Genomic DNA, 144,179 nt, shown 5'->3' with positions numbered 1-144,179 from the left:
GGTTAAACTTGAATCTACTGGTCCAGAGTGTATCCTATAGGCTAAACTTTAATCTACTGGTCCAGAGTGTATATCCTATAGGCTAAACTTTAATCTACTGGTCCAGAGTGTATCCTATAGGTTAAACTTTAATCTACTGGTCCAGACTGTATCCTATAGGCTAAACTTTAACCTACTGGTCCAGAGTGTATCCTATAGGTTAAACTTTAATCTACTGGTCCAGAGTGTATCCTATAGGCTAAAGTTTAATCTACTGGTCCAGAGTGTATCCTATAGGTTAAACTTTAATCTACTGGTCCAGAGTGTATCCTATAGGCTCAACTTTAATCTACTGGTCCAGAGTGTATCCTATAGGCTAAACTTTAATCTACTGGTCCAGAGTGTATCCTATAGGCTAAACTTTAATCTACTGGTCCAGAGTGTATCCTATAGACTAAACTTTAATCTACTGGTCCAGACTGTATCCTATAGGCTAAACTTTAACCTACTGGTCCAGAGTGTATCCTATAGGTTCAACTTTAATCTACTGGTCCAGAGTATATCCTATAGGCTAAAGTTTAATCTACTGGTCCAGAGTGTATCCTATAGGTTAAACTTTAATCTACTGGTCCAAAGTGTATCCTATAGGCTCAACTTTAATCTACTGGTCCAGAGTGTATCCTATAGACTAAACTTAAATCTACTGGTCCAGAGTGTATCCTATAGACTAAACTTAAATCTACTGGTCCAGAGTGTATCCTATAGGCTAAACTTAAATCTACTGGTCCAGAGTGTATATCCTATAGGCTAAACTTAAATCTAATTGTACTGTAAGTCAAACCTGTTAATGACATAAATTGGCCTGTTGCTTATTGTTTGTTGTAGATAATGTAGAATCTCAGTTCTTTCTGTCTCTAAAGACTGTGCGTGTGTGTGTGTGTGTGTGTGTGTGTGTGTGTGTGTGTGTGTGTGTGTGTGTGTGTGTGTGTGTGTGTGTGTGTGTGTGTGTGTGTGTGTGTGGTAGGAGGGCAGTGGGGATGTCCAGCCTTCCAGCATGTGATGAGCTCAGTCACAGTTGAAGTAATTTGTTGAGGAATTAGCAGCAGTTTTCACAGCAGTCTGAACAGATCACAGATCCCACAGCAGTCTGAACAGATCCCACAGCAGTCTGAACAGATCCCACAGCAGTCTGAACAGATCCCACAGCAGTCTGAACAGATCCCACAGCAGTCTGAACAGATCCCACAGCAGTCTGAACAGATCTCACAGCAGTCGGAACAGATCCCACAGCAGTCTGAACAGGCCACAGGAAGGTAAGCCAACCTCGCATTTCATCACCTCAATCTGGATAATCTTATTTTCCTGACCTGTTTGATGTTTTGATTCAATAACATGGGAGGAAATCTGAGTTGCGGATGTATAGGAGCTTATAGGAACCGTGAAATTGCTCGATAAAGAAGTTGCCACCTGAACTGAAAACACTTCATGTTACAGTAACTTTCTGATGCAAGATAGTGATGTTGTTGCTCATATTATTATGTGATGTTGTTAATAAGAGAGGGAGCCAAACATTGCAGCCAAAAAGTTAAGCATTTGTTCAAGTTGACTTAGTGTAGTATGGACTTCACCTTATAGTAGATGATGACGAGACAAGAAAGGACTGTCAGCTTCTCAAGTTTGTCTTAACTAAGTCAAGTATTGGAAGGAAAATGAGATCAAATGTATTTCTATTTTTGGAACTGACTTCCAAATAAATAGAAGAAGACACCCTGAGCTTGATTATGGCCCTGTGCTAAACCAAGTTAAAGCAAAGATATCAGCAAATGAGACAAAATATTTAGCTCACAAATAACTATGCTTGATAATAGTATTGCATATAAACTTTTTTCTGCATTGCCTAACAAGTCACTATAGGGTGAGAGTGATTCACAAGGTGATTTCTGGGGAGTAGATGGGCAACACTGCGAGCGACGGGCAACAAAGTGAGACATAATATCTGTTCAAATGTTTTCTAGAATCAAGACAGCTTTTCTTTTAATGTTTTATTTTACTTTTTTTTTTTACCTTTTTACATTTCTTGTGATGATGCTTGGAACTGTGGCACTTAGCACTTTCATGTCTGTCTAGCCTATTGTCTGTCTTTGTAAAGTTGCGTGACTCTCTCTGCAACCAAATCTACCTACAGGTACAAATATAGTAACCTTAACCTTGACCTTGAGCTCAGCCCAGAGAGTTGTCCTCTAGCCTACTGTCTGGAGGCTCTAGCCTACTGTCCAGAGCCGTATAATAGAAGAGATACGACATCTCCATTCACTCCAATGGACCAGTCTTTTACCTCACAAAAGTTCCCGGAAGTAAGGTTCTGGATTAAGCAGCACTGTCAAGTTGCCGCAAAATGGACCGTTTGTGATGTACTTTGAAAGGGTCCGACGTTTAAAGAATCAAATTGTATATTATCAGCTTTATTTTATGCATTCAAACGTAGTGCGAGCCCCCTTCCTGGCTGTTCATTGGCTACATGAGTAGGTATTTTGGACATCCGCTGGCGCCACTCTCTTACTAGATTGCTCTGCTACAGTCTTGAGGCTCTAGCCTACTGTCTAGACTAGAGGCTCTAGCCTACTGTCTAGACTAGAGGCTCTGTCTAGACTAGAGGCTCTGTAGACTAGAGGCTCTAGCCTACTGTCTAGACTAGAGGCTCTGTGCTCAACATTCTGAGGCACGTATGCCTCAATGCGCTTCAAGGCTCTACAAGGCCGGGCTGGCTCACTGGTTCATTCTGTACCTGACTTGCATTTTGATGCTTGTTCCTGCAGCGTTCTTGTGTCTCAGAGGGAGATCTTGTTCTGTGGAGCACCATGGAGCACAAGCTGGACCTGTCCCGGCTGACGGACGAGGAGGCCAAACACGTGTGGGACGTCATCCAGAGAGACTTCAACCTCCGCAAGAAGGAGGAGGAGAGGCTGGGGTGGGTCTGTCTGTCTGTCTGTCTGTCTAGGCCAGTGGTTCTCAAACTTTTTAACGTTAAGGACCCCTAACCTGACACAAATTAGACCACGGACCCCCATTTGATAAGATTTTGTCCCAGGGCGCCCATCTGACAAGACTTTTGCTTTTAGATGTTTTATTACATAAAGTGTATGAAACTCATGACCAAAATAGTCAAACATTCTGTTATTTATGGATCAAATTATAGTGAAAACACGCCCCCCCCCGCCCCTTTTTTTGATGGGGATCCTATACCCCTGGTCCCTGGCCCCCACTTTGAGCACCACTCTAGGCTATCTAGAAAGATAGATCAACCATTAAACTGAAGCACATGATGCATGATACAGCAAGTTTTGCATCCCCTCCCCCTATTGGAGCATAGCATACATGCGCACACACACACACACACACACACACACACACACACACACACACACACACACACACACACACACACACACACACACACACACACACACACAGTCTTAAAGCAGCTTAAATATTGAGATTTTGGATCAGAGTGAGATAATGCTACATTACCTTCTATTTCATTGTTGTCAAATGATCTGTAAGTGTTGTATTTGTTTTAACCTGCATGGAGCACCAGATGGGCGGGGCTTACTAGCCTAGGTAAACCCAGCCCCCACGTGACCTGCTCTCTCAGTTCCCAGTCCCTAGTGACTGAGAGCAGGTCTGAGAGCAGGTCACGTGGGGGATGGGTTTACCCAGGCTAGGGGCTTACCACATCAGGGCAGATAAGCAAGTCAATCACAGAAGAGTCAACTAAACTGCCTTTCAAACACTTTCCTGAGATTATCCTAACACTGTGTGAACAAACCCTATCAATCTGACAAAGCTGAACCAAAATACTCTTGAAAACAATTCACATATAAAGAACAATATAGGCGATAAAGAGAATAAATGTGTAAAGACATAGAGATAAAGGAAAATCATGAGCAACTTTGCGTTAGGGATACACTGGACCAGTGGTCTTCAACATGGGGTCCGGGGACCACCACGGGTCCTTGAGGGGTTCCGGGGGGCTCCCCAGAAAATGTATCATTATTTAATTTATTAAAGTTACCACAATTAGAAAATGTAGGATGACTATTTTGATACAGACAGCCATGCTATTCTGGACCAAATCATATCTGACAATAAAAATATGGTCAGATTACAAACAACAAAGACAAATAATGACTTAAAAATATATTAAAGATCTGTTTAAAGTGCTTTTATAAATCCCATCATCCTTAATTATATAATCAAATTTACTAGGTGGGCGGGTAGCGGGCGGTGTAAGTCACGCAAGTGAGGGAAGGGACGGAACATTATACCTGCACAGTTTATATCCAAATCTCTTTTTTAGCATGATGTACAAATAAATGGAACCTAGTTTAGTTACTTTATTTTTGTTGCTGTCGTTATCCTTTATTGTCTCCGTGGGGAAATTCATCCTCTGCATTTGACCCATCCTCTAGAACCTTCCTAGAAATAGGAGCAGTGGGCATTCGCAGTGCAGCGCCCAGGGACCAACTCTTGGTCAGGCGCACACTCACAGGAGTATTAACCTTAACATACATGTCTTTGATGGTGGGAGGAAACCGGAGCACCCGGAGGAAACCCACACAAACACGGAGAGAACATGCAAACTCCCCACAGAAGGGACCTGGGACGGACCGGGGTTCAAACCCAGGACCTTCTTGCTTTGAGGCAACAGTGCTAACCACTGAGCCACCTACCTAAAGCGGTTGAGGTTTGTATGGGTGTCTCTGTCCATTGACTGTATGTAAAATACAGACAATAGTGTTGACATGTGTGTCTCTGAGTTGACCATTGACTGTATATAATATACAGACGATGGTGTTGACGTGTGTTCTCACTCTGTCCTCGTGTATGCTCCTGCTCACGAGAAGCACAGAGGAATGTGAGCGTGAAAGCCGGCTCTTGTGTCATGGTGATCACAGCTCAGTCACAAGTTCCCCGCTGTCCGCCGGCCGTGCAGAGTACACGTCCCCCCGGCTAAACAAGACACCGTGAAGCGCCATTCTTCTACGCTCATAAAGACGCCTCTGTCCACTCCCGTTAGTTAGCCCCCGGAGAAACTCACTCCTGGACTAAAACATAGAGCCTTCGCTTCAGGAGAAACTCACTCCTGGACTAAAACATAGAGCCGTCGCTTCAGGAGAAACTCACTCCTGGACTAAAACATAGAGCCTTCGCTTCAGGAGAAACTCACTCCTGGACTAAAACATAGAGCCGTCGCTTCAGGAGAAACTCACTCCTGGACTAAAACATAGAGCCGTCGCTTCAGGAGAAACTCACTCCTGGACTAAAACATAGAGCCGTCGCTTCAGGAGAAACTCACTCCTGGACTAAAACATAGAGCCGTCGCTTCAGGAGAAACTCACTCCTGGACTAAAACAGAGCCGTCGCTTCAGGAGAAACTCACTCCTGGACTAAAACATAGAGCCTTCGCTTCAGGAGAAACTCACTCCTGGACTAAAACATAGAGCCGTCGCTTCAGGAGAAACTCACTCCTGGACTAAAACAGAGCCGTCATTTCAGGAGAAACTCACTCCTGGACTAAAACAGACCCGTCGCTTCAGGAGAAACTCACTCCTGGACTAAAACATAGAGCTGTCGCTTCAGGAGAAACTCACTCCTGGACTAAAACAGACCCGTCGCTTCAGGAAATGAAACGGCAGGCGTAGGCGTTTGTGAAAAGAGTGAGTTGTTGTCTGGCCTGGGGTCAGGGTCAAGTCACTCTTGATTCACTTAGGATAGAAAGTGGATTTTCTTCACACTTTGAGGATAATATTAACATAACTAACCTGAATTGTGGAGGATGAATGTTCCATTGTTCAGGAATAAAATGCAGTTTCTGTTTTGATTTTGAAGCAAATGAGTTGCTGTTGTGTGACTTGTGGTTCCACTGAGCTGCAGAATAACCTGGTTTTCAATAGTGCTGAAACAACTGATCGATTTGTCGATAATCCATTTATAGTTTTGGTCATTTATCAAGTAAAAATAGCAAAAGTTTGTTGGTTACAGCTTCACAAACAAATGCTAAGATTTGCTACTTTTCTCTATTTCAAATCTTACTAATACAATAGGGCGGCGGGGAAGCGCGACCCACACAAACACAATCCATCAACTGAGCATGCAAATGCCACTGACTGATGATGTCATACCCACTGATGATGTCATGCCCCACATTCATCGAGTGATGTCTACCCACTGATAATGTCATGGCTGACAATCGTCGAGTGGTGGTCACAGCGATGACATCATCGTCAAGTGGTGGCCAGTGGTGACTGATGATGTCATATCTACTGATGATGAAGAACGTTGAACGTCATCATTTTGTATAGATGGTGTATTTTTCCTATTCCCTCAGACTCTAGATGACATGACGTCATGTTTAGATTTTTCCAGTCCAGCTACAATGAAGTTTGATAAAAGAATTGATTTTTAAAACATCAAAGGTTTAAACATTTAAAACTGCTACTTGTATGATTTTGTTCTTGTTTTGTATCTTTCTGATATCTTCCTGATATCACTTCAAGGTGTTATAATGTTTTTATCATGACATGATACAATGTTGTGCAAGTTCTGTCCAAGCTTGCTGGGGGATTTGGTACAAGCAAAATACTTGTTAGAGTTTCAGAACATCATGAGAGCACTATCCTAAAAGCTCAGCAATAAAGTGCTGTGTATGTCAAGCCAGTGTGCCTTCATATTCGCACTGAAGTCACATAGATAAAGTGCTATGTATTTGAAGACAAGGATGCAGCATCTCTCCTCTCTGACTGAATTATTGTCCATTCTCATCAAAAAATCAAATATTGAAGGCTTAAACATAAATGGAAAACAGTTAATTATAAGTCAGCTAGCTGATGACACAACACTTTTTCTAAAGAACAAAGAACAAATTCCTCTGGCCTAACAAGTAATAGACCTACATTATTCTCTCAAGCATCTGGTTTGTGTTTGAACCTTGATAAATGTGAACTTATGAGTAATTATTCACAATTGTACTCGTCACTATATAATATACCTATATAATATCAAAAATGAGACTCGATACCTAGGAATCCCAACTGCTCACACTGGCATTATTAGTGCCATGCTTTACCCACAGAACCACACAGGAGAGGTGAAGGAAGATAAAGGAGTCTCTAATCTCTCATCTCTAATGTGTGATTTTACATTTCTTTTTAATTCTTCTGTGCTTGTTTATAATTGTTTTGCCTTATTATAAATTTGGTCTTTTGTGTGCTTATTCTAGTGTACAAGCACTTTGTAAGAAAGGTGCTATACAAATAGTTTATTAGATTATATTATCATATCGATGTGGTGGACATATCCCACAGTGTAACATCGTAAGGCAGGTTGATGACAGTGGGCAGACACTGACAGTGTTCTGATTCTGAATAAACACCTGCACCTGACTACTAACAGACACACTGGATGTTGTTGAGCAGCTAGCGTGTTAACGTTAGCTGTAGTCTGATAAAGGAAGCACAGATAGTTGATAGCTGTGTATTTCAAGGCAGTGTGCCTTCCTATTCGTACTGAAGTTGACTTCTAAAAAAATAGATTTTGTGTCATGTTGTTTCCCCAATCAGCCCTGGGCCAAGGCTGGAAATAAGAATGTGTTCTCAGTCATCTGCCTGGTGAGGTAGCAAGTCTGCCTCTATGCTATCTACTGAATGGAGGATGTGTTGAGCTTAACTTGTTTTGTTGTTTACATCAGTCTGCTTAAGGCAAATAGGGACACTCAGATCATGTTGTGTCACATGTCCTTCACTGTCATAAGTGTCCTACTGTGTCTGCTTATACATGTATGTAGCCCACAAAAACAAACAAGATCACAGCTTTGTAATTCAGTGAGTGTTTCTCAGAATGAGTTCCTGCTGTGACTTGTTGGTGCTGCATGTAGCATTTTTATACATGAATATACCCCACTACTGTCAAATTATATTTATATACAGTATTTGTATATAATTAATAGTTTTACCCTCAGTATTATCACTGTAAACAGGTGAGTCCATGCAGCCCAGTTGCCACTTGCCAGAACAAAATGTTGGTATTTCATGTTTCTACAAACCATGGATATGTTGAATCTCAATGTTTGTGAACCAAAAATATGTGGCATATTTTTGGTTCACAAACATTGAAGCTTATCAACATTTATCAACAACATTTCTAAATACGTGTAACGTTATAGCCTAGAGACCTCTAGTGGTCGTGTAAATCAGTGGTTCCAAACCTCAATGGGCGAGAGTCGATCCGGCAGTTTTACCGGATCCGCAACGCAGCCGTAACGCATCTGGTGTACATTGCCTGTAAGGGGCTGTTCACATGGGACGTGTGTATTTCAGAAGCCAGCGCCTTTCTGCAATTCAATCTCTATGGTAAGGACACGCTAGGAACGCTCCTCTTTCAAGGACCGCACCTGGCGTTTAAGCGCTCTTGGCAGCTACTGTTTTTGGGCGGAGCGCTCTGGGCGTCTCAAGCTGAAGAAAGTTGAACATTTGGAGGAAAAGCACGCTGCTCGTCATTGTCACTCTCCTACCTCTTCTCCTGTCAGGGGGATCTTCAAACTTTGCTGCTGCCAGAATTGCCAATAATCTGGCTTTCATGTTTACAGTGCGAACAATCAACAACAACAAACAGACGAAACCAGCTGGCTACCGCCTGTATGACCGTAGTAGGGTTGGCACGATGGACGATGGCATCGACCATCGTGATGGGCCGACCCCCATCGACCTCTGAGCCTTCTATATTGGATCATCATGATTATCTGTTCGAATTAAAATTGTGCAGTTTTAATAATAAAGAAAGCCAAGTCCACTTACCGTGACGCGCGGGCGACATTAAACAAGCGCACACAGTTCAGTTCAGAGAAGCCTCCCCTCCCCCTCCGCTCTACTGCTTCTCTGAACTGGGTGCGCTTGTTTAATGTCGCCGGGGCGTCCCCCGCGCGTGAGAAGTCGGTTGTGTTGTTGTGAACACTTTTTAAGACACAGAAGAAACTTCACGTTCTTTCCTGTTTTCAACCCAAAGTGAGTACAAGTCTTCAACTGTGAATTTAACTCGTCTGTTTCCAAAGTCAACGTTGGAGTCGCTCCATTAGATACAGCAGCTGCTGCTGTGCTCTAGCCATTTCTCCTCAACTCTCTCTCTCTCATTAGGTTCAAAAGCCAACGTGGATCTAACGTTATATATTCAGTCTTTTTTTTGCCAGCTAGTTAAATTCAACACACACACGTTGTTGGTGAGGATCTGTAACGTTATTTGTTTTGCGCCGTTCAAATTGCTGGTAGTGACAGCCACTGCTTCAGTCGCCTGGCTAGGCTAGACGCTACTAATAGTAGCCTATCCAAGCCCGCTGGTCTCATGTAGAGCTTAGCTGTCCTGTTGTTAATGTGAACGCATTGCAGCGGCATAGCCAAATGGCATTACAGCACCGCAGCGACTTAATAAATAATGAATTCTTCCCCCCACCCCGTCAATGACGATGCCATCGTCCATCACGATGTTTCACTGTGGAACCATCACGATGGCTATTTGGTTGACATCGCACAACCCTAGACCGTATTGCATCCTGACCCGTACTGCGTACTGGTAGGGGGGAACAAAACAAAACAAAACAAAACGCTCCGTGGCTGTGGTCTGTGCACGCTGGAAGCGCTCTCGACATGATTTCCAAAGCATTCTGATGTGAAATACACACGTCCTGTTTGAACAGCCCTCCTCTCCTTTCAGGGAGTTGAAGACTAAGATTGAGAAGGAGGACTCCAAGCGGGAGCTGCTGGGTGGGGAGAGCACCCTGGCTGATTCTCACTGCATCCGCTGCCTGCAGCCCTTCAAGTTCCTGCTCAACAGCAAGCGGCAGTGTCTGGACTGCCACATGTACACCTGCAAGGCCTGCTCCCGCTACAACAAGAAGGAGCACGGCTGGGTGTGCGACAACTGCCGTATGACCAGGTGAGGGAGGAGCTGATCGATGAACAAGGGAAAAAGAAAAGGTATAAAGGAAGAAACAAGGACATCGATCAAAGCTACATAAAGCCAGTTAACTGCTAGTTACATGATATACAATAGGTGTCATGTAGACTAGCCCACACTGCCCACAAGAACCCCACAGTGGCCCGCACACTCCCGCAGGGGGCGTGTTTTCTGGGATACTGTTTTAAACACATGAGCACATGAGCATTTATAGTCAGCTTTGCACGCAAAGCCCAATTTCACACAATGAAAGGAAACCACACCACCTAGCTAATCGTCCCTTAGGGAATTTGTTGTTGACCACTTTTACCTAGAAACGCTTTCACCTTATTCCATGCATGAGTCATCCAAAAATTCTCCCACACAATCAGGGACTACTTTCCCTGTTTCCATATGATCAATGTGCAGCGGATGAACACATATTTGATCACTTTGAAATAGTTACAAAAATAAACCCTGGCCACACCTATGCTATGTTGAGTTAATGGCATTGTAAATGTACAGTTATTTATTACTAAAATTAATTCTTACTTTGCATATTGCTGGCTAGCGTATGCTAATGTTTTAGCAGTGAACACATGATGATTTGGGCCACATATCAGTATATAGCCTACATATGAAGACCTCTGAGAGTGCATTGTGTGAACTGTGTGTGCAGGGTGCTGAAGATCGGCACGGGGGGATTTTATCATGACAACGTGCGCAACCGCTTCAAGCGCTTCGGCAGCGCCAAAGTCATGAGGTCACTGTACAAGAGACTGAATGGAGACGGTGAGTCTCACTTCACACACACGTGCTACATAGCAGCAGCAACAGAAAGACATCATGTGTAGTAAGTTGCTACTGTCCTATATATAGCCTATTTTCACCAGTAAAGATGTTCATTTCCCAGGACACACCAGCTGAATTCAACATTATTTTCTTGTGTTTTGTAACGTGATGAACTGATTAGATTTTGGTGCTCAAAGTTCAAGGTCACTGTGGGCATCCGGGTAGTGTAGCGGTAGATTCCCTGCCTACCAACACAAGGGTCGCAGGTTCACGCCCCCGTGTTACCTCCGGCTTGGTTGGGCGTCCATACAGGCACGATTGGCTGTCTGTGGGTGGGAAGCCGGTTTAAGGGTATGTGTCCTGGTCACTGCACTAGCGCCTCCTCTGTTCGGTCTGGCGGGAATAGCGTGATCCTCCTACCGTATGTGCTATGTCCTGCCGGTGAAGCTCCCCTCTGTCAGGTGAAAAGAAGCAGCTGGCAACTGCGCATGTGTCGGAGGAAGCATTGTGCTAGTCTACGGCTCTCCCCAGATCGGCAGAGGGTGGAGCAGCGACCGGGGCAGCAGGGGGAAATTGGCCAAGTACAATTAGGGAGAAAATCAGGGAAATTTCAGGAAAAAAAAGAAAACGTTCAAGGTCACTGTGACCTCACGTCCATCTCATTCTCATTAATGCAATATCTCCGCAATGCCTTGAGGGAATTTCAGGAAATTTGGCTGAAATGTCCACATGGAATCAAGGATGAACTGGTTAGATTTTGGTGGTCAAAGGTGAAAGCAAAACACTAACGAGGGTTTCAAACTTCCATGATTGGAATTTGGAAACCCTCATTAGTGTTTTGCTTGCACCTGTGTTTACCCTGCCTTTTCTACACAAAATGGCCCCCGCGAAAAGGGTCTATTATGACCAAATTTCACACAAATGTCTCAACAGATAAAGTGATGACATTTTATATCTAAAAGTGCAAAGGTCAACAACACTGTGACATCATAATGTTTTGCTTACCACTGTAGTTGAAAAAACGATCTTGGGTCATTCTACAAAAATGGTGTAAGTGCTGTCTCTTAATTTTGGAGACACCAAAATCCTCGAAGATGACCAAATAATCACATTACTTCCTTCCGTTGTTGTGTCTTGTCCTTCATGCTAATGATGACAACTGTCATGTGAATGATTTGCTTATTGTCATACCAACGGAGATGTCCCAATCTCAGATTTGAGATTCCAAACACAAGGTCACATGCAGGATCTGTTTTTTGTGGCCCAGATGGGAAATGAAAAAATGTTGAACTCTGTGCAGCTTTTTGGTTAGAAAACATGAGCTCTAAGTCATGCGAGGGGGAGAGGGGGACTGGGACACTTTGAGCTGCAGGGCCAACACATGGACTGCATGATGCCAGCTTCTCTCTCTCTGTCGTTGCTTTGCTTCTTTAAAGGGGTGGAGGAACACTCTGCCTTTTTTTAACCAGCTTTGCATCATGATAGAAAGCTGGTGTTCCTTTCAGTAATCTATGACTTCTATTAACCTCCATTGGTGATAAGTAGGTCTGTCACTGCTCTCCCCAACCCTCCCGATCCCTTAAGCTACAGTGGACTGTAAATGACACAATAAAGTCACATTTCCACAATATATTCAAACCCTAACCCTTAAAATAACCTTACATTTATATTAATCTACCCCTTCGTTCATGCAAACTCCCGTTAAAACTAATTAAGGGAGTTATTATTGGCATATGGAATGGAACTTAATACCTAAGTTAAAGTTATAAGCGCAAAGATTTTCATCTTAGTTCAAATTGGCTAAGTGGACGGGTAGCGGTGTCATCTGTGGGGGCGGTATCAGTGATGATTTTGGGAGCCCACGGAGCGGGGCACTGCAGCCATGGCGCATCATCTCCAGAGTCTCCACCCGGACCCCACTTTGAGAAGCACTGTTGGGACAGAGCAGCAGACACGCTGCAGGTCTCATCCAGTCAGCGGACCGTCAGCTGGTCACATGGTGTGGATGCTGCTGTAAGGGCTCTGTGTTCCACTCACATCCATCACCATAGGGCAAATGACACGGCTGAGTTGTGAGCACAGTGTGTCACGTGTCCAGCAGTGTGTCACGTGTCCAGCAGTGTGTCACGTGTCCAGCAGTGTGTCACGTGTCCAGCAGGGGCATCATTCATGAAACAGACTTGTGCTGTTTGCTACTCATAAAAAAGGAACATATCATCTATTACAGCTAATAATAATAATGCTTTCTTTCATCTCTCAGCAGGTCAAGACGATGACACTCGGAGCATGCCTGATGTCCGCCGTGAGTCACTCAGTGAGTCACTACTTATTTTTAGACTAGCCTTTTCATGATTCTTCTACTATTTTATTGCTACTTATTTATTTCATTCACTCTGGCTATAGTATTACAGTATATCCATCGGTTGCTGTTAATAATAATAATAATAATGCATTTTATTTATGGGCGCCTTTCAAGGCTCTCAAGGACACCGTACAGACATGGTTAAAACAAGCAGCAAGAATCAAGGCATAAATACAAATACAAAATATAATTTAAAAACAATTAACTAAAATAATTTAAAAAGGTTTAAAAAGGTGTGTTTTCATGTGTGATTTGAAGATGGAGAGAGAGTCAAGGTGTCGGATGTTTTGTGGGAGGGGGTTCCAGAGGTGGTCAGCCGGGCAGAGGGTATAGAGAGTTGGAAAGCAGAGGAGGATCGGAGAGCGCGGGAGGGAGTGTAGGTGTGAAGGAGTTCAGAGAGATATGGAGGTGCAAGATTGTGAAGGGCCTTGAAGGTGAGAAGCAAGAATTTTGTAGTCGATCCGGTATTTAACAGGGAGCCAGTGGAGCTGTTGAAGAACGGGAGTGATATGCTGAGGGGAAGGGTTTCTGGTAATGATACGGGCGGCTGAGTTTTGAACCAGTTGGAGCTTGCGGAGACATTTGTGAGCAAGACCAAAGAGGATGGAGTTGCAATAGTCAATGCGGGATGTGACCAGGGCGTGAACGAGGATGGCGGTGCTGTTGGGTGTAAGTGACGGGCGGAGACGGTTGATATTGTGAAGGTGAAAGTAGGCGGACCGAGGGATGTTGTTGATGTGAGCTTGGAAGGATAGAGTGCTGTCGAGGATGACACCCAGACTCTTAACTTGGGGGGAGGGGGGGACTGTGGAGTTGTCAATGGTGAGAGAGAAATTGTCAGGTTTAACCAGAGTGGACTTGGAGCCAACAAGAAGAACCTCTGTTTTATTGCTGTTAAGTTTGAGGAAGTTGGATGCGAACCAGGATTTGATTTCCAGTAAACAGTCGGAAAGGGAGGTGGGCGGGAGAGTGGAAGTGGGTTTGGTGGAGAGCTAGAGCTGGGTGTCATCCGCGTAACAGTGAAAAAAGATGCCGTATTTCCTGAAGATGTAACCGAGAGGTAGGAGGTAGATGATGAATAGGAGGGGCCCCAAGACAGAACCCTGAGGGACACTGCTAGTGACTGGAATGGACTGTGATTTGAAGTGCTTGAGTTGGACAAAGTGAGTACGACCGGAGAGGTAGGATCTGAACCAGGTGAGGGGGGTGCCAGTGATACCAATGGAAGCTAATCTGTCAAGGAGGGTGTGATGTGAAATGGTGTCGAAGGCTGCGGTTAGATCAAGAAGGATGAGAATGGTTAAGAGGCCGGAGTCAGCTGCCACCAGGAGGTCATTTGTGATTTTAACCATGTCTGTTTCTGTACTGTGAGAGGAGCGGAAACCAGACTGACATTTTTCGAAGAGGTTATTGTTGTTCAAATGGGCGTGGACCTGAGCTGCAACTGTTTTTTCAAGTATTTGTTGCCTTTGCTTCTCTTCTAAATTTTTACTTTTTGTATAACATGTTTGTTTTTACGATTGCATTTTGTTTTATTCAAAGCACCTTGTATGCACCTGTCTGTTCAAGAAAGGTGCTTATAAGTTCATTGTTATTATTATTGCATATTCATACTGCCTTCAACTTACAAAATCAAAATGAGAAATATATTTTTTGAGAAATGTGTCCTTTGGACAGTAGCTAAGCTCCTAAAAAGTATTAATATAATTGTCAACACATCCGTGTGTTTTGTTTGGGATGGCAAACATTTTTCTTACTGTTCACCATCATATATGTTATTAACAGCAGGTGTATGTTGAAAAGTGACACTGTACCGTACTTCCCCAAGGTAAAATAGGCCTAAAAACTGAAAGCCCAAACTTGTTTGTGTTGTTGTTACATTACTCAACTATATGTATTAACTGGTAAGTGATGTGACCTTTGACCCTAGACATGTACAACGGCTTTGAAGATGACCATGCAGAGGTCGAGGCTCAGCGGTACAGAATGGTAAAAAAATAATAATAATAATAATAATTAGGCCTAAAGAAATCTCTTTCTGTGCTTGAAACATAGTTTTCTTCTAAATGTGAAGTTGTCATTATTCCAGGCAGCCAGGGGGCAGTGGTGGCCTGAAGTGGGCCGGGTCTGTGAACTGAAGACTCTTTGTTTCCTGTTTGTTTTCAGATGCGCAAAAACAAGCGGCTCCTGTCTGTTCACCCCCTCGACTTCGAGTCAGAGGACTATTTCCCCTCCTCCCGTCGGCAGTCCATCCAGGTACTGTAGCCTCACTGCTGTCGTCAGATATCTTTTAGGCATTACAGTGAGCCGGATAGAAAAACAGGTCTGGAAAAAATATATACTGTATGTTTTGGGCATTCCATTTGTTTTTGTAATTCAAGGCTTAATTTATCCCGGAGTTTCCAATAGCAGTGAGAGAGCTGCTAATCGTAAAATCATCTCTTTGGTCTCGGTTTGAATGGAGGGTTTTGTTGGCCCATTGATTTCCAGAGTGCAAGTTAACTGGCAAACTTGCAAAGAAGAAACTCTGGTGAAAATATAAAGAAGATATAGGGGAGGGCAAAAAAGATCGAAAATTATATATATTTTTTTCCCGCATTTATTTTTTGTTTTTGCTGAAAGTCAAATGTTTTATGGTCACTAACGATTCTCTGGAAGACTGGTTGGCTTGCTTCAAGCCTTAAAACTCGTTATACAAAGATTTTTCGAAATGTCTATGGAGAAAATGAATGGGGAATTCTCTTCTGGGGCAAGAAAAGTCACATGACTGTTGAGCTTTATAGGGACTCACTAAAAACACGCCATTTCCTGCCTTAAAGGATGTCCTGTTTTGTATACCTGATGCACGTTCTCGTCAGCTCGCCTCACTTTTTTGTGACTCTATAACAACCTTGACCGTAACCTAACCCTAACATCCATGCCTAAAACCAACCGCCTCCTCTGCTGTGAAATGGTGTGTTTTTAGTGAATGCCTTTTTCACTGAGCTTCAGTCTTATCCAGTTCACTTTGTGACAAGTCTCAAACACACTTAATAAATGAATTAGACGTGACTTCAGATCATCTCAACAGTTTCAGCTGATGCAGGAGGAGCAGCTGCGAGGCGGATACAGGAATGACATGGATTACCAGAATGACATGTACAACCACCGCATGAACCGCAGGCAGAGCATGGTGGACCGCTACGCCATGCGGCCTGGTGAGTATGACACACACACACACACACACACACACACTGCATCTAGCCCAGGGACAGCCTGTCATCCTAGGACCAGAGATGGGGACTTGGACTTGAGTCACACTTAAGTACCACACACAGAGTGAATTGAGACTTGACTTGAGAATCGTCCTCAAAGACTTAAGACTTGACTTGCACTTGCGATTTGGGACTTGTGTGATAGATGGCGCTCTTGGCCTTCCAGAGTTGCCCAGAAGGAACGGTTATTGTCCACCAAAACCAGCAAGCAGAGAAAAGCAACACTCTCCCTCCAGGAAAAACGGCTCCAGCCTGGTGCTTCAAAGCGCTGCAACAAGCTTTTTTCCCCAAGCTCCACGAGCTGTCAGACTCATGACAGTCACTCACAGCTGAAGAATATTTTTCACCAGATGCTGGTAAACGTATACAAATCACTTCTCCTGTCAGGTAGATTAGTAGTCCGGTTTGTGAGCCACAAACCGTAAGCCCTGTAAATGTCAGCCATCAAATATGCCCCTAGACCTCCAGACATTGTGCACCAGAAGCACCCGCCCCCCAGGGCAAGACAAGTTTTCTCTAACAGACTTTGTTTTCCTCTTAGCCTTCATGTTTTTGCCTCAGATGCAAATTACCTTGTTTTTGCTGCTTTGCTGATTTAACATGTAGTTTTTTGTAGTTTTTTTTTCTTGTTTTTTTTTGTTGAGTGTTTAGCCTGCATGTCATGAAAGTGATATGGGTAGGTGTGGAACTCTGTACAAGCCTGCAAAGGCTCCGTTCCCACCTTGCACAGATTTGTACCTTAATTTGTGCTAAACAAATGAACTAAACTAAACTAAACAAAAGTGTGACCCGCATCTCCCCTCGTCCCGGCGGCACAAACGTACATTCTTCTCAGGTTTCTGGGGGCAGACGGGCGTTTTTGGTGAAAACTGCCTACATTCAAGTGTTAACTAAAGAACAGATGAAGCCAGAAATACACTTTTTTTTCTATGAAAGTAGAGCGCCTTCTTTCTTTTGAGATATTTGATGTTTACATCGTCATAGAAGAACATATTCTAGTCTTGTTGGGAGATTAGTGAAAATGGTCAGAAACCCTGGCTGGCAAAGTGTTAAGGAAAGGTCTACAAATAATAATGTCAACCAATCTGGCCAGTTGAGCAGATCAAGTCAGGCAGTTGAGCAGATCAAGTCAGGCAGTTGAGCAGATCAAGTCAGGCAGTTGAGCAGATTGGGTAGAGACGGTACCAGGCTGTAAACATGTTTATTTCTGTGTGGTCATTTCAAACGTGGGGGTCTATGGGGATTCACCCAGCCTCAAGGGGCCTTTCAGTTTTTGGTACTTCCGCAGTGGCTTCATTTTTCAGCTCCAAAGGTTGCCGCTTGGTCTAAACAAACCAAATACAAAAGTGTAACAGGGAAATGTTCTACTATGGTTCAGACGAAACAACAACAAAGTAAACCTGCTTACTTACGCATTGCTCAAGATAGGAGCATCAACGATGACATAGCTGTACTGTAATAGCTGTAAGGGCCTTTCCTATGTCTTTTCCCTGAGCAGATGAGTACGCAGACCCCAGGATGGAGCGGACCCGCTCCCTGTCTAAGATCAGCTCGGCGGTGGCTCGGCAGCAGTACGTGGACACATCAGACGAGGAGGAGTTCCTGCAGCGCGGCTTCGTCCCCCCGGTGTACCAGCAGCCCCCCTTCAGACGACGCAACAGCCGCGCCTCCTCCCAGGAGAACCTGCCGCAAGCCCCACCCGTACGTCACCTCACCTGGCTTTGTGTGTGTGTTTGTTTGTGGATTAAAGGGAGAATCAAAAATACATCTTTTTTCCTCTTACCTGTAGTGCCATTTATCCATTCTAGATCGTTTTGGTGTGAGTTGACGAGTTTTGGAGGTATCGGTCGTAGCGATGTCTGCCTTCTCTCGAATATAATGGAACTGGATGGCACTTGGCTTGTGGTGCTCAAAGCTCAAATACATTTGAAAAACTCAACAGCAATGTCTCTTCCCAGAAATCATGACCTGGTTACTGAAGATATTCCACCTATCCACCTTATTTTTGAATGCCCCACTGTAAAAAAGAAGCGTGGGTACAAGGTCCGGTTTAACGTGACTCATTGTTGCCGCTTGCCATTTCCTTTGTTATACTCTGGCTGCAGACCCGAATTATAAACCGGAAGCTGGAGTCCGTTATAAAAGTTATAAATATAGTCACGTTATAAACAACTAACCAACGCTGGAGGTCCGTATGGAAACTCGAAATGTGTGTTGCTCGAAATGGTTAAAAGTTAAATCAATTTGGTGGCGTTTTACTGCCATGTAACATAGCTAGCTAGCCGCTAACATTAGCCAGTTAGTAGCCGACTACCCACAATGCATTACGTATCCCAGCACCCGAACGACACGGCTGTAGAGCAGAATGGCTCTGCTGTAAAAGGGTAAAATCCTCATAGACGTTTTTTTTGTCAGGGGCTGGGGGGTTATCTAAATTGGTTACACCGGAAATAGAACCCATACTTAACGTAAGGCAAAATGGCCGCCAAAAATAAGGTGGATACCTTGTTGTGAGCAGTTTCATGTAGGAACTATTTTCTTTCTACTTAAAGGGGGACTGACCCCCCCAGATTTCTTGCAAAACGGTATTCTACTTGATTTGAAAACTCTGCAGGCAAGATGGCCGCCTATACTCCCTTCTGTACCCTGGCAGAATAAACTATCATAACTTGGCCAATAAGTATGTAAGATACAAAATAAAACAAATTGTAATGTCTTTATTGTAGAATGCAGAGGACATGTAACTGTTTAGTTAAACTCGCATTCCAGGAATATTGTATTTACTGCGCTGCTCTAAAGATAAAGTAAGTGGCTCGAGCCTGTTTCGTCCTGGAAGCCACTCGCTTTGCGCCAGAACACAATCGATTTGGGGGTGGAACACGCCAGGATTGGCCAACGCCAACGCCAGTGCCCAGAACTGTCCAAGCAAATCATCGACAGAGACGCTATGGTATTTTCAGTGTATCAGAGATAGAGAACGATAAATGATAAATATAGCCACGTTATAAACAACAAACTAAGGCTGGTGATCCTATGGAAACAGTGTTACTCGAAATGGTTAACAGTTATATCAATTTGGTCATTCAGTGGCGTTTTACTGCCATGTAACATAACTAGCTAGCCGCTAACATTAGCCACAGTAGGCGTTTACACATGATGCATTGTTCTTAAAGGGCTCGTGCCACGTGAACTACAGTAATAATCACATGAGTGGGGCATGCGCAAATACCACCGTGACGTAACGATGTACCAAATCGCCCATTCATTTGAGGGCACAAAAAAAGCAGGTTTGAACCCATAGAGGGCAGTTATGCTGCTGAAATGATAGGGGTTTGTAAAATTGTAACAGATTGGTCTCAAATGTGGAGATTTTGACCAGAATCCTTCACATACCACCACAAAAGCCATATATATTGGTTAAAAGCTGAAAATAAGTGTTTTGGGGGTAAGTTACACTTTAACTACACCCGCCAACCGTCTCACAGACTGTGCAGAAGGAAGCATGCATCTAACATTAGCTTAGCTGCAACGTTACGTTAGCATGCTTCACTACTCAATTACTGTTATGGCTACTAGGCTATTAATAATAATAAGGCCAACTAGTAGGCTATACCACCGGTGATTTTGTGGTGATAGTAATTAGTAACACTCCCTATGCGGTACTAATACTAATACAAATAAAACATTAAATAAGTCCCACAGTTACTCTGAAAGTAGTTGTCTAATACTACTAATAATACATTTTAATTATAATGAGTGCTTCTCATTCCCAAAGTACTACACTTATTCAAAACAAGAATAAAACAAGAATATTCAAACACTTGGCAAAATGGTGATTTGACATAGGCTACTACTGTATTTTATTTTTATTTAACCTTTATTTATACAGGTGAATCACCTTGAGACCTAGATCTCATTTTCAAGTGCGACCTGTTCAAGCAGCATCCAGACAGAAAGTTACAGTAACAAAAGTTGACAGACAGTTGACAGACAGTATAATATATTGAGACTAATGAGATCATCTCTCATGTCACTCCCCTTTTCCGGGACCTCCACTGGCTTCCCATCTCAGCTCGCATCAAATTCAAGACACTGGTACTGGCCTACAGGGCAGTACACCAGTCAGCTCCCCTGTACCTGCAATCTATGGTCAGGTTCCAAACCTCTCACCGCTCCCTTCGCTCCTCTACCAGTGCAGGTCGCCTCGCTCCTCCTTCGCTACGGGCGCTCAAAAGTCGCTCATCCCGATCTCGACTCTTCTCCTCCCTGGCACCCCAATGGTGGAACGAGCTGCCACCTTCGGTCAGGACTGCTGAATCACTGCCGATCTTTCGGAAAAGACTAAAGACTCACCTTTTCAGGCTCCACCTGGGCCCCTCTTGATCTAACTTCTTTCTCTCTTCTTTCTCTCTTTATTTAATAAAAAAAAAAAAAAAAAAAAAAAAAACCCTAAACTAAAAACTCGTACCACTGTTCCTTCAGGATTTGTAGTTGTCATAGACTGTGCTCCATAGTTGATTGCTCTATTGCTGACAAAAAGTGTGTTATTGTAAGTCGCTTTGGATAAAAGCGTCTGCCAAATGACGTAATGTAATGTAATGTAAAATCATAATCATACTGTATTACATGGCAATCTTGTCCTCATCCTCTCTGTTGTGTAGGTTAATGAGCTGAGCAAGCGCATGTCAGCTATCGAGGGCCTTCTGAACCGCCTGGAGGAGAAGATCACCCCCGGTGACGAGGTGAGACAGACAAGCTGGAGAGTTAAAGATGACCCCCCGGTGACGAGGTGAGACAGACAAGCTGGGGAGTTAAAGATGACCCCCGGTGACGAGGTGACACAGACAGGCTGGAGAGTTAAAGATGACCCCTGGTGATGAGGTGACACAGACAGGCTGAGGAGTTAAAGATGACCCCCGGTGACGAGGTGACACAGACAGGCTGGAGAGTTAAAGATGACCCCTGGTGATGAGGTGACACAGACAGGCTGAGGAGTTAAAGATGACCCCCGGTGACGAGGTGACACAGACAGGCTGAGGAGTTAAAGATGACCCCCGGTGACGAGGTGACACAGACAGGCTGAGGAGTTAAAGATGACCCCCGGTGACGAGGTGACACAGACAGGCTGAGGAGTTAAAGATGACCCCCGGTGACGAGGTGACACAGACAGGCTGAGGAGTTAAAGATGACCCCCGGTGACGAGGTGACACAGACAGGCTGGAGAGTTAAAGATGACCCCCGGTGACGAGGTGACACAGACAGGCTGAGGAGTTAAAGATGACCCCCGGTGACGAGGTGACACAGACAGGCTGAGGAGTTAAAGATGACCCCTGGTGACGAGGTGACACAGACAGGCTGAGGAGTTAAAGATGACCCCCGGTGACGAGGTGACACAGACAGGCTGAGGAGTTAAAGATGACCCCCGGTGACGAGGTGACACAGACAGGCTGAGGAGTTAAAGATGACCCCCGGTGACGAGGTGACACAGACAGGCTGAGGAGTTAAAGATGACCCCCGGTGACGAGGTGACACAGACAGGCTGACGAGTTAAAGATGACCCCTGGTGACGAGGTGACACAGACAGGCTGAGGAGTTAAAGATGACCCCCGGTGACGAGGTGACACAGACAGGCTGGAGAGTTAAAGATGACCCCTGGTGACGAGGTGAGACAGACAGGCTGAGGAGTTAAAGATGACCCCCGGTGACGAGGTGACACAGACAGGCTGAGGAGTTAAAGATGACCCCCGGTGACGAGGTGACACAGACAGGCTGAGGAGTTAAAGATGACCCCCGGTGACGAGGTGACACAGACAGGCTGACGAGTTAAAGATGACCCCTGGTGACGAGGTGACACAGACAGGCTGAGGAGTTAAAGATGACCCCCGGTGACGAGGTGACACAGACAGGCTGGAGAGTTAAAGATGACCCCTGGTGACGAGGTGAGACAGACAGGCTGAGGAGTTAAAGATGACCCCCGGTGACGAGGTGACACAGACAGGCTGAGGAGTTAAAGATGACCCCCGGTGATGAGGTGACACAGACAGGCTGAGGAGTTAAAGATGACCCCTGGTGATGAGGTGACACAGACAGGCTGAGGAGTTAAAGATGAGCCCCGGTGATGAGGTGACACAGACAGGCTGAGGAGTTAAAGATGACCCCCGGTGACGAGGTGACACAGACAGGCTGAGGAGTTAAAGATGAGCCCTGGTGATGAGGTGACACAGACAGGCTGAGGAGTTAAAGATGAGCCCCGGTGATGAGGTGACACAGACAGGCTGAGGAGTTAAAGATGACCCCCCCGGTGACGAGGTGACACAGACAGGCTGAGGAGTTAAAGATGAGCCCCGGTGACGAGGTGACACAGACAGGCTGAGGAGTTAAAGATGACCCCCCCGGTGACGAGGTGACACAGACAGGCTGAGGAGTTAAAGATGACCCCCCCGGTGACGAGGTGACACAGACAGGCTGAGGAGTTAAAGATGAGCCCCGGTGATGAGGTGACACAGACAGGCTGAGGAGTTAAAGATGAGCCTCGGTGACGAGGTGACACAGACAGGCTGAGGAGTTAAAGATGGGAATCGAGACAAGGAATGCTGTTGCCCTCTGCTGACTCAGTGGTGTTTCTGGTGCAGCAGATTCACTTTCAGGGGAGACAAAACAAGTCAAAGGCATATTCTCCACATTGCACCACACTACAAAGAGGTGGTGCCTCTTTTATGTTCTTTCCTCTCTTTTTTTTTATTCAAAAAGTTATCCTTATGTTTTTTTGTTAGGAATCATGATTGTTTTGTAGACATTTTGTCTATTGTTTCGCAGCTAGTGTGTTGAATATGCCTTTGACTTTTTACCTCCTTCAATATAAAGGAAATATGGGCAAAAGTTTTGAGAATTAAACAGTGATAACTGTGACGATGCTGGCCAAATGAATGTAGGTGCAAAATATGGGGAAAGAAAGAAAGAAAGAAAGAAAGAAAGAAAGAAAGAAAGAAAGAAAGAAAGAAAGAAAAAAACTAAATGATCTCAATTATGTGACCCAGTAAAGTTCCCTTATCTCATCTCTTTCTCATCATATGGCTTGAGTAGTATAGTATGCTAAAATCTAGCAATACTTTGTAATAAATATATATTTTTGGAATTTACTTTTTACTTATTTACACACATGACGATAAACAATGAACATGTTTTTCTCTTCAGGCCACGCCTCCGACCGGCCCGAATGAGGAGGAGAAGTTGCGGAGGAAGGTAAAGGAGCTGGCGGGGAACCTCAGCGACAAGGGCGTGTCAACGGACGAGGAGGGCGGGAATAAGTCCCTCATCCTGGCCAAGGGGGGCGGGGCCAAGAGCCAGGCCCCGGCCCCCTCCCCGGCCCTGAAGAACGACCTGGAGCTCAGCTCCTCCAGTGATGAGATGCCCACCGAGGGTCAGAAGGTAAGGTCGGGTCCAGGTCAGCGTGAGGACAGTTAGTGGACTGCTTGATGGGCAGGCATTTTGTTTGATTGGGCTGTTTTGCACTACGGCAGGGGTGTCAAACATACTGTATGGCCCGAGGCCCAGAACCGGCTCTCCAAAGGGTCCAATCGGGCCCACAGAATGACTTTGCAAAGTGTAAAGATTGTACTAAGAAGTCATTCAACCCAATGTGATGCACTTGCGAGGGCTAAGGGGTACCAGGTTTCAGGAGCAAGTTAAATATTAAGTAGCCTATTCATGTTTTCTGTATTCATCACTAAATGGTAAACTATTTCCATAGAGAGAATTGCACAGTTGCCTCAATTGTAATGCACAGTTGCCAACAGTAGATTTGATAATTTGTTTGATGGTAGGTGAGATAACTTTAGTGTAATTCCTTACACTAAAAGAAACTAGAAAATGTTGAGGTTTTGTCATTTATAGATTGATATTGATTTTCTTTGTCTGGCCCACTTGAGACCAAACTGGGTTGCATGTGGCAAATGAACTCAAATGAGTTTGACACCCCTGCTTACGCTATTAGCAGTTATACTTTAGGATCCTGATAGCTGCTTAAAGGATCATTGTGCATTCGTAACTAATGGGACCTTGGAAGTTCCAGTTCAAGCTAGATGGATAATCAAGCTGAGGACATAACAGGCTCTGAAATGGGATGATGAGAGGTCTGTAAACGTGTTAAACCCCTCAGTTCAGCCTCTTAAAAGAATAGTACACGCAAAAATGAAGATTTCGTCATTGTAATTTCAGTCGAAACAGTGGTACAAAAAAGTTTGTATGTCCACATAACAGAGTTTGGTAGCGCTGCTCCTTTTCAGCCTTCTCCAAAAGAAGCTAGGTGACAGGTAACTGGTTCTTTAAGGCAATAAAATAACATAACATAACATAACATAACATAACAACATAACATAACATAACATAAAATGACTTCAAACAGCATAATTCAAGTGTTCTGAAGCCAAATGATTGTGGGTCCAAAAGTCCAGTATTTACTTCATCTATATTAGAGATGCGCGGATGAGCTTTTATGCCATCCTAATCCACGTGTATGCATGAACCGTCCGCCCGCCATAAATCCGCGCAAATTATTTCATACTATTTATAGATCCGCGCCCGCCATGCACCCGACGATATAAACGCTATAAAACTCTATAAAAGGAGCAAACTTACTGCTGCCGTTGGTGCGATCGCTGCAGTCCAAGACTCCAAATAAACTTCCATCCTGTATTAAGTCCAGTCCACCACATGCCCTCATGTAGTTTACTCGGCTAACGCTATAGCTTTAATTTTAGTTTGCTGGATTGCCTCATTGTATGGGAAAATACGAACGCGTCTCCTCTTCAAACACGTCTTCAGCGGAGATTCCTTTTTGAGGGTGACATCATTGACCATATATGGACGAAAAGTGGAGCGTAGCGACCTAGCACATGGCTATTGTTGTGTTTACGGCCGTGGGTCCTTTGGGGGATCTACAATAGGCGACTAAGAATGTGCCTGACGAAAAATGTAGCTTAAAATACGTTCATAGACTAGAGAACGTAATTAATATTATTGTTCCTCATTAATGATACATCGTTTCAACCGCCCGCAACCCATCCGCTATTAATCAGAATGTTTATTTTTATGATCCTGCCCGCCCGTGGGGCGGGATATCCGCGGTCAGCGTGGTTATAACTGCGGCCCGCGCATCACTAATCTATATATACCGGTCCTATCCTCTAAACTAAAATTAAAATGGAAAAATCTTAACACATTTCATATGGCCCTAGATTGTATTTCACAGTGATTTTCCCTGTAATGGATGAAAGGCATTCTAGAAGTGAACTCTTCCTTTCTTGCCATTTGCTTTTAAGCAACAGTCTTGACTGCATGACTGCTTCTTCACTAACAGGCTGCCTCCTTGGTTAGTTAATGGCTTAAGGACACGTCTCTGCTCTTAAAGCAGGTTATAGTTAATAGGTCAGTAGCTACGTAGCCTGGCATCAGATGCAATCACCTAGCGTACCTAAACACTATTTGTCAGAGTGTTGCAGTGATTTGGAAGAGCTGCTGAACATGCAAACCTGTTTATCCATTATGGCATTTTCAAAATGACATTGATTGACCTAAAGGGTCATACTGTATACGTCAAACACAATATTATTTCAGACGTCACTGATTGGATTTTCACATCACATTTCATTGCTCCATTCTGATATGTTGTAAAATTGCACTGATTGATTGGTGCACCATCATCTGTGAGGGAAGACATGTTTACGAACTGAACTGAAGCGTGTTGAGGAAACCCGTGTAGTGGTTTGGCGACCAGGCTAGTAGCTTCTACAGGGTCCGATGGTATTTTCCAGCTGCTAACATCTGTCCCTTTACATGGCTTTCAGAGATCGACTGCCGGCGCCCTCTGTGACCTCACCACTGAGGTCCTGAGAACCATAAATGCCACAGAAAACGCAATGATCGAGTACGGACTCTCTGAGCCCATTGACAGATCCCAGTTAGTAGGGACTGACGTAAAGCAAGCAGATGATGCTTACAGAGCACTTGAGGAAAATGTAAGCTTCAGACGTCAACTGCACGCCTCTTTCCATCCTTCTCCTTTAACCACTTTTTTGTCTGGAGGTCAGACTAAACCACGCCCACCCGCCTTGTCTCAAGCATGCAAAAAATGTCTGGATTGGCTTTGATTCTCCCCGGCTAGCGTGTCTGAAATGTGTTGTGAACAGGGTGTCTGAAATGTGTAGTGAACTGGGTGTCTGAAATGTGTTGTGAACAGGGTTGTGTCTGAAATGTGTTGTGAACAGGGTTGTGTCTGAAATGTGTTGTGAACAGGGTTGGGTGTCTGAAATGTGTTGTGAACTGGGTGTCTGAAATGTGTTGTGAACAGGGTTGTGTCTGAAATGTGTTGTGAACAGGGTTGTGTCTGAAATGTGTTGTGAACAGGGTTGTGTCTGAAATGTGTTGTGAACAGGGTTGTGTCTGAAATGTGTTGTGAACAGGGTTGTATCTGAAATGTGTTGTGAACAGGGTTGTGTCTGAAATGTGTTGTGAACTGGGTGTCTGAAATGTGTTGTGAACAGGGTTGTGTCTGAAATGTGTTGTGAACTGGGTTGTGTCTGAAATGTGTTGTGAAAAGGGTTGTGTCTGAAATGTGTTGTGAACAGGGTTGTGTCTGAAATGTGTTGTGAACAGGGTTGTGTCTGAAATGTGTTGTGAACAGGGTTGTGTCTGAAATGTGTTGAGAACAGGGTTGTGTCTGAAATGTGTTGAGAACAGGGTTGTGTCTGAAATGTGTTGTGAACAGGGTTGTGTCTGAAATGTGTTGTGAACAGGGTTGTGTCTGAAATGTGTTGTGAACAGGGTTGTGTCTGAAATGTGTTGTGAACAGGGTTGTGTCTGAAATGTTGTGAACAGGGTTGTGTCTGAAATGTGTTGTGAACAGGGTTGTGTCTGAAATGTTGTGAACAGGGTTGTATCTGAAATGTTGTGAACAGGGTTGTGTCTGAAATGTGTTGTGAACAGGGTTGTGTCTGAAATGTTGTGAACAGGGTTGTGTCTGAAATGTTGTGAACAGGGTTGTGTCTGAAATGTGTTGTGAACAGGGTTGTCTGAAATGTGTTGTGAACAGGGTTGTGTCTGAAATGTTGTGAACAGGGTTGTGTCTGAAATGTTGTGAACAGGGTTGTGTCTGAAATGTGTTGTGAACAGGGTTGTGTCTGAAATGTTGTGAACAGGGTTGTGTCTGAAATGTTGTGAACAGGGTTGTGTCTGAAATGTGTTGTGAACAGGGTTGTCTGAAATGTGTTGTGAACAGGGTTGTGTCTGAAATGTTGTGAACAGGGTTGTATCTGAAATGTTGTGAACAGGGTTGTGTCTGAAATGTGTTGTGAACAGGGTTGTGTCTGAAATGTTGTGAACAGGGTTGTGTCTGAAATGTTGTGAACAGGGTTGTGTCTGAAATGTGTTGTGAACAGGGTTGTCTGAAATGTGTTGTGAACAGGGTTGTATCTGAAATGTGTTGAGAACAGGGTTGTCTGAAATGTGTTGTGAACAGGGTTGTGTCTGAAATGTGTTGTGAACAGGGTTGTGTCTGAAATGTGTTGTGAACAGGGTTGTGTCTGAAATGTGTTGTGAACAGGGTTGTGTCTGAAATGTGTTGTGAACAGGGTTGTGTCTGAAATGTTGTGAACAGGGTTGTGTCTGAAATGTGTTGTGAACAGGGTTGTGTCTGAAATGTTGTGAACAGGGTTGTGTCTGAAATGTGTTGTGAACAGGGTTGTGTCTGAAATGTGTTGTGAACAGGGTTGTGTCTGAAATGTGTTGTGAACAGGGTTGTGTCTGAAATGTGTTGTGAACAGGGTTGTATCTGAAATGTGTTGTGAACAGGGTTGTGTCTGAAATGTGTTGTGAACAGGGTTGTGTCTGAAATGTGTTGTGAACAGGGTTGTGTCTGAAATGTGTTGTGAACAGGGTTGTGTCTGAAATGTGTTGTGAACAGGGTTGTGTCTGAAATGTGTTGTGAACAGGGTTGTGTCTGAAATGTGTTGTGAACTGGGTGTCTGAAATGTGTTGTGAACAGGGTTGTGTCTGAAATGTGTTGTGAACAGGGTTGTGTCTGAAATGTGTTGTGAACAGGGTTGTGTCTGAAATGTGTTGTGAACAGGGTTGGGTATCAGAAATAAAATGAGACTTATCAGTACTGTTGCAATCAGAGGGATCCAAAGCCACATTTAAAGCCCCAATCAGTAACTTTTTCACCTTAATATAAGAGCTTTTTAGTCATTGAAGATGGTACATTGACTTGTAACAGGGAGAATGTCACCTCTATTGGTCACACACCTCCCTCCAAAGGCCTCTCCTGGGACTAAGCAGTTTGGTGCCTGCGTCCCGGAGGCAGTATGCATGCTAGGGCTGTGAATCTTCACTGGCCTCACGATTCAATTCGATTACGATTCAGAGGGCTACGATTCGATTCGATTACGATTATCGATGCATCTCGATGCATCTTAAATCGATGCATCACTTTTTTCCGCAATACATGATTTATTTTTTCTCACTTTCTTTTTTCTCACTGTGTGGCTACTTTTAAAATAAAAGTGAATTTGGAATTGCATTGTATTATGATCCATAATTAAAATAAACAACTGCATGTACTTCCATTATATTTTATTTGATTATATATATATATTTTTTTTTTATAATCGATTTTTGACATTTGTGAATCGATGCAGAATCGTGCACGTCCGCATCGCGATGCATCTTATAATCGATTATTTTTGACACCCCTAATGCGCGCATGCGCTCTACAGCGGAAGCGCTTTCTTCAGGAAAACAAGGAAGTAACTCGGTGCAGATTTGCTACGAAAATGACGTTTCACGTAACTATGGATTATTATTTCATCAAATGGTGAATACCCGATGTCACAACATGTACCTAGAGCTTTCTGCCGCTGTTTTTTTTACAATATCGATACCAATGCTATTGCAGCCAGAGGGCGCAGTTTCTCCAATAGCAAAACTTGGAAAAGCTGCTGAATGGGGCTTTAAGGAGTTAACGTGCAAATAATACGTTGGAGTCTTACAGCAAGAAATCACATTTTCTATCAGTATTATGCCTATTTTTATGGAGGAAATCAATTGTGAGTGTGGAGAAACTGAACATCTCAGAGAAGGACAGAAAATAGTCCACCCTCTATCACATGATGAACTGTGTGCTTACATTCAACAATCAAAGGGAACATTTTACATACATTTTAACCATTTAGGTGACACTCTTGTTCAGGACAACTTCAACACACTTGCCAGTTGCCATTTTTTGATTTCTGAAAACCACAGATACATTGAATATCAATGTTTCTGAACCAAAAGTATGTTGCATACCAACATTTCAACAAGTCATCCAACCACAGGAGCGTTTCCAACGTAGATTTGAAAACGGTTAATTTGAAAACATTGCAGAATTTCTAGTCTCCCTTGCCAGACTATCTCCATACTTCCTTTCGCGCTGTACCAGGGCAGGAAAGACTCTGGCTCCTCTTACTCTCGCTCTGGTATAGCGGAAAAAAAGTTGTCCATTATCTTTACAACCATCCACCGAAAGTACCAAGCAGGCCTGCTTTATTGCACAATCCAAATCTTCATCAAATCTTGCCATTTTCAGCGTGTAGGTTGCTAGCTTGCTAGCTAGCATTGTTGTTTCACAGCAGTGGAGGCATTTGAGAGTAGACACGCAGGGAGTGGAAAGGGATTTCCCTTTGCTCCGACTGAAATGGTCGGAGCCAAGGCAGAGCTTCTGTTGACTCCGACTACTGCATTTATAACATTCATTTGAAAATGTTACACAAATAAAACAATTCCATTGTGGTTAGGCAACTAAAACAACTTGGTTAATGTTATGGTTTGGGTTAGGGTTAAATAACAAAAATGTTAAATGTGACTTTGAAATGTAGACTTCGAACACGCTGGGGATCGAGCGGCGGTCTCCAGTGTTGAAGCGAAAACACTTACACCCATCTGCCATCCGCGTCCACAACTCTCAATATACTTTCCATCATGCTATTCCAAAGCAGACTGTTGTTATTTACACGCCCGCTAGAGGTCTGGGCGTTGACATACACGTATCGAGAAACGTTGATATGTATTTTTGGCTCACAAACGCTGAGATTCAACGTATCTGTGGTTTGCAGATTTTATTCTGGCAACTGGACTGCCAACTTTCACCTCACATTTTCAAGACAAGCAACATATTGAAACATTTCCAGCGATACCCAGCCTTAGTTCCAAATGGATTGGTGCTGAGTTGGCCTAGTCAGTCATCCATGTTCGCCCCGCTCCCCTCCCCGGCAGGTCTACATGGCGGCGGGGAAGTCTTTTGACTTGGAGAAGAAGCTGAGACTGCTAGAGCAGAACGCCAAGAATGGTGGCACGGCGGACTCGGAGCTGTCGGAGCTGGAGGACGTGGTGCAGATGACCGCTGCCCGAGTCCAGAACACTGAGAGCGAGGTGGGCGGAGCCACGCACCTGACCCGAAAACCGCCGAGATAAAGGCCTTTGTTGTAGCAGACATATCAAGACCTTTCTCCCTCCTAAGAGCTCATTTATGCTCCATTTTCGTCTGAAAATAAATGCGTCCGTTTCAAACGATGTAACCGTCACTGCCCATATACTTCCATGCGTCTTTCACGTTGGTATACATTTTTTATATATATTTTCCGGGTTAGAGCCCAGCCGTCACAGCGCTCAACACCGCCACTCAGGTCGAAAGCTTGGGTCAGGACGCCTTGGGTATCCCTTTTTCCTCATTTTTCAACGTGCAGGGTAGTCCAATAGACTTCTATAGAACTCCCACAACATGCAGGGTAGTCCAATAGACTTCTATAGAACTCTCACAACATGCAGGGTAGTCCAATAGACTTCTATAGAACTCCCACAACATGCAGGGTAGTCCAATAGACTTCTATAGAACTCCCACAACGTGCAGCGTAGTCCAATAGACTTCTATAGAACTCCCACAACGGACAGGGTAGTCCAATAGACTTCTATAGAACTCCCACAACGTGCAGGGTAGTCCAATAGACTTCTATAGAACTCCCACAATGTGCAGGGTAGTCCAATAGACTTCTATAGAACTCCCACAACGTGCAGGGTAGTCCAATAGACTTCTATAGAACTCCCACAGCGTGCGAGGTAGTCCAATAGACTTCTATAGAACTCCCACAACATGCAGGGTAGTCCAATAGACTTCTATAGAACTCCCACAACGTGCAGGGTAGTCCAATAGACTTCTATAGAACTCCCACAACGTGCAGGGTAGGCCAATAGACTTCTATAGAACTCCCACAACGTGCAAGGTAGTCCAATAAACTTCTATAGAACTCCCACAACGTGCAGGGTAGGCCAATAGACTTCTATAGAACTCCCACAACGTGCAGGGTAGTCCAATAAACTTCTATAGAACTCCCACAACATGCAGGGTAGTCCAATAGACTTCTATAGAACTCCCACAACATGCAGGGTAGTCCAATAGACTTCCATAGAACTCCTACAACATGCAGGGTAGGCCAATAGACTTCTATAGAACTCCCACAACGTGCAGGGTAGTCCAATAGACTTCTATAGAACTCCCACAACGTGCAGGGTAGTCCAATAGACTTCTATAGAACTCCCACAACATCTGAAATTGATGCCACAGGAGTGTGACAATGAAATACAACGGTGGCCAGTAAGGGCTTTGTTGTCGGGATGGCAAATGGGTGTATACGTTTGCCTTGGATGCAGACAACTAGGGTTCGATCCCCAGCGTTTTCAAAGTGCATTTCAACAGTAAGACACATTTAACTTTTTAACACACGTTTTTCTTATTTAACCATGACCAAACCATTTCTCTAACCTTAACCAAGTTGTTTTAGTTGCCTAACCATAACCATAATACACGTTGTTGTCTACGGTCTTGTGGTGTCGAAAAAATGTATCTTATTATTAGGACAAATGAACATATATACATTTCTGACTAAAACAGAATGTATTTATATGATAGTGTATTCACACTTCTTGGTAGAATTGTTTGCTGACACAATTCGTTTCTGAACTGTTGAGCAGGCCGTTTCTTTCAAGCCATCATCTGTAAATTGAGGGTCAGAAATTATCACTCTGTCAACCACGACTTAAAGGAACACTCCGCCGATTTTGTATTTGAGTTAAGTTGTGGACCAGTCATGTCATTCATGACATCACTGGCAACTTCACTCAAGTCAACTCTCAATAACTGTCAAGCTAAATGAATTGACTGCAAAACTGTTTACAGTTTTCTGATATACTACTGATTTTGTAATTATACAAAGCTGGTTGAAAAGCTGGTTCCTTTAATAAATGAATTAGACGTGATGTGTTGAATGTTCCTTTAGTGTCCTTTAAAAGGGAGCACAGTGCGTCTAAAGTTCATTCTCAATCATGTTAGAAGAGTACCTTTCTCTACCGTTTTTTATTATTTTTTAGGCATTTCTGCTTTATTTGACAGACATCTATCTTCCCACTGGCCTTAGGCGCTAAACTGGCGTTAAACGCAAAAAAACACGTTTTGCGCCTGCCTCGGGAAGATAGCATCATGTTTTTAGGCCCCGAAATGTGCTTTACGCTGAAGAGGCGTGGCGCAGTGCCAGAATAGGCCAGAATGGGCGTTTCGGTCTTAAATACCGGCCTAACGCTATCTTCCCCCCTGGCGTTAATTTAGCATTTAGCGCTTTTCAAAACCAGGCCTTATTCAGTGCGCCAGGGATATGACTGTGCGTACTGTAATTGCGCACAGCTCTCCTCTGCCATCTCACTCTCTCTCCCCCTCTCTCTCTCTCACTCCCTCCCTCTCTCTCTCTCGCACGTCAGACAGGCACAATGACCGATGAAAAAAAAGTTGTTATACCGTAGTTTTGAGCCCCTGTCATTCAGAGGCTGTTGCATCATCCTACCTGTGCAGTGGGGGAGAAGAAAAGGTAGCGAGAGAAAACGATATCATTCTGCCCAAACTTTCACCAATCTAATCTCATCATGACATCCAGGGATAGGCTATATTTTTCTAGCCGATGCGTTTAGAACATTCTTTTCACTTTGATCTTGCTATAGTGTAGCGTATTTACATGCTTGCTGTATTTAAACTGCAGTGAGATTGGTTTGAGAAGCATAATAATATGTAATAATATATATGGAGACAGACGGGGATGAAAGAGGGAGGGGGGGGGCTCAGAGCGCTTTGGTCGGGCTTTTCTGACTGGATTGGATCGCTCCGTGGAATGGAACATGAAAGGGACATTGTGATTCGTTTACTGCACTTCTCCAATGAGCACGTTGTGAATAATTCTACGCTTAAAAGGCGTGGTTATAATGCTTAAGGCCGCGTGTAGTGCCGACACCCGGTAAGGGTGGGACAAAATATCAATACTCACGGTATCGCGATATTTCCACTTGCGATACGTTATCGATACACTGGCACCAAGTATCGATAGGTTATTAAAATATGCAGGATTTTTAAACTGATTCCCCACAGCCATTTTTATAAACAGAGTCCTAGGGTTGTCAAAAATATTAATACTTAGGTACTTACTCGATAGGCTACTAAACATTTGTAAACGGATACAATACTCATTTTCTATAGTATCAAGTTTATCGATACCAGCAGCGCTCCCTCTGCCTCCTCCACACAGACACACACAGCACCACAGCTGTTAGCTACATTAGCTAATCCCACTACTGCTGCTGTAACCACTTCACCAACACCGGGCTCAAAATGCCAGTGTGAGTGACCAAATGTTTCACTTGTTAACCAGTTGGAGTGACGCTCTTTCCAGTAACATAATGGCTTTGAAATCTGTTGATACATGGACCCTGCTTGTAGATTGCAGCTAAATTTAACGTTAAACGCAATGCCGGTGGAGGTACCCGGATGTAGCAGACAAAGAGTATTGAAGGTAAGAGACGAAGCCTGTGTTGTTTTTTTTACAACAGCGCTCCCGCCTTGATGTTGCAGTGGAACCACTGAGGGGAACAATCCAGTCGTCAGTTCTTATCGATTTAAGTTCTTTGGTGCAGAATTGTCGAAGTTGCGATTTATAACTGAATCCTGGACATGCAGAGTTGGTGTTTGGGCTGTCTTGGGCTACACTGAGCATACTGGGGGCAGCAGCTCAGCTTGAGGGAGGCTTTGGAGGGAATTGTAGCCTACATGAAACATGAAAGCTGGAACATCCCCACCCCCCACTAACTACTTAACACATTCACTGCCAACAGTTTTTTCCAATCAGTAGGTAGCTTCTGCCAAGGGTTTTTTTGAGGATTCTGGCTCATCTTTCAAGAGCCGAGGATTATTTTCTGCTAGGACTTTGTGAACACAAAATATCTCAAAAGAACTAATAGAATGTGTGCTTTCTCTGTCTAAAAGAGTTAGTTTTTATCATGTTCTGTTATGTAGGCATTAGCAGTTGAATACAGCATGGTTTCAGAGATTTTCAGAGAGTTTTGAGATAAATGGATTTTTAGAACCACCTCACGTGCCTGTGATTATGGGTGCCCTTGGGCAAGTGTGTATACTGTATTGTGTTTGTGTGTGTGTGTGTGTGTGTGTGTGTGTGTGTGTGTGTGTGTGTGCGTGCGTGCGTGCGTGATTCGATAGAACAGGCAGAACAGTCACTTTAACCATTTATTTTTGGCATCAGTGAGACATCAGACATCTAAACAATATAGTTCTGAACAGTAATTTCCTCCATAACAGCACCCCCACCCCCCTCTCCTTCAAACTCCTCCCTCCGTAGGTGTGTCTCTGGTGGCTTTGCAGCGTTTGTCACAGGCGAGTCTCTGCTGCCTGTCTGTGCTGCCTGGCTGCTGGCGGCCGCTCGTCGGGCGAGTCTGGATGGGGCTCGTTCGTTTCTGGGTTTTCGGTTGTGAGCTTTGATGAAGCTGCGTGCGATTCTGGGCTTTCTGCTGGTGTTTCAAAGTGTGTTGCACCCAGAGTATATTTTTGGAATCCCCCCCCGTTGTGCGCCAGCTCCCAGCGCGAAAGCGTTTTCGCCAAACCATTTTCATGAGAATGGCTTCCTCACGCTTTTTCCTGGTGTTTTTGCTCGGCTTCCTCTAGTCTGGAGAGCACTGTCGCCACTTAGTGGGTCGGTAAAATAGGTTATACACATTCAATAGCTCCCATATATTTATAGGAGATGTAATAGGGTTTGATCCACGTCCCACCGTCAATTCTTTTTTTTTTTTTTTTTTGACGAGATAACTCGTCCACGGCAGTCAACCGTTGGATTTTTTTTGACTCGTCGACGGCAGTGAACGTGTTAAGACAACTTAAAAATATATTGTGAATATATGCCATTGTTCTCTTGTTTTAATAATAATAAAAAAGACTCTTAGGGGCCCTTTACATGAGGACAGTTTCTGGAAGAAACGACACAATAGCGTTTCCTTCACACCTTTTCCTTCACACCTTCTCCCTGTTTAGATGAGCGCTGTTGAATTTTTAAAATGCCGTAATGTACATACCAGGTCGCTAGGTGACAGTGTGATCACCTTATTCTTTGCCCATACAAGGACGCTTCTGCATTATGTAATTTCGTAATCGTCTTTCCGGTTTTAAACACGGAAGTAGAGTACGCCTTCCGCAGTCATTTAGACTTGCCAAAAAGCTTTTTTCAAGGTAAAAAAAACCCCAAACTGTTTTAAAGTTTTAATATTTGTCGGGTGAGAATGTATCATATATGTGTCTCAAAGTGTCTCAAAGAATTTCACTCTGGAAGGTGGTTTCAAAATGTGTCGTTTCCTAAGCCCAAATTCGCCATCGCCGTCTAAAAGGGAAGCACTAACGATACAATAATTCCCCGTCAACATAGGAAACCGTCCTCGTGTAAAGTGCCCCTTAATGTGTAACTTTTGGTATGAGAAAATGGTATGAGTGAGTGAGTGAACTCTGAGTGAGTTCATGTCAATTCTGCTAATCAATACATAATACCTGCTTCTTGCCTTTTAAGGGTATTTTTTTCTCTTCAGTTACAGAGATATCGTGAAGTATCGTAGGTTAAATTTCTTCCAATATATCGATTATCACAGAATCGCTGTATCGTGATTTATATCGTTATCGAGGGCCAAGTATCGTGACCGTATCGTATCGTGAGTTACTCCGCGATTCCCACCCCTATGCGCCGGTCCACGCCCACCAATATGGGCTGCACCTGGCGCTAAGCGCTAATTTAAGGCCAGTGGGACGATAAGAGTGTGTAGAGAGAGACAGGAGGGGTTGGAGAGAGAGTGGGGAGGACATGGATATGGTAGTTATTCCAGTCATCCTGCACATGATAATATAACATTTTCACCCAACATTATGTTTATTATTTACTTTTGTAGTGTAATCACAGTCTTCCTTTCTTTGCAGGTATCTGATATAGAAAGCAAGATTGCTGCTCTCAGCACTGCAGAGTCCAAGAAAAAGGTGAGTTGAGTAACTTAAAGACAGTGAGATCGTTCATCAACACACGGACAGACACTTCAGAAAATACGCAAATATCCCAGTTGTGATGACAACTCCAAAAAAAAAAAAAAATGTGATGACAACTCAAAAAAAAAAAAAAAATGTGTGTGTGTGTGTGTGTGTGTGTGTGTGTGTGTGTGTGTGTGTGTGTGTGTGTGTGTGTGTGTGTGTATATAGCTGCTTGAAAAAAAAGACGCTCTGAGAAGGCATTTTTTGGCCTCCGTACTGTTTACGGTCAGATGTGGGCCGCCAACATTTCTGAGACTTTAAGTGGGCCATGAGTCGGAAAAGGTTGGGAACCTGGGAACTGTTAGTTTACAGAATGAAAAATGTTTTCAGTCAAAGTGATGAATAGTGTGATGAGGTGGATTTGTTTCCAAATGTAGGTTACTGTAACACAGTCAACATCTTGTAATTAGCACTAGTCTCTAATCCAAAACACTCTGCTACTGTAACACAGTCAACTGTCTTCTCTTTAGCACTAGTCTCTACTCCAAAACACTCTGAGTTACTGTAACACAGTCAACTGTCTTCTCTTTAGCACTAGTCTCTAATCCAAAACACTCTGTTACTGTAACACAGTCAACTGTCTTCTCTTTAGCACTAGTCTCTACTCAAAAACACTCTGTTACTGTAACACAGTCAACTGTCTTCTCTTTAGCACTAGTCTCTAATCCAAAACACTCTGTTACTGTAACACAGTCAACTGTCTTCTCTTTAGCACTAGTCTCTAATCCAAAACACTCTGTTACTGTAACACAGTCAACTGTCTTCTCTTTAGCACTAGTCTCTACTCCAAAACACTCTGTTACTGTAACACAGTCAACTGTCTTCTCTTTAGCACTAGTCTCTAATCCAAAACACTCTGTTACTGTAACACAGTCAACTGTCTTCTCTTTAGCACTAGTCTCTAATCCAAAACACTCTGTTACTGTAACACAGTCAACTGTCTTCTCTTTAGCACTAGTCTCTACTCCAAAACACTCTGTTACTGTAACACAGTCAACTGTCTTCTCTTTAGCACTAGTCTCTAATCCAAAACACTCTGTTACTGTAACACAGTCAACTGTCTTCTCTTTAGCACTAGTCTCTAATCCAAAACACTCTGTTACTGTAACACAGTCAACTGTCTTCTCTTTAGCACTAGTCTCTACTCCAAAACACTCTGTTACTGTAACACAGTCAACCGTCTTCTCTTTAGCACTAGTCTCTAATCCAAAACACTCTGAGTTACTGTAACACAGTCAACTGTCTTCTCTTTAGCACTAGTCTCTAATCCAAAACACTCTGAGTTACTGTAACACAGTCAACTGTCTTCTCTTTAGCACTAGTCTCTAATCCAAAACACTCTGAGTTACTGTAACACAGTCAACCGTCTTCTCTTTAGCACTAGTCTCTAATCCAAAACACTCTGAGTTACTGTAACACAGTCAACTGTCTTCTCTTTAGCACTAGTCTCTAATCCAAAACACTCTGAGTTACTGTAACACAGTCAACCGTCTTCTCTTTAGCACTAGTCTCTAATCCAAAACACTCTGAGTTACTGTAACACAGTCAACTGTCTTCTCTTTAGCACTAGTCTCTAATCCAAAACACTCTGAGTTACTGTAACACAGTCAACTGTCTTCTCTTTGGCACTAGTCTCTAATCCAAAACACTCTGTTACTGTAACACAGTCAACTGTCTTCTCTTTAGCACTAGTCTCTAATCCAAAACACTCTGTTACTGTAACACAGTCAACTGTCTTCTCTTTAGCACTAGTCTCTAATCCAAAACACTCTGTTACTGTAACACAGTCAACCGTCTTCTCTTTAGCACTAGTCTCTAATCCAAAACACTCTGTTACTGTAACACAGTCAACCGTCTTCTCTTTAGCACTAGTCTCTAATCCAAAACACTCTGTTACTGTAACACAGTCAACTGTCTTCTCTTTAGCACTAGTCTCTACTCCAAAACACTCTGAGTTACTGTAACACAGTCAACTGTCTTCTCTTTAGCACTAGTCTCTACTCCAAAACACTCTGTTACTGTAACACAGTCAACTGTCTTCTCTTTAGCACTAGTCTCTAATCCAAAACACTCTGTTACTGTAACACAGTCAACTGTCTTCTCTTTAGCACTAGTCTCTAATCCAAAACACTCTGTTACTGTAACACAGTCAACTGTCTTCTCTTTAGCACTAGTCTCTAATCCAAAACACTCTGAGTTACTGTAACACAGTCAACCGTCTTCTCTTTAGCACTAGTCTCTAATCCAAAACACTCTGTTACTGTAACACAGTCAACCGTCTTCTCTTTAGCACTAGTCTCTAATCCAAAACACTCTGTTACTGTAACACAGTCAACTGTCTTCTCTTTAGCACTAGTCTCTACTCCAAAACACTCTGTTACTGTAACACAGTCAACTGTCTTCTCTTTAGCACTAGTCTCTACTCCAAAACACTCTGAGTTACTGTAACACAGTCAACTGTCTTCTCTTTAGCACTAGTCTCTACTCCAAAACACTCTGTTACTGTAACACAGTCAACTGTCTTCTCTTTAGCACTAGTCTCTAATCCAAAACACTCTGTTACTGTAACACAGTCAACTGTCTTCTCTTTAGCACTAGTCTCTACTCCAAAACACTCTGTTACTGTAACACAGTCAACTGTCTTCTCTTTAGCACTAGTCTCTACTCCAAAACACTCTGAGTTACTGTAACACAGTCAACTGTCTTCTCTTTAGCACTAGTCTCTAATCCAAAACACTCTGTTACTGTAACACAGTCAACTGTCTTCTCTTTAGCACTAGTCTCTACTCCAAAACACTCTGAGTTACTGTAACACAGTCAACTGTCTTCTCTTTAGCACTAGTCTCTACTCTAAAACACTCTGAGTTACTGTAACACAGTCAACTGTCTTCTCTTTAGCACTAGTCTCTACTCCAAAACACTCTGTTACTGTAACACAGTCAACTGTCTTCTCTTTAGCACTAGTCTCTAATCCAAAACACTCTGTTACTGTAACACAGTCAACTGTCTTCTCTTTAGCACTAGTCTCTAATCCAAAACACTCTGTTACTGTAACACAGTCAACTGTCTTCTCTTTAGCACTAGTCTCTAATCCAAAACACTCTGTTACTGTAACACAGTCAACTGTCTTCTCTTTAGCACTAGTCTCTACTCCAAAACACTCTGTTACTGTAACACAGTCAACTGTCTTCTCTTTAGCACTAGTCTCTACTCCAAAACACTCTGTTACTGTAACACAGTCAACTGTCTTCTCTTTAGCACTAGTCTCTAATCCAAAACACTCTGTTACTGTAACACAGTCAACTGTCTTCTCTTTAGCACTAGTCTCTAATCCAAAACACTCTGTTACTGTAACACAGTCAACTGTCTTCTCTTTAGCACTAGTCTCTACTCCAAAACACTCTGTTACTGTAACACAGTCAACTGTCTTCTCTTTAGCACTAGTCTCTAATCCAAAACACTCTGTTACTGTAACACAGTCAACTGTCTTCTCTTTAGCACTAGTCTCTACTCCAAAACACTCTGTTACTGTAACACAGTCAACTGTCTTCTCTTTAGCACTAGTCTCTAATCCAAAACACTCTGTTACTGTAACACAGTCAACTGTCTTCTCTTTAGCACTAGTCTCTACTCCAAAACACTCTGAGTTACTGTAACACAGTCAACTGTCTTCTCTTTAGCACTAGTCTCTACTCCAAAACACTCTGTTGTAGCTTCAAGTGTCAGCTAGAGTCGAGAATCAGTTAAACTGGCCAATCTCCTCCAACAGGTTGTTGGGTCCCAGCAGAGAAAACGGTCGACCCAGGACTATCCTGCAAGTAAGAACTGAAACAATTTAGTATTTTCTTATTTGAAATGAAAACGTACATTGTCCAGTGAGTGTTATGTCCTCTTGATCCCATGAAATTAGAAACTGCATGATGTTTTGCCCCAACAACAATTAAAACTAATTTACAGTATGTGAAGATTATTTTTTATCCACGTCTGATCCATTTAATCATGTCAATCATGTTCGCTCTTTTCAAAATAAACGGCTGTTCTTTCCACCCACAGAAACCAGTAATGGCTCGGGATCTCCGTGGAAATCAGACAGCATGTTCTGATCTGCATCACAAGTCACCCATTCCTACTGCACTGAAACCACCTGATCTGCTGGGAGGAGAGGAGAGGGGAGAAACAAGACACTGACTCATCTGCTGGGAGGAGAGGGGAGAAACAAGAGACTGACTCGCAACAGAGAAATCGGGGGGAAATGATTATAACTTGTGACGTTTTACCTGCTATTTCACCACTTTTAAAGATAATGTCAAACTGGATTGGAATATGACATCGTTTAGTTGACTAGACAGTTGGTTTTCACAGTAAATGATGAAAAAGCAGCGACTCAAGTGCAGGTTTCAATCATTCTCTCTGGGGGGAAAATGCTGAGAAAGTTTTATCTTCTTTCCAGACCTATCAGCTTATGTCATTATATTTTTAGATGATCTCACTGCACTGGCAGATACTCTTGCTGGTACACTTTAAATTCTCCTCCAAACAGTGAATCATGATTTTCACCCTTCTCTTTATTCCACAAGGACAAAACAGTCTGGGTCCAAACGGCTTCTCTCTTTTTTCTTTTTTCCTAGTTCCTTGTTGAGTGTCTAGACCGTTTTCCAGGACTTTCTCCACTACCAGGAACTTGATCTCGTCTAGACTCGATCTAACAGAAGCCCTCTGTTACAGTTGTGTTACAGTTGTGGCCATTGTGGAATTTCCCCATTGTTTTTAGGGATGCACATTTTCCACATCGCAGCTCTTAAACACTGATGCTGAGTTGCTCAGCTCCAGTCCAGGTGAGACTAGGATCCAGGCAATTTATCCGAATGAACATTGTTCAAGAGATTGTTGTTGTAGGTGTACAGTACACCGAATCACAGATAGGTATCATGTCTTTTTCTATAACCCTGCAGATCGACTGAGTTATTTTTTCTGCTCGCCGTGCGTCGCAACTCTTCCTCGCTGAGCTGATGGTGGGTTGCTCCAGGTTTGAAGAAGAGGAGCCAGCCAATGTATCTGAATGAACACAAGTGATAGAGCATTGATGTCGTCGTCGTCGTGTTGTAGCTGTACACCGAAGTCACCGATTCACAGTATTTACATACGGCAGTATCTCCTCCTTTCTATATGACTTGTCTGAATAGGGCCAAGTGTCGGGTCCACCTATTCCTTACACTTTGTTAATAAAACAAAAAACGAGAGAGTCAGGCTGTAACGTTATAACACGCTTCCACATTTATTCTCAGACAGCTAATGCTAGGTGTAAAGACAGGTCACCTAGCAATCTGGTTTTGGCTAGTACACTCGTCAACAAGCTTCACTCTTCTTCCCCACACTTCCTGTTCTACGGCAACTCTCGATGGGACATACACAGAGCCTCGCATACACACTGAACAGTCTCTTACAGTGATATCATTGCGCCCTCTTGCTTTTTGTTGTTGTTTTGATTGAATAAATTTTCACATGCTCGAGTAAATCCTTAAAGTCGAGCTGAACCCAAAAATGACTTTTCTTTTCTTTTAGTTCAAATACCTGGGTATGCAGTGCACCTATTTAATAATGTATGCAAAAAAATCACAACAATCTAATTTCTTTTGTTTTTCACACTTTTTCACATCAAAAGTTCATTTTTCAAGATTTCATTGATAACAGTAATGTACAGTTTGCTGACGTCACCTAGTACTATCAAATTTCTACCCCATTTCAACCAATCATATCACGACATGCAGCTGTCAATCAAATCTTCATTTCAGGATCATTTTCTCTTCCAAATGAAGTAGAAAATGGTGCCTAGTGCCTGTCATCTGGCAGAATTCCTATCCCATAAACTAACTACTAACTTGGCCAATTGTTAGAAACATGAACAAAAAACAAAAACTATAATCTCTAAGAATGCAAAGAAATGTAACTGGCTCATTAAAAAGCGCATTCCAGGGATATCGTATTTACAGCAGCGATAATGGCGCGCGCATCCGAGAGCTTGGTTGTCAGGGGTCGCACTTCGGAGATTCCAGGCCGACGTGCTGCACTCTCCGCTCGGCAACACGAAGGCAGCTGGCTGCCTGCGTCTCGCTGAGCTCCACTCAGCCACTAACCTCCCGTCAAAAGGCTCTTCCCGTGGGGAGCGCCACAACACACTGAATCCCACTCGATTTGGAGGCGGAACACGCCAGGATTGGCCAAAGCCCAATCCAGTCCCCAGAATTGTCAAATAAAATCATCGACATGATACTATGACCCGCCTCTCAACCTGTCATCTTAGACAAACTTAACCTCGCGTCACCAGGCTCTTCTCGGCGAGAAAGAGCCTGGCCTCCGTTCCGGCCTCCGTTCGCCAATGGAGACGAAGTACTTCCTGTCTTGAAGATAGGACTTGAACCACTGGAGGACCGTACCCGATAGCCCAACCCAGTTTTCCAGTCTGTCCAATAAAATTGAGTGGTCAACAGTGTCAAATGCAGCGCTAAGATCCAGTAGCACTAGAATCGAATTTTTGCCTGAGTCTGTGTTCATTCTGATGTCATTTATGACTTTAGTAAGCGCGGTTTCAGTGCTGTGATGGGGGCGAAAGCCTGATTGGAGTTTATCTAGGAGATCATTTGAGGTTAGGAATCTATTGAGTTGTAGGTAAACAACCTTTTCAATTATTTTGGCTATAAAGGGGAGATTAGATATTGGTCTGTAGTTACTGATTACCGATGCATCAAGACTACGCTTTTTTAGTAGGGGTTTAATAACTGCAGTTTTCAGGGACTCAGGAAAAGTGCCTGTCACAAGGGATCTATTAACTATTTGCAATAGGTCCGACGACAGACAGTTATAAACGCTTTTAAAAAAGCTTGTTGGAAGGGTATCGAGACAGCACGAAGATGATTTAAGGCCTTGCACAGTTTCTTCTAAGATGTCGTGGTCGATAACGCTGAACTGGGACAAATTTATCGAACTAGGGATTAGGGATGGGCATTTCTAGCAAAAACACTATTCGAAATTCGCTGGCCAAATTCGAATTTAATTCGAAATTCGAAAATAAAAATAAAAATGTAAAAAAAATTAAAAATGTAATTTTTTTTTTTTTTTTTTTGTGAGTGAAATGTTGCATTGTCTCCCCTGATTCTAAGTCTACGGCTTTATTAATTAATATAAAAAGCTTCTGCTGTGGATTTTTAGCTCAAACAAGCATTGCACCACTGAAGTAAAGAACATGTTACATGACATTGACATTTTCGAAAATAAAAAACAGTTTTGACAATCATGAGTGGTTCATTAAATATTTAGTAGGCTCAGGTCTGGGTGCCAAAGTCACCCCCTCTCCCTCTTCATGGGATTTCATCTGCCATTCATTTTTCCATAAACCTTGCTTAAAATGCTTATAAAAATTGTTTTACTTGCTCAAACCAAGCGATTTGACTATACTTAGAATCAGGGGAGACAATGCAACATTTCACTCAATTTTTTTTTTTTTTTGTTTTTTTCGAATTTCGAATTTCAATAATAAAAGTCGACCTTGATAATAACAACGATTATTCGAAAATTCGAAATTCGATGCCCATCCCTACTAGGGATCTGCGGGTAGGATGATGTCACAGCATTTCTTGGTGTGGAGCCACTAATAGCCTGCCTGATATTAATAATTTTATCCGTAAAAAAGGCAGCAAACTCATTACATTTGACAGTAGAGAGGAATTCAGGTGCTACACAGAGAGGCGGATTAGTCAGTCTATCAACTGTGGCAAATAGAGTGCGTGCATTGTTCACATTTTTGTTAATTATCTCGGAAAAGAACGATTGTCTCGACCTTTTCAGTTCGAGGTTGTAGGAGTGAAGGCTTTCTTTGTAAATATCATAGTGAATGTGAAGATTAGTTTTCCGCCATTTACGCTCAGCTTTCCTGCAATCTTTCTTTTTGCATCTAACGGATGCAGAATTTCGCCAGGGTGCTTTAATTTTGCCAGACAGCAATTTTAATCTAACAGGCGCCACACTATCAATAGTATTCAGAATTGTTGAATTGAAGTTATCAAGAATCTCATTGACAGAAGCTGATGTGGAAGGAGATAAAGAAAATGTCTCCATAAACAGCGCGCTGGTGCCTGCATTAATGTCTCGTCTTTTAACGGTTTGTGACCTATTAATGATCTCAGGGGAGATTTCCATTTCAAAAAAGACACAAAGATGGTCAGACAACGCAACATCAATAGTCGACACAGAGGAGGACTTGAAGCCCCTAGTAATAACTAAATCCAGGGTATGGCCTCGGTTGTGAGTAGGCCCTGAAACATGTTGAGATAGATCAAAAGTATCAAGTAAGATATTCAGTTCTTTGGCAAAATTATCCATCGGGTTATCAATATGAATATTGAAATCCCCAGCAATAGATATACAGTCATGTTCAATGAAAATTAAGGAGAGAAGATCAGCAAATTCAACGAGAAAGCTGGCTGAGTATTTTGGTGGTCTATAGATATTCAGCAGTAACACAGTGGTTGAGCATTTCAGAATAGCAGCAAGGTATTCAAACGATGGAAAGTCTCCAAATGTTACCTGCTTACATTGAAACATATCAGAAAAGACAATCGCTACCCCCCCCCCCCTCTTATCAGCTCTGGGAGTGTCAGTCTGAAGCGGACTCATATGCACGTGACGAACGGGTTCAGTTCGACTTTAACGAGCGAGTAATCGATCTTCGATTAATTGTGTGCATCCCTAGTTTATATCCTGCATCAGCTATGTTATTATAAACTAAAATGAGGTAATTTTTTTTTTTTTTTTTTATTAACATAAATAAGCCTGTCAAAAATGTTATCTGAACTCGGCCTACCTTATCTACTTGTAAAACTTTAAAAAAAAATCAATAAAAAACATGCTATGTTTTTAGTTTTGGTCTTTTTGTAGATGTTCATGATTTTTTTTAATGGGTGGACAAACGTTATGTGCTCCCAACTTGACCAAAAATACCACAACTAGAATTTAAACTAATGCTATGGAAAATTGAAAAAAATAAAAAATAAAGAAAAAATATAATTATATTTAATTTCTTCCAGCCAGCTGATGAGAGCAGGATAGCAAGAGTTGATTTTTCTAAATAACTCATTTTGGTGCAGTAGTGGGACTTCTGCAGTGGCTCCAACTCTGATGGAACATTAATTTAATATTATAAATAATAACATAACAATATTGTGGTTATGGGACAAATGCTTATAATGTGATAAGGACCTAATTTCGACGACTGTCTCTGAATCTGAAAAACGTAATTCCTATATGAGTAAGATCAGTCTGGCTCATTATCTTTGCATTGTTGGATAAAATATAAGATGAACGCAGAGATGTTACCAAAGAGATATAGGTAATAAATTATATTAAAATAGAAATGTGATAGTTTCTTTATGAGTTTCTACTTGCTAAAGAGATGCAGTAGGTATCGATTAGGTATATGGGTGGATATAGATCATCATCAAAGCTATAGGATATTTGGAAACAATATTCGATGTTTTATTCAAGTAACATGAAAAATGTTTAGTCTCTTTGATTATGGATGATGTTGAAGAAAATGCTGTACTTGGTTTAGTGATCATGAGTGAGAATGTGTGAGATTAGACTGAGCTGTAGCCTGTTGCTCTGTATCACTGTTGCTCTCTCATCAATAAAGTGCAGTTTTCAGACTTCTGCTGCCATCTACTGACATCTGATGTTTGCATGTGAGCAGAGCTTCTACAGACAGACATGGACGGATTAGTATGACCATGGGCCATGACCATGGGCCATGTCCATGGACACAAACTTGCCATGGGCCCTACCCCCCTACACGCAAACCAGGGCAACCCACAACCACAACTCGCCACGGACCCCTACTGGCCTATACACGTAATAGTTTGGTCGCACAACAGCCGGACAACAAACAACCACACAGCAGCATACAACACAAACTCGCCACGGACTCCTACAGACGCAGATATTTTGGTCGCACAACAGCACAGGACAACCCACAACCACACACACATTAGGCTACTTTGAAATTATATTAGTTATTTTGACATAAATTACTGCAATTATATGTCTGTTTCGTTCTATAAATGCTATGTAGGCTACAGTTACACCACACTATAGCCTCCATCTAGGAGTCAAAACACACATTTATATAAATAAAACCACCGACAACAAACTGTGAAATAATATACAAAATGAACATCACAAAGCCACAGCTACGCCCACACAAAATCAGTGAAAAATATCATCTTACCTAAAGCAGTCTTCCTGGCCTTTGACGAAAAATTGTTGGTGAGGTCATTGAAGTCCAGCTCGGAGCTCTGATTCAATGGCCATGAGGGACAGGCTGTTCAGGCATGATCTCTGGGTCATCTTGACTTTGTCCTGAGTTGGTTTTTAATGCTGGTCTGGACAACTGGGAAAAAGAGCGTAATCTCCCTCACAGTTGCTGACAGGAAGTGTCAGATAGAGCCTTATTGCAATCAATGATTGCAATACACACGGCACGTGTTCACTTTGTCAATCACTTCACCGTCCAATGCGGTCTCCGAGAACCCCAACATATCACATGCTTGTATGCAGTCTGTGGCCAAGACAGCTTACTAACTTATCGACAATAAATAACCACATTAAATGTTTCTATTTGGAATTTGCTTTTCCCATCGAGTAACACAGCATGGCTATCTGGCTAACCTGATGCTGCCAGATGGATGCGTTTGTTTCAATGCTTGCAAGGGACAGCCTCATTTTCCTTCCGTAGCTTAAGTTTTGCGCATCAGTGCTTTCTGCATGCCGTCTTGTTGTTGTTTTTAATTAACGTCACGTGACGTTTGACATGCGCTTGACCTGTCATTACGACATTAACGTAACACGACAGTATTCACGACAGTAGCCTAGGCCCCTACACAATTGAATTTAATCGATTTAATCCCATGCATCAGCTAATTTACAAAACATAAAAAAAATGCCATAATCACACAACAATACATTTTCAAAATCACATTTACAAAAAAAAAAACACCCAGAGCCAAGGGCCCTGATGATTCATAATTTCAACTAATTACTTATTCTACAAATGCATGTTTTATAAATTATTATCATTAACTAAAGACTTATAAATTACTTATTTATATATTTTATTTAACATTTTACAGAACACACAAAGAAAGAAAACAAAAACAGGCTCAGACACAGAGAAAAAAATAGAAAAGGGAAAAAAAACAGATATACTAAGGACATTCAGTGTTACAATATAGAACTACCAGCCACACAGTGCCTTTATGCTTCCAGGAGATGCTGTGCGTGGGGCCCCACGCAAAGGGTCCGCGAGTCACCCGTCACCCCTGACCTCGTTAAGATAAGCCAGAAACGGGTCCCAGACGACTGAGAACTTTTTGAGAGAGTTGGTCCTCAGGAACCTGAGTCTCTCCATCTGTATAACAGAGACCATGTCCGTTAACCACAACTGAAATGAAGGTGAAGAGGGAGACTTCCATTCCTTCAGAATTAGTCTTTTGTCGACAGTTGTCCCCTGTGTCAGAGACTAAGGTGAAGAGGGAGACTTCCATTCCTTCAGAATTAGTCTTTTGTCGACAGTTGTCCCCTGTGTCAGAGACTGTTGCACAGCTGCAGTTCAGAGAGGTCTCCGAGCAGCCAAAGATGGCGAGTTCTGCCTCCATTATAAATGAAACTGAACATTATTATAAAGTGTTACCCAGAATTCTTTAATCGTAAAAGGGGTAAACCCACTTACTCAGAAGACCCCCTGCCACACACACAATTGAGTTTAACCACTGATACAAATCTTCATAACATCAATTGGATTAAGTATGAGTGTTCTATGGGGGAAATTGTTGTCTTTTTTTAAAAAGTAAATACGTTTGTGTCATTATTGGTGTGCTTGCCTAATGATGATCATCAGCTGGAGGTCAGAGTTTAACCAGCTTTGTGCCTATTCAAAAACAAACAAACATGCCAATTAGCCTACATTTTGATGTAAGATTTTTTTCTAAATAAGAAGAAAGAAGATGCAACCGGATGCAACGCGTATTCATAGATGGGATTTTATTTTGAAATCTGTGAAAGGAAGTCAATTGTTTTTATTGTGGATGGTGGTAGTTGGATGATTTGTGTTTTCCATGGATACAGCCGCGATACAGCCCTGTGGATTCTTCAGCAGGAGGCCCGACCCCGAAACCCACCGGTGTCAAGCCAGACTGAATAAAAACAACACTTCCGCCAATACCTTTCAGAATGAAACCCAATTTGACGACAATTTAATTTAAAAATTTTGATAAAAAAAAAAAAAAATACATTTCACAGCAACATTCATAAGATAGAGTTGACATTTTGGGGGATTTAATATGAAAAATGTTGAGAATCATAGTGGGATGAAAGAGCTCGACAGTCAGGTGACGTCTCTTGCCCCAGAAGACAATTCCCCATTTATTTTCTCCATAGACATTTTGAAAAATCCTTATATAATGAGTTTTATGGTCATTAAGTTTTAATGACCATAAAATGTTTCACTTGGAGCAAAAGTCCACCCCTCCCCCTTTTTATTATAGTGAAACTGTTTTATGGTCACCAGTGTTGGGCAAGTTACTTTCAAAATGTAATATACTACATATTACTATATTCATTTGAAAGTAATAAGTTACTTTACAATATTACTGTCTGTGTAGAGTAACTCATTACTTATAACACTACTTTTGCATTACTTTCACCAAAATAACTGCAGTAGCAGAATGACATTGCCGCCCTGGAACCACCCCGAAAAATAATTTATACCATCTTCAAGTCAGTGTAAACTGTCCAAAATTCTAAAATGCTCTCCTTTTCCTTTGTTATTGTCATCTATAGTGGTTATTTTCATAAAAAACCACAATTTGATTAGGAAATTATTGTATCATTATTTAAATATGTGCTCTGATAAAAAAAAAAAAAAAAAAAAAAAAGTAACTCAATTTGTAACTTGTGTTACTTGACAGAGTAACTGGTATAATATTAGTGGAATCATATTGTAATGAGTTTTATTACTGAGTTACTGCTAAAAGTAATATATTACATGTTACTTTTGTAATGAGTTACCCCCAACACTGATGGATTTATAGCATCATTTATAGCATTTTATTTACATTAGCCTATATTAAATGAACTTGTAACATATACCTAATTTATTGTTAAAACTACAATACTAGTCTGTATGTGTTAATGTTATATTGTGTCCTAATGAATTACTATATTGTTATGATTATTCTTGTTTATTATTATACTTTGCATATTTTTCCACTCCACTATCTATCTATCTATCTATCTATCTATCTATCTATCTATCTATCTATCTATCTATCTATCTATCTATCTATCTATCTATCTATCTATCTCCTTTTTTCTTTTACTTATTTTACGTATTAAAGTTGAGTCGGCTCTGAATGTAACAATTAAGAGTTATCCATAGTTATATGGTATAGTTATTATAGTTATGACAATAAACTAAGAATTTACATTGCCTTTATAACGCTTTTATCTCGAAGGCCAACGAGCCTAACTTCCGGCGCCGATCTCTCTACTGTGTGCAGCTTGACTCGAGCTGTGCGTATCATCATCACCACCATCAGCTGGGCTCCAGTCGCGCTGCTGCGATCAAAGTTTCCTCCCTGCTTTTGACATTGCGACGTTTTTTCATACTCCTGGTTCAAACCTGCAGCGCTCACACGATTAGACAAACACCATATTTAACCATACATAATATTTTTCGCGTTTCGTCGTCCCTAACAGCAGTTTATAATGTTTCTCGTTGACAATGGCGGATTAACGAGTTGACGAGCCGTTGGATAACCGTTTGGTTTTATATCACCTATCTATGGATGTGTATGTCAGCAACAGGCATCAGTAGCAGCAATATTATTGATATTTTCCTGCTGTTTGAGTGTGATCGGTCGTTAAACATGGCAGTGAACGACAGCTCTGTGGCTACAGGAGGCTCACTGGATGCCCTGTAGCAGATCTTTAACGTCAGCATCTGACATAGCTGCGTTTCATCGCCTTTTTCCACCTTAAAGACCAATATTATGATTTTATTTCCACCGCCTTCCATTTGAATGTTGGATCCCCATGGTGTGGACACGTATGCAGGCAGCGAACAGAGGCATCTTTGGATAAAACAGGCCCAAACATCAAACGATGGGAACTCAGGTGAATGGCAGAAAGAGGATTCCTAACAGAGAGAAGCTGACCGCAGAGGACGATGCCCTCAATCAGATTGCACGGGAGGTAAGCTAATTCATGTTATTGTAATTTTGTTGCTGCTGCTGTTGTTGTTGTTGTTGTTGTTGTTGACGACGACGACTTGTTGTTGGTTTATTTAGGAGACCTTGCTGTACACACATGTAGGAGCCAAGCCTAGATTAGGCTGGATCACACTGCGCAAAATCCACTGGCTGCATTCATTCACAGCAACGAGAAATCAGTCTGGATCATATTCCTACCTAAATACTCAAATGTTATAGCCTACGTTAGGGCGTATTGTGTGTGTCTATGATACTATAATAGTCGACCCAGTTAACCTTATTATACTTGATGGTGTGTTTGTATCTACTATGGCATCACTATATTATTCCCATAACATAAGTAACATAGCATACCATAAGTCTGTTTATGATACCCAATTGTGAGTTGTGAGTTTATAGTGACTTTACATTTACATCCCCTATAATATTCATATAGGAATATGTGTCTGTGGCAACCAGTAGTGAGTTTATAGTGATCCTATGGGATGTAATGATATTCTTCATCTCCTGTGTCACTAATATTCCTATAGAATATTCCTATGTATGATACTGAATAGTGAGTTTATAGTGACCATTGACCAATGGCACTTATTGGTGTTTTTAATCTCCAATGGTATCCCTATAATACCCCTACAATATTCGTTTTTTTTGTCTATTATGGCATCCCTATAATATTCCCATATGGACTTTGTCAAATTTGGATTGTTTCCTTTCCAAGATTACAATGGTTTTTTGCCCTAATAGCTTCAGCTAAAGCTCCATGCTTATTTCAACTATCTTGAGGCAAAGGGTTGGGTCATTTCGATTGATTTGTGAGTTGAAGGGCAGAGAAAACACAGCACTCATCAGTGTAATTTATTCATCAAGTGTGTCCACCCTATGCATTCCCACTAATGGACGACAAAAGCTCCCATTATCTCTCAGTGGAAGCAGGGACATTGTTGCTTTGGCCTACATTGGCAGGAATGTGGATGGAAAACGTCAACAGAAACAGATAAATGAAAATGAGGGGGGGGGGGGGGGGGTTGATGGGCACTGCTTGGTCAAAGGAAAACACGGTAAAGACTGGGGGCATCTTCTTCTCTGGTTGTCCTCTAAGTCATTAGTGCCCGAAACGAGGTCCTGGGACCTCCAGGGGTCCCTGAAAGGGTTCCCCGGAGCCCCTTAAAAAATAGCCAGGGTGATTTGCAGGATGCCGAGTGAGTGAGTAAAGTTACAATAGTCAGCGGGAAAAGAGCTTAGAACGTCACAGAGAGGCCATGCGTTATGTTCGCTGCTGTACCAAAATAAAGTGCCAGTTCTCCACTGCAGAGTTGGGCTGGACTCTTGGTAAAAACCTTGTTACCAGCTATGTGCCAGGCTATAGACTAGCACAATGCCAGAGCCTTCCCGACTACGGTTCGGAGCCGCAAATGCTGCAAAGTTAACATAATGCTACTCTTAACAAACCCTTAAATCGGAGTCATTATGTTATATCAGACAGACTTCTCTTGTACATTAGTCATGTAAAATGAGAACCGTGCGAAAAAGTAAAAAAGTTGTAGCTGGACGTGTTTGAGTTCATTTGCCTTACTTGACATTGTACGTCCTGCGATGTGACTATAGCGCATGCGCACATTGCGATGATGAGTAGACAATGCTGAAACGATATATCGTGCAGCCGCAACGAGAAGCATTTTATTGATATTTGGACCCGAGAGGAAGATGAGAGTTTTGCTGACATTTGGAGCGAAGGCGACATAGCAGAGGGTGAAAGAGGAGAGTTTCACTGACACTTGGCCTCAGTAAGACACGCTGAAAGGTGGAAGAGGAGAATTTTACTGACATTCAGAGCCAAAGATGACACAGTAGAAGGAGGAAGACTGGAGTTTTACTGACATTTGGAGGCCACAGGGCTTGGGGGCCCCATCAAGGTGATTCTTTCCAGATGTGGGGGTCAGCCGACCTTCTGGTTAACAGCGTGTCATGATGAACAGGACGCACTGCACACTGCACACACTGGAGCTGATCTTTACAATGTGGACACTTTCGGTGAAGCAATCGCTAACATCTCTGTTTTTGAAAGTGGCATGTGAACAAAAGGTTTGCAGTTCAGTGCTTGAGGCTCAGTTTTCAAAACATTTAAACTTCCAAACATCTCAACTCTCTTTCTTGTGTTGTGTTGGGCCAAACGTCAGTAAAACGCTCATGTTCCCCCTTCTCATGTGTCAATTTGGGTACAAACTGTGGGCAGTGGTGGCCTCAAGCTTAAAGAAGTGAGCTTGTGACTGGAAGGTCATCAGTTCAATCCCCGGGAGCGGCAGGATACATTTGGGTGGAAGTAAAAAAAAAAAAAAAAAAAAGCAGTGCTTGCTGCTTGCCCCTCCCTCATTACCACCACTGAGGTGTCCTTGAGCATGCAATGCCCTTAAAGTCGAGTATATGAATATGAAAAATGTTTTTTTTCTATTTTAGATCACATCCCTGCTTATTCAGTGCACGTATTCATATTTTTTTCAATATTTTATTTTGCAATTTTCAGAACATGAAAAAACAAAAACAGGCTCAGATACAGAACGAAAGAAAAAGAAAAACAAACATATCATCCACATTCCAATGTTACAGTGTGGTGCTACCAGCCGTGTAAAGTGCTTATGTGCTTGTAAGAGATGTGTGCGTGGGATCCCACGCAAAGGGTCCATGAGAAGTCAGCTGGGCGAGCTACCCGTCACCCCCAAGTACCCCGTCCAAGTAGGCGAGAAACAGGTCCCAGATAGCAGATAATTTGTCTTCAAGAACCGGAGTCTCTCCATCCACGTATAACCGAGACCATGTCCATCAGTCACAGCTGAAATGAGGGTGGAGAGAGGGGGTCTATTCAGTGCACCTATTTAACAATGTATGCACACACACACACAAAATCCAATTTGTTTAGTTTTTCAAAGATTTTCACATCAAAAGTTCATTTTTCAAGAGTTCATTCATAACCTTTATCTACAGTTTGCTGATGTCAGGTAGTACTATCACATTTGTACCCCATTTCAACAAATCATATGATGACATGACAGCTGTCAATCAATCTGCCTAGGGCCTACATGGGCAGACTTTTCTAGCCCATAAATGTTACTATTTGGCCAATAAGTATGTAACATAACATACAAAATAAAACTAACGGTAATGTCTTCATTTAATGTAGAATGCAAAGACATGTAACTGGCTCGTTAACACTTTGAGTGCCACGGTCCTTGGGCAAAAGGTGCTGTACTGTGCTACATAGGCAGCAATGCATTTTAATATAGCCATATCATATTTTGTGTTCCTCTTATATGGACAACCAATAGCCTCAATGAAACTTTGAACCCTTCTGTTTCATTTAAAAAAAAAACTGTGTTTATAAACCGTTCCATTTTGGAAATACACCCCTCTGAAAAAGAGTGTTTTCGACCGAAAAGAGCATGCTGAAATTAGTTTCTGAGATAATCACATCTTTATGTTAGAAAGGCGACAGAATGAATTCTGCTTTGAGTTGAACAAACATCGAGCCTGCTGCTGCCTGCGTGTGTCTGTACTGTCGATGGTTGTATGCTGTTAGTGCCCTGCGTGCCCCACCCCCCTCCTCCTCCTCCTCCGTGGTGGGAGGAGTCGAGTGTCTCTGCTCTGCTGCGGTTTGCTCTGAACTGAAAAGTCCGCTGCCTGCACCCCCCGCTTTTTTACAGCGTGTCCTCGGCTCCCAGCTGAGAGTGGTGTAACTTTTCATAAAGACGCTGGTGTCGCCATGTCGGCAACTGGATCATGTGGATGGACTGTCGCAGCGGACACGGATGGGGCTCAATTGTGGCAGCGGATGGCTGCTGTTCACAGGCACAGCTAACAACGTTATGCTTCAAGCATATCAATGGCGATTTCCGTTTCCTCATGACTTCTTCTATCTTTTCTCCTGGCCTTTGTCTAATCGGGAGGGCACTGTCGCCACCTAAGGGTTCTGTAAAATAGGTTAGACACATTCAATAGCTCCCATATTGTAAGAGGCGATGTAAGAGGCTTAGATCGACATTCCCCCGTCAAAATATGAATTTGGAGTTATTGACGCCATTTGGCGTCGCTGGCAGCCTACGGTAAATTTCTCTTGACGCCATATGGCGTCGCTGGCACTCAATGTGTTAACTTGCATTCCAGGAATATTGTTGTTTACCGCGGCTGGTTGGACACTTCAAGCCGGCAGGCAGCTCTCTGCCTCGGCTTTGAAACGCAGCCAGCTGCCCAGCTGCGGATCCCACTCGCAATGGGGGCAGAACACGCTGAATCCCACTCATTTGGGGGCAGAACACGCCATACAAGTGCCAGGATTGGCCAATGTCAAACTCCAGTCCCCAGAACGGTCAAATAAAATCATCCCCACGCTATGTCCCGCCTCTTTACCCTGTTGCAGTCAAAGCAATGTTTGTTTTCAGTCGGATACGTCATCACGGACCCTGAGATGTAATTTCAGCTCGTCTTTAACCGCTCCAGTCTGATCTGCTGGCCACTGATCAGCTCCGACCAGTGGCCAGCAGATCAGACTGTGGTTGAATGTGAGCTGGAGTTACCAGCTTGTTCCTCTTATCCAGCTGAAAGTCTGGAGTTACCAGTTTGTTCCTCTTATCCAGCTGAAAGTCTGGAGTTACCAGTTTGTTCCTCTTATCCAGCTGAAAGTCTGGAGTTACCAGTTTGTTCCTCTTATCCAGCTGAAAGTCTGGAGTTACCAGTTTGTTCCTCTTATCCAGCTGAAAGTCTGGAGTTACCAGTTTGTTCCTCTTATCCAGCTGAAAGTCTGGAGTTACCAGTTTGTTCCTCTTATCCAGCTGAACGTCTGGAGTTACCAGTTTGTTCCTCTTATCCAGCTGAAAGTCTGGAGTTACCAGTTTGTTCCTCTTATCCAGCTGAAAGTCTGGAGTTACCAGTTTGTTCCTCTTATCCAGCTGAAAGTCTGGAGTTACCAGTTTGTTCCTCTTATCCAGCTGAACATCTGGAGTTACCAGTTTGTTCCTCTTATCCAGCTGAACGTCTGGAGTTACCAGTTTGTTCCTCTTATCCAGCTGAACGTCTGGAGTTACCAGTTTGTTCCACAGTGAAAAAGATCTTGGATCAATGTCCCTTTCCATGTATTAAGCCAGGCTTTTGCAAGGTGCCATTTATTCTCTTGTGAATCGACTGAAAGCTGGTTTGATGAAAGTACGTTGCATGGATATGAGTGTGTGGAAGATCTATTTCACTGTAGTACTTTAAGTTAAATTATCCTGTTTCATATTACAAGGACTTTCTTTTTGTTTGGTTAAGGTCATTGGTGAGCCGGTGCCTCCTGTGTGTCTGATCCTACAAAGATGAAGGATGGAGTCTAAACGGGCAGTGAAACACAGGGACATTTGGGCACCAGGGCCCGTCTGAGTGGTTGCCTCAGCTTTGTTGCTTTAATCACTGAGCAGGAACAAGCAGGCCTTTGGGGCCTTTGGGGGTAGCTTGGACCTTTGGGGCCTTTGGGGGTAGCTTGGACCTTTGGGGCCTTTGCGGGTAGCTTGGACCTTTGGGGAGTGACCTCTTTTTTTCCTCTATGCAGGAAACACCCTGACACAGTGTCAACTATGCTGTCAATAACAGGAAAGGATCCTATAGGTTGAGGCCATGTGTCTCGTCATAGACGCTGGGTTAGCTGGCTCAGCCTTGCTGGGGGCGGGGTCAGGGTGGGGTAAATTCCCCCGTTCTATCCATTCAGCAAAGTTACAATTTAGCTGATAGCCCAGCCTAGGCAGACACGATCGGGGATTTAACCACCGCAGTAAACGCACTAGGCGGCGGGCCCAGCGGAGATTTCGTGCACTTAAACGATCCCTACCGAGGGAAAACCCAGTCCTTTATTAACAACTGAGACATGTCTCAACAAATGAAAATAAATTTGTTGCCACCCGTTCTTTCTTGCCATATTTTGTGATCGCTAACTCTGTCAACTTGCATTTTCTCCGGTAAAGAGAGCAGACAGCTATGTTTAGGGTCCCCCATGCATGACGTATTTGTACTTATCATCCAATAGCGGGCTTGGAAAAGTATCACGTGGTTCACGGTGCTCTTGTAGTTCCTGGTTACTGTCAAATCCAAACACCACAACATCACACGCTGTTAACTTTTTGGAATGATTTTCAGTGGCACTTTACTATGATTTGTATTAATTTATATAATATTAACTTAGCCAGCAATTCGGTGTTAAGACGTGACGTCAGTTGTGAAGGTTCGGCAGCTTCTGGTGGCTTGGAAGTGGGGCACGCCACGCCAGATAAAATACTAATTTATGGTAAGTTCTTTGGTAAATTTGCCCTTACAACTAACGTTACCCCTTTCAAAGTCTGTTTATTTCATTAGCAACTTTTGTGAGCTAGTCAATGCAGTACAACGCTAGTAGTTTATGAGCACTAACTGATCAGTCTGTAGGCTATGCTTCCCTTGGTCTGTCACTTGGACTAAAACGCTAGCTATTGTGATTAACTATATTAGAAATACCAACATAATAAACAGCAGCCAGCATATTTAACTAACGTTACAGGCAGGGGTGTAATGGTTGGTAAATTAGTTGGGTAAACTATCAACCTCATTTAAAAAATGTGGCTATTACCTCAACTACAGTATATTTTAGTAATCTGCTCACTAGTCTCTAATCTAGAGTAACGTTACATTTGTATTAATAACACAAACATTTTAATTAAAATTACTTAAAATTAACCAATGTGACTTACTTATAGATTTTTGGACAGGCAGCAACATTGTTTGATATTTTATATTGATTTGTTGGACAGGTTTGAAAATCTGACATGCTGCAAAACCAGGCTGACATGGCTCACTGTTGTCTGCAAGAATCTACTGCCTCCAACCTTCAATGACAGGATGACCTGATGGAAGCCAAATGAGTGCATCTGTAGCTGCCCGTTTCTGCTATCATGATGTAGACTACTGTCTGGGTCTTCAAATGTAATTAGAACCTCAGTTTAAATATAAAATCACTTCTTTGCTTAATTGTCATGTTTATACATCTGCACGGTCAACCAAGGAGCAGGCAAAAGTGGCTTTTCATGTTTTGTAGTGTGTTCTAAGTTGTAAATAAAAGAAACAGATTGCACACTCATAACTCCTATGCAGTCTTTTTATTTTAACTTCTATAGATCAAGTATTTCAACAAATCTGAAGGTTTGAGCCGTGAAAATAAATGAACTGAGACCAGCAAATGTCCATCTGTTTAAATGAATTGTGGATGATTTTTTTTGCAGGAACACTGAAAATATCAGATGGTATTACAGTTCATGCAAAACATCTCAACTAAAGAGAGAACAAATCAGCCAACAACTCTGCAAAATTAAAACAATGACTGGAATATCTATCAAGATGGCTGATGTCAGATAATCTATAATCTAACAGCCTGGAAATATATTTGGCTAACAGACAACAGCGTAGTCACTTCTGGTAAGAGTGACCTGGTACAGTAAGCTGGTCACTGAAGACACCTCAAAACCTCTTGATAGCTATGTTTGATGATGCAAATAATGAAACAGTGTTAAATACTTTGTGTCACCAAATCAGTTTTAATGATCATTATAAGAGACATTACTTATGCCAGCCTGTTGACCAAGATACTTGATATCTGAAAGTCTATCAACCTAGATCAGGGGTGGGACATTTTTTTTCCAGTGGGCCATACTAACTTACATAATATAAAGTAAGCGAAGTGCAACACATTGGACTGATAACTGCCAACACTCCTGATTTTCATGGGGGTCTCTCTATTTGTAACCCTCTCTCCCGCTGTGATTGGTAATTTCTCCTGTTAATCTCCTGATATCATAGTGATACAAATCAAATGGCTGTAGCGGATTAGATTTATTAACGTGATGCTGTCTTTTATTGACTTTTTGTGCATTGTTTTGTTTTCCTTTGAGGACGTTGGGTGCCGGATTGAGATGGTCCAGGGGCCGGGTCCGGCCCATGTGTGACCTAGATGGTTCTGTATTGCAGGACACTGCAGTTGAGGGTTCTGACAGGACACAGATCCATTGGAATTGGTGGAAATATACCTGCAAAGAAAACAGAAGTCACTTTTTAATCTCATACACTGCAGTGCTTAGCAGAGCCCTGTCCAGTGCCCACAGAAGTTTAGTTAAACTCTGGGTCACAATATTGTAATTATTTTTATTTTGGGTTCACAGCCATCTTCATTTATCAACATTTATAGATTCTCTTTCACATTTGAGCTATTTGGTGTATCTGCTTTTTATGTTACTATTTGTTACATCAACAAACTATTCAAAACGAGTTGGATTAATACAGTTGTTGATTAATTGACTGACTGACTGAATGATGGTGGTTCATGTATGCATATCAGAAGTTTTGGTGCAGTGATCCATAAATCTAACTGACTTCATATTCAGGGATGCAAAGTCATGGAGAGTGAAAAAGGTGACAGATACCAGGGCAGAAATCAAACGACTCAGAAATCCTCCTATTTTGGTATGAAAAGTTTGCTGTCACCTAACGCTAACGGTGAGTTTGCAGCCTGCATTGTGACTAGCTTTTCTGATGTTAGGTAGTAAAGATCTGAAGGTTTAGTATCAACCTAAAAGCTAACATCATCTCCCCACTGTCAAAACGAGATGGTTCCATGCTAACGTTATGTTACGTACGTCTCCTTTCTTTTACTTCCTCTTCACTTTCTTTACTTTCTTATTGGTGAAGGCATTTGGTTTCATATATATTATGAGTGGCGGCTGTATGGAATGTATTGAGGATTATGTATGTGTCCCTTTAACTCTCCTTGGGACTTTAAGAAGATGATGTCATGCCCTGAAGAGTGGCACAGGTGCTGTGCATTACAGAGACAATAAAGATGGCGTCTAGCCAAGCACAAGCAGATGCTACAGGTGGCCTAGCAGTGAGACCAGCAGACGCTGCAGAACACCTGTGAGGTGAGGTGAAAGGGGAGAGCCAGGCTAAGTACTGGACTTCCAGGTACCAACCTGACTTTTGAGCAGGAGAGCTCCGTTAGATGGGAGTGGGCGCTTCACTTCGCCCAGCCAGTTACTCGGAGCCGACTGCCGTAGTCATTGGAGAGTTCTGAGGACTTCAGGGAGCGTTGTGCAGAAGACCGACGGAGACCCGAAGGAGGACCTTCTCCATTCAACCACCTCCTCACACTGAACAGTTCCAGGTCGAGCGGGCTGGCCGTGTCCGGAGTGACACAACGCCGGTGCTGGCCCAGATTGAGGTCCGACGGGAGGCCATCCACACGCGTTGTTTTGGACCATCTGGTAGGCCGCCAACTTTCATTAATAATATAAGGAAACCAAATGCCTATTTCTTGCTTCTTTCTCCTTCCTTGCTTGCGTATTCTTGTTGAGGGAATTAGCTGTATGACTACATAGCTTGATATCATTTCTGATCACACTAAAATACACGTCCGCTAAGAGATTGCGAGCCAATTGTGTAATATTTCTAACTATCATACCATCTAGCAATCTCCCGCGTTCGTAACATGGGCGCTTGTCCGGGGATGACTTAAAATAAACACTGAGAATATTGTGTCTTTGTGAAACAACCGGGACAGTGAAAAAAAAAAAACTTTAACTAAACCCTGTTTTAGTCACGGTTTGGTTTGGGGGCTCTGAGCTAACGAAACAAGCTAATGATAGCATTTGGGAAGCTAACAAAGCAAGCATGTATTTATAAATCACTTGTAATTTTGCGATAGTTTAACGAGTTACAGCCTGGCGTGCTATTTGAGGGGAAAGGCAAGAGTGAGTTGGATTCAGCTCGGGAAGTCGGATGTGACTAGGTTTATATCACGGCTACGAGGATTAGCGACTCGACGCCATAAACATTTCCCCGCATATAGCCGTTTGGGAGTGTAAATAAAACTAAGAGCTAGTTTGAGTGAGGTGATAGTACATCACACTGTGTGGCAGTACATTTCTATCAATAGTAGTTATAGTAAACAAAACTTTGCGTAGCCTGCGGAGCGCAGTGTGGCATTTTGACGTAGCGTTAGCGTGTGATTTTGGCGTTGATTTTCTTGCGTAACGTTGTTGTGAATACGGCTGTGTTTACAATTTGGAGGTAAATTTTGTGGCGCTGTAACTTAGTGTGCATAGCCTAATTTTTCTTTTCAGTAGCTGGTTGACTGTGGCGTGTGTAGTCATGCCGGAGTTCGATGTGAATATATTTTGTGGCAGCGAATTTGGACGTGCTGAGTTGCGTAGGCTAAGAAAGGAAAATCTAATTGAAGTTGCTGAGTATCATGAGTGCCCCGTTGCTGGCGGGATGAAAAAGCTAGACATTGAAGCCATGCTTATTGAGAAGCTAGAACTGCCGGACTTGGTAGAACTAAAAAGGGCAGAACAAAGAGAGAGAGACGCTTTCGAGAAAGAAAAAATAAAAGAAAAGGCTGAAGCTCAAATGAGGGACATTGAGTATGCTAAAATAACGTTAGCGGAGGCTCAGTCTAAGGAAAAAGTAAATGCTATGCAACGTCAACAAGAGACGCCTTTTGACATGGCCAGTGCTTTAAGGTTCAGACCTCGATTTAACCCTGATGATGTGGGATCATTCTTTCAAGCTTTTGAGAAAATAGCTAGGGAGTTGGAATGGCCGCTAGAGAAATGGGCTATCCTCGTTCAGACAGCACTAGTGGGGAAAGCACAGGAGGCATATGCCGCGTTGGACGGCAATGACAGCCGAGACTATGATCTGGTGCGAAAAGTAGTCTTGGAGGCATACGAACTCGTACCAGAAGCCTACCGACAAAAGTTCAGGTCTTTAAGGCGTGAACCAGGTGGGACTTTCTTAGATCTGGCCAGACAGCAGGAAGCGGTGTTTGAGCGATGGTTAACCACCACCGACACCTTTAACTATAAAACATTACGAGAGCTAATGCTAGTGGAGCAATTCAAAAATAGCATCCCTCGACAGCTTGAAGTGTATCTTAATGAGTTACCTTGCTGTGAAGTCAGGAAACTCGCCATAGCTGCAGATTCCTATGAATTAATCCATAAAGAGGTGCAGGGGAGGGGTAGGTTTAACCGACCTGAAGGGAGGCTGACCGTAACATCTGCCCGGCCTGTGGAGGCAGCCCCAGACCAGTGGTACTCTCCCCCTGCTCAGTCTTATGGATCAGGAAGGCGGCATGAAAAGCCACAGGAGAAGCGATACTATAACTCATACGATAAACGACCCGATAAGTCATATAATAAATCTTATGATAAATCACACTTCCCCAGAGATGAGGTTATTTGTCACTACTGTAAAAAGCCTGGGCACGTGATCAGTGACTGTCTTAGTCGTAAGCGAAAAGAGGGAGCAGGGAAAGCAGTTGGCGTGATTAGCGCTCCCGCTCCGGCTGCTCTCTATGAAAAGGATGGGTCAAACCCACCGTCTGATCCCATAAGCAAAGGCTTGGAGGGTTTTGTATCGGAGGGAACCATCTCCGCTACGCTTAGTGGGGAAAAAGTCCCGATACAAATTTTGAGGGACACTGGAGCCACGCAGTCTCTATTGCTTGAGGGAGTCCTCGATTTAACGCCAGCCAATAATTTACACACTTCCACCCCGATACAGGGTGTAGGAGGCGGTTTTGTGAGTGCCCCTAGGTATCGCGTTTATCTAAAATCTAATCTCGTAAATGGACCGGTGGAGGTAGCCATGATTTCTTCTGCGTCTTTACCCATGACAGGAATAGCCCTTGTACTGGGAAATGATCTAGCTGGCACCAAGGTCTGTGTGACGCCTGTTATGAGGGAAACCCCTTATGAAGCTCCAGAGACGGTAGCTTTAGAAAAAGCGTATCCGGAAGTGTTCACCACATGCGTAGTGACGCGAGCACAGGCTCGTGCGACTCTTAAGGAAGATACTGGTGAGCCGGCTGAACCAGATGAAGGCGCGGGTGGCAGTTTTCTTACAAAACTAGCTGAGGTGCCTCAGAGCTCTCAGTTTTCGCGTGACGTCTTAATTCAGGAACAGAAAACGGATCCCTCTGTGGCTGGATTACGTCGATCTGCCGGTAGTCTAAAGGACCTAGAGGATGAGGCCGTGGGGTTTTTTCTTCAGGAGGGCGTCCTGCTGAGGAAGTGGCGGTCTCGTGACCTCCCTGCGGACGAGCCAGGTGCTACGGTCACACAAATAGTGTTGCCGGAAAGTTTCAGAAAAGAAGTACTGCGTCTAGCGCATGAGGTATCCATGGCGGGTCACTTAGGTACTAGCAAAACACAACAGAAAATATGGAGACATTTCTATTGGCCGAAACTGCGAGCAGATGTCGTTTTGTATTGTCGTAGCTGTCATGTCTGTCAGGTCGTCGGAAAGCCTAATCAGACCGTCCCAGTTGCTCCTCTCTGTCCCCTACCTGTCGTGGAGGAACCTTTCTCACGAGTCTTAATAGACTGTGTGGGCCCGTTACCTAAAACAAAAAAAGGAAGTGAATATCTCTTAACAATAATGGACGTCGCTACTAGATTCCCAGAAGCAGTACCGCTGCGATCAATAAAAACTAAGGTCATAGTAGAAGCGCTGCTGCATTTCTTTTCACGGGTAGGTTTACCACGCGAAATTCAGCATGATCGCGGGTCTAATTTCACGTCCGGTGTATTTCAGGAGGTAATGCATGAGTTGGGGATAAAGCAAGTTATGTCCACAGCTTACCATCCTCAATCACAAGGGGCGATTGAAAGGTACCATCAAACCTTAAAATCCATGATTAAGACGTATTGCGTCAGTTATGAAAATGACTGGGATGTGGCGATGCCATTTTTGTTGTTTGCTATAAGGGACTCGGTAAATGAAGCTACAGGTTTTAGTCCGTTTGAACTCGTCTTTGGGCACCAAGTGAGAGGGCCGCTAAAAATGGCCAAGGAGCAGCTCCTACAGTCGGCTGTACAGCCTGAGGCTGCCGATGGGGTTCTGCAGTATGTAGCTACCTTTAAGGATCGTCTGCATACGGCTTGTGAGGTGGCCAGGAGCAACCTAACGGCCGCTAAAGAAAGGATGAAGGCCCAATACGATAAAAAGAGCGTACGACGCACCTTTAGGCCAGGTGAACGGGTCCTGGTATTGCTGCCTATGGGTGGACCTAAGTTGGGGGTAAAGTTCTATGGACCATATGTAGTTCAAAAGAAAGTTAGTGAGTGCAACTATGTGGTGGAGACACCAGACCGTCGACTAAAGTCACGCTTGTGCCACATCAATCTCTTAAAGCCTTATCATGATCGGGACGCTCCCGCTGTGGTGTGTATGGCCGCTCAAACTCCGGTAGATGAGGAGAGTGGGGATGATGAGGTTGAGTTCCGTGAGCCAGTGACAGCTAGGTTTAGGAATACGGAGGCGTTGGCTAATCTTAGAGAGTCTCTAGCGCACCTGCCCCCGGAACAAATGGAGGAGGTGGTGCGTTTAGTCGAACAAAATAAAGAGCTTTTTAGTGACACTCCTGGTCTGACCACATTAATAACCCACGATGTGGACATTGGGGCGTCAACACCGATAAAACAACATCCGTATCGGATGAGTCCGCATAAATGGGCTCAGATCAGGCCTGAATTAAGTTATATGCTAGAGATTGGAGCTATTGAGCCAGGAACGAGTGAGTGGAGTTCCCCTTTGGTTCTTGTCCCTAAACCAGATCGTACAGTGCGACTTTGTGTCGACTACCGAAAAGTGAACACTGTGACAAAAACCGATGCATATCCGATACCGAGGCTTGAGGATTGCATAGATAAAATAGGCCAGGCTCAGTACGTATCTAAATTCGATCTCTTAAAAGGGTACTGGCAGGTCCCTCTGACCGAGAGGGCCAAAGACGTGTCAGCATTTGTGACCCCTGAGTCTCTGTATCGGTGTAAGGTTCTTCCGTTCGGAATGAAAAACGCACCCGCAACTTTTCAGAGATTAATGAACATGGTGACTGGTGGATTGCAGAATACTGTGGTCTACTTGGATGACGTGGTGTGTTATAGTTCTTCATGGTCTGATCACATGGAACACATCAGGCAGCTCTTTGACCGTCTTAAACAAGCTGGCTTGGTGATTAATTTGCCAAAGTCTGATTTTGGGAAGGGGCAGGTCACATATTTAGGGCACCACGTAGGCCAAGGTTCTGTGAGCCCAAGGACTGCCAAAGTGCAGGCCATATTAGAGATGCCAGTCCCGAACACGAAACGGAAGCTCATGCGCCTGTTGGGCATGTGTGGGTTTTATAGACGGTTTGTGGATAATTTTGCTGCTGTAACATCGCCACTCACAGACCTGTTAAGACGGGGAGTCAAATTTCGGTGGTCAATAGCATGTGATGCTGCACTGGAAGGGGTGAAGTCGATCCTCGCTAGCGAGCCGGTGCTGGCAGCGCCAAATTTTGATTTACCATTCAAACTTGCAGTCGATGCGTGTGACGTCGGCATAGGGGCCGTGTTGCTGCAGACCGATGTGTCTGGAGTGGACAGGCCTATTGCCTATTTCTCCAAAAAGCTAAATCGTCATCAGAGGCGCTATTCGACTATCGAAAAGGAGGCCCTAGCCCTAGTCCTAGCTGTCCAACACTTTGAGGTGTACGTTTCTAGTGCTGGAGGCGACCTTGTCGTTCTGACTGATCATAACCCACTCACCTTTTTAGCGAGGTTCAAGACATCTAGTCAGAGGGTATTTCGTTGGAGCCTGATCCTGCAGCCTTATAATATAACCGTAGTGCACCTACCAGGAAAGGATAATGTCATTGCAGACACACTGTCAAGAATCGGATGAGCCTGTTGAGAAGGGCTAGAGAAAAATTCTAAAGTGCATTCTTGAAGATGCGCATATCGTAAGGGAGTTAGGAGTCTGACATAATGACCTATTAATAATCCTTAGATGCTGGTTGTCAGTCACTACTCCAGGATGGTTAGGTGTGCAGTGCCACCAGATTTTACCATTAATAGATATTTTTGGAAGATGGGAAAAATGAAAGAGGAAAAAACAAACAAAAAAAAAGGTGAACGTTTAGATGTTATAGTTAGACGAAAAACCCACGCAGGAAATTAGTTCCCTGGGGGGTTTTCGTGCTTTGGGGGGGGAGATGTTACGTACGTCTCCTTTCTTTTACTTCCTCTTCACTTTCTTTACTTTCTTATTGGTGAAGGCATTTGGTTTCATATATATTATGAGTGGCGGCTGTATGGAATGTATTGAGGATTATGTATGTGTCCCTTTAACTCTCCTTGGGACTTTAAGAAGATGATGTCATGCCCTGAAGAGTGGCACAGGTGCTGTGCATTACAGAGACAATAAAGATGGCGTCTAGCCAAGCACAAGCAGATGCTACAGGTGGCCTAGCAGTGAGACCAGCAGACGCTGCAGAACACCTGTGAGGTGAGGTGAAAGGGGAGAGCCAGGCTAAGTACTGGACTTCCAGGTACCAACCTGACTTTTGAGCAGGAGAGCTCCGTTAGATGGGAGTGGGCGCTTCACTTCGCCCAGCCAGTTACTCGGAGCCGACTGCCGTAGTCATTGGAGAGTTCTGAGGACTTCAGGGAGCGTTGTGCAGAAGACCGACGGAGACCCGAAGGAGGACCTTCTCCATTCAACCACCTCCTCACACTGAACAGTTCCAGGTCGAGCGGGCTGGCCGTGTCCGGAGTGACACAACGCCGGTGCTGGCCCAGATTGAGGTCCGACGGGAGGCCATCCACACGCGTTGTTTTGGACCATCTGGTAGGCCGCCAACTTTCATTAATAATATAAGGAAACCAAATGCCTATTTCTTGCTTCTTTCTCCTTCCTTGCTTGCGTATTCTTGTTGAGGGAATTAGCTGTATGACTACATAGCTTGATATCATTTCTGATCACACTAAAATACACGTCCGCTAAGAGATTGCGAGCCAATTGTGTAATATTTCTAACTATCATACCATCTAGCAATCTCCCGCGTTCGTAACAGTTATATCAATTCGAGAAAAACTAGCTAGTTAGAAATGGCTATGCAGGCCCATTCTAGCGTGTGCTAGCTAACTAGCGCTAAAGCTAACACTGATTCAACGTCACCATATGTTTGAACAAAATGCTGTACAACACAAACAAGTTGCAAACCATTAATACTTACGCTCAAATGTATAGTGATGCAGCTGCTGCTATATATCATGTTGTTTTGTTTGTTGTGTCCAACTCGTCTCGGGGAGGAAGAGTAGAGCCGTATGATAACGTAACGAACTCTGATAGGTCAATGACGTCCCTCCAACAGTATCTTGGTGTGCTATTGGTTCTACCGGCCAGTAGGTCGCAGCATTTGCCTGCAAATGTAACGTACTTTAAACTCTGGTTTTGGAAAGGCTCGCACAATTTGCGAGTGGCAACAAACGGAATCTGATTAAGATGAAAATAATATTCGCAACTTTAGAGGGCTGGGTTCTCCCTCGATGAGGATCATTGCTTTTAATAACTAAAGCAGATACGCCGGCTGGGCCCATCGCCTACACATCTGAGCAGACGTCTTGTGTTCTGCTCTAGAACCCCCAAACCTGTAGTTTAGAGCCGCAGCACCGTCTTTTGGTGAGTCAGCCCATGAGATATATCGGCGGTTTTACCCCACTCGCGCGCCAGCCGTTTAACATTTTGTGGGCGTTCCCAGACATGACATCCAGTCTCTATACTAAACTGACTTTACAATCTTTTCTGATGAGTAGCTTAGCCACTCGTGTTGTCCTAGATTTAACTCCATCCTACCTGCGGCAAATGAATACGAATAATTGTCAGCCAGTACTACTAGCCTATTGAGTCATTTCCCCAGTCGCCACCCAATGTAGAAAATGTCACCTCTCACAGTCTGTGTTAAACATTACAGCATCAACAAATGACGCAGGTTGACTTTGCTTATTGGTGTAGAATGTAGCCAGGCAGTTTGGAATGCCCCGGAGACTGAGGTGGCTGCTGCTGTGTAAGTGACAATTACATCAATGTCTCTGAAGCATGACCAGCAGCGTCAGACACTCTCACTGTTGTGTGTGTGTGTGTGTGTGTGTGTGTGTGTGTGTGTGTGTGTGTGTGTGTGTGTGTGTGTGTGTGTGTGTGTGTGTGACGCCGTGACTTCATCATCTGGCCAAGTGAGGGCGGCGATAGCCCGGGGCGGGAGAGATCAGAAAATCTATCTTGGGAAACTAAATGAGTAATACTCTCCCCTTTCCTTAAAGGAGAATTCTGTTTTTGTTTTTTACAACATGGACCTTATTTCCAACTTTAATTATGATTTTTAACTCACTTAAATAACTTTGAAATCGATGCACTACAACGTTATCGATGCACTATAATGTGCAGAGCAGCGGCCTGGAACAGAGGAAGTAGGGGCATGTGTAATGTGTGTATTTATGTCCTATAAATAGCTTATTTTCTGACACGCAGTGGCTTATATCCTTATTATATCATAGAGACAATGAGAAAATGAATGCTCTATTTACCTCGGTGCAGTGTGTTCACCCGGGCTCTGTCTGCTGTCCGTCACATTGGTAGAGTTAGGCCATGTTCACATTATAGGGCAAATCTGATTTGCTGATATAGTCATTAATCATCATTATCTTGATTGGTTTCCCAAATCTGATTTGGTAGTGTGTCTGCACTGCCACAAATCTGATTTTCAAGTCGGATCTGTGTGTCCAGACCTAAACAGCCTATCTGCATGGGTTGCTATGGTAACGACGTGGGCATCAGTAAATACATACGTTGGTGACGTGGTTTTCCTGCGCAGAAACATTTGATGACGAGTTGCAAGTGACGTTCAAATCAGATTTGGTGGATCTGCGCGTCCACACTGAAGACACATCAGTCAAAAGCACATTTGAAGCAGATTGGAAACTACCTCCATATGTGGTTTGGGACGAGTGACACAAATCAGACTTGGAGCGTCCAGACTCATAAAACCAATCTGGATAAAGTCATTAATAGGTCACTAAAGTTCACAAATCAGATTTGGCCTCCTAGTCTGAACATGGCCATAGATGCTCCCGTTCCCCCCGCTGCTCAGTTTGTAATCCACATGATGTTATTCCAGTCCAAATAAATACAGGCGTCCAAATTCTTGAACTCAGATATCAGCGGTGTTTACCATGCATGACTGTTGTGGTAGCTTGATCCATTTCTCTGAGCTCTCAACTCTCCCTGATGTGAGACACATCCGGGGACTTGGTTCCACAGTTCCCGGATGGAAAACAGAGCAATGGATGGCTAGCAGAGGTAAATACAGCGGGTCACATCATTGTTTCTATGATATAATAAGGATATGAGCCACTGCGTGTCATAAAATAAGCTATTTACAGGACGAAAATACAAGGGCTGACCCCCGAAAATAGACGCTTCGAAGCTTCAATCGTTGCCATGGTAATCGACGCTCAAATCAGCAATCGACGCTTTGTCGTTATTGTTTTTTTCTTTCCTCCTCTCCTCTCTCTTTCTCTCTCCATATGCACAGCCAGCTAACGTGAGGTGTAGCTTCGTGAGACAGTCTCGGTCTCTAGGTTTCTGGCTGGGTGGTGTCCTTCAGGCCAACACTGTTTTTAACACGGGGAACACGGAACGCGCCCTGAGAACAAACAGCCAGTAGCCACACAGACGGTGAGCTGTGGTCTGCGGAGCTCGTGTTGTAAACATGAAACTTTGTACACTTCTTTCCAACCCAGTGTGAGTAACAGTGTTCAAGTGAATTCAAGTCGTTGAATTTGTTGATAACATTATGAATTAGCAGCAGTCACAGATACACAGCTCTCATTGACGAGCTCAGAGAGCAGAGGGAAATCCGCTAACGTTACGCTGAGCTCACCTGAATAAATTCACAACATTTCATGGCAAATAATATCCGCACATCAGTTGAGGAGCAGATGAGGAGCGTTTTGTCAGGAGACGCCTGGAAGGAAGTTTACTATAGGCTGTGGAGCAGACGGTGCTGAGCTGAGAGTGCTTTCAACTCTGTGACTGTGAGTAGCCTGGCTGCAACATGTTTGTTTGTTCCTCAGCGGGATCGCCACAGCCGAGAACGCGCACAACACTACCAGAGTTTTAACACTACCAGAGTTTTGTGTGTGTGTTCGATGTTCCTGAAGCGTCAACGCTCAAAATATGGTATTCGGGACAGCCTAGTAAATACACACATTACACATGCCATTATCCACTCTGTTCCAGGCCGCTGCTCGGCGAAGAATAAGCCCATCAGGGTTTCCTGTCTCTACTGTCACAATCTTTTTTATCCACTTATTTCTTTTTGTATGTTTTTGATTTTAATTATGTGCAAATAAATAAAACTAAAAAGTGAATGCTGCACCAGGCAAATGTTGAGGTAAAATACACGTGTCTTATCAGCCTGAAGGCTTGGCTAGTGGCTACATTTGATGTCACCCACCACCCACCCAACCAACCAACCATTGATCATCGCAACAGAAAAAGGATAAGATGTGCTAGTCAGCTATAATCAAAGTGATAATCTCAAAGATTTCCATTTTGTTCACTTTGGTGACACCTATGGCAATGAGCGGTAATTGCAGGTGAGATCCAAAAAGTGTTGATTATGTGACGTTTGTTCAGCCAGAATAACCACCTGAAATGCTAGCAGAAACCGGGGGTGGGGGGTGTAGCTTGTTATTATCCTACTTCACACAAGAGTTCTTGAGAACTGAAAGAACCTGAAGAGCAAGTCTACTGTGTTAGCTCCACCCACCCTCTCTGGTGGAGTCACCACAGACACCAAGTTCATAAATGCTGCAATACTGAAAATGCAAAGGCTTCCATCAATGGACCATAGGCTCAATCACCATTGTGTCTATGAAAATCTTTGAGATTATAACTTTAAAGGGCCACTTTGCCAATTTTCAACTCTTTGTATCATGACAAAAACAGTAGTTATAGTATATAGTAGGGATGTCACAAATATCGTCCCACGATATATCGCGATATCAAAACGTGACAATATGTATCGTTGAGATGAAATCTCATATTGCGAGAAAAATAAGCTGAACATGGTGGCACTGATCTGCATCTGATTGCATGCTCGCTCTCCTTTTCATTGCTTTGTTTGAACAGACGAGGGACGTTACAGACACGGAGGATGAAAATGGTGAAATTACTCAAATTAGCGTGGAGGATGCCCCCTCAACTTACAAATCGATCACAATCACCAATATTGTGTATCGTATCATATCGTGAACTGAGTGTATCGTGACACCACTAGTATATAGCCTACTTTGTGTTAAAAATAAATTCCACACTGTTTTAAAGTCCCCATGAAATGAACAGCCATCACATTTACTTCCTGGACAACAGACAGATTATTTTTCATGGTGACCCCCTGCTGCACTAGTAGACGCAAATATACATTTCTAACCAATAAAACCATCACATTTTTTTAATAGTCCAGCCCCTCCGCACTCCTCATACCAATAAAATTGCCTTTCTCTCCCTGTCTCATAGTCCATTGCTTTAGACCAGTGGTTCTCCAAGTCGGGTCCAGGGACCCCCAGGGGTCATTCAGGGGGTTCCAGGGGGTCCCCAGGAAAAAGGAGAATAATTTATTTTCACTGTAATTCCATTCATAACTAACACAATGACAGAATGTATGACTATTTTGGTCATGGGTTTCATACACTTTCTGTAATAAAAACATCTAAAAGCAAAAGTTGTATCAAATGGGGGTCCGTGGTCTAATTTGGGTCACTTTAGGGGTCCTTGACCTGAAAAAGTTTGAGAACCACTGGTTTTGACTTTTGAATGATACTGCTTCCTGTTTCAAAAGGAAATGCATCAAGTCCAGGAAATAAAGATGCCATTTCATGGGATCTTTAACAATGGAAGCTGGTTCTCAGTCTCTCTAGTTGAGCGACGTGGATGGATAGACTGAGAACTGATGGGCCATTCCATTTAAACTGGGAGCTGGGAATGTGACGCTCAAAGGTAATGAGCTCCGACGGTGACGTCACCTGTGCTGAACCGGGAGGAGCCTCAAAAGCCCTGACCTCAAAAATCCAAGATGGCTGCTCCGTGCATCAACAGTAGTTAAAATCGTAGTAAATACTGTTTATTAGCACTTCTGTCTTGTTTGTGTCATCAGTTGTACACACAGCACTGTCTAACTTCTATCTGTGTGGACATGTTGCTGCAGTGTTTGTAGTATGCGCAAAATACTGTGAAATGCATTGTTATCAACTGTTATTGCTAACAATGGCTAGCTTGGTTGGTTTCCCGACTGTTTAAATGCTGACAACTCGGGTGTGGCGTCAGTCAACCGTGACATCTCAAACTCCCAGTTAAATGAAAGGCAGTATAAGTCTAGGATATGAGTGGATGTTGGCAGAGTACAAATTGGTCTCCCTCCCCTGGCTTTGCCCCATACTGCTACTATGAAGCTGACCTACTGGGCAAGCTGACAGCTGCTGCTCTTGATGGACCCGTGTGTGTGTGTGTGTGTGTGTGTGTGTGTGTGTGTGTGTGTGTGTGTGTGTGTGTGTGTGTGTGTGTGTGTGTGTGGGTGTGTGTGTGTGTGTGCGTGTGCGTGTGCGTGTGTGACCTGCATCCTCTAAGCCTGTCTTTCCTCTGGATTATTGTTGATCAAATAAATCTCCATTACACGGCATTTAGAGCTGCACAAATAAATGTGTTTATTACACGGCTTTGTTGAATACTCGATTCTGATCGGTCAATTACATTCTGCAGTCTGTTATTTCTAAGTATCAAATCATATACAGTCAATCCACAGAAAGGAGTCGGAGTAAATGGAACGGTTAAAACACAATGGAAGCTTTTTCTAATATTCATTTTCTGAGAGGAAGCGATGTGTAATAACTTGGACTGTTCGCCATGCTTAAAGAGGGGAGTAGTGCTTGTTTGGCGTGTCTGAAGCGCTCAGTGCACGCCACACACGCACCCATGTGCGCACGCACACACTCACACACACACACACACACACACACACACACACACACACACACACACACACACACACACACACACACACACACACACACACACACACACAAACACACCTTCCCCGCCATACATGAACCCAGAGGCCTCTCTTTGGACTTAGAGGAGAACACTTTAAAAAAAAATTCCTATCGCCTACCTCCTATCCTATCCATTAAAAATACCAATAAAATATAAGAAATAAAAGAAAATTCCAGACAATTCACAATAGGAAAAAAGTTAAAATAAATCCCTGCATCTGCAGTAATGTAATTTCCCACCCAAACTTCTAAACCTGCTTAGTGTTTCTACCATAGACAGTATAAATTATGGATGTCATCATGACAGCTGAAAAAGTGAAGCCAAAACATCTTGATTGCCCCCTCGTGGCTGGCGCATTATATGTCATAAATGCCCCAGACACAAACTCTTTGAAATAGATGGGAAGTAACTAAGTACAAATACTTCGTTACTGTACTTCAGTAGGATTTTCAGGTATCTGTACTTTACGGAGTATTTATTTTTCTGACAACTTTGTACTTTTACTCCCTACATTTTAACACAAATATCTGTACTTTCTACTCCTTACATTTTTAAAACAGGCTAGTTACTTTAGTTTTAATGCACGGCAGACAAAAACGATGTAACGTCTGTCTCTCTTGTCTCGCGCTCTCCCAGCTTTCACGCATTATGTGCAAATTTTTGTGGAAAAACCATATCACACAAACAGAGCCAGATTAACACCCCCAGGGGCCCCGGGGCACTGAAGCTCCCAGGGGCCCCCCTACCCATCGTCCGGATGTTTGGATGTTTTTTCGCCATATTTAGAGGAATATCTCATTTTAAATTAACATTAGTATTATACTGTTGTTATTATTCCGTTTCTGAGATTCAGTTTCTCACTCACTCATAGGCGATTCTAGGCTTTGCAAAGAGGTAGCACCAGCAGGATAAAGATATTAGTGTGACTGGGGGGTTTGTAGGGGGGGCTGTGCCCCCCCTGGACAAAGAAATTTTGTACATTTTAAAGTAAAATGCATGAATCTGATGCACTCTGAGAGCAAAAGGAAGAGGCTAATCTTCACATTAATATCCTCTTCACTGTGCTGTGGCTTTACAATGATGAAAAAATAATTGACATTACATTTCCAATACAAAACAGCAGAGGGTGCCGCAGCACCACAAGCACCCCCACTTCCCGCGCCCCTGGTCACCACTTGCCCACAGGCATCCAATGAGACTAAATCATCAGACTTAATCTTCTTGGAAACACATTTTATTTTGTCCTGATTGGTCTTAGATTTGTGTCATAGTTCTGTGGAGCCCAACATGAGCCCGACAAAAAAAAAAAAAAAAAAAAAAAAGGTTTTTTTTTGGAGGGCCCCTTCACCCCGAGGGCCCCGGGGCACCTGCCCCGGTTGCCCTATGGTTAATCCGGCCTTGCACACAAATTATTCATCCAAGTATAGTCTTTACTCTTTAGACATCTTTAAAACATGTTGGAGGGGATCTTCTAAGTTGAATAGTTCACCTGAACAGACGCCCCAACTGATCAGAGGAGGCCCTAGTGCAGCGAGCAGGACGCATACCCCACCAGCTTCCCACCCGCAGACACGGCCAATTGTGTCTGAACGTCTGACCAAGCCGGAAGTACTGCTACCGGGAATTGAACCCAGGTCTCCACGGCGCCCCAGATACGTTTGTTTTGAATTCTTTGACAGTATGAAAAGGGGATGATTGACAGCTGTGACAGCTGCTCTCAAATGTCCGTCAGAGAGTGGGATAGCTGAGGAGGCGTGTCCCACGGGCTGTCATCCCGCCACCTGACTCTACTGCACAGACTCTGTCTGCCTCCAAATGACATCACACAAACACAGTCAAAGCTAGGAACAAGTTGCGATGACTGATGACATATCATTATTTTGGTTGCTGTTGTCTATTATAATGAATAGCAGCAGTGTCAGGCTACATGCTAATTTACTCCATTCAAACCATACCCAAGTCAAAGGGCTGATCTGTGTCTAGTGGCATGTTGGTTTCTTGGTGTATTTTTCCATCATGTCATAGAGCATTGTGCCTGTGGGACGTTTTTCTTTTGCTATTCTATCTACTAGTACCCAGTCAAAAATGTAGAACATCCTGGCATTCACAGTGTACTGATGAGAGAGGGACATTTGCCCTTTTCCCTATAAAACATTTTAGCAGGTGCCTCCATGCAATTTGCACTAGACTAACCTCATTGACCTTTCAGCAAGATCATCTTCACAAATTAACACCACTTTTAGGATTGTTGAAGCATAAATGTGATCGCCAGAAAACTCTTCAAAATCCATAAAGAGACCCATAAGTGTCCTTAATCAAGACTATAGACTGTTCACAGCAATCCTAGCCAGACGTTTAGAAAAAATATTACCGGACATAATCCATTTGGATCAGACAGGTTTCATAACACAGAGACAGACACAAGACAACATTAGACGTACATTACATGTAATGCAAAATATAATTGGGAAGCGGGTAGAATCAGTGGTGGTGGGGATGGATGCGGAGAAAGCGTTCGACTCTGTTAGGTGGGATTTCTTATATAGTGTATTAGAACGATTTGGTTTTCATGAAGGGTTTATAAAAACTATACAGGCTCTATACAATAGACCAACAGCTAGGATCAAGGTAAATGGGAGCATCTCAAAGTCTATCACGCTAGAACGTGGTTGCCGTCAAGGGTGCGCGGCTAGCCCTCTCCTCTTCGCGATTTTCCTGGAACCGCTGAGCCAATGGATTAAACAAAATGAAAACATACAGGGTATAAACATGGAGGGGGGAGTACAGAAAATAGCATTGTTTGCAGATGATGTATTAATATATCTGTCTCAGCCAAATACATCCATACCAGCACTTATGTCAACCTTGGCAGACTATGGTCTGTTATCAGGCTACAAGGTAAATGTACAGAAAACACAGGTTATTTCATTTAATTATAGGCCAGACCAAGCCATTAGAGAAAGATATAATATTAATTGGGAGCTGAAATCAATGAGGTATCTGGGAATCAATTTGCCACAAGATCTGGGTCAACTAAAAGCTGTTAACTATGACCCTCTGCTTAGTAAAATTAAAAATGATATTAGGAGATGGAATCTTATTCCTTTTATGGGCATTAATGCCAGAGCAGAAGTGATTAAGATGAACATACTTCCGAGGCTACTTTATTTATTTCAGACATTACCTGTAGAAGTAACCGACAGGGAATTTATAGAATGGGACAAAATGATTTCACGATATATTTGGCAAGGGAAGAGACCGAGAATTAGGTATAGGACATTGCAGTTATCAAAGAAAAAGGGAGGGTTAGCTCTACCATGTTTGAAGAGCTACTATCAAGCAGCGCAAATAAAAACATTGCTGAATCTGTGCAATCCCTCTTATAAAGCGAGGTGGAAAGAAATTGAAGTTAGGACAACAGATGGGCTTCCTATCCAGGCTATAATAGCCGATAAAAAATTGAGGAGACACCTCCGAGAGGAGGTAAATCCATGGCTGGATGTATCAATTAAAATTTGGAATACAATAATAACAAAAAATAACTTGACAGTACATAGTAGATTGATAAGATGGATTGCACATGATTCAGAATTCACACCAAATAGAACAGACAGGAGATTCAAAGCATGGGAGCGGGGACCCAAGATACACTGGGAGTTACTGAAGAATGGGAATATTAAAAGTTTTCAAGAAGTGAAGGACCAATTTGGCTTGGATAATCAGGACTTTTATAGATATTTGCAATTGAGACATTACATAGAGCAAACAATGAGAGAGGGGAATCTAATTGGATCAGAATTGGGAATAATTAATATGTTTACCTTGGCACATGAATCAAACTTGGGAAGAAAATTAATTTCGAATTTATATATGAGAGTGGAAGATTTGAAGGGCAGTGACACAATGTATATAAAAGAGAAATGGGAGAGAGAAGCAAATATTGAGATGACAAAGGAGGAATGGGAAGAGGTCTTTGAACAACAGTGGAAAACAACATGTTCCTCTTCTTGGAGAGAACATGGATGGAAAAATATCACAAGATATTTTTTAACTCCTGCACAGAAAAAATATCAAAACACAAGGTGCTGGAGAATGTGTGGAGCAGACCGAGCCGACCATTTCCATATATTCTGGGACTGCCCTATCTTAAAAGGTTATTGGCAAGAGTTAAAGAAATGTATGGATGAAATAACCAAAGTAAATCTTCCACTCTCATTTGAGGTTTTATACTTGGGGAAAGTAGACCAAGGGCTTGTGCGATTAGGAGACAAACATATATTCAGAATGATGTTAATTGCAAGTAAAAAAGCGATTACAAGGAAATGGCTGAAGGCCGAAGCGCCTAAGGTGGATGATTGGATTGAAGTAATGCATGATATATATGTGATGGAGAAGTTGACTTATTCTATCAGACTGCAACAGGAGAAGTTTAAAGGAATCTGGGAAAATTGGATCGAGTATATAGCACCAATTAGAGCAGACTTTGTATAGGAGATGGTGCAGCCCTTAGTTCAAGGTTTAATAGCTACAGACATGTACATGTTATGATTTATTTTTGTATTTTTTGTTAATAAATGTAAAAAAACAGAGTTGATATAGAGATAAATAAGTAGATGTGCGGAGAAGAGCATAAAAAAAAAAAAAAAAATGTGTGGTACCGAATACAACTGTAAGTAAGCATACATGGGAATTGAGAGAGAGGGGGGAGTGGGGAAGGGAACGCAGGGGAATGATTGTATGTATGTATATATGAACGATATAACAGGATGTATGACACAAGAAAATAATAGTAATGATGTATCAGATGCTCTGTATTTCATGCTGAAGAACAATAAAAAAAGAATTAAAAAAAAAAAAAAAAAAAAAAAAAAATCCATAAAGGTCGTGTTCATTTGTGAATATAATGTCACTGAAGAAAACATCTCTATGTCTCATAAACTATTGTTAACCACAGACCTTATTTCAGGCATCTAACCCAAACACTTTGAATTTGAGATGAGGGGACCCATGGTAATGCATTTCCCGCTTATAGGACTCATTCCTGCAGCACTCTCTATGTAGACCCTTTTCACAGCAGCCATTTTGTGGGTAGACACAGGTGCAACCAAAACATTGACGATGGTTTCGAACCTCCATTCCCTTAGGTGTTCCAGTGCCAGGGCCATTCATGTTTTGGTTGCACCTGTGTTTACCCTGCCTTTGAGACACAAAAACGGCTGCTGTGAAAAGGGTCCCTACACATACAGTGCATAAAACTAGGACCGTAACAGTGATGTTTGTCATCACAGCAGAAATGAAAGCATGTTGTTTTTTAGGGTTGAAGTAAATGCGAGCTAGCTGCTGCAGAAGCCTGTGGTGGTGGTTGTGTGGTTGTTGAGAGCTGTGGCTGTGTGTTTCCAGGGTGTTTTGTTTGGGACCGTCATGATTTCCAAAATGCAACGCGTCACTGTCCTGTGCCAAGCCAGCCAGCCAGCCAGCCAGCGCGCGGGCCGGGTGGGTTTGGCAGTCTGGTCAGAACTGTCAGCGTTGTGAAAGACCGCGGCAGTCGTTGGCTGTTTTGAAGGAAATGCTATTCTGCCAGAGAGAAACTATCTTCTCACATCGGATTAGATCATATTTCATACCTTCTGATTTTGAGCAAATTCATAAACGAGAGAGGAGATAGAGCAGATAAAATAGACCAACCTGCTTGACAAACTTTTGCAGACTGGAGTTTCGGTTCTACAGATTCTTCTCGGAGGAGGGAGGAGCTGCTTTTAACAGAAATCATGACCCGGTTACACAGCTAGCGGGTGTAGTTCGGTCAAAAGAAACTAGTTCCTACATGAAGCTGCTCACAACAAGGTCTATCTTGAGTAACCGGGTCATGATTTCTGGAAAGAGACATTGCTATTGAGTTTTTCCAAATGTAATTTTTGGCACTTTGAGCATCACAGTACCACCCAGTTCCATTGTAATCAAGAGAAGGCAGATATCTCGACAGCCGATATCTCCAAAACTCAGCAGTGTTGGGGGATAACTCATTACAAAAGTAACATATTACATGTAATATATTACTTTTAGCATAATATAACTTATTACAAATAGGATTTCAGTCATATTACACCAGTTACTTTGTCAGGTAACACAAGTTACAAATTGAGTTACATTTGTTTGATCAAAGCACATAAGGATACAATCATTTCCTAATCAAATTGTGTGTTTTTATGCAAATAACCAGTCACTATAGATGACAATAACAAAGGAAAAATAACATTTTGAATTTGGGTGGGTGGGGGGGAAGGGGGGGTTTGGGATGGTTCCGGTGCGGCGATGTCATTCTGCTACTGCTGTTATCTTGGTGAAAGTAATGCAAAAATAGTGTAGTCAGTAACGAGCTACTCTACACAGACAGTAAAGTAAAGTAACTTATTACTTTCAAATGAAAGTAACTAGTAATATGTAGTATATTACATTTTGAAAGTAACTTGCCCAACACTGAAACTCAGAAACCCATACTACTAAAAATGTATATATTTTTGATTTGGGTGTGAACTGTCCTAAGAGTAACTCAATCCCAAAGCAAAGTCTGTGTAAGCCTAGCATGTACTGGTAAAAAGCAGGCTAGTGAAATGGTCATCTGCTCTTGGCTGATGTTTGGTGCCAGCCAGGTGATGTCACTGTTGTGTTAGAACAACTGGTACTGGAGAGTAGCAAAACAGACATTTATTATGAATGTCACAGATTATTACATTTAAAATAAGCCAGGTCAAAGTTAATGTCAGTTGAATAAAAAACTCATCATTCTTAATATTGGAAACATGCCATTACACCGTGTTTCATCGTGCATTTTGGTGGAGATATTTTTCTCTTGTTTTATGGGCTGCAAAATCTTTTAAGACGAAAAACAAAATGAAGTAACTTATAAATCATTTTTGCTCTGTGGTAAATAGTCTCCACAGCGACAGTAGCTGTGTCTTGACAGCTGAAATGAATTGGCTCATGCAGGTCTCCGTGGACACTGGACACATTTCTTCCAATGTGGACATGCGTTGCTGAATTAAAAGTATTTAGAGTGCAGGAAAGAAACGTAGGAATGTGATCTTTAAGAATTAAAATGCCCCCCCGCTACACTGACTCTGAAGTTGCTTATATACTTCTTTTTCAGTTTTGCAAGGATTTATTTTTAAGAGCATCTGGTTTGTAGGGTTTGGCAGAGAGAGTCCCCCACCATGTTGTTCCTATCGTCTCTTTTTTTGTCGTTTTTGATTGATTTGAGTTTGGTTGCTGGTTTTATAAGCCAGTGCCACATTATACAGCATTGCTTACATCTTTTTTCTCTGTTTCATGGTTGTATTGGATCCGTTGTTTGTTCTGCTGCTATATTTAATCACTTTGCATATGACCCTTGCGGTAAAGTGGGCCAATACCTCTGCCAATGATCTATGAAAGGGAACAATATCATTATACAGAGCGATTTCCTTCACTCCACATCCAAAACTTTTTTTTTGTATTTTTCTTGGTTTTCTTCCAGCTTGTATTTCTCATCTGTAGCCTGGTTTTAGTGGCCCGCGTTGGGCCTCAGATTTCCTAGATGTGTGTGTGTGTGTGTGTGTGTGTGTGTGTGTGTGTGTGTGTGTGTGTGTGTGTGTGTGTGTGTGTGTGTGTGTGTGTGTGTGTGTGTGTGTGTGCGCGTGTGTGCGTGCGTTGTGTGTGTGATGTTGTTGTTTACGGTCTCTTCCAGGAACAGACCGACACGCTGCGGCCCTAACTCACCGGTCGGCTGGATGATCCCCAGGCCAAGCCGACGCCAGGGACACATCAACCTCACAGCAGGCCATAAATTATTACTAAAAGAACTCCAAGTATAGAGTAATAAACGAATGCTTTGACGCTTTAATAGCAAAAATAAGCAACAAAAAGTTCAGAAAGAATACTGAAAATGTTCATGATATTAACGATAATCCTTATTTATACGGCCCTTGTCTAAAAGCAGTGTTTATGCTAAGGGACGGACATGGTGGTGGTCTGCATTGTCCCAGCCCTGAAGCCTAATGGGCCTTTTTCCACAGTGGCCATTTTTGTGTCTAAAAGGCAGGGTAAACACAGGTGCAACCAAAATGCTAATGAGAGCCCCAGCAGCACTGGAACACCAAACCCTCATTAATGTTTTGGTTCCACCTGTTTTTTTTTATTAGCGGTGGGACAAAATACGATATATCGTGATACTTCCTCTTGCGATATGTTATCGATACACTGGCATCGTGATACCATATCATGATACCATATCGTGATGCCATATCGTGATGCCATATCGTGACATTTATCCTGAAATGTGTCTTTTTGCATTATTTTTTTCTCTAAACTTAATTGATACATATTGAAAAGATTTTAGTGCTGCATGATTTTGTATCCTTCCTTTAAACATTTTAACTTGCTTTAAACATGTTAACTTCACACGTGGAGTCGTGGACAAGTGTCAGTGTGTGTTAAAAGAGGCACCATGCAGTGTGTCAGTCAGTGTGTGTTAAAGAGGCACTCTGTGTGTCAGTCAGTGTGTGTTAAAGAGGCACTCTGTGTGTCAGTCAGTGTGTGTTAAAGAGGCACTCTGTGTGTCAGTCAGTGTGTGTTAAAGAGGCACTGTGTGTCAGTCAGTGTGTGTTAAAGAGGCACTCTGTGTGTCAGTCAGTGTGTGTTAAAGAGGCACTCTGTGTGTCAGTCAGTGTGTGTTAAAGAGGCACTCTGTGTGTCAGTCAGTGTGTGTTAAAGAGGCACTCTGTGTGTCAGTCAGTGTGTGTTAAAGAGGCACTCTGTGTGTCAGTCAGTGTGTGTTAAAGAGGCACTCTGTCAGCACGCACTTTGTTGTACATTGTTTCATGTCAATTCTGTGAATAAATTCCTGCTTTCCGGGTGTTTTGGCCTCTTCAGTTACACATATTGTGAAGATGAAATTTCTTGCAATCTATCGATTATCACAGAATCACTGTATCGTGATACCATCGTTATCGAGGGCCAAGTATCGTGATAGTATTGTTGTACCATGAGGTACTCTGCGAATCCCACCCCTAGTGTTTACCCTGCCTTTTTTAGACACAAAATGGCTGCTGTGAAAAAGGTCAATGAAGTGTTGTCTGTTTCCGGCTTTGTCTCCTGTGCTGTTCTTGGGTGCGTTCGTAAATCCAATCTGACGCTCTTTACTAAAATAAGAGCGTGGCTGAGCGCTGTACTCCACCAGTGCTCTTACAAACGGTCCAGAGTGCACACTGGGACTCGGACTGGCTATTTAAGAACGCACCCCTTGTCTTCCTCTTAAACTGTTACCTATAGATGAGGATCCGAGGTCTGCTGAGGAAGGGCAGAGTAGCTGGCTAGGGGCAAGCAGTAGAGACAAACAACTAGAGACAGTTCAACTTCCAGTCCACTTCCTGTATCTGTGTCACGTGGCTTTGGCACTGCCATGCCCCCTTAGTACCAGTACCATGTTGCTCAGTATACAGTAGTACTGACCAACACTGTCATACAAACCTGTCATAAATGTTGCATGCAGCTGACAATTTAATCAAATGTTGCGATACTTGGCTTTGTGTATCGATATAATATCGCCACACAAAATATCACGATACTATGCTGCGTCGCTTTTCTCCCCCACCACTAGTGACAATGAGCCTCCCGCTCCCCTGTCTTACAGGCGCCTGGTTTGTAAACGTAGCCTTTTGTTGAAATAATATTTCAATGTAAGCATGTTTGAAAATCTAAACGAAATGTTTTTGCATCCTCAGATCAAATCAAACCAAATCAATTTGTTTTTCCTGACAAAACCATGTCCTTGTCATTAAAACAAGAGCGAGGAAAGCTTCTTGCTAATGGCTATCCCATGTGTCTGAAGAGAACAACAAGACTTTCTCCTCTAAAGTGCTGTCTCACTCTGTCCTGGCCTGGGCTATTTCTGGACCCATGTGGTTGTAATTATCTGGTAATAGCGCTTTGTTCAATTGCTGCTGCTTACTTGGCAGTGGAAATATTGGGTTTTTCGTCAGCTTCTATTTTGGGAACGCTGTATAGCAGCCAGGGCCTTTATTAGTTTCCCTGCATGCTGTAAGCGGGGCTTATTATACCTGTAAGTGCTGCAGGCTTTTGAGTGTGACAGGGTTCCTCCTACACAAGTCTGCAAATTAATGTATGGAAAAAGAGCTGGATCATTTCCAGGCCTGGATACGTTTGGAGACTCCACAAAAAAGTTTGGAATGTACAGAAAAAAATATACTGTTCTGATATACAGTATTTAGAACACGGCTCTCTTGAATACTCGATTCTGATTGGTCAATCAACAATATTCACCGGTCATTATTTCTCGACAACCGACCGCTGCTCTGCCACACCTGGATTAATCAGTTGATAAGAGCATTTTGTCTGCAGACACTACTAATTAGGCCAACCAGTTGCAGCTGTGGTGTCTTGTGTGCCAATTACGAATGAAACCGCTTTGTCGTTGAAAACGCTATTAAAAAATCTATTTGAATAATTATTTTTGTCAGATTATTGAATGATTTAGTTGTAGGCCGTGTTCTAAGCGGGATAATGTATATTGAGGCGGTGATTACTGGGAAATAATGACCTTCAGGTGTACGATTAAGCCCTCCGCTGGCGCGTCGGGCTCAATCCACCTGTTGGTCATTATTTCCCCCGTAATCACCGCCTCAATATACATTATCCCTTACATATACAATTGACCTTTCCTAAGCCCCGCCTCTCTGTCAGAACCTAGGACTTACAGTGTAGAGTAGAGGTTTTCAAAGTGGGAGGCGGGTCTCCCCAGGGGGGCTCCAAACAGTTTCAGGGAAGGCTCAGTGAATGGAAGTGAAAAAAATATCACATTAGTTATTACTTATTTATCAAAAGGAGATCACATAGAATAGCATAAATGTGTGTGATTTGTTCAGAGATACAGTAATATTAGGGAATTTTACTGTTTTTCCCACTTTCCTAGAGTCAGACAGAAACCAATAAATGCCTTCAGACTTTATATACTGTATGTCAATGCTTCAGACAGACATCTTTTTAGTCTGAGGCTATTTTGTCTCAATTGTTGATATCAAGTAATTGTTGGGATCAAATAACATAATCATGATCCTATAGACCAAATCACCGTGATGTCACCATGTAAACAACATTACTTCCACGTACCACTTCGGGAAGGCGGCAGGTTTAAATTTGCGTGTTGTCAAATAAATGCTGTCAACTACTTTCAATTTAAATGTTCAAACGGTTGATAAACATGCTTGTCCGACATATCTAGCCTTTCTTATGTGTTTGTTTTATGTAGTGTTAGCTAGCTAATAACGTTTGTTTACAACTGTCAAACTCGCTGTTTTTTTGCAGACTCGTTAACGTTCTACAGAGCTAACGTTACAGACAGAGCTACTGTTAATTTAATTTAGCTTCAAGTCTACTCTGGTCTGGTCTGGTCCAACAGGTAAATTAGCTAGTCTGGTCTCCACTAACGTTAGTGAAAGTGTTGTTATGAATGATATTAAACAACAACACAACACGAACGAACCATTTTTGTCTTCTTTGTCTGTTTTTGTCTTCAACACGTCAGTTTGTGCCGTTCACCGCCATTATGACAGTGGACCCCAGGGGTAACCGGACGGAAGTAAATGTAAACATCCCCGCTGATTTGGTCTATAGGCATCCAGGAATTTAGCAAAACTATAGTAAGCAAGTAAACGGGGGGGGGGGGGGGGGGGGGGGGGGGGTGGTACTGGGGAAGGACCAGAAGCACTGGTGTAGACTATAGAGCAGTGGTTCTCAAATGGGGGTCCGTGGCACTTTGCCAGGGGGTCCTGCGAAAAGTTTTCAGGAAAATAAAAATAAATACCGGTACCTTTTTTGTTGTTGCAAAAGCTTCATAAATCAACAAAAATATTGTATGCTTTAAATCTAAAATGGTTCATGGATTACATTCTAATCTAACAAACCTATCAATTTAAAAGTCAAGTACATTACCGTGGGAACAATTAAGCTTAGCCCAAAATCACAAAACAGAATGAGGGGGTCCCCAGGAATATTTTCTATCTTGTAAGGGGTCCATGGCTGAAAAACATTTGAGAACCTCTGCTATAGAGGACACAAAGACAAGCAGGAGGTGTATCAGGTTGCCAAAGTGCAGAGCAAACGGCAGGCCGAAACAACAGACAGTTGAGCAGGACTTGGTATGCAGGGCTGCAGGGCGTGTTGGCTTGGCCAGGCGAGGTGAGGCGAGGCGCTGCTGTTGTCACTGTGGGTGTGTCACCAGTTTAAGAAACATATGCTGGCTCCTCCACATTCCCCCATGGAGGAGTCCCATAAGGACTGCTGCCTCCTGCTGGTGGATACCCTGCAGGGTTGGTTTATTATGGGTTTTTCACCAAGGAGAAGACCTAAAAGTGCCTCAGAAAAAAGGTGAGGTTTTGTGGTACGGGAAATGGATGCTGTCATCTTGAAACCATTTATTTATCCAAGGAAGGTTTACTGAAGATGCATGCTAGGGATGCATCAATTGCAAAATTCTGGCCCGATACTGATGCAATGTTTAAAACAACAATCTGGCCAATAGCCAATCTCGATATATTTTTTTATTACCCCTTTTGCGACAGGAGAACAAATAAATCTTCATTATAAACGAATAACTGAACTGTTGGTTGAAATCTTTTGAGCCCTTCATCACAATATCTAGTACTTTGAATGAGCACAAATTCGATCGTACAAATTTAATTATGAAACAAACAACGATTGCAGTCAACAAGGCCAATATCAGCCGGTACCAATATACGGCTGATATACTCAGTGTTTCCCATACATAAAGGAATTTGTGGCGGGCCGCCACAAAAGGATTTTGACCGCCACAAAAAGATGTTGACCAATTTTTTTTTTTCTTTTTTTTTTTTTTTTTTTACAGTGCACCTGAACGCAACATGCAAGATACCCGCTGAATAAGTGTCCAATAAATGTTCATGTCATTCTGGCCAATACTTCTGTTATAGCATTTCAGTCTGGAATATGGAGTATCTTTCAATAATCTATGATTTAGCTGCTAAATTGTCAAATACCGCCATCTGCTCGCTACCCAGGCACTTATGTATGTACTTAACCTAACTAACTTAACCTAACTAACTATCCGGTGTGCACAACATTGTCAGCCTAAACTCCGGGTGACACCCCAAAAACCTACAATCCACTACAGAAAAATGTATATTGTTTGTTTATTAACTGGCCCCCTCGCCTTCTATCATTTCACGAAAGTGGCAAAGCAAGTTGAGTATCCCTGACCTATAGAGGGTATGCACACCCACTGGAACACGCCCCCTCAATCGGGAACGAGTGTCAAAATGAGTGTCAAATTCCTCCCTGAGCAGCAGGTGTCAGTTATTTAGGCTGATTAGTGCATTCAAGCTCAGTCTTGCTGTGACTCAGTGGGCGTGACCCCACAGTGACTTCTGCCTCTGTGACATCACATGCATACCCTCTATAGGGAGAAATTTAGTTTGTCATTGTAAACCCACAGCACAGTAATGATGACATGTTCTTCATAGATCTAGCCTTTTAATTTCGCTCTTAAAGGAGAATTTCGGTTTTTTACACCACGGTCCTCATTTCCAGTTTAGAATATGATGTTTTACTCACCGAAATAGTTTCGCGTCATTCGGATGCCCAGGGAAGATTTTGAGCTCCGAGTACACTCTTCAAACAGGCTAGAACCGCTAGAACGGGAGCCCACGGGGCATTCTGCACGGCAGTGCACGCGCTCTCTAAATGACACTTTTTCTGTCAGATCACGGTTCATTATGGTTGTAAATATAATTATTTAGGTAACAGCTAGAAGCTAGGCTAACAACAACACCGGAGTCAGCGTTGATCTGACCCGGATGGGGTTACAGTGCCCATCTCCCCCCTCTGTGAAACCACTTCTTCAGAGAAACCACAGAAGGGGGACGATACGCACTGAAACCCCATCCGGGTCAGATCAACGCTGACTCCGGTGTTGTTGTTAGCCTAGCTTCTAGCTGTTACCTAAATAATTATATTTACAGAAAAAGTGTCATTTAGAGAGCACGTGCACTGCCGTGCAGAATGCCCCGTGGGCTCCCGTTCTAGCGGTTCTAGCCTGTTTGAAGAGTGTACTCGGAGCTCAAAATCTTCCCTGGGCATCCGAATGAAGCGAAACTATTTCGGTGAGTAAAACATCATATTCTAAACTGGAAATGAGGACCGTGGTGTAAAAAACCGAAATTCTCCTTTAAGCTGTCTCAAAGTACACCAAATTCATGCATTTTACTTTAAAATGTTTAAAAAAAATCTCGGGGGGGATGGGGGGGCATGCCCCCGCACCCCCCTAGGGGGTCTGCGGTCCCCCACCACAAATACTCAAAATCTCTTTTTCAGGCCCATCATGTCCACAGAGCTGAAAGGCCCTCTCTGCCACATGGCCTTTTGTTTTGTATTGTCTTTATTGTTTTTCTTGCTTGGTGTGAATAAATAAATCCTTAATCCTAAAATCCCAAATCCCAGCTAAACTGATCAGAACACCAGGTGGGTTCCCAAAATGTTTGAGTACTCAGCCAGATGGGAAACCGGCTAAGGGATGTTTGTGGATAGACTGTATCAACACATGAGTTATATTTTAAAAACATTTGTCATCATAAACAGGGACATGACTGTAGCTATAGAGACCAAAACCATTTTTTCAACCAGGCGGTAAACATGTTTATTCCTGAACATATCGTTTACTGCCATGTTATTTAGTGCAGAGGAGCCTAGAGGAAATCTTGATGATTTTGAGTCAGTGAGTCATTACTTCCTGCCTGAGTGTGATTGGCTGTTATTGGCTGAGAAGTCAGCAAGGTCAGAGGTCACCAGACATGGAGGCAGAGCGAGAGCTGGGTGAGAAAAGACACGAGGGAGGAAGACGTGCAGCTGTCATAAACCTTCAACACTGGATTTTCTGTTCCAATAAAGAATTTTTTTTTCACCCCCCCCCCCCCTCTTTTTTTAAACATCTATCGGCCAGCCAAGAGAAGCTGAATGTTTTCTTCTGTTCTACCTTTTTATGCTGTGTGTGTGTGCGTGTGTGCGTGCGTGCGTGCGCGCGCGTGCGTGCGTGGGTGGCTATTCCTCAAACATTGGGCTAAATGATGAGATCATGGGTCTATTGATAACCAAATGTAACAGTGATCAAATGTATCATCAAAGCCTCGTTCCATCTGCTCTGCCCTCTATCTCTGTCATGATAATAGTAATTAATAAGTGTTGGTTTCCTTTCAAGTTTGGATGTTTCAACCTATTTACTTAGAATTAATAAAACTGTAATTTTCTATATGTGGTGTATTTGACTTGGTCTCAGTTTTCTTGCTTTTTATTTGTTGGATCTTGTTGTCGTTCTACTGTCCTCATCTTCGTTTTCATTACGTTCTGTTATAAGCTTCAGTTAGGTTTGTCTTTGATTCCCTCGTGTGTGTGTGTTTTTTTTATCTCAGCTGCACAATATATTTCAGAGCTGCATATTACAGCTAAAATGATTATCTCAAATATGTTGCTATACTTTGTAGATATGCAAATATTCAGTGTGAAATTACACACCATTAATTGAGCACCCATTCCATAGTCTTTGACGGATCAGCCAAGTTTGCTATTTTGAATGCTGTTTGCAGACTTGTTTTAATGATTCTCTCTGTCTGTCTGTCTGTCTGTCTGTCTGTCTCTCTTTCTCTCTCTCTCTCCCCTCCAGGCTGAGGCGCGGCTGGCGGCGAAGCGAGCGGCGCGGGCCGAGGCGAGGGAGATTCGGATGAAGGAGCTGGAGCGGCAGCAGAAAGAGGTGAGCTGGGCAGGAAGCCATTTCTTTAGCCCACCACATGCCACACTGGCCCTGTGGCTTCCACATGCCACACTGGCCCTGTGGCTTCCACAATCCACATGCCACACTGGCCCTGTGGCTTCCACATGCCACACTGGCCCTGTGGCTTCCACATGCCACACTGGCCCGGTGGCTTCCACATGCCACACTGGCCCTGTGGCTTCCACAATCCACATGCCACACTGGCCCTGTGGCTTCCACATGCCACACTGGCCCTGTGGCTTCCACATGCCACACTGGCCCAGTGGCTTCCACATGCCACACTGGCCCTGTGGCTTCCACATGCCACACTGGCCCTGTGGCTTCCACATGCCACACTGGCCCTGTGGCTTCCACAATCCACATGCCACACTGGCCCTGTGGCTTCCACATGCCACACTGGCCCTGTGACTTCCACATGCCACACTGGCCCTGTGGCTTCCACATGCCACACTGGCTCTGTGGCTTCCACATGCCACACTGGCCCTGTGGCTTCCACATGCCACACTGGCTCTGTGGCTTCCACATGCCACACTGGCCCGGTGGCTTCCACATGCCACACTGGCCCGGTGACTTCCAAAACTCACTTCTCAACCAGCCAAAAAGCCTACCTGCCAACCAACCATGGGTAGTTACCTGCCAGAAAGGCTGGTGTAGAGCAGGCATGCTTACCAACTACGGGGTAGGGCATTCACAGACTAGTCGACTAGTCGACTAGTCGACTAGTAAAACCACTAGTCGACACTGTGCTTAGTAGTCGACTAGTCGTTTTAGCAAAAAAAAAAAAAAAAAAAAAAAAAATTTTTTTTTTTTTTTTAATCTTTAAGAAAGAACATACATGGACTATCATATCCCATATCCCCCACAAAGAACATCAAAACACAACAAAACAAAACAAGAAAACTGCATAAGATACACAATAATCTAAGAACAAACAAGACTATTGGACAAACAACCAAACAAAAACAATGCATTCAAAGTAAATACATAGATCTTGCCCTGTTGGCAGCTAGGAAATGCATAGCTTTAAATTGGAAACCATCCAATCCCCCAGCTGTAGTTCACTGGTGGAATGAACTCTCAAGCTACCATACGTTGGATAACATTTACTACAAGAGCAAAGGCAGATTCTTAGACATCCCCAAAATATGGCAACCACATACAGAGTTTGACTTTAAGAACTTTTTACCCCAGTGTCATTAGGCTTATCAGGATAGGAGCTGAATGCATTGTTTTTGTTTGGTTGTTTGTCCAATAGTCTTGTTTGTTCTTGGATTATTGTGTATCTTATGCAGTTTTCTTGTTTTGTTTTGTTGTGTTTTGATCTTCTTTGTGGGGGATATGGGATATGATAGTCCATGTATTGTATGTCGTGTAAATACCTCATGTTCTTTCTTAAAGATTAAAAAAAAAAAAAAAAAAAAAAAAAAAAAATATATATTAAAAATAAATTAAAAACGGTTAGTCGACTAGTCGACTACCTTTAGGGACGACTAGTCGACTAGTAAAATTCACTAGTCGTGAATGCCCTACTACGGGGTGCTACGGTGATGGATGAGTTGAGTTCCCTCCCCCTCCCTCCCCTGATATGTGAAGTGCTTTGTCTTGAAAGACGCTATATAAATCCAATAAATTATTATTTATTATTATTATTATTATTATTAACTACAGTCCAAACCAGCAGAAAGACATGAACAGGGAGGGGCTATCTTTGCATTGGTTGAGTTAAACCACAGTTTATTTATATTTTGACCAACTGTGCCAGTTAGCTAACTTCCACTCAGTCAAACGGTGGTTATTTGGCCCCGCCCACTGATGTTTTAATCAAATCCTAAGGCTTCAAAGACACATTTGTATGACTAAAACTCAAAGTTTCAACTTTTTTGTCATATTTTTTTACTTTTGCTTGGTGATATTAAATTAATTAGAAACAAAAACAACCTCCACAGGTTGGTTTGTTAGCTGCCAAAGTAGCCGGCACAGTCGCCAAATGTACCATTGTTAAGCTGGTGGTTATTTCTCACCCTAGATTTAAAGGGACGCTTCAACCCAAAATCACAAATACGTATTTTTCCTCTTACCTGTAATGCTATTTATCCTTTTAGATCGTTTTGGTGTGAGTTGCCAAGTTTTGGAGATTTCGGCCGTAGAGAAGCACCAAAAGAATACATTGGAAAAACTCAACAGCAACGTCTCTTTCCAGAAATCAGTTACCGTACTCAAGATAATCCACAGACCTTGTTGTGAACAGTTTCATTAACTATTTTCTTTCGATCGAGATATCCCCGCTAGCTGCTAGCTAGCTAGTGGAATTGTATTTTTGATTTTGTGGTGAACTGCCCCGTTAAGCTTTCCGGGGTCAAAGTATTGATTAGGTCCTGTGAGGGGTATATTGTTTAAAAGTACCTTGAGACTGAGGAAGCCTTAATAATTGCCATTGATTGAGCTGGAAGGAGGATGGGCTGTGGTGAAATGGTTTTGCATGTGGAGTCCAGCAGCTGATCTGCTAACTGGACTGAGTCAGCGTTTGGATATGCCTTATTCCACTGTGATGAGTTACTCAAAACTACATGCAAACACACACACAGGATTAGCAGCAGTTTCATAGCCTGGGTAAACCCAGCCTCCACGTGACCTGCTCTCAGACCTGCTCTCACCAGTAACAAGAAGACACATTAACACAACATTACCATTACTTACTACTATTATATTGAGTTGAAAAGTAACACAAAAGTCTGTTGTCCCAAAGTCAACATGTGCTTTTCTATTTTGAAGTTGAATAAACTAACTTGTATCAAACAAGCTTCCACATGTTATTCCTGTGCCTTTGAAACCATTGGCATCGTATAAAAGCAAGATCCACCAAGCATTGTGAATGTGTAATATAAATCATTTAAAATGCAAATTAGGCAGTGCAGACAGCAGAGATGATGCATTTTAACAAATCATTAGTCTGAAATTTAGTCTTAATTTCATATTTTTCTTCAAATAAATGCTATAAGTGCAATCGAGTGAATCCAATACTTTTGCAAAATAAGTGTCATGGATTGGGAATGGATTCAAAACCCATTGGCAGAACTGTAGGACTTTAAGATTGAATATGAGACTAAATGCTTAAAAACTCTTAAAAACTTCGACTCTGCTGTGTTTGAATACGTTTCAGCAACTTTTAATGTTGCATAGAGAAAATATATTTTCCACTTTGGTCACTTAACACCACAGTCCGCTCCGGTTTCATTCTGACCTCTAACCTGTTGGATCACTCCTAACCTTCTCTCTGCTCTCCATGCTTTCCATGCTGCTCTAGCTCTATCAGGCCCAGAAGGTAGGACAGGACTCCTTCCTTCCATGCTTACATACTCTTTATTTTACTCTCTAAATCTCTCAGTCACTAATTTACTTCATTTACTAATTTTCTTACTGATTCATATTCACACACATACATATACAGATTTCTCTCCATTTCAGCTTTTACATGAGTCCGAAGTTCGAATAGCAATTTGCAAATATTGTTATAATTATTGTTTGTTTTATTGCATTTGGAGTGCCATATATGTGGGTTTTGCTGCACAGAGGAAGCACTGTGTAGGGGAAAGTGTAGCCAGTCACAGAAAAGTATTTAAAAGTCAAATTAGTGTACTTTGTTCTGATTTCCAACATACCCCGACACCTTGGTCCTGATGCACTAAGCCCCGCCCGCCTGTCGCTCCATGCTGCTTAAAACAAACACTAAGAACTATTTGCAAATATTATTGGACTCAATGATCTTCTGTTGCTCTCTCCACATTGTTCTCTCTCTCTAACCTTTCCCTTCACCCCCTGATATCCTAATACCCTCTTCTTCCTCTTCTGCCCCGCCTGCAGAAGTATTATGGTGTGGACAGCAAGTGGGGCCACATTGAACAGTGGATGGTAGGACTGAATGCAGCAGACAGAGCTCTGTGAACTGCATGACTTGCAGCCGGGCCGATGAAAACCTTGTATCTCCTAAAAACCCATTTCTTTATGATTTGAAGTGCCATTATAAGTCATCTGTGACCTCTATTACCAGTAGAAACGACATTGATGAATGTGAGAACAGAAATAGAGCTCAAAAGTCATGTGACTTTTCTTGCCCCAGAAGTGAATTCCATAGACATTTTGAGAAATCCTTATATAACAAGTTTTAAGGCTTGAACCAAGCCAACCAGTCTTCCAGAGAATCGTGAGTGACCATAAAACATTTGACTTTCAGCAAAAACAAAAAATAAATGCAGAAAAAAAAGATAGAAAATTTGTTTTTTGTTTTTTGCTGAATGCTTTTATGGTCACTCACAATTCTCTGGAAGACTGGTTGACTTGGTTCAAGCCTTAAAACTCGTTATATAAGGGTTTTTGAAAATGTCTATGGCAGGGGTTCCAAAACTTAAGGATACTGCGCCCACTTAGAAATCTGAAAATCTTCCAGGGCCCACCCAACCCTTTAATCACAACTCTGATCAACACACGAGAATAAGATGATGTATTTCCCTGTTTTTTATATTATATATTTTTTATTTCATTAACAGAGCATGTGAAATTGGGCATAAGAGAAATTCATATTCCATCCACATACAAAAACATTTCGGCAAAATACCCAAAAGCACATTGCCAACATTTTCTCCCCCCTTACTCATCAATTTGCATGCATAACACATTTGTTGAGACAAAATGTGATGAGCAACAACAGAAGAAATCAATCCACAAGCTATTAATGCTAGACTTGACCTTATCTGTAAAGGGGAGACTTGTGGTACCTATTGGACCAATTTTCATTCAGATAAATTGAGCCGAGAGGTCAAGGAACCCCTTTGAAATAGTTTTACCTCACACAAATTTAACCAACGTTTGGAGCATTATTTAGCCGCCTTCACGACAAGCTAGCATATTATCTCTGGTAGCAATGGATGCCTTAGGTCTTCTAGTTTCTTCTGATAACAGGATCTCCATGTAGCTTTAAAAATGACCCTGCTACAGCCATTTGATTACCCGTGAAAATCGGGAGTGTTGGCAGGCCACTCGTGGCCCACCTGCAGTACCTCCACGGCCCACAGTTTGGGAATCACTGGTCTATGGAGAAAATGGATGCGAAATTCACTTCTGGGGCAAGAAACGTCACTTGACTTTTGAGCTCTATAAGATCAAAGCAGGGGCGTTTCTACGGGTGGGCCTGGGTAGGCACAGGCCCACCCACTTCTTGCCCTGGCCCACCCAAAAAAAAAAAAAAAAAAGTATTGTTTGTTTTCTAGAGGCAAACTTGCTGCTGCCTTGCTAGCTAATGGTTTTGTAGCTTAAAAACGCAGGGCACATCATCTCCAGAGTCTAATGCATGACGACTTCATGACATCTAGGAATATTGCACGCTTTGCGCGCAAAATTTCGTCATGCAATTGCCCCACCAATTTTATCCAGGCCCACCCAATTTTATCCAGGCCCACCCATAATTTAATTTCTGCCTACGCCCCTGGATCAAAGACTGAAAAAAGTATACAGTAACAAAAGTCAAGAGCAGGCAATATAAGAAGTACAGAATAAGAACAATAAAATAATATATCGCAATAATAACAAAGAAAACTACAGACCGTGCAATGGGATGGCACCAGCCGCGACTTAAAGCGAATGTGGGCCAGGGCTCTGTGTGTGTGCTCCGTGTGTGTGTGTGTGTGTGTGTGTGTGTGTGTGTGTGTGTGTGTGTGTGTGTGCTCCGTGTGTGTGCTCCGTGTGTGTGTGTGTGTGTGTGTGTGTGTGTGTGTTGGGGGAGGGGCTGGCGCCCTTGCACGGTTTTAACAAAATCTGTCCACAGACAGACAGTATAAACAGCTAGTACTCAAAACCGCTTCTGTGGTAGTTCCCACTTCCCACTACAATAGTGGGTTTCCAAGACCACATTTTGCCATGACGACGCACACGCACACGCACACGCACACGCACACACACACACACACACACACACACACACACACACAACGTGAAAACAATTAGCAGTCCTGTCCTGCTGTTGCGGCTGGTAATAATACTTAAGGGCATGTTTATGAAAATAGGCCTTTAGACTTAAAAGATGCTACAGACTTTGCCAGCTTGAGATCTAAAAGCAAGTCGTTCCAGAGTTTAGGGGCTTTGATCTCAAGGCTTCATCTAAAGTTTAATCTCATCTGAAACATCCAAACTGGGGTTACAAGGTTTCCAGACGGCGGCCGGCTGCGTGATAGACTTGCATGACGGTGAGGACGTGCAGTAGAGATGGCTCGGTGCTTGTTGCATTGCAGTTTGCTTGATGTTCTCCCTGCATGGGCTCAGACACAGACATGGATTAGACAGAGTCCCAGACTAATATTCCTCACAGCCAATCACCTCTTAATCCATGTCTGTCATATGTGCTGCATACTAGTGTATATTATGTGTTTTTATTTAGCATGTGTAGTCATATCTAGTATCAGGTGCTTGCTATTGAGTACACACTAGTATATATCGCAACCCCTTAGCAAAAAGGTGTTATAAAACGTGTTTGTGTAAATGTTTTTTTTTTGTAAATTAGAAAAATATTATAAAGTTGTTCATTATTTACTATATTATTAAAAAGTATTGTATTGGTTCACATACTGTGGAATACTACTGCTTTTACTACTACTACTACTACTACTACTACTATAATAATAATAATAATAATAATAATAATAATAATAATAAATATTAATATTATTGGCTTTAATTTTGAAGGCCAACATTATTATTAGCAGCCCTGCGTGCGTGCGTGCGTCTGTGTGCGTCTGTGTGTGTGTGTGTGTGTGTGTGTGTGTGTGTGTGTGTGTGTGTGTGAGAGTGGTTGGGAGTTCCACCCATATAGCAGCATCTCTAACGGAAAGGATTACACCCATGTCACATGACCTGGAGGGCTCACACACATACACACACACACACACACACACACACACACACACACACACACACACACACACACACACACACACGGTGGGGGGGGGGGGGGGTGTAATCCCCAGCATGTATGACAGTCTCTCTTCAGTGTGTCAGTGACTATGTTTACATGGACTGCAATAATCTGACTATTGAGCTTAAATAAGACACTACAGTATTTGGATTAAAGTGTTTACAACAGTTGCTTATAGATGATTCCATTCTTATTCTGGTTGACCATGTTACAGAGCAGAGCCCCATTAATGACTGATGGACACCTGTGTGACGTCCTGACGTCCTACAGTACATCCTGAGTTGAACCTGAAAGCCTTTCTGTCATGTTTCTACCATGTTAGGGACAACATGTTGGGACTTTTTACTGGTGCACTGGCAGCCATCTTTTCTTCTGTAAACAAATTGTGCAACACTCGCAGGAAGAGAGCATGCGTCATCAAGCAGTTTAACTGCTGTAACCTGTCGCAAAATGCTGTGAAAACTCCCAATATATTACATCATCATAGTGTCTACAACGCACTTCAATAATGCGACTAAGATCGGAATACTCCAGGTCTTAATTCAACTATTGCTTACTCCGACTATGACCTTATTCAGGTTAAGGTCATAAGAACATGCTGTTTACATGGCAGTGTCTTATTCAGAGTTGTGTCTTAATCGGGTCAGTATCAGAATATTGTCCATGTGAACGTAGTCACATGACATGTGAACTTAGTCACATGACATGTGAATGTAGTCACATGACATGAGTAGTGTGTCTGTTCATCTCTATTCCAGCGGGCTTGTGTGTATGGGATCCAAATGGAACGGAGTTCAACCACGTCGAGATGCCTGTGTGTGTGTGTGCGCGTGTGTGTGCGTGTGTGTGCGTTTGTGTGTGTGTGTGTTTGTGCGTGCATGTGTGTGTACGTGTGCGCGTGTTTGTGTGTGCGTGTGTGTGTGTGTGTTTCCTCTGCTTTACGTCTGCTAGGAGGGTTCCACTGACCATTACGGGCCCAGTGTGACTGCAGCATGCTATTGGTGCAGTGGAAACCTTCTATATATCTGATGTAGACTCGCTTACTTTCACTCTTCCTCATTTCCGACTTTCTAACCTCTCCTGTTCTGTGTTTCCCTCGGGGTGCTTGGCTTGCAGGAGGACAGCGAGAGGTATTCTCGCCACTCGCGGAGGCACACTTCGGTCTGTATCTTCCTCTTCTTCTGTCTGTCTTTCCCGCTAGCTTTCTCTCTGTCTTCTTCTGTCTGTATTTCTTTTGTTCTTTCCTGCACGCTTGATTTCTTCCTTTACTTGTTTGGACCATGCTTTCCGTCTTTCTCCTATTATCTCCTCTTTCCACTTCCCACCTTTTCAGCCAAGTTAATGGGAATGAAAATGGTGGAAAAACCAGTGCTTATCTGGTATCAGACTTAGCTGAGGGTCTGGAGCTACAGAGTATCAAACTGGGTGAAGCAGAGCATCTTCTACCTTCTGCCTTGAAGAAGGTCTGTGAGCCTGGTCGAAACCATCCTGATCAGGTGAACTCACCTTCGGTTTCCTTCTACATATCAGTCTGGCCTCCTTGTTGCCCATCAGCAGTTTCAGTGGGCTGGAGTATTGACTTTGACAGACAGCTCCTTCAGCCAGTCAGCGTCGCCAAAGCCAAACCAAATCCACTTGAAAGAATGACGAAAACGTCTTTTCCACCGAGAAACGGCCACTGGTGCATACTCTTCTTGTTATTGAGACTATTTCTGCAATAACTGCACTTGTGGCTGTGTTTGCTCTTCTAACATTAATGCTACCGCTTGTTGCTTCAGGAGCCGCCATATTGTTTTGCCATTGGCATCCCTGATTGGCTAGTAGTTACATTGTCAACTACGGCGCAGTCCCTGATTGGCCGGTGCACTTTGTAATTTCTGGAAATGGCTGGAGGTCAGACTGATCCACAGACCATAACAGAATGTGGGTTCACATGATCAGGATGGTTTACCAGGCTAGAAAGCTTCCATATTACAGTCATTGTAACTTTTTAGTAGATGTTTACACAGATTTGAGTGTGCAGATGCTCTTTTTCACCCAGCAAAATTCATGGAAAAGTGACTCCAAGAATACACCGATGCTACTGTGATGTAGGACAGTTACAGTATGTCAAGTCAGTAATACAGAACATGCACAATTCTCTCCCAAACCCTGAGACCTTAGAACCACACTCAAAAATCTGTTTGTCTCCTTTCTCCTTTCTCCTTTGTCAGTTAATTATAGCAATAATGGAGGCGTTGTTGTTGTGTCACAAATATGCTGACAACACGACGCATGTTGGAGAATTAGCTGTGTGCAAATAATGGTTTCTATCAACGACGAGGCTACAAACAGAGAGGTAGCTGAAACAGCTTGCTGTAGTGTGGCTGATCCATTCAGTAAGGTGGGGATGTGACTTTGATTAATTGGATAGCATGGCTGGAAGTACCTGTTGTATAATTAGAGTAGTCTCGCTAGCCAGACTCTCTTCCTTTCCGTCAGAGAGTCTGGCGCTGTGGAAACAGGCAACAGGGATCAGCCCGCCCCTGCTCTAAAGCTGCTCTCCCATTCGAGCGGCTGTTTCGGTGGCAGCAGGATATCCGCTCCCCCGCTTGCAAGCTCTGTCACGCTCTGTTCATTGGCTCCGACCATCTGTCAATCAGAGCGGCTTCCGCTCCCATGTGTGTCGCTGTAATGCTCCCGCCGAACGCTAACTAGCTAGCGTAGAAAGCTAACGGCAGAAACCTACAGGCTAACTCGTTGCTACACGCTGAAAATGGCAAGTTTTGAAGAAAATTTGGATTGTGCAATAAAGAAGGCCTGCTCGGCACAAGTTCCACCCCGAAACTATTTTCCAAGGGCACTAACGCTAAGCACCGACCAAGACGAGGATGATTGGTTAACCCAAACAGAGCATTTTTTTCGCAATCCCACAATGGAAACCTGCGACTCTCTGACGGAAAGGAAGAGAGGCTGGCTAGCGAGACTATAATTAGAGCAAACATCCAAAGGAACTTCATTTGTTTGGCTGTAATGGCTGATTAAAAAAAAAAGGTACCGTACTGCCCCGAAAATATCTGGGTTATCTTTTCCCATTAATTCTTAATCAGGTGGCTTAATAGCATGCTTGTAAGTAGTTGTACATTTGAGGGCAGGGGAACTGGATGAAAGACAGTCTGCCCTCCTTCTACAGCTACTGTCAAGGTGCCTCTGAGCAAGGCACTGACATCCCTAGGTGGAAATCAGTCATGGAATCAGCATGATGAAGACTGCAGTCTTGGGTGTCTGGGTAATTAAATAATAGTTTGCTAACACAGTGAAAGGAGCGGGGGAAACTTTCTTTTCTTTCAGGCTGTGGGAGACAGAGCGGTTAATTTACAAACTACTTGTAGTCTTTATTCCTGTACCTAGCAGGTTCTCTGCTAACACGTGAATATGGAGGGGAAATGTGGTGTTATGTGAAGAAACACTAGCACTAATAATACTGTACCACTGCTGTGAGATAGATAGAGTTGACTAGGGCTGCAACTAACCATGATTTTCTTTATCAATTAATCTGTCAATTATTTTGCAGACTCATCAATTAGTCATTTGGTCTATAAAATGTCACAGAATGGTGAACAATGATGATCACTTTTTCCCTAAAGCCCAAGATGACATCCTCAAATGTCTTCTGTTGTCCTGACCAACGGTCAGCAACCCAAAGATAATCAGTTTACTGTCAGAGGAGACTAAAGAAACCAGAAAATGTTCAGCGAGCTGTGATAGAATTTTTGTATTTTTCTTCTATTTCTTCTATTTTTTTTCAAATGAGTCTAAACGGTTATAAAAACAGTTGGCGATGAATTTTCTGTCGATCGTCTAATCGATTAATGGACTACGGTAATCGTTGCCGCTGGAGGCAACCATTCATCTCCTTGAGGGAAGCTGTTGATGTTTAATAAGGTTACATGTAGCATCTTTTCAAAATGTCATTTTAGGATTTTAAATATTTTTGAGCAAACTGTGTCATGGTAGCGAGGCTGCCTCGAGGCTCCAATACCAAAGTATGAACAAAGACAAGAGACTGAATGCAAAGCCTCCTGACTCTCTGTGTGTAAACCGGTTTATCAACCCTCTGCTCATAGACTAGATCAACACGCATTGTGCATTGTTTGACGGCCTTTTGTGTGTGTGTGTGTGTGTGTGTGTGTGTGCGTGTGCGTGCGTGCGTGTGCGTGCGTGCCCTCTCTCCCAGATCTCAGACGATGAGGAGCGGATGTCGGTGGGGAGTCGAGGCAGCCTCAGGGTGAGTGTCACCTTTCCTATCACACACGCTTATCTTCACAGTGACACGCCCACTTACATAACACACATCTTTTGGAGTGTGTGTTGAAATGTCACTTTCAGGATGCCAGCAGCAGTGAGACAAACCCACTGAAGGCTCTTCGTCAAGGGAAGTGTCAGAAGTCACAGGACATTTTTGACATGTTTTTGAATGTGACTTGAAGCTTCTCTGGCTCTCACTTCGAGCTTCTTTAAGTCTTATATTGTCAGTGTGAGCGAGCGTTAGGCCGAGCCTATACTTTGGCATACAAAACAATAAACGGAGGCAACTCCACTTTTTCATCTTCCTTGATTTGCTATTGCCCCTTGCCAGCGTTAGTCTCTTCTTCTTGCTCTCTCCGCACGCACGCTCCACGCATCAACAACACGTGCTAACTATACTGATAAGCTAACTATTCCGATGCAAGCTAATCACGTTAGCTGCAACTCATAGGTGCAGCTTTCAAATCGGTTTTTAAAAGTGTGTGGTCATCAGTGCAAAAGTCTACCTCTTCCTATTGTCGTACATCATTGAATAGGTGAATAGGCCTATTATACAGGGTTATACACAGGACAGGTTTAATCTCTGCAGTCTGTAGGACTCAAAATGGACTGAATGTGTTGACTTCACTGCCGTAGACTTTACAGGCTTTGCAGAGACAATGATGAGCTGCGCTGCAACAGAACAACAGAGCTGACATTTGACCCGGCTTCTTCCACCTCGTTATCATGAGTACAGTACTGACACACACATACACACACACACACACACACACACACACACACACACACACACACACACACACACACACACACACACACACACACTCTCACACACACACACACACACACACACACACACACACACACACGCAATAAACTAAACCTAAAAACACACACAGCACAAACGTCCCTCCGCTCTCTAACACAGATAGATAGCCGGTTCAGAAATGCGCTGACTCACCAGCTGTCCTGTGTCATCGTCCTTCGTAATCCTAAACCTCTGTTCAGTGTTACTGAATATTGTCTGTGTAGAGTGATGTCAGCATCCGCTAAAACTATGGATGTCTCCAATATGGTTTCTTACTGATATCTGATGTTTTTCCACCCACACCGGCCGATACCGATATGCATTTTTATAAGAATCATAGTCCAAATGCAGGAAGCATTAACAGGTTAAGCTTTTCAGAAACACCCATCTTACACCCACATAATTAATTAATTTTTTTAAACAAAAGACAATATTTTATTCTGTTGCTAATTGAACAGTTGCATTAAATGACACACTCCTACAATAATACAAATGACAATTTCTCAATCGGCAGTAAAGACAATATCCGGCCAATACCAATATTGCTCGATTCCATTAAATGAAGCCATAACAGTTGTCAATACATGTACAATATCATAAGACTGACTGCCTGTTTCAATAGACATTAGGGTATTACAGATACAAGCCTGTCGTCAAATGCTTATAGAGTGTTGTGTTACATATGGTCTACTGTTTGAAGTGCATCTGCCTTCAGTGCCTTCACTGAGAAGCCAGCTGAGACTGAAGTGCATCTTGTACTGTACTCATGTGAAGTCAGTGCCTTCACTGAGAAGCCAGCTGAGACTGAAGTGCATCTTGTACTGTACTCATGTGAAGTCAGTGCCTTCACTGAGAAGCCAGCTGAGACTGAAGTGCATCTTGTACTGTACTCATGTGAGAGGATTTGTTCCCCCGGGCCATGAGACAGACAAAGCCTTTTCTCACACTGGTTTAAGCTGCACCAGGACAGACTTTTGTGTCAAACACACCTCCGTCTTATCAGGCTCAGTCACTAGAACGTTGACGCCCTAAATTCACCCTCTTTTCCCAAATTGGACTCTCAGGTGTCACCGTCAGGTATAGAGTATTATCTCCTTTTGAAAAGTCTGAAAAATACAAACTAGGGCCGGGCAATGTATCGATGTTATATCGATATCGTGATTTTAGACTAGATATCGTCTTAGATTTTAGATATTATAATATGGTGATATGATAAGTCTTTTCCTGGTTTTAAAGGCTGCATTACAGTAAAATGATGTCATTTTCTGAACATACCTGTTCTAGCTGAACTGTTCTAGCTGTTCTATTAGTTTCCCTTTACCCACTTAGTCATTATCTCCACTTTACTGATGATTATTTATATTTATAAATACTTTGTGAAAGCACCAATAGTCCTACAACAACACAACATAGGTGTTTGGTCAAAAATATTGTGATGTTATTTGATTTAAATGTGATTTTGTCCACATCACCCAGCCCTGCATCTCACATGTGGCTTTGACTTAGAACTGAACATTTAGCCCACTTTGTAGGAAATACAGATATATATATCGTGTATCACCATTCAGCCTAAAAACAGCAGCACATGATTTATATATCGTGTATCACCATTCAGCCTAAAAACAGCAGCACATGATTTATATATCGTGTATCACCATTCAGCTTAAAAACAGCAGTACATGATTTATATATCGTGTATCACCATTCAGCCTAAAAACAGCAACACATGATTTATATATCGTGTATAACCATTCAGCCTAAAAACAGCAACACATGATTTATATATCGTGTATCACCATTCAGCCTAAAAACAGCAACACATGATTTATATATCGTGTATCACCATTCAGCCTAAAAACAGCAACACATGATTTATATATCGTGTATCACCATTCAGCCTAAAAACAGCAGCACATGATTTATATATCGTGTATCACCATTCAGCCTAAAAACAGCAACACATGATTTATATATCGTGTATCACCATTCAGCCTAAAAACAGCAACACATGATTTATATATCGTGTATCACCATTCAGCCTAAAAACAGCAACACATGATTTATATATCGTGTATCACCATTCAGCCTAAAAACAGCAACACATGATTTATATATCGTGTATAACCATTCAGCCTAAAAACAGCAACACATGATTTATATATCGTGTATCACCATTCAGCCTAAAAACAGCAGCACATGATTTATATATCGTGTATCACCATTCAGCCTAAAAACAGCAACACATGATTTATATATCGTGTATCACCATTCAGCCTAAAAACAGCAACACATGATTTATATATCATGTATCACCATTCAGCCTAAAAACAGCAACACATGATTTATATATCGTGTATCACCATTCAGCCTAAAAACAGCAACACATGATTTATATATCGTGTATAACCATTCAGCCTAAAAACAGCAACACATGATTTATATATCGTGTATCACCATTCAGCCTAAAAACAGCAACACATGATTTATATATCGTGTATCACCATTCAGCCTAAAAACAGCAACACATGATTTATATATCGTGTATCACCATTCAGCCTAAAAACAGCAACACATGATTTATATATCGTGTATCACCATTCAGCCTAAAAACAGCAGCACATGATTTATATATCGTGTATCACCATTCAGCCTAAAAACAGCAACACATGATTTATATATCGTGTATCACCATTCAGCCTAAAAACAGCAACACATGATTTATATATCGTGTATCACCATTCAGCCTAAAAACAGCAACACGTGATTTATATATCATGTATCACCATTCAGCCTAAAAACAGCAACACATGATTTTGGCTCCATACCGCCCAGTCCCAGTGTGAACATGTGGATGTGCATGTTTACTCAGTAAACCTTCCCTGGATAAATAAAGGCTACAACATAGTTTCATCTTTTCCTAACAGTGGACATCAAGGATCTTTTTTTGGCCAACATGGCCGCCCACTTGCTTTTGCTGCCTGGATATTTGCTGACAGCGAGGGGAACAGGACAGGAAAGTCACGATGTCACAATGTGTTGCCACTGTATTTTTCAGGCTGTCATAGGATGCCACTGTGCTGTGAACCAATGTCTGAAATATAGACGCTTTTCATGGAATTGTGCTGCTAGGGAACAGTTTGGTACTTAGCTTGTTATTTCCTGTCAGTTATTGTATTAGCAAACACTGCAACAGGAAGTTAGCTAGGTGCAATTTAGAATGTTTATGTTGTCAAGTTAAAACAGTCTATAGGCAGGCGTGTCTTGGTTTTGGATTCTTCCTCCACACTTCACTGACTCGCTCACTTCATCACAGAATTCAGCCCATTTTCTCATTCAACTCATGTCTGTCTGTCTGTCTGTCTGTCTGTCTGTCTGTCTGTCTGTCTGTCATCTCATGTCTGTCTGTCTGTCTGTCATCTCATGTCTGTCTGTCTCCCTGTCTGTCATCTCATGTCTGTCTGTCTGTCTGTCATCTCATGTCTGTCTGTCTGTCTGTCTGTCTGTCTGTCTGTCATCTCATGTCTGTCTGTCCGTCTGTCTGTCTGTCTGTCATCTCATGTCTGTCTGTCTGTCTGTCTGTCTGTCTGTCTGTCATTTCATGTCTGTCTGTCTGTCTGTCTGTCTGTCTGTCATCTCATGTCTGTCTGTCCGTCTGTCTGTCTGTCATCTCATGTCTGTCTGTCTGTCTGTCTGTCTGTCTGTCATTTCATGTCTGTCTGTCTGTCTGTCTGTCTGTCATTTCATGTCTGTCTGTCCGTCTGTCTGTCTGTCATTTCATGTCTGTCTGTCTGTCTGTCTGTCTGTCTGTCATCTCATGTCTGTCTGTCTGTCTGTCTGTCATTTCATGTCTGTCTGTCTGTCTGTCTGTCATCTCATGTCTGTCTGTCTGTCTGTCTGTCTGTCTGTCTGTCTGTCATCTCATGTCTGTCTGTCTGTCATCTCATGTCTGTCTGTCTGTCATCTCATGTCTGTCTGTCTGTCTGTCTGTCTGTCATCTCATGTCTGTCTGTCTGTCTGTCTGTCTGTCTGTCTGTCATCTCATGTCTGTCTGTCTGTCTGTCTGTCATCTCATGTCTGTCTGTCTGTCTGTCTGTCTGTCATCTCATGTCTCTCTGTCTGTCTGTCATCTCATGTCTGTCTGTCTGTCATCTCATGTCTGTCTGTCTGTCTGTCTGTCTGTCTGTCATCTCATGTCTGTCTGTCTCCCTGTCTGTCATCTCATGTCTGTCTGTCTCCCTGTCTGTCATCTCATGTCTGTCTGTCTGTCTGTCTGTCATCACAGTCTCTATATCGTGTCTGTTTCTCTCGTCTCCCCTCTTTGCTTTGTCTGTTTTAGAGCTGTCAATCGACAGAAAATGAATCATCAACTATTTTTATAATCCATTAATCGTTTAGACAAATTTTTTAAGTAAACAAATTTCTGGTTTCTTTAGTCTTCTACAACAGTAAACTGACTGTTGGTCTTGAGGACTGTTGGTCCTTGTGGACTGTTGGTCAGGACAAAACAAGACATTTGTGATCGTTTTTCATTGTTTTGTGACATTTTATAGAGACCAAACCACTAATCAGTTAGTCGAGAAAATAATCGACAGATTCATTAATTAATTAATGGATCATGAAAATAATCGCTACTTGCAGCCCTACTCTGTTTCTCTTTGTCCCTCTTCACCCCTCTGTGTTATCGGTCTCTCTCTTTCTGTCCATCCTCTCTCTCTCACTCTCTCTGTTCGTACCTCTTCATCCCCCCCTCTCTCTCTCTCATCATCACTCCATAGGGAACCTACTCTTCGGACCTTCACTGCAGCACCAGCAGTCTTCCTTCTCTCAGACACCATAACTCCACTCAGAATGCACGGGTGTGTCCCTCTCTCATCTCACCCCATCCCCGCTCTCCCCCTCCTCCTAACCCTCCATCCTTCCTTCACCCTTTGAGCAAGGCACTTCCAACCGAGCCAACCGGTCACCTACCGGTGAGGTGACCGAGCCAACCGGTCACCTAATCTAATCTAGTGGTTCTCAGACTTTTCCACGACAAGAACCCCTAACTGACACAAATTAGACCTACAGAGCCCCATCTGATAAGATTCTGTCCCAGGGTCCCCCATCTGATAAGATTTTTGCTTTTACATGTTTTAATACAGAACGTGTATGAAACGCATGACCAAACTAGTCATACATTCTGTCAATGTGTTACTTATGTATAGAATTATAGTGAAAATCAATTATTCCCCTTTTTGCTGGAACCCCTTCAAGGACCCCTGGGCCTCCCCGGACCCCACTTTGAGGAGCTCTTGTCTAATCTGACTGTCTACTCTACATTCACTAGAATTACATTTACATTTCTTGCACCTTTGTTGGCAATTTATCCACGAAGAAATCAAGTTGCAAACAAGCCCTTGAAAATAGTGGTGAGCAAGCAACCAGCTGCATTATCACCAACTGCAAGTGCAAATTACTGCTTCAGCTGTCGGAGCAATGCACCAAAAGTCCCTTTTATACTGTAACTGGAGTTCAGATTTGAGATGGAAACCCCCCTCTGTTGCTTCCTGGCTTGCTGACAAAAATATCTGTCTTGCAGCGCTGATGAACAATTTGGGGGAGTTGGTGTTGGTGTTTTAGTGAATTAGCCACAGTGGCAGTTTTCATGGCCTCGCCTACAAATCACAATTAAGTGGGCAAAATAATGAGATTGACGTGTAATTGACCGTGACAGGTAGCCTGGTATCCAGCCCCATATGAATCACAGTTGTCAGGTAGTCCTACAATTTAGGACAATTGTTTTCATGTTCATGGGCTCAAAAATCATAAACCAAAAGAAGGCAACAAGAACGTGCACACTGATTTAAAAAAAAGGAAAGAAAAAAGGAAATCCAAAAGAGGCTGACTGATGCAAAAAGAGAATTCACATATTTACATAAAGGTACAAAAGTGACAACAAGCAGAAAACATGTTCAGTAGACCATCACCAGTTCGCTTTTCTTCAGTTTTTCTAAGTGTGTATGTTCTTGTTTTCTTTTGTAATAAAATAAAATAGAATAAGACTTATGTCAGTTTGATCCTTTCAAACAAGCTATTCCTCCACTTCCTGCCCAATTCCCCCTCTTTTACAAACGTTTGCCATCATCCTGTGTTCGTTCTCCTCAACCAACTTCCCCAGCTCAGTCAAATCATCATCATCAAAACACCTTTTTTGTTTTTCTTGGCTTCTTTCCTTAATATTACCTTCTCCAGTATCCATTTTAAGTTGTTTTTCTGACATTGTAATGTTATGTCATATACTGTACAGGTAGGATCTGAATACAAGGCTGTAGCTCTTAATATTGAGTGGAACTGTGTGTTGTGTACTTGCAGAACTGTTATTTTGTCTTCCTCTGCTGTGTCTGTAGCCCTCCATGCTCTATAGCGACGGCCCTCGCTCCCACAGCCACAGGGTTGGTCTCTCTCTCATCATCACCACATGCTCTTATGTAGACTCTCATGTTGAGTGGAATAGATAAATAGATACTGTAGACTAGAGAGATCTAGACTAGTAGATGATGGATGGATGGATGGATGATGGATAGAAGTGGGGTTACTTAGTTACTTCATTTTATTTGACAAAATTAAAAAGCATACATGACTGAACATATTAGTCCCCATGTTACGGATCGGCGTCATATTCTCAAATCCAATTCAGGCCCGTATTCTATAGTGTCTAGGGGTTGACTGGCATATGATCTGATAACATGAGGAAAAGAAAACAATGAACAGGCTGTTTGTTGATTGAAGCAGGCTGCTCACCTTGTTAGCTGATGCGGTCTCCAGGAGCGTCCCGACACCCGGCCAGCTCCGACGGTTGGGTACTGTATGTGATCGAGGGCTTCATTACATCCTCACAGGTTCAGAGAGTCCCATGAACATGGGACAAGACAAAAAATTATGAACAGTGCAAGACAAAAACATAAACCGCAGCGGCCATCTTCTGAGCTCCCGACCACAGCCCCGTCCGTATAGACAAAAAGGCGTCCTCTATATACCCTTTATACGAGCAGACCACAGATCAATTGACAAACAGCCAAAGAAAATGGACAAAAACATTTATCATATCTAAGCTGGCAAGGGCGATCCGTAACACGCCATATAAGATTCAAAATGGCAGAGGATTAAAAACACAAGAAAGCCCAATGGTAGATGTGTAAATGTGCGGCTATGCTATTTAGATGTGTGTGTATAGATGTATGGATATAGAGGGGTTGATAAATGGAATTTTGACTGTTGGAGTTTGATCCACTGGATGGAGGGCTGATGTAGATGAAGGATAGATGGATAGACTGAAAGGCTGTGCTGCTAAAGAGAAAGTTGCAGAGCAGATATGCATAAATCAACAAGTGCATTTTGGATTACCATCGCCTGTGATCTGTGTAGCATTGTCTATCATATGTCATTGTCAGACATAGGCATGTGGACATGTGTACATGCCTATGTCGAAATTCTGACAGCTGTGAAGCTGCTGTCACTGCGTCCATCAACAGGGAGCCAGTGTATTGACCCAGTCGATGGGTGAATACTTCTCTTAAAGGAACATAACGTGTTTTTGGAAGATTGGGCCACTCAAACCAAAATCATACCGGACCTACCGGGAATCGTTGGCTCCAGTGCTCCACTTTAGCATACGCTAGCACGCCTACTATCACTCAACATAGTGTACTATGCTAAAGTGTTACCATGGAGCCCATCATCCATGTTAACACCAGTGGCCAGTCCCCCCGGCTTTCCTCTGATGACACGGAAGTGAATTGAAAAGCTGTAGTTCCTCGAATGGCCACTAGGCGTCAGGGGCGGTAGGCATTCCCCCCATGTTAAAATGCCCGACTTTGTAACAGGATTAAACATCTTTCCAGTCGGGGGCAAAACACGGTTTTGGTCTATATAGCTAATTTCACCTTTTCATAACAACTGTAGAGGGGTCATTTTTTATATAACTCGCCCGTTTGGAGTAAAATTGATAATAGAAAAGGGGGTGATTGACAGATCGCCTGTCCAGTGATTGCACAGCTTGCCGATCGCAGACCAATAGCAGGCGGCTGCTTATTTCATATGTAGAATTTATTTATGTTGGCTGCTTCTTCTGGCATTTTTGGGTTACTGGTTCTCATATATGCCATCTCCATATTATGATATTTAATTTTTTGTATTTCTATGTATTCTGATTGCCTAATTATTGATCTGTGCCAGCTGGATGCGTTCCCTGGTTTTGCCTCCTTATATATGGCGTCACACCCATTCTCTCATTTAACACTGAAGAAAGGCACAGGCTGAAATGCGTCTGTGTTGTACTGCTGCTGTGCGGATTCAAATCCTTTTGAAATGGAACCTGTTAGTGCTGCCAGTTCCATTGGAGCTTTCATAGCTTACAATTGGAGCCAATGACTTCCGGGTTGACGACTAAAAATGGTACGTGGGAAATCAGAAATTAACGGGAGTAGAGCAAGCTCATTGTTGATTTTGTTACTTTCATAGGATTTGTTGACGGTAAGCAATGCAAGTAAAAAAAACACCAGCCCTATCCGATGATAGGTTGCATGCATGCTAACACTTCAATATAGTATATGCTAAATTGGAGCCCATGGAGCCTATCATCAATCAGTATCATGTATGCTAAAGAGTTGGCATAGCACACCGGAGCCAACGATCTACCAACGACACATGGATTATTTTGGTGTCTTTTAGAAGCTAAGTTGACCAACAGGTCAAATGCCCAGAACCTTGTTGTATTCCTTTAACGTGTCATGTTAAATCCCATTGTGGCCGTCTGCTAGACTCAATGTTGTTATTCCTATTTCATAGCTGGGTGTTGTGCCTGCAATCATCTTGGCATTGCTGCTAGTAGATGTATTACTGTATGGTTTGAGTTTAGTCATCATCATTACTGAGCATGGGAAAGCCACTGTGCCTGCCTGGTGTCTCTGTTTAGCCTCCTGTTAGCACAACATGCTGTTTACTTCCTGCTTCCTGTGGGTAAATTGGCATACAATCATCAGGAACTGCTGCAGGGGACAGCCAATCGAAACGCACAAACCAGTTGCCTCCAGGAGAAAATTGTGTGTGTGTGTGTGTGTAAGTGTGTGCGCATGTGTGTGTGTGTTTTTGCGTATATCCGTGTGTTGGAGCTAAAAGTTGGCATGTGCCTGGCGATTTTCATACATACAGTATGTGCTGACATGTATGTGTGTCATTTAGGGCTGCAACTAACAAATTTTTTCATTATCATCGATTAGTCTGTCAATTATTTTCTCGAGCAATTGATTAGTCGTTTGGTCAGGCCCGCTCCAACCCATTACGCAGAGTACGCAGACTGCGTAGGGCATCACGTGACTGAGGGCACCAAAAAATTTTTTTTTTTTTTTTTTTTTTTTTTGGTGCCCTCACTGAACAGCAGGCCAGGCGCCGCCTACTGGTTTACTAGTGGTTTTATTACTTTATTCAGGGTGCATCTCATTGTAAAATTGGACTCGGCCCAAATTGGGCTTCAAGCGGCCCAAATCTGGCTTCAACCGGCCCAAATCTGGCTTCAACTGGCCCAAATCTGGCTTCAACTGGCCCAAATCGGGCTTCAGACGGTCCAAATCTGGCTTCAAACAGCCCAAATCTGGCTTCAAACGGCCCAAATTGGGCTTCAAACAGCCCAAATTTTTCGCCGCCGCCCTTCGGACGCCGGCACGCACGTCGGCCTGTATCGGCCTGGCCTGCTTGGTATCTAATGCCCGGCCTGAATTATGATCCCAGTCCGCCCCTGCTTGCATGTACAGTTTAACAATCACTTGTTTGCTGACATGTACAGTAATTCTAACAATTGTTTGTTTCCCACATGTAATGAAATGTGAGATACACTAGTATCGTTCATAATTAATGATTTTGCAGTCTTTCGTTTGACAGTTATTGAAAGTTTTACGGGGGGGGGGGGGCACCACAGAACAATTACGCTTAGGGCACCCAAATGGCCAGGATCGGCCCTGCGTTTGGTCTATGAAATGTCACAAATGTTGATCTCAAAATGAGACTAGAAGAAACTAGATATAATATTCACATTTAAGAAGGTGGAACGAGGGATTTTTTTTTTATAAAAATGAGTCTAAGCGATGAATCGATTACAAAATAAATAGTTGGCCATTAATTTTCTGTTGATCGACTAATCAGTTAATGGACTAATGGTTGCAGCTCTAGAATGCATGCCGTCGCATATAGCAGCATGTACGAGCTGATGGCTGATGCTTCATATGAGTGTGTGTGTGTGTGTGTGTGTGTGTGTGTGTGTGTGTGTGTGTGTGTGTGTGTGTGTGTGTGTGTGTGTGTGTGTGTGCGTGCGTATATGTATTTTGTGTGCATGCGTGTGTGTCTTCCCTCCCTCCACAGGGCTCTGTGTGTGAGGAGGCTGTTTTCTCCAGCAGCAGACGTTTAAGCGGCTCCACTGCCCGCGGCGTAAGAAGCCGCCCGCTCCGCTCCGCGCACCCACCCCCACATACCCCTCCGACCCCCCAAAACTACTCCGGGGGTAGGGGGGGGGTTGGTGCTTGGCATGCCCTTGCAGCATCTACTGTGTGGAGGATTTCCTGCCACCTCCAATGCAAAAAAAAAAAAATACATCTTAGCAGGTCGTTTAGTTCAGGGATGAGACACAAATTTAGATTTTTGTTTTTATTTTTTATTTTTATACGAGAGAATTTCACCTCTTGCTAGATTGTAACTAATTTGTGGATTTGGAAACAACAAACAAGTGAAATGATCTCAGCCCATTGGCCAAAATGTGACATTTATTTGAAGAAAAGCAACATGTAAGATTCAACAGCAGATTAAATGGCCTGTCAAGATAGTTTTTTGCTGTGTATAAGGAAAGAAAGAATAGTGGACTGCATTGTCATTGGACACTGTAGATCAGAGGTTCTCAAATGTTTTTCAGCCAAGGACCCCTTACAAGATAGAAAATATACCGGGGACCCCCTCATTCTGATTTGTGATTTTTGGCTAAGCTTAATTGTTTCCACGGTAACGTGCTTGACTTTTATTTTGATAGGTTTGTTATTAGAATGTAATCCATGAACCATTTTAGCTTTAAAGCATAAACTATTTTCGTTGAACTATGAAGATTTTGCAACAAAAAAAAATATATATATTTTTTTTTATTACATTACATTTACATTACGTCATTACGTACTATGCAACACAATCAATGACAGCCAAGATATTTTGATAGACTAGCACCATGTAGGAAGTAGTTTGAGAAGGAATAATTAACATGTAGCATTTTATTTTTTAATAAAAAATAAAGAAAATTACTTGAAAACTTTTCGCGGACCCCCTGGCAAAGTGCCACGGACCCCCATTTGAGAACCACTGCTGTAGATAACCCATGATGTTGTTTTTCCTAATAGGGTAAAAATGCCTATATATGTGTATGTGTATATATATATATACACACCTTGATATACGCTCCCAGTGCCAGAGTTTCAGAGCTTTTTTCAGTGATTTCTCGAGGCCCACAGAATATTGTGTGATATTACTATGTAAACAATGAACACGCAAAAAGAACGATGAGACTCTTTTCTATCATCAGCAAAAACAGGTTTATTGATATCATTTTCCCTTCTTTAGTTATCAGCCGGAGAAGATAGCTTGATTTAACAAAAAATAGCAGTTTTTTTCTAGAAGCTGAGATAATGGCTCTTTTGTGAAATTAAACATTTCAAACACATCACTGACTCTGAAGCTAATTTTCTGATGTAGTCACACCTCAAAAATAATTTCCTTCAATAAAACAGTGAAAGCCAGGGAATTTTGTTTGGCAGAATAATATTTTTAGCTGCAACCAGCAGCGCTGGCCCCTGCGTGCGCTGCTGGTTGCAGCTTCTTGCTGCTGGTGGGCATCGGATATTCTGGCTTGCGTTTGCCAACCATGTCCTGCTGCTGCCTGGGTCTGTCTGGGTGTTGTGTGGCTGTGTGCTGCTCTGCGTGCCCCCCCCCCCCCCCCCCGCCCCGCCTCGCCTCAACTGCACACTCCTCCTGTATGGGAGGTGGCTCTGTGCTGAGTTTGCTCTGCACTGTGAAGGGTGCGCGACATCTAGCTTTTTCCGCGTGTGTTTGTCACCGGCTCCTATGCTTCCAGTTGAGAATAATAACGTCTCCACGGCTGATCATGCGAATCGGCTGTTGCAGCGGACATGGAGGAGCTCAATTGTGGGAGCAGATTGACTGCTGCAGGCACATCTGACGTTAAAACGCTTCATGCATATCGATGCATACGGATGCGATGCGATTTCCGTTTCCCCAACGACTTATTCTCTGTTTTTCTCTGCCTTTCTGTTAACCTGGAGAGCACTGTCGCCACCTAAGGGTTCTGTAAAATAGGTTATAGACCTCCAATAGCTACAATAGTTGTACAGGAGCTGCGGAAGGCTTTGATCGACGTCCCACCGTCAAAAAACGCATTGGACGTCGAAAGACGTCCGTGGCACTCTACATCACTATTTAATTGGACGTCGAAAGACGTCCATGGCACTCAATGAGTTAAAATCAGATTTTCTTTTATTTATTTATTTATTTATATACTTATTTACTTACTTACTAATCACAATAGTTGATTTATACTCAGAACTATTATTTTAGTCGAGGCCCCGAAAATGAATTGGAGTAGATTAGGATTAGGATGCACTGCATACAGTATGGCCTGGCCATACTGTATGCAGTGCCACTGACGTCGCTATATACTTGCATTTACATGGAAACTAATCTCTCGAGACAAACTTTCGACTTGCATCGAAAATCTGTCGGCAGGCTCTGTCAAAAGGGATGTAACAGCTCTCGCACGCATGCTGCGCTTTACCCAATCAAAATGAAGTGGATGTGACCGGTGTGTAGTCAACACTTACCATTTTCAGCGTATAGCAAGTTGCTACTTGCTACTAGCAACGAGCTAGAGTTGTTATTGTTGTTTCATAGACGGACGGATTTGAGAGCGACACGCAGCGAGCGGAAAATAAATCCATTAATGGGCGGAGCCGGTCGGTTGGAGCCAATGGCAGAGCTTGCAGGGAGCGGAAAGGGATTTTCTTCCGCTGCCGACCGCGCTTCTTGAATTCCTGTTGCACCACATTGAGAGGGGGCTGCCCCCAGAGGTTAGAGAGAGAAAAAAAAAATTAACCGATGGGTTCTCAGATTGCATGGAAACTAACCATGTTATACAGTACCAAAGTGAAACTTTAACTCTTTAACTCACTTTAACTGAACCATCTATTACCATAAAAACATATATGAACATAAACATTGTATGGGTCGTTTGTGTTTCCCCTGACAGTGCCGTCCACTCCTCTGCCTGTCCCTCTGTTGATGGTCCTGTCAGCAGAGCACCTCGCTGTGCTTTTAGATCCTGAACTCACTCAGGATGGCAGGAAAGGCTCACTGTGAACTTGTCTGTGCGTCTTCCAGCTGCACCGTGTAAAGCAGCTAGTTGGTATGAGGCTTGAGGAAAAAGGGAGTTAATTAAATGTGAATTGTGGTTGGAAAAACACTATCTACTGGAGGTAGTCTATAGAGCATGGAGTATATGTGTCTGAGTTTAGTGCGTGTGTGTGTGTGTGTGTGTGTGTGTGTGTGTGTGTGTGTGTGTGTGTGTGTGTGTGTGTGTGTGTGTGTATGATGGGGGTTGGTGAGTAGCATGGATGACTCATGTAAAACAGTGAACTGCCCCTTTATTTTTCTCTTTTCTTGTCTGCTTGCTGAATGTTGTTTTTCTCTCCCCCCAACTTTATAAATTGCCAACAGCTTACAACACTGACACTTTCTTCTCTTTTTTTTAACCGTTCCCTCTCTCTCTGTTTTTGTCCCTTCCTTGCTTCCTTCCTTCCTTCCTTGCTTCCTTCCTTCCTTCCTTCCTTGCTTCCTTCCTGCCTTCCTTCCTTCCTTCGTGCAGCCTTCAGACTACAGTGGTTTTCTGGGCTCCAGCTCTCGGGCCTCCTCCAGGGCCAGTTCGGCTCGAGCCAGCCCAGTGGTGAGCGCTCTTCCTGGGTCACTCTTCTCACCTGCAGCCCGTGCTTTCAGGCCTCATCACCCCCAAACTTGTGTTCTTTAATTTACTGTATTCATATTCATATAAATTACGCCAGGAGGAATATTATTCTCCTATATGTTTCCAAGAAAAAGAGGTATACTATCAGGGCCATATCTTACGTGCTAGTGCAAGGGCTTTCTTTCTTTGCTAGTTTCTGGCACTCAAAATCTCCCTTTTTTTCTTTTAATTACCGTAATTTCCGCACTATAAGCCGCACCGGAGTATAAGCCGCAGCAGCAAAATTGCCTGTTTGTTACATATATAAGCCGCACCGGACTATAAGCCGCAGGTGTTTTAATGTTTTTTTTTTTTTTTTTTTTTTAATTGTGTTTTAATGTTTAATTACCATATGTAAGGGTTCATGCACAGAGGGGATTGTCGGGAAAGAGATGGCTGTTTGAGGAAGCTCCCATTTATTAACATTTCAACAAAACAACATAACACAACACCACCTGTGTTTTTTTTTACAGTGCACACAGTGTCCGCGGTGTGGTGAAAAGAGGGCAAGAGAGGAAATTAAAACAGAAGTGGATTTATAGTTAGAAAGAGTGCTAAAGAAGAGATTATTTTATTTATTTATTTATTTTTTTCTGAAAAAATCCATAGATAACCCGCACCCTTATATAAGCCGCAGGGCCAAAAAACGGGGAAAAAGCCGCGGCTTATAGTCCGAAATTTACGGTACCACTTGGTCAGTACATCAAAGGATGTGTTTCACTGACCCAGTGGTAATTCAAAGAAAAAAGGGAGCCTTTGAGTGCTAGAAACCAGCAACGACTTGTCCTTGCACTTGCACTTGGGCATAAGAAATGGCCCTCAGTCTCCAAGGTGTTGCTATCATCCATATCTGTTCAGCCTCTCCTGCCCCCCGGTGGCTGTTTTTCTACATTGCAGCAGTAGAGGAAGCTTCCTAAGAAAAGGTTCAGCCAGTTGAAACTAAGTGTGTGGCAGGAAGAAGAATGGGTGAGACAGTGTTACCATGCACGGAGTAGCTACTGTAACTCTACTGGGTACACTCCAGTTTGGGTCTTATTTGGGTGTCTGCATTGTGGAAATTATGTTAACTGTGGTCTGTCGGCATTGTGGAAATTTGGAAATCTTTCCGTCTGCGTGTCAAAAGAATCAAATCAGGTGTTAATTGGGTGATAATGGCTCAACTCTCTGAATCTAAGCATCTGAAACTCAACAAAATGATGCCCATTATGTTAGAAATCAACATCAAGCTTTTGCTGACTGACTTGAAATCATTGCAATGGATCTTTAAGCTGTTTATATGAACCTTTAATGAGCTGAACCAGTTTCTTCTGGTCTGGTTCGACTGTTTACACACGTGTCCAGAGCTAAGAAACGCATGTAAACACAGCCGGCGCCTGCAGTGGATGATACTAACTGATGATACTGAGGGAAGAGAGAGCACAGCCTGAAGAAAATGGCTTCGGTGTACAAATAATTTGTTATTGTACTTAAGTAGTATTTTCAGGTATCTGAGTATTTCTTTTTCTGACAACTTTTTGCATTTACTCCCTACTTTCTACTCCTTAGATTTTCAAAACAGGCTAGTTACTTTAGTTTTAATGCACGACAGACAAAAACAATGTAACGTTTGTCTCTCGTCTCGTGCTCTCTCAGCTTTCATGCATTATGTGCACCTTTTTTGTGGAAAAACCTTTCTTTTAAGTTTAATAGTCTTTGAATTATATTAATATGATGTGAGTTTCAGTTAGCTTTGCACAGAAACACCCGGTAGAAATACTTTTTTACTTTTATACTTTATTACATTTCAGAGCCTCTACTTTTTTACTTTTAATTGAGTAAACACGTTGAATCAGTACTTCTACTTTTACCAGTCTTTTTTACACAAGTAACTGTACTTCTACTTAAGTAAAGAATGTGTGTACAGTACGTTTCCCGTCTGATTGTGAGTTTGTTTTTTAAGTGCATTCTTTCATCAGAGAACTTTCCCTCACCATAGCAGTGAAGGCCATAGCAGTGGCTGTCTTTCCCTTTTGTGTCTGTGGTGATAAAACATTGATCAGACAATCAATCAATCAATCAATCAAATCTGTTTGTTTTTTCCCCAGGTGGAGGAGAGGCCTGACAGGGATTTTGTGGATAAAGTAAGCAGATCTCCTTCAGACATGGACTACAAACTAATACTGCAGTATGATATGATAATATTTGATAGCAGCAAGAATTTAGTCAGCCATTTATATTTACACCAAATTTAGTGTTAGTTTACCTGCATTCCCAGAGGAAAAAATGTCCAAAACACTAACTCAGTCAGTAACATGAATACATTTATTAGAGCGCCTCCTCTTTTTGGGAAAGATTATGCTAATAACAATTTGCGACGGTGTCATAACCGTTTTTTACCATAATATATTAGTAATATTGGTTATTCTCCCATTTCTGGTGTGTAATACTGTGGGTCAATCTTGGGTGAATCATAATTCAGTAGCTTAAAATAGAGCATTTAAAATGTGTGTGTTTGTTAAGAGTAATGCTGTGTGATGATTGGTTGGTTGGTTCTTCCTGTCAGGCCTCCAGGACGGCATCGACGCTGTCGGCCGCCACGCTCGCCTCACTGGGCGGGGCTTCGTCCCGCAGAGGAAGCTGTGACACGTCCTTCTCAGTGGAGACAGAGGCTTCCATCAGAGAAATAAAGGTATTAGTTTACTACCTACCTGTATACGACTACTCTACTATGAAAGTATTAGAAATTAATTTGATCATTTCCAGGTCTTGAATAGTTTGGGAACTTTGAAAAACAATGGCAGGAAAAGTATGGGAAACGTTATGGTTTGGTCCGATACACACATAATTATAGCTTTTATGTTGTTGTAGACCCACTTTGAGTCCACAGTTTTTGTTCATGTGATGAATAATGTTCAGAAAAATCACCTAAATCAAATCCAGTCAAGAACATGGGGTCTGCCTAGCCTGGTATCCAGCCTCATATGAGTCGCAGTTGTCGGCACTCTCTTCACATGGGTCTGTTAAATAGCTAGATGTTAGCTGCGTTAGCTAAACCAACTGCCTGCTGCAGCGGGCTCAAAATGCCACTGTGAGGAACCAATTGGAGTCACGCTCTTTCCAATAAGCCCATCAGCTTACGTCAACGTTTTACATGGTTGCCAGTGTAAGTAGCAAACAAAAGTGTAAGGCAAGAGGTGAAGCTGAAAATATGTCACCAAATCAGTGGTGGATAGGCTTGTGTCCAGACCCTAATGAAGGATTCATTGGGGCTGCCGCTGGATACCAGGCTAGGGTCTGTCTGGAAAAATATGGAATTTTAAAATGGAAACTGTGTAGGAACCCTACGCCAATCATCTCACATATTCTGATATTTGTCGCTGTGAAGAACAATCTTCATCTATACACTGATATGACCTAGTTAACAAGGGCAAGATGTCTATCTGAGTAAATCCTTTTGAACACCAGACACAATCTTCAAAACAAATCAAGGTCTGGAAAAAACATGGAAACTTTTAATTGAAAATGTGTAGGAAGTAGGAACCCTGACTTCTTCGCCTTCATTCATCTCATATAACAGTACAATATTCCCTCAATCTGCGACATTGAAAACTACACCTAATGTATAAATGCTCAATAAGAACTGATCTCCCTGACAGGATTCCCTGGCGGAGTCGGAGGAGAAGTACCGGAAGGCCATGGTGTCGAACGCCCAGCTGCACAACGAGAAGTCCAACCTGATGTACCAGGTGGACACGCTGAAGGAGGAGCTCATCGAGATGGAGGAGTCTCTGTGGGAGACGCGGCGCGAGTACGACGGCAAGAGCAAGGTCAGGGGTCAAAGGGCTCGGCCTGTCAGATCGAAAGGGTATCGGTACTCGATACCTTTAAGGTATCCACCGCAATAGATAGATAGATAGATAGATAGATATTTATTTCTGTGTCATGCACCATATTCATGGCCTGGGCTTACAAGACACAAATCATTCAAGTTCAACAATACAAACAAATCAACAAACAAGCTACAAAAACGCTCAAACATAAACAAGACAAGACAGAGTTATATATTCAGGTGAACAACTTCTCCATTCTGAGTTTCCAAGCCCTCCCAATAAACCTGGCCAAACTGAAGACATCATCTCTGAATAACCATTCCAACTTCGCATCATCTCCTGACCAAAATAGTTCCGGTTTCTTATTTTGCATTAACTGAAATAGAGACAGTCTTGGTTCCTCATATAGCGTACAATGAAACAAAAAATGAAACTCATCTTCCACAACACCTAATTCACATACAGTACAAAGTCTCTCCTCCTCAGCAATAGAATTGAACCTGCCAACCTCAATAGCCAAAGGGAGGGTACCCGTTCTCAACTGGGCACATAAATAATAAATAATAATAACTAAGTACCAAGTAGTATCAAAACTTGTAGATAGAACATTGCATGTATTATATTAGTAGGGCTGGGTCGGTTTGAAAATTTTAAAACCGGTTCGATATTGCCGTCTAAACCGGATCGAACCGGTATACCGATTTTTTTTGTAATAAAAAAAAAAAAAATTGTAATTAATTTTTTTTTTTTTAAAGCAGGGCTCCCGAGTGTGGCCCATAATTGTCTGTAGTGCAACTTCAGTCCACCTGATAGCGATAATACACCTCTAAGCTGGTATTGTCAACCAGCGATGATACTGAATAAAAAGAAGTAGGACACCTGTGTAACAAACACACCCTGTATTTATTTCTCATAACTATTCAGCTCAACTTTTCTTCTAAACATCAAAATAATAAATGAAATAAGACTTCTGCCTATAGTGCAACTTGAGAAAAGGCTAATAAAAACACAAGCAGTGCAATCAGAATGGATTGGCTTACAGCTGAGCTGCCTTATAAACTTCAAAACTCACAAATTCACACAATATAGGGCCTAGGCATGGGTCGGTTTGAACATTTTGAAACCGGTTCGATATTCCCCAAAAAAACGTATCAAAGCGGCTGCAGTTGGTGGCGATAATGCACCTCTAAGCTGGTATGCTGCCAACCAGCACGAACACTGAATACAAATAAGCAGAACCTTTTAACTGTAACAACACACTGTTTTTATTTCTCATAACTATTCAGCTTAACTTTTCTTCAAACATCAACATAATAAAGAAAATAAGACTTTTGCCTACTAGTGCAACTTGAGAAGAGGCTAATACGAACAATAGTGCAATCAGAATGGACTGGCAAAAAAAAAAAAAAAAAAATTAAGGTTTTTTCGGTTCGCACGTGATCAAACCGGTTTGGGCTCGTATACCGAACCGAACCGGTAAAACCGGAAATCGACCCATGCCTATATATTAGGGGTTTCAATCCACTAGTCGACTATCAAAACCACTAGTCGACTAATCATCCGTGGTTTTAGGAATAAACAATATAAATAAATTGAATTATATTCTACATTATGTCGTGTTAAATAAAAAGAATATTTAGAGAGGGAAAGACTCTTGTCTATGTTGTTACTGCAGTCAAACGGTCTGCATCTCTAGCTCAGACAAGTTGCTGGGGTTTAAGAGCCAATCAGGACTCTGCTATTTCACATACTCCCAGGTTGGTCCCGCCTACATTAGTTAACCCTTTACTGTCTGTTTTTGAGACCTTTTCGACCAGAATTGATTATTTTTATTTGGTGAAAGAAATAGGATATATCTCCCGTGACTAGTCAACTACTTTTTGAGAGTAGTCGATGACTACTAAAATGTCAGTAGTCGTGACTCATGAATGCCCTAGTATGTATACACTACAGTATCTAGTATGTATATACACTACAGTATCTAGTATGTGTATACACTACAGTATCTAGTATGCATACACTACAGCAGGGATACTCAACTTGCTTTGCCCGGGGGCCACTTTCGTGAAATGATAGAAGGCCAGGGGCCAGTTAATAAACAAACAATATACATTTTTCTGTAGCGGATTGTAGGTTTTTGGGGTGTCAGCCAGAGTTTAGTCTGACAATGTTGTGCACACCGGATAGTTAGGTTAAGTTAGTTAGGTTAAGTACATACATAAGTGCCTGGGTAGCAAGCAGACGGCAGTATTTGACAATTTAGCAGCTAAATCATAGATTATTGAAAGATATTCCATATTCCAGACTGAAATGCTATAACAGAAGTGGAGTATTGGCTAGAATGACATGAACATTTGGACACTTATTCAGCGGGTATCTTGCATGTTGCGTTCAGGTGCACTGTAAAAAATATATATATATATTTTTTGCAATTCCATCGCGGGCCACACAGGGGGCGCCCGCGGGCCGCAAGTTGAGTATCACTGCACTACAGTATCTAGTATGTATATACACTACAGTATCTATCTAGAGTGAATATCTGAAGCAGCAGACATGTAAACTAACCTTAGTATTATGTTCTCACCCGGGGCTTAGATAGATACAAAGAAAAGTGTGTCTGCACAGCTACAGTTCATCTGAAGCCCAAGCAGTTTCTGGGCATTTTCTGCTCTCCTGTCACATGACTTATTTTTCTCGCTGTGGGCTCATTTTTCACTCAATAGATAAGTCCTGCACCTCTATGGAAACAGCACAGTCATAGAAGTACTCAAAAATGTCTTGCAGTGCAGTATAACACAGTTATAATGTAATCAATCATAAAGAAGAAGAAAGTAAAATGAATGTCTTTGATATTTACTTTAAAAAATGAATCTATATATCTATATAATATATACAACATTTTTCCAAGTGCCCACAAGTGTTACCAATATTGGGGTTGGGTGGGGTGGGGTGGGGGGAGGGGGGTTAATGGGGGGCTCCACATGATCTACATACTGAACTATTTACATTCTCACAATTCCTCTACACCAGTGGTTCCCAAACTGGGGTACGTGTAACCCTATGGGTACGTGGAGCTACTACAGGGGGTACTTGAGAGAAAGGGGAAAATGGAAAAATGTAAGAATAAATAATGAAAATTAATAAAACATTAAAATAAATCTGCTCAGGAGGCACTAATTGCAACTCTTTGACCCCAACTCTTATTTTGTGATGTTATATTCTTCAAAAGGTGGGTTATCATTCATTCATTGCATAGTTTTCTCTTTCAGTTTTCTAAGCAAAATGCTGTAGTCTGCTAAAGGGGGTACTTTGATTCAGAAATCAGGGAAAGGGGGAACTGAAGGTTTGAGAACTACTGCCCTACACGATCCCTCCTGTCCTCTCCTCTCTGCTCTGGGTAAAAACAGCCTGCAGTTCAGTCCGTTTCACTGAATTCTTGTCACTTTACTGTTGGTCTCAGCCAAGTCATTCAAAGCTTTCCGGTTGCGCTGCGGAGCACATAATTATTATAATTACAATACTTATTATTATTAGTAGTAGTATTAGTAGTAGTAGTATTAGTATGATTATTATCAGGATCTGGTTGGTGCAAACGGTTTAATACATTGTCCGTTGTCGTTTCTGTCCTTGCAGGAGTATGAGCGGGAGAGACACGCCCACAGTGTGCTGCAGTTCCAGTTCCAGGAGATGAGAGAGACCCTGAAACAGAGTGAAGAGCTGCTGACTGTGAGTGCTGCCCACCTCCCACAGTCAGCAGCACTAACACTTAGCTAGGTCATACACAGTTCATTGCCTCTGCCTACAGAGTCCTGCCCACCTCCCACAGTCAGCAGCACTAACACTCAGCTAGGTCATACACAGTTCATTACCTCTGCCTACAGAGTCCTGCCCACCTCCCACAGTCAGCAGCACTAACACTTAGCTAGGTCATACACACTTCATTACCTCTGCCTACAGAGTCCTGCACACCTCCCACAGTCAGCAGCACTAACACTCAGCTAGGTCATACACAGTTCATTACCTCTGCCTACAGAGTCCTGCACACCTCCCACAGTCAGCAGCACTAACACTCAGCTAGGTCATACACACTTCATTACCTCTGCCTACAGAGTCCTGCACACCTCCCACAGTCAGCAGCACTAACACTCAGCTAGGTCATACACAGTTCATTACCTCTGCCTACAGAGTCCTGCACACCTCCCACAGTCAGCAGCACTAACACTTAGCTAGGTCATACACAGTTCATTACCTCTGCCTACAGAGTCCTGCCCACCTCCCACAGTCAGCAGCACTAACACTTAGCTAGGTCATACACAGTTCATTACCTCTGCCTACAGAGTCCTGCACACCTCCCACAGTCAGCAGCACTAACACTCAGCTAGGTCATACACAGTTCATTACCTCTGCCTACAGAGTCCTGCACACCTCCCACAGTCAGCAGCACTAACACTTAGCTAGGTCATACACAGTTCATTACCTCTGCCTACAGAGTCCTGCCCACCTCCCACAGTCAGCAGCACTAACACTTAGCTAGGTCATACACAGTTCATTACCTCTGCCTACAGAGTCCTGCCCACCTCCCACAGTCAGCAGCACTAACACTTAGCTACGTCATGCACAGTTCATTACCTCTGCCTACAGAGTCAGCTGAGAGGTTGTGTTTTCACCCCGTTTGTCTGTTTGTTTGTCTGTTTGTCAGCATGATATCTCAAAAAGTTATGAACGGATTTGCACAAAACTTGGTAGAAAAGCAGAACATGGGCCATACACAAACATGTAATATTCAGCAAAGAACACAGCTCATACTAGGGCGACAACTAATGATTATTTTCATTATTGATTATCTGTTGATTATTTTCTCGACTGATTAGACATTTGGTCTATAAAATGTCACAAACTGGTGAAAAATGTTGATCGCTTTTTCCCCAAGATGGCATCCTCAAATGTCTTCTTTTGTCCTGCCCAACAGTCCACAACCCAAATATAATCAGTTTGCTGTCAGAGACTAAAGAAACCAGAAAATATTTACATTAAGAAGCTGGAACAAGAGAATTATAGTTTTTTTTTCTCTTCAAAATGGTCTAAACCAGGGCTTTTCAAAGTGTGGGAGAGTGAGCCTCCCCTCAGAGAACATATAGACATGGTGCGCCCCCGACCTCTTTACAGTGCATGTGTGCTCGCGGAGTCGCAGAAATAATCAGGTCAATTTTGCCTGGTTAATTTGTTCAGCCCTACTTTAGTGGCAACAATGAGTCTGCCTTTGATGCACGTATAGACGGGTGATGAATATAGGGTATAGAGGGGCGGCTGTAGCTCAGGAGGTAGAGCGGGTCGTCACTAATCGCTTTGGGTGAAAGAGGTCGGTGGTTCGATTCCCGGCTCCTCCAAGTCTGCATGTCGAAGTGTCCTTGGGAAAGTTACTGAACCCCAAATTGCTCCTGATGGTGTGCCAGCACCCTGCGTGGCAGCTTGCCACCATCGGTGTAGGAATGGGTGAATGTACCTACTGATTGTAAAGCGCTTTGGATAAAAGCGCTATATAAATGCAGGCCATTTACCATTTACCATTTGATGAATGCAGATCATCCTCCTGCAGTCTTGACCAGTATGGTGCTTTTAATCAGGGTCAATGCGGAAAAGCCGCACTCACACAGGCATGTTGAGCTGAAGGGGATGAGCACTTTATAGCCTGGCAGGGGAGCATCGTCAGGACCAATCGATGAAAATCCAAACTTTAAATAATCATGGTCGTATACCTCCTCCGTTTTCTGCTCGCACCAGACGTCTCCTCTCTCTCACTGTAGGTACCAAATATTGCTTCATTGACATGAAGCAATTGATGCCGCAAGTTGTCATAATGTAATACAGTCATACTGTATGATCAGGTAATACAGCCATACTGTATGATTAGGTACTGACTGCTTCAGCTTCTGCTGCTTCTACAGCTTCCTACTCTTTTGCTTGCTGATTTTCTCTCCTGTCCTCTGTCCGTCTTTCCTTCCTAACTTCCTTCCTTTCTTCCTTGCTTCCTCTCTCCTCCGGGTCATTTCCTGCGGCCAGGAGGTCGGTCAGCTCCGCCTGAAAAGCGACGGCTGTGCCAGGGAGATTGCTGACCTACAGGAAACTTTGGAGTGGAAGGAGAAGAAGATTGGGGTACGAGGCTGCAACTCTTAACTACTCAGCAGATTAGGGTTTCAGTTTTCAGACTGGAGTTTTGGAGCCTGATAGGCTGGTACCTGGAAAACCAAATAAAGCGAGTAGAGTCGGGTTGAGCCGGTACCCTGCGGTGGAAAAGCGCCATTAACAAGTATTTATCCAGCCATTGATGTTTAACTCAACCAATCATATTATTTCTCTAGCTCTGCCTCTGAGACATGTTTGTAGAAATAAACCTCCAATCTGCAACTACTTTGCAGATCTTCCTAATCTCGGCAGTTATGGCTTCTATCTTAACATGCTCCTAACCTTACAGCACATTTCCACTATAACTTCTCTTTGCTTGTTGCTGCTCTTTCTTTACCAACTTGAGTGTTTGCTTCCTCCCTTCCTTCTCTCCTAACCGCTCACTCCCCCAACCGCTCGGCCGTCACTCAGGCATTAGACAGACAGAGGGAAATCTTCGACATTGTGCGGCTCGAGCGCGACCGTCTCAGGGATGAGTCGGTCCGACTCAGAGATCTGCTCAAGGTACCAGAGTACTAAGTGTTGTAGGACCAAGGTCACTGTCGTAAGGTGCCAACAAACTATGCATGTGTAACATAGTCAAACATCAATACAGCTAAACACGTTTAGGAGACACCCTTCATCATTGGAGTACAGAATGGCATTCTCTTATGCCAACTGTCATGTTGTTGCTTCAATCAGTGATCACCTTTTTCATATCACACACCCCTAATTCAGTCCACGTTACAGCCACAGAGCTCCATTTGATGAGGTTGTTGCCGGGGTAACCACTGTACACATACACTGCAGTCGAATCACTGAATGACAAAACTAATCAGAAAGAAAATGATCTAATCACAACAACACCCGCCTCTAGTGACACTTTCATTGTAGGCAAAATATAAGAAGGTTCCCAGACTGGATCAGGCTCACAAAACAGATTCTAATTCAACAACTTGACAGCAGAGCCGTGTTGCGACATCTCCATTCACTCCAATGGACCAGTTTTTTACTCTCAAGAGTTCCAGGAAGTAAGGTCCTGGATTAAGCAGCACTGTCGAGTTGCAGCAAAATAGACAGTTTGTGTTAGACTCTGAAAATCCCCCCCCCCCCCTTGAATCAAATTGTACATTATCAGCTTTATTTTAGTATGCAAAAGTAGAGCGAGACCCATTCCTGGCTGTCCATTGGCTAATGGGTCTCGCATTTTGGTGCTGCGCTGACGCCACTCACTCTCTAGACTAGGACACTAGTTGACAGTAGCAAAGGTAATCACACCAAGTGTGATGGGTGGCTCCAATTTGTGTTTCCATTTCTTAAAGGAATATTATGCATTTTGATCACATAGTGGTTTACTCAATTTTCTATCATCTCTCCCAAACAGAAACATGGCATAGTGCTTTCTCCTGAGGTCACCACCAATGGGGAGACGGTAAAAGACGATCCAGACGACCACAGCGCACATTCTGCCTCCCGATTGGCTCAGGACCCACCACATGGTGGCGGAGAGAGCATACTCGGTAAGAACCATGATTAATGACTCTCATATTCATGTATACCTGTGTATAACTCACATACTAGGGATGGGCATCGAATTTCGAATTTTCGAATAATCGTTGTTATTATCAAGGTCGACTTTTATTATTGAAATTCGAAATTCGAAATTCGAAAAAAAAAAAAAAAAAAAAAAAAAATTTGAGTGAAATGTTGCATTGTCTCCCCTGATTCTAAGTATAGTCAAATCGCTTGGTTTGAGCAAGTAAAACAATTTTTATAAGCATTTTAAGCAAGGTTTATGGAAAAATGAATGGCGGATGAAATCCCATGAAGAGGGAGAGGGGGTGACTTTGGCACCCCTTTGGCACTCAGACCTGAGCCTACTAAATATTTAATGAACCACTCATGATTGTCAAAACTGTTTTTTATTTTCGAAAATGTCAATGTCATGTAACATGTTCTTTACTTCAGTGGTGCAATGCTTGTTTGAGCTAAAAAATCCACAGCAGAAGCTTTTTATATTAATTAATAAAGCCGTAGACTTAGAATCAGGGGAGACAATGCAACATTTCACTCACAAAAAAAAAAAAAAAAAAAAAAAATTACATTTTTTATTTTATTTTCGAATTTCGAATTAAATTCGAATTTGGCCAGCGAATTTCGAATAGTGTTTTTGCTAGAAATGCCCATCCCTATCACATACAGTAGTGTATTTCATCATTAATTACTCTCATATTCATGTATACCTGTGTATAACTCACATGATACAGTAGTCTATCACATAATATCTATGTTGAAATGTTGAAAAAAAAAAAAAAAAAAAAAAAAAAAATGGGCCAGGTGACGCGTTTCGACGCGAAACGCGTCACCTGGCCCAATTTTTTTTTTTTTTTTTTTTTTTTTTTTTCATTTTTTTTTTCTCTGGCTGTGAACAAGCAATTTCAAAAATTTCAACGGATTCGAAATTTAAGATTTTTTAAGAATTAATATATATTCATATTCCCCACGGTAAAGCCGGCCTTTAAGTTCTTAAACTTAAGTTAACAAAGTTAACTTAAGTTGACAACACTTTTACAGAATTGATTGGCTATATTTTTTTAAGGTATCTGATGATGAACTTCACATACAAATAAATAAATAATAATGTAACATTTTGAAATGCAACTCTTCTTTTGTTACTTGTTTAAATATGACTGACAACTTTGTGCAAATTTGTAATTTTGTTTCCTAAAGTTTTGATTTCTGTGTGAACAGTTGATGATTTGTATCAATTTAGATTTTGTTTGTATGTTTTGAAATTCCATGCATGTCTAATTAACACTTCTTTCAATGTCAACATTATCATCCAGAAGATTCAAATGAACACTGTCCTTTACTCATCAAGTTGTCATTTCTGATTTCTCCAATTTTCCTGTGATCAAGACCTTGATAAATCTCTTGTCGAGTCGGCTCTGGGTTAATTCCCACCAAGGCAATCATACATTTCTACAATAACTTACAATAAAAATCAATCATCATCAATCATCATAACTTCCATTTTGCTACTTGACCATCTCAAACTAATGAACTGTGCTTGGTCCTCCAATTTTCTTCCCATGGTCTTCCAGGGAAAGTGCGGGAGCGGCTGCATTATGGCAAGGACAAGCCAGCAGAGGGCAGTAAACATCTCCCAGCTGTGGCAAAGAATGAGACAGGATCTGATGATTATGGTGCTGTGCCAAGCAATAGGACTTTTGCCGCTCAAACTATCCAGAACCAACAACAGAAGACAATGATACTATCTTTAGAGACCAGGATGTGTTTAGTTCTGCGGCATCTGCAGAATCACACTTTTAAAATGAAGTGAAAACCACAGAGCTTGCTACATCTATGCCAGTGCAGGAGACAATCTTTGATGACAGGTGAGGAATTTAAGGACCTGATGATTCATAAATGTGACGAGGAACCTAGGCAAGAAGCTGTCCAGATTTCACAGCATCAAGACAGAAGTCAAGACAATGCATTGCCATTGGAACATCAAGAATGTAAAGGCCAAGTAAAGATACCGACGTCAACAACTGTTTCACCCTTTGTCCCTAATGAGGTTTGGAACAATTTGAATGGTTTGAAAAAGATCATTCAGAGCATGGTGAGAGGATTTATGGAAAATCGTTGCCATTGAAATCTCAAGAATCCTTCCCCAAATCCCAGGCTCTGTCCACCAGTGGAGATGCAGGGGAATCCTGCGGAAAAGGTGTCTGATCAAATGAAAAACAAACCCTCATATGATGTGAAGGACGATCAGGGTATATTTAGTGATCTGGCAGATGTTGTTGCATTATCAGGAAATGCATTGGATATTAAACTGACTACCGGGGGTGAAATGGCGATCAAGAACTCACCAGAAAAGAGTGGAACTTGCCCACATCAGCTCCTGCCACAATCACTCAGAGATCATTTACATGTGGAACAGAGTCAGAATCACTCAGAGATCATTTACATGTGGAACAGAGCACTATTGGAAATTTGGAAACAAATTGGAAACAAAAGACTAAAACATAGGCAGAGAGATGTTGAATTGACCAACAATGGCAGTAGGCCCTCAAACGTATGACCTTTCCTGGGACACCAGAAAGGATAAAGGCAACAGTGTTTTTGCGACAAGTGATACCAGATCCTATAGTCTGTTTTGTATTGATGACCATCTGTTCTCTGTTGCAGAGCTCCGGCTGAAGAAGCTGGTTGATGAAAGGGAGAGTTTGGTGGATCAGGTGAGATTAACATCATTAAGAAAATGACTCATTTCAACATCTTTAAGTCATCTAAATCCACACAATCCATCTTAGAAAACTGAGCCTCTAAACGAGTGTGTGTGTGTGTGTGTGTGTGTGTGTGTGTGTGTGTGTGTGTGTGTGTGTGTGTGTGTGCGTGCGTGCGTGCGTGCGTGCGTGCGCAGGTGAGGCGTCTGAAGTCTCAGCTGGAGCAGAGGCAGAAGAACGGGACAGATGCTCCCAGTCCGGAGGAAGAGGGTCTGGAGAACGGCATGGACTCTCACATTCTGGACCTTCAGAGTGAGTGACACACCCAAACACACAAAGTGCTTCACCTTCACTTGAATGATTGAATGATTGAATGATTGATTGATTGATTGATTGAATGATTGATTTATTCATTGATTTATTCATTGATTTACTAAAGAAATAAATTAATAAATATTAAAAATATGTATTTATTTTTTCATTTATTTATTTATATGCTGCGACCAGCAGCTATTTAAGTCACTGTCGGTTGGTTGGTTGGTCGGTTGGTCTGTCAGTCAGTCCACAAAAAGTTCATCATGCTTTAGCGGGCACAATTTTCACCCTAGGAGGCAGAATTTTGGCATGGAGGTCAAGTGTGTGTGTTCATGCCAAAAAGGGGGCGCAGGGGGAGAAATTTTGAAATGCAGGATGGCAGAGAAGACTGACATTTGGCATGGAGCTCGTGAGAGAGAGAGAGAGAGAGAGAGAGAGAAGGTGTGTGTCAGTTGGCTAAAAGGGCACACCCCCTCGAAATGCAGGGTGGCAGAGTAGGGTGGGCTGCCCCTGCCATCCTATGTTTTGGATTTGCATATGTGTTTGCAGCTATACGAGGGATCAGTGTTGGTAAGCGAACGGCTTACTGTGAGTAACTTTGTAATGGGACCCTGGAACCAGCCTTGAGTGTCTCACTCTAGCCGGCTGTGATTTTTACTAAATTCACTTCATTTTAAAAGCTGCAACAGTTCACCCAACTTTAACACGACATACATACATACATCGATGTGATGTATACTGTAGTTTATGAGATATTAACGTTTGTTTGTCACAGCTATAGTTAGCTGCAGCTGCGGTTCCGCATTTCTGGGTGGCTGTGATGTCACACTCGTGGTCACGCTGATTCGTCCTACTGGGAATTTGCGCTTGTTTGTTTGTTTGCTTGTTTTGTTTATTTTCTCATGACTTCACCAAGTTCTGAAACTGCCACACAAGACTGAAGTCACACATTTCAACAACAGCTTTTCAGTTGTTCTAATACTTTTCTTCTGTTTCACACAGGAGATGCCAACAGGCAGATCAGCGATCTCAAGTTCAAACTGGTTAAATCGGAACAAGAAGTCACGGCTCTGGAGCAAAATGTAAGTGCGGACATGTTCTTCTTGTTGCTTTAATTTCTCTCATTTCTATTTCTAGCCATTCAATTTGTAGGATAATTTAAGAGGAAAACAGTGGCAGCCATTAAGCCTCTCTGTAACTTCTTGGCTGAAACTGGAGCTGTACAGCAAGCATGTGGTTCAAAACAAAATGGCTTCTTTGACTCAGTTCCCTTGGTTCTCATCCTCTTCAGATTATTCGTCTGGAAGGTCAGGTGACGCGCTACAAGTCGGCCTCAGAGAGCTCAGAGAAAGTGGAGGATGAGCTAAAGGTGGAGAAGCGTAAGCTGCAACGAGAGGTGAGACAAGTACAGACTGTCTGTTTCTCTGTCTGTCTGTTTCTCTGTCTGTCTGTCTGTCTGTCTGTTTCTCTGTGTGTGTGTGTGTGTGTGTGTGTGTGTGTGTGTGTGTGTGTGTGTGTGTGTGTCTGTGTCTGTGTCTGTGTCTGTGTCTGTGTCTGTCTCTCTGTCTGTCTGTTTCTCTGTCTCTTTATTTCTGTCTGTCTGTTTCTCTGTCTCTTTATTTCTCTGTCTGTCTGTTTCTCTGTCTGTAAAAAGTAGCTTGTTATCCTACTTCACACTAGCCTGGTAACCAGCCCCAATGAATCCCTCATTAGGGTCTGGACGCTCTGCTATCCGCCACTGATTCGGTGACATATTTTTCAGCCCCAACTGATTGGTTGCTGTCTGTGTCAATCATCAAACTTCTTCTGTTCCAAAGAACTTAAATTGATAAGAACTGAAGCTAATACTTTGTTCCACCGATTATTCCACTGCAGCCCAATGACAGCAGTGCTGTTCTCTCTGTTTGTCTGTTCTCACTTTGTTCAACTCTGTCTGGTCCAGAGCTGGAAGACTGGAAACAGCTGCCATGACAGTCTCACCGCATCGATAAAAACTTTATTTTAGAGCCACAATATTGTTACTGTATAAATATCAACTGGCCAACAGATATCAAAGCTGGTGGGCTTTATGGAAAGAGCGTGACTCGAACTGGTTGACCGTTATATCAAACTGGTCATTCAGTGGTGTTTTACTGCCACATAACTATTGTGCTAACAGCTAGCTAGCCTAGCCTAGCTAGCTAGCCCATACAGGTGAGTTGTTGCAGTGCTCTGTAATGCGTTATCGGTAACGTTAGATTCATTATTAATAAGGTCCCGCAGCCTACATCGACCAGCCAATCAGGTGTCCCGGACAGTATCTGTCCTGAATAAATGCTGTGGATGGGCATGGGTCCAGACCCATATGAAGAGTGATTCATATGGGGCTGGATACCAGGCTAACTTCACACAGGAGTTGTCAGGAACCTACAGTAACCTGCAGAGTGAGTCTATTACATTAGCTCCGCCCACCCTGTCACCACACCACAGACACCAAGTTCATAAATGCTGCAATACTGAAAATGCAAAGGCTTCCATCAATGAGCCATAGACTCAATCACCATTGTTAACTCACTATCAGATAGATAATGACTTAACAGACATTTATTTACATGAACATCTTTGAGATTATCACATTAAATTCCTTTATTCACAATATAAATAGTAAAAAAAAAATATGACAGAGGCTCATTCAAGCTGAAACTCAACATACAATATTTTCTGTCTCCCTGCAGCTGAGGTCAGCTCTGGACCGTATCGACGAGCTGGAGGCCAGCAACAGCCACCTCTCCAAACGCCTGGAGAAGATGAAAGCCAACCGCAACGCCCTGCTGGCCCAGCAATGACGCTTCCTTCCTGGGACGGATGCTTACTCTGACCCAACCCCACCCCCCGGGGTCACCGCCGTGACCCCCCCGACCTCAACCTTTTTAGACTCGCTCAAAAACAGCTGGAAACGAGTGAAGGCTTGTAATGCAAATTCTCTTACAATATGTCAAGTCATAATCTGACAGCTGCTCCGTGCCATGAGGTCATCATCAACTGACAGTGAGTGACAGACAATCAAGTGAGTGGAAAAGGTAGAAGAAGAAGCAGCAGCAGCACTGTTGAGGACAGAGGATCACCTGTGTATGGACCAGACCGATAAGCGCTTGTTTTACCCTGCACGGAGAGGCAGATGGGTGGGGTTAAAGGCATCAGGACAATTCAGAGAATCACAGAAGTTTTCCATCACACAAAATAATCCTAAATTACTTCCAGACTACTTTACTCTGATTGTCTAAACGTCATGACACTCATGATCCACTCCTGTGTGGCTAAATCCACCCATCTGGCCTCTCCGCTCCCGAAAACTAAGCAGAAAAGCAATCTGCAAATACCGTTTTGATCTGGGAGGAGAGAGCAGAGGGAGCACACAAAAAAAAAAAAAAAAACTTGAGTGAATACTGCTTGAAAGAAGATCCCATTGTGCACACATAAGAAGCCCAATGAGCCCCACTGTAATGTAGCTCTACGATCGCCCTGTGCCATGACCGCAACTTACACCCAGACCCAGGCTAAACAGCACCCCCTGTGCCATGACCGCAACTTACACCCAGACCCAGGCTAAACAGCACCCCCTGTGCCATGATCACAACTTACACCCAGACCCAGGCTAAACAGCACCCCCTGTGCCATGACCGCAACTTACACCCAGACCCAGGCTAAACAGCACCCCCTGTGCCATGATCACAACTTACACCCAGACCCAGGCTAAACAGCACCCCCTGTGCCATGACCGCAACTTACACCCAGACCCAGGCTAAACGGCACCCATAAACACCCTTTTCTTTTCACCTGCTTATGTGCCGTATGGGCAGGGTTTACCACACACAACAGTTAGGGGACATTCACACCAAAAGCGTTTTTTTTTCAGTCAGAACACTATGAAAATCATGTCGAGAGCACTTCCATTGTGCACAAAACACAGCGCACGGAGCGTTTTTTTGTGCTCCGTTTTGTTTTCACCTGCAGTCGCGTGCAGTACAGATCAGAACACAACGACCACACGGACGGTAGCCAGCTAGTTTTGTCTGTTTGATGTTGTTCACTGTCAACATGAAAGCCAGATTATTGCCAATTCTGGCAGAAGCGGAGGTTGGAGGATCCCTCGGGAGGAGAAAAGGTAGGAAGAGTGAAAATGACGAGCAGCGCGCTTTTCCTCTAATGTTCAACTTTTTTCAGCTTTAAAACGCCCACAGCGCTCCTCCAAAAACAACAGACGCCACCAGCGCTTAAACGCCAGGTGCGTTCATTAAAAGAGGAGCACGTCTAGCGCATCCTTACATAGAGAATGAATTGCAGAAAGACGCTGGCAGCTCCAAAAACGCTTTTGGTCTGAATGTCCCCTTACTCTGCATTGTTTCCAACGCAGCTTCACGTGTTTCAGGAGTTTTCTACAAAAGAGTGTCAGTCTGTTGAAAGCAGTCAGAATAAAAGCGGTTTTGTTCATTTCCTTTTCTATGTTTTTTTTTCTTTCTTTTAAATATGTGCAAATACATAAATAAAATAATAATAATAATTAGGGATGCACCGCTACCACCTTTTTGCAGACCGAGTACGAGTACTTACATTTGGGTAGATGCCGATACCGCGGCGAGTACCGATACGAGTAATTGATTAGGGGTCAACAGTTTTTTTTCTGCCTTCAAGCATTAGGTTTAATTTAAAGATAACTTATCAACATTATGGGTTTGAAAAAAATATGTGCCGCAATTTCGCTGAGTGGAATTGCACCGTTGGTGTGCACGTTTGCATTGACTGGATATAGGTTCAAAAGATATTATTGACGTGCAAATTAATCACACGAAAAGAAGAAAAAAAAACGCCCCGTGTGGAAAGGGAGAGACAAATTATTTTACCAAACATTTCCACATTTCCAACCCTGGGAAGGTTTTGTCAATTGCAGAAAAGTATTTGAAATGAAAATAAGTATACATTTATATCTGAATCTATCTAACTTGGAAGATGTAAACCCCACCTCTCCAGCCCTCCAAATAGGTCAATACAAACGCTCAAAATACCTATTTGCAACTCTCTGTTTGACCCGAGTCTGCCTCTTCTGACACTCAACTCTTCCTCTGCAACTTCCCTGTGAAGCTTGTGGCACTACCTCTTCTTGGACATTAGGGGCCACTGTCTCACCAAACTTAAAATGTGGAAGGTGCGCTCAGCTTCCCTTTGTTACCCCCAAGCCAAACTCCCATGTTAGGTGGTGTATGTCTTATTTCTGTTTGATTTGTGGGGCTGGGTATTATATTGAAAAACTTCCAACGACTGGTACCATATTGATTTATTATTATCAATTTTAAGGCATAAAAAGCTTCTAAATGATCATTTTTTGGAAAGGGCTCTCAGGTTCTCTACATCTTCATTGATGAGAATGCGATTCTTATTTAGAAATGCAGAAGGTGTAAACAATTGTTACTATATAGACAATTTGCTGTATCAAATCCTGAAATGCCCTTTCATTTCACACAGAAAATCATTCCAGAAACACTATTCAATTAAAAGAATCAGAACCAGTATCTCTATGGAAAACACTCCACCAATCCCCGGCTCTACTGCTGACATTCTGCTGGTGTGTTCTGGTATGTGTATATATATATAGTGTGTGTGTGTGTGTGTGTGTGTGTGTGTGTGTGTGTGTGTGTGTGTGTGTGTGTGTGTGTGTGTGTGTGTGTGTGTGTGTGTGTGTGTGTGTGTGTGTGTGTGTGTGTGTGTGTGTGTGTGAGTGAGAGTGAGAGTGAGAGAGAAAGTGTGAGAGAGGTGGAAAAATGCACCTGGCACAACTAAATCAGGAATATCCAGATCTCATGTCTTTATTTTTGTGTGGTTTCTATTCCAAAGGTTATCATGGCACTTGGGATGAAATATCACCAGCTTGTGATGTCAGAATGTCAATATTATGTCCACAGGAACTGTAATGAATCTTTGCTGAACAAATGATCTTATGAAGAGTTTGGTTCAAAAACAATTATATCTCCACAATTTGATGCCTGCTCTTCCCAAAATCACAATGAAAGTAAATTACTTTCTGGGCTATTACAAATGATTATACATGAGTCATTGTACGACTTGCTGACAAAATCAACATTGTTTTGAAAGATTCACTGTGCTTTGGAAATATTTACTATTTCAGTAGCAACTGATATAACGTTTTGGAATGAATCTCTTCATATGAAAAACAACCACATGATGGGAAGAAAATTGTTTGACTAATGTATCGCAATAACACTTTTTGTTTTTTGAATGTATCTGTTGTTGCAGCCTTGCAAAAATATGTAGACAACAGCGAAAACGGTTTATCAGCAACCCACCTTTATCTCTGTGGGAGTCTGAGACGCGTAAACAAAGTGTGGTTTCCGTGCTTCTCCTCCGATGACAACTTGGGGTGTAGACTGCAGCGAGTTGTTTCCAAGGCTTTGAAGCCTTCCTTTTCATTTTGTGAGGTGGGGAAAAGGCTCATCGTAAGCACTGTGCAATATTTGGACGTGTCTTGGGAGAGGGCGACACGTCTGTCCTATTTATTAGGATGTGGGATATATCTACATGAACTGATGCCAGTACAGGTACAATGGCCTTTTCTTGATCATTGTAAAGGATGTAGAAGGTCCTCAATGGCATTTTCAAGCACTATATTAAACCCATGCAACAACTCATCTCGGCTCTCTCTCCCTTGTCTTGTTGTAACCTTGATTTCATCCAGGGAAGGATTTAGGTGACATCACCTGACAATAGGGATGCAAGTTTGAATAAATTTCCTTAATCGATTAATTGGTCACGTTAACGATCAATTAATCGCTATGTTAAAAAAACAGCTTTTGACATTGAAAATACAAAATGCTGGTTTTTACACCTGTCTAGGCCTACTCGACAAGTTAAGACTCGGGGATTAAAGTTCTCAAGTTACTATGTAAAAACTTAAAAAACACTTTATAAAAACAACATATATTAATTGTGATTTATTATAGCCACTAATTTGCATATGTCTATGTTGGAACCTAACATACTGATTGAGCCTGGAACACGATAGACCCATTTCACGGGGGCCATTTTGTGCCGAAAAGGCAGGGTAAACACAGGTGCAAGCAACACACTAATGAGGGTTTCCAAATTCCAGTCATGGAAGTTGGAAACCCTCATTAGTGTTTTTTTTTAGTGTTCTAAAATAAACTTCTGGAATTGCTGAACTAGAAAGTTTACCACAAAGGGACTCAAACCCTCAGTCTTCTGATCCAAAATCATATACCTTGTCCATTTGGCCAGATGATTTGACTGCTAGGCCGCAGGGTAACTTCTGCCACTAGAAAAAACTTTTTTGTTCACACAGATCAATCAGCATCCAAGATCTACCGGATCCCAGCCGATTTAGTACCTGGGAAGGTACTAAATCTCTCACCTGGTACATACGACGGAGGCTCGGGTCCGAATCCGACCTGAGGTCCTTTGCCACATGTCATCCCCTCTCTCTATCCTCACCTTTCCTGTCTGCCTACTGTCCTATCTAAATAAAGGCAGAAATGCCCCCCAAAAAAATCATCTAAAAAAAAAGACATCCGAGCTTTGAGTTCCTGAGTTTAAAGCCCTCAGATGTCAGATCTCAGGACAGAATCGAAGTAGTAAAACCTCTCTGGGTTTTGAGGAAAATACTGTCTTCTGTTAATGTGGTACTCTCCACATCTCAGATGGGTCAGATCGTCAGACAGGATGCGGTATGGATGGGCAGTGTTTGGGTCCAGAATCACAGGAGTGTAGGAGACCATCTCTTTCATCTTGTCCCAGATTGTGAAGCTCAGGTTGCCTAGGTGTTTGGCGTCGTCTATCAGAGCTCCTGAGACCAGCTGTGTATCATCCAGCAGGGCACGCTGGACTCTTTCCACTGTAGCCTTGTGGTTCTGCAGGACCAAGACATCTTCAGCTCTCAGCTCCTTCTCTATGCCTCTGACTGTGTCTGAAAGTCCTGCTATCTCTCTGCTTAGACCCTCAGCCTTCTCCTTCATCGTCTGACTCTTCTGCTCCTCTTCTTCCCTCAGTGCAGCCAACATGGCCTCCCTCCTCTTCCTCTTGTAGAACTGTGTCAGGCCTGGACCTGAATGTGCTGTGCTGTCAACAACAGTAATGTCATCAGTAATGTCACTCGAACAATTGTGAAGTCATCAGTGATGATGTCATCAATGATGTCACTCGAGCAATAGAGAGGCAAAGTGACCGCCTACTTCCTGCTTCAGCACTGTACCAGATTTTCATCCGCCATTTATTTTCCCATACACATTTCGTGAAATGCGTATAAAAATAGTTTTACTGGTTCAAACCAAATGGTACAGATATATTTAGAAACAGGAGAGAGAGACCACATAACATTTCACTGGGACCAAAACGTTAAAAAAAAATGCGGGTTTAAAGAAAATATTTTTTCGATGTTTTTTTAAGTTTTGGTCTGAGTGAAATGTTCTATGGTCTCTCCCGATTATAGCGTTAGCTGAACCGTTTGGTTCGACGAAGTACAACTATTTTATAAGCATTTCACAAAATGTCTATGGGAAAATAAATGGTGGATGAAAATCTCTGGTACAGTGCTGAAGCAGGAAGTGACGTTCCACTTTGCCTCTATTGCGTGATATCATGATGATGTCATCAGTGAATTATGTCATCAGTAATGTCATCAGTGATAATGTCATCACTGATGTCACTGGAGCAATCATGATGTCATAAGTGATGATGTAATCAGTGATGTCACTTAAACAATTATGATGCCATCTATGTCAGTGATGTCATCAGCCCTGTGTGCCCACATTTGAAGCTAATGCTTCGTTCACAAACTGCACACCTTTAGTAACAAATTTCCATTGTTGTTACTCTTGTTTTTTGTTATAGGGAGAAGAACAGTTAGCTCAGGAAGGGTTAGTTCGTACCTGAAGAGGTGTGTTTTTAGTCTTGATGGGCAGTGATTCAAGGGGGGAGCTTGTTCCACCATTGTGGCTCCAGGGATGAGAACAGTCTGATTCTGATTTTGTTCGAGGTAGTAGATGTCATTTCTGGTTAGTCGCCTTGGGCCAGACCTCCACCTCATCCTCCCCTCTCCTGCTGTCGCTGTGTCTGCTCCCGCCCATAGGAACACCCAACGTCTTCTGCAGGGCATCCAGGCTGCCCTGGCTGATGTAGCACCTGATGTCCTGAGAGGGCAGCAGCTTCTGGAGCTCCTAAAGCTTACGGTATAGGCCGCTTGGAAGTTGCCCTGCTGACAATGGTGCTCCACCAGGAAACTGTAAGCATCTCCAATCCTGACAGCAGGGTCCAGTGCTGGCCCCTCCAGCAGCGCTTCACACAGTTGCACTGCCTTCCCCTTGTCTTCCTCATACAACCTGTGCACATGGAGGACTGGTCCTTGGCTTTCAACAGACACTTGTAGGCCTCAGTCAGAGCATTTAGAGCCTTCTCAGTTTTGGTACTCATCAGTGTCCACGTGAGCACAGGCTTCATAGAAGCCATCCAGCAGGTCCTTTGCCCTGCCTTTGGTGTAGAAACCAATAATATTCTTCCGGATCTCTGGCTCTTTCCGCCAGTCCAGAGACTGCAAGTAGTTGGCAGCCATGATAAAAAGCTCTTTCTGACGGCTGACATTGGCAAACAACACTATCTTCTCTGTGTCGCCTGATTTGAGGAGCGCCCTCATCGCCTTGAGCCTGTTGCCCGCCTGTGTGTATTTCTTTGTGGCCAGGTGGTAGTTGCCCTGGCGCATGCAGCACTCAGCTATCCTCTCCAACAGCTGCTTGCGGTCTTCTTCAGACAGATCTTTTGACTCTGTGACAGTAATACTCTCTGCCAGGTCCTCTGTGATGGCCAAGTTCTGTTCCAGACACAGCTGCACGGCTTGGTGGTACTTCTTGGCTGCTACCAGTAGCTCCACAGCCTTCTCGTACTGGGTATGCTTGATAAAGAAGTCAGAACAGCGGGCCAGGAGGGCAGGGTCAGAGTTTTCGTTCAGATCCTCGGCAACCAGCTGAAGTACAGAGCACTGCTGGGTAGCAAAGGCCAACTCCAGAGCCTTGGAAACATGACCAGCCTTATGGTAGAGTGCGACAGCTCGGTCCATATGAGTGGCTTTCTCCTCGTAGTAGCAGGCGGCCACCATCATGTCGTCCGGGTTACTGAGCAGAGCCAGGTTCATCAGTTGGTCATCCAGACCATTCTCCTTACAAAGTCGTATGGCATTGTTGTATGCTCGGGCTCGAGTGTAGAAGTGGATGGCTTGTTTGATATCATTATGGTGGCCCTCATACTGTCTGGCCAGGTGGTACGACGCAGCCCTGTCACCTGTGTCATTGGCTATCTCAGATGCCTTCTGAATGTTTCCCATGTAGCAGTGGACTCGGACCAGGGAGAGGTAATCCTGGGCATCCTCATAGAAACGCAGTGCTGACTCCATGTCTGACTGACTTTCCAGGTAGTGGGCCCACCATTTGTAGATGTTCTTGTCTTTCATTTTGTTAATGTAGTTCGCTAGAGACAATGTATCATCCTGGAGCATTCTGGGAACTTCAATCCGGTGTGTATTGGAATTCTCATAATATGCGAGGGCCATGTTCTTGTCGCCAATGGCCTCCAGGTATTTGGCATAACTGTAGTAGGTGGTGCGCAGATGGATGCGGTCATGGCTCTCGGCTGTCTCCAAAGCTTGCTGCCACTTGCCAGAAGCCTGGTAGAACTTGTTCAGGAGGTCATAGCGCTGACAGCACTTGTACAACGTTTCTGCATCTTCCAGCATGCCAAGCTGAATGGCCAACATCGCCACCTGGGCTTCCAGTTCAGGCTCAGTCTCAGCCTCCTTCAGCGCCCGTACCGCACCGGCATTGCCCATGTTCCCCAAGCAGACTCGTCCCACATCCAGACGGCGGGTTTTCACACACATCCGTGCTATGTTTTCCCACACTGCCTTAGTCTTAATGAGCTTGATGGACTTGAAGGCTTCGTCCATGTCGCCGATGGTCAAATAGAAGCTGAAGTTGAGCATGGCATCGTGGGTGGCCTTCTCACAGTTCTCCAGACCCACAAAGTCCCTGAGGGCTCGCCTGGACACCATATGGAGGAACTGGGCAGCCTGAGTTGAGGACCTCCTTGATACCTGTGTCTGGGATGAGGAGGCTGGAGCCGGTGCTGGAAGCTCCACTAAACCGGGATCTCTCTCACTGTGCTTGCAGGTAAAATAATAGTAGGGCACATCCAGAGCCAGGAGGGCCTGTAGGCCTGCAGGTTTAGGGTAGCAGTCCTGTAGGAGCAGCCCATGCTCCTGAGTACAGAAGAGTGTCACCACTGACACGTCAACTGTATCTAAGTGACCAGCTGATGAGGATTCAGAGCTGATCGGCACCGTCTCACAAACAAAAAGACGAGGTTCGCTCTCATCCCAGAAGTGAGACACTGGGCAGCGGCTGCTCAGCTCTGTTGCCTGAAACTGCTGCCTCTCACTGTCTTCAGACTGTGAAAGATCACTGGGCGGTCTGCCGGTGCAGAAGTCAAAGTGTGTCACAGTGTCCATCTCAACATCATAGAAGTACACTTTGTGATCAGGCCATCCATTCACCTGAGAAGTTAAGATGCTGACTTGGTTGCCATTGGCATTACACTTGACTGACATCAGGGCTCCCAGATTGGAGATCTGATCCACCAGGTTCTTAGCATTGCAGTGAGCTTTGGCATCTCTTCTGGTGAGGTCAAAGACTTTGATGTGTGCTGTGTCTGTGCCGACAGCCAGGTAAGCCTGACACACGCTGAGCATCACAGGATTGCCTTCAGCCTTGGTGAAGGTTAGCAGCTGGGTTACTGTGCCCTGTGGTGTGCGGACCTGGACCCTATTAGGTTCCACAGTGTAGAGGTTCTCACCATGCACAGCTAATACATGGGATTCACAAAGGAAAGAGCCTGTGTTGCGTAGAACAGTCCCTGCAAGCTCATATACAGTGACCTGCTTGCCACTCCACATTGTCACTGAGTCCTTGGTGACACAGACTCCCTTGATGTGTATGTCGGATGGAAGGGTAAGGTGCATTCCTGTGCTGAAGTGGGTGATGCTGAGCTGGGAGGGGGTGAGCTGCACCACCGCCACCTGCTGGCTGAAGTGGGCCAATATCACATGCTCACACAGGATCAGTACCGTGGTCGAACTGTTGGCTGCCAGCAAGTTCAAGCTGGAGCCCCACTGTAGCTGAATGACATTGCCCTCTATCTTGGTGGGAGTCTGTAGTTTCCACTGGACATTGTTGTCCCTTCTGCTGCCTGGCTGCAGCACCATCCTCCACATGGCTATGCGCCCATGGCTGGTGCTAGCTGCGAGGATTTTTTCCCCAGCACAGTATGAAATGCAGTTGATTGTCTCTCCTCTATCAAACCCCAGAGTCTCGTTAAGGGACAGAACATAATTGTCATCTCTCTCTAAGTCCCAGAGCCTGATGACCTCCTCCCCTGTTGCTGTGATTAGGAGGCCATTGTCTGTCCACAAAATGTCTACATGTTGCCCACTCTTGCTACTCAACTTCACCTTCATGAGCTCCCGGGCTCCTCCCTCAGGTCCCAGAGTGTACTGCGACAGCATCAGGGTGTCTGTGACCACAGCCAGTGCTTCCATCTTCTCCAGGTAGAAGAGTTTCTGGATGGGGTCCTCCACATTGAGAAGTGCACTCGTCTTACCATGCCCATCTACATGGTAGACCTTACCATCTGCAGTGCTGACGTAAAACATCAGACCCTGCTGCGGGCCCAACTTGAGAGGAGCTCCCTGCCAGCTGAACATGTCTACAGCATTCTCATCTCCACTACCCGAGGCTCGGGCCAGCATTGCCGCATCTTTACCAGATGGGGCAGTTCTGAAGATGCAGCAAGTTAAGGGTTTGTTGTATTCATGCTTCACTAGATAGTTTCCTTGGAGTCTCCCTCTGGCATCTAGCTTCCATACTGCTAGCACTCCCATCTGATCCCCAGTGACCAAGCGGCTGCCAGAGCTGCTCCACTCCAGGAGTGTAATGTAGGCTGTATGTGTGTTGGGCAGGACCGTTTGATCTCCAGAGGGGTGTGTCAGCAGCAGCACCTCTCCAGTCTCCCAGCCCAGTGCCAGCACTGGCTTGATGGGGTGCCAGCACAGGACTGTGGGCTGGTAAGGACGGTCCACATGGCAGCTCTCCACAAACTCCCCCTGATGAAGGTAGATGTCTATGTTGCCAGTGGAGGGGGTCTTTGAGGCCACAGCCAACACAGGCACAGTAGAGTGCCATGCCACCCGAGAGGGCACGCCAGTGCTGTCAGTGGCCTCAATGCGGTGGTAAAAGTACACCACCATGTCCCCAATGCTCTGTTCTGAAAATCCAAGATGGCAGGTCCTGCAACAAGAGTAGTGTAAGCTATAGTAATACAATGTTTATTCTTCTTTGGTGTTTTATGGCAGTTGGCTACAATGTTTATTAACATGTCTGTCTTATTTGGTCATCATCACCGATTACATCACAATTGCTCTAGTGACATCACTGATGACATCATCAAGTGCTCGAGTGACATCACTGGTGACATCACCAATTCTATACATAAGTGATATATCATCAGTGGATCGGGTTTTACAGAATGTAGGGGAACAGTGGATGGATAAATCAAGAAGGAGGCGGTAATGCAACATAAAGGATGCCAACTGCCATAAAACACCACAGAAGAAAAAGAAGAAGCTTTATGACAGAGAATCCCCCCGCATACCAGATCGGGAGGATTGACAGAATGTAGGGAAACAGTGGATGGATAAATCCAGAAGGAGGTGGTTAATGCAACATAAAGGATGCCAACTGCCATACAACACCACAGAAGATTTATGACAGACACTGATGATGTTATAGCCATTGTCAGAGATTTTATAAATCCTTTCCTGCAGAGGCTATCCACCTTATTTTTGAATGCCCCGCTGTACAAATAATTGTGGGTACAAGTTCCGGTTTAACGTGACTTATTGTTGCAGCTTGCCATTTCCTAAAACGGTATTCTACTTGATTTGAAAAGATGGCCGCCTATACTCCCTTGTACCCTGGCTGAATTGAACATAACTTTGTAAGTATGTAACATACCAAATAAAACAAACAAATGTCTTTATTTGATGTAGAATGCAGAGGACATGTAACTGTTTAGTTAAACTCGCGTTCCAGGAATATTGTATTTACTGCACTACTCTAAAATAACGTTAGTGGCGCATGAGTCAGAGAGCCTATTCGTCCTGGAAGCTACTCACTTTGCGCCAGAACACAATCGATTGTGGGGTGGAACACGCCAGGATTGGCCACCGCCAACGCCAGTGCCCAGAACTGTCGAATCAAATCATCGACAGAGACGCTATGGCCCGCCTCCCAGTATTTTCAGTGTGCAGAGATAGATAGATAGAACGTTAGAAATATAGCCAGCCACGTTATAAACAACTAACCAACGTTGATGGAAACGGTTTTGCCCGAAATGGTTCAAAGTTATATTAATTTGGTCATTCAGTGGCGT

The 144,179-nt window shown here is 43.0% G+C and overlaps 2 protein-coding genes and 1 pseudogene across 3 annotated transcripts; 2 read left to right on the top strand and 1 right to left on the bottom strand.

Moving 5' to 3' along the window:
* The first annotated feature begins 2,836 nt into the window (after nt 1-2,836).
* On the top strand, nt 2,837-41,003 carry mlpha (melanophilin a). Its single transcript, XM_083632536.1, has 15 exons — nt 2,837-2,947; nt 9,742-9,963; nt 10,643-10,755; nt 13,016-13,057; nt 15,048-15,106; nt 15,284-15,373; nt 16,194-16,314; nt 17,870-18,072; nt 21,033-21,113; nt 23,566-23,799; nt 26,217-26,387; nt 30,679-30,834; nt 36,746-36,802; nt 40,620-40,668; nt 40,904-41,003. Exons 1-15 carry the CDS (start codon nt 2,838-2,840, stop codon nt 40,951-40,953), a joined length of 1,758 nt encoding a protein of 585 aa, XP_083488662.1. The 5' UTR covers nt 2,837; the 3' UTR covers nt 40,954-41,003.
* A 9,530-nt stretch (nt 41,004-50,533) lies between these two features.
* Nucleotides 50,534-136,290, top strand: lrrfip1b (leucine rich repeat (in FLII) interacting protein 1b). The gene is made up of 19 exons (XM_083633703.1): nt 50,534-51,148; nt 88,883-88,969; nt 92,295-92,312; nt 92,852-92,899; nt 97,068-97,112; nt 100,168-100,218; nt 114,989-115,066; nt 117,208-117,243; nt 117,666-117,791; nt 118,759-118,929; nt 122,566-122,658; nt 124,993-125,085; nt 125,527-125,619; nt 126,479-126,614; nt 129,292-129,341; nt 129,527-129,641; nt 130,647-130,726; nt 130,936-131,040; nt 132,359-136,290. Exons 1-19 carry the CDS (start codon nt 51,059-51,061, stop codon nt 132,467-132,469), a joined length of 1,626 nt encoding a protein of 541 aa, XP_083489829.1. The 5' UTR covers nt 50,534-51,058; the 3' UTR covers nt 132,470-136,290.
* A 2,404-nt stretch (nt 136,291-138,694) lies between these two features.
* LOC310773267 (intraflagellar transport protein 140 homolog pseudogene) lies at nt 138,695-142,995 on the bottom strand (annotated as a pseudogene). Its single transcript has one exon. The product of its transcript is annotated as an intraflagellar transport protein 140 homolog pseudogene (transcript).
* Between the last annotated feature and the right edge of the window lie 1,184 nt (nt 142,996-144,179).

The sequence above is a fragment of the Poromitra crassiceps genome (genome assembly GCF_964638095.1).
Source record: "Poromitra crassiceps genome assembly, chromosome: 3".
Taxonomy (NCBI): Eukaryota; Metazoa; Chordata; class Actinopteri; order Beryciformes; family Melamphaidae; genus Poromitra; species Poromitra crassiceps.
The sequence above is the reverse complement of the archived record's forward strand: the minus strand, read 5'-3'. Positions and strand labels throughout refer to the sequence as shown.

Bases quoted from the DNA above. Each gene is read 5' to 3' on its own strand.
- mlpha (XM_083632536.1), top strand. From the start codon at position 2,838: ATGGAGCACAAGCTGGACCTGTCCCGGCTGACGGACGAGGAGGCCAAA. The intron at 10,756-13,015 runs GTGAGTCTCACT...TTCATCTCTCAG, and splicing joins CAAGAGACTGAATGGAGACG to CAGGTCAAGACGATGACACT. The intron at 36,803-40,619 runs GTGAGTTGAGTA...CTCCTCCAACAG, and splicing joins CTGCAGAGTCCAAGAAAAAG to GTTGTTGGGTCCCAGCAGAG.
- lrrfip1b (XM_083633703.1), top strand. From the start codon at position 51,059: ATGGGAACTCAGGTGAATGGCAGAAAGAGGATTCCTAACAGAGAGAAG. The intron at 125,620-126,478 runs GTACCAGAGTAC...TCTCCCAAACAG, and splicing joins GACTCAGAGATCTGCTCAAG to AAACATGGCATAGTGCTTTC. The intron at 131,041-132,358 runs GTGAGACAAGTA...GTCTCCCTGCAG, and splicing joins AGCGTAAGCTGCAACGAGAG to CTGAGGTCAGCTCTGGACCG.